General features: G+C 46.2%; 1 protein-coding gene and 1 long non-coding RNA gene across 5 annotated transcripts; one reads left to right on the forward strand and one right to left on the reverse strand.

Annotated features, from left to right (window-relative positions):
* Positions 1-16,983: 16,983 nt before the first annotated feature.
* CSNK1A1 (casein kinase 1 alpha 1) lies at positions 16,984-58,357 on the reverse strand. 4 transcript variants are annotated; one of them, XM_075344632.1, is made up of 11 exons: positions 57,881-58,357; positions 47,428-47,534; positions 42,819-42,945; positions 40,190-40,288; positions 35,558-35,641; positions 29,045-29,184; positions 28,587-28,665; positions 28,340-28,414; positions 28,034-28,140; positions 24,332-24,480; positions 16,984-18,065 (listed from the first exon to the last, which is right to left on the reverse strand). In XM_075344632.1, the coding sequence occupies exons 1-11, from the start codon at positions 58,001-58,003 to the stop codon at positions 18,058-18,060; spliced, it is 1,098 nt and encodes a 365-aa protein (XP_075200747.1). In that variant the 5' UTR covers positions 58,004-58,357; the 3' UTR covers positions 16,984-18,057. The 4 variants fall into 4 exon arrangements, with proteins under 4 accessions (XP_075200747.1, XP_075200749.1, XP_075200750.1 ...); XM_075344634.1 differs by having other exon boundaries at positions 24,368-24,480; positions 57,881-58,356; XM_075344635.1 differs by lacking the exon at positions 35,558-35,641 and having other exon boundaries at positions 57,881-58,353.
* Positions 58,358-63,159: 4,802 nt separating this feature from the next.
* Positions 63,160-114,527, forward strand: LOC142301367 (uncharacterized). The gene is made up of 3 exons (XR_012752785.1): positions 63,160-63,251; positions 73,838-74,035; positions 114,065-114,527. It is a non-coding gene; the product is annotated as an uncharacterized LOC142301367 (long non-coding RNA).
* The last annotated feature ends 21,808 nt before the right edge of the window (positions 114,528-136,335 follow it).

Here is a 136,335-nt window from a genome sequence, read left to right on the forward strand (position 1 = left end):
TTTAGTTGGGCCTGAATTTGCCAGGACAGCTAAATTAGGCGGAATTGTCCATGGACTGGGACAATCGGTAATCCTCAAAGTTGAATTGCAGTCCATACTATATGACCAGAAGCAGATCATTTATCCTAGTCATGGACAATCCTTTAACCCCTTAAGGACGAAGCCAGTTTTGTACTTAATGCCCAGGCCATTTTTTGTAATTTTGACCAGTGTCCCTTTATAAGGCTATAACTCTGGAACGCTTCAATGGATCCTGGTGATTCTGAGATTGTTTTTTCGTGACATATTGGGCTTCATGTTAGAGGTAAATTTAGGATGATATTTTTTTTTTTTATTTGTGAAAAAATCTGAAATTTGACAAAAAAATTTAAAATTTTGCAATTTTCAAACTTTTAATTTTTATGCCCATAAACCAGAGAGTTATGTCACACAAAATAGTTAATAAATAACATTTCCCACTTGTCTACTTTACATCAGCGCAATTTTTGAAACAAAATTTTTTGGGGTTAGGAAGTTAGAAGGGTTCAAAGTTCATCAGCAATTTCCCATTTTTTCAACAAAATTTACAAAACCATTTTTTTAGGGACAACATCACATTTGAAGTGACTTTGAGAGGCCTAGGTGACAGAAAATACCCAAAAGTGACCCCATTCTAAAATCTGCACCCCTCAAGGTACTCAAAGCCACATCAAAGAAGTTTATTAACCCTTCAGGTGCCTCACAGGAACTAAAGTAATGTGGAATGAAAAAAAAAAAAAATTAACATTTTACCTAAAAATGTTGCTTTAGCACTAATTTTCTTACTTTTTCAAGAGGTAACACCAAAAATTGGACCTCACACTTTGTTACCCACTTTCTTATGAGCGCGGTGATACCCCACATGTGGTCAGAAACCTTTGTTTGGGCAAATGGGAGAGCTTGGAACGAAAGGAGCAATATTTGAAATTGTGAAAGCAAATTTGGCAGAAACAGATTGCGGGCACCATGTTGCATTTACAGGTCCCCTAAGGTACCTAAACAGCAGAAACCCCCCTCAAGTGACCCCATTTTGGAAACTAGACCCCTTAAGGCTTCTATCTAGGGGTATAGTGAGCATTTTGGACTAATAGGTACTTCACAGAATTTGATAACATTAGGTTGTCATATTGAAAATTTTCATTTTTTTAGCAAAAATGTTGCTTTAGCATCAATTTTCTCACTTTTTCAAGAGGTAGCTCCAAAAATTGGACCTCACACTTTGTTACCCACTTTCTTATGAGCGCGGTGATACCCTACATGTGGTCAGAAACCTTTGTTTGGGCAAATGGGAGAGCTTGGAACGAAAGGAGCAATATTTGAATTTGTGAAAGCAAATTTGGCAGAAACAGATTGCGGGCACCATGTTGCATTTACAGGTCCCCTAAGGTACCTAAACAGCAGAAACCCCCCTCAAGTGACCCCATTTTGGAAACTAGACCCCTTAAGGCTTCTATCTAGGGGTATAGTGAGCATTTTGGACTAATAGGTACTTCACAGAATTTGATAACATTAGGTTGTCATATTGAAAATTTTCATTTTTTTAGCAAAAATGTTGCTTTAGCATCAATTTTCTCACTTTTTCAAGAGGTAGCTCCAAAAATTGGACCTCACACTTTGTTACCCACTTTCTTATGAGCGCGGTGATACCCTACATGTGGTCAGAAACCTTTGTTTGGGCAAATGGGAGAGCTTGGAACGAAAGGAGCAATATTTGAATTTGTGAAAGCAAATTTGGCAGAAACAGATTGCGGGCACCATGTTGCATTTACAGGTCCCCTAAGGTACCTAAACAGCAGAAACCCCCCTCAAGTGACCCCATTTTGGAAACTAGACCCCTTAAGGCTTCTATCTAGGGGTATAGTGAGCATTTTGGACTAATAGGTACTTCACAGAATTTGATAACATTAGGTTGTCATATTGAAAATTTTCATTTTTTTAGCAAAAATGTTGCTTTAGCATCAATTTTCTCCCTTTTTCAAGAGGTAGCTCCAAAAATTGGACCTCACACTTTGTTACCCACTTTCGTATGAGCGCGGTGATACCCCACATATGGTCAGAAACCTCTGTACAGGCAAATGGGAGAGCTTGGAACGAAAGGAGCAATATTCGAATTTTGGAAAGCAAATTTGGCTCTATCTGGAATAGGCTCTGAAAATATTCAATATGGTACAAGAACAACAGAAACCCCACATAAATTTCTTTTTTGAAAATTATACCCTGTAATGTATTTATCTAGGGAGGTAATGAGCAGTTTGCCATCACCATTTTGTATGTAGTTGATGCAGCACACGCATGTGCCTATAAGAGTTGGTGCACCATTTGGTCTTCACTCTTCAGGGTAAAATTCCAGGAGCTGGTTAGAAGCTACAGAGACATGGAGCTAACAAACACGAAAATCTTTCCAGGAATTATTACTCACAAAGGGCAGCATGCCCCAAAAATCACATTTGTCGATTATAAAACTTGGTCGAGCTAACAAAACCGTTATCTTGCAATTGGGTATTTTGTAGCAAAAAGAATAGACTTTACTGGAGTGAAGGGCAAAATGTGGAGGAATTAAGTAGCCACTGTGTGGCAAATCTGAGTCTGTTCCAAAGATGAAAGATCACCAGCAGGGCGAGAAGCTTTATTTTTCAAACAAACTAGTCGTACAACGTCTTCCTAGCTCCATCAATCCCTATATGAGGGACGAATGTGCCAAGTGACGTGGTACACCATAACAGGCTCCTACCCGCCAAGGTAGGAGCCGCTATGTGCACAAAACGACCAATATCCTGCAGGTTTCTCAAAATTATGTCCTGTACAGGAGGTTCGGCAAGAACCATGCAGTAAAGCTCATAGGGGATGAATATGGAACAGCCACATTGTTAGAGATCCTCCAATAAAATTATCGTGCCCGTATCACCAAGATAAATAAGTAATAAAAATTCAAAGAAAAGTTTTGTGTAGCAAGACTTAGTCGTAAAAACCATCAAACTAAGATAAATGGTAAAATAATATGCTTGTGAGTGATCAAGTCCTGGAAAGTTGTCAAATGGTCAGACTTTTCAAGAACGTTAGTGGGGTCCACATTCTGGAGTATGCAGACGTGGGCATGTAGACAAGGATTTGTCTGAATAATAGTTTGATATGGGATGATTGTGGCCTGGAATTATTTGTGAAATGGGGTAAAATGTGTTTTATTGATGAAAATAGTAATAATAATTTTTACTTGACACAAAATAAAAAGAATCTTTACATAAGTTATTACACAATTATGGGGAAAGTGATGCCAATTCAATAATGGGTGGCAGTATGGAAGATTTCAAAGCAGGGGGTGACACAGAGGCCTGGTTGAGAGGGGCACGTGGGGCAGTAGTAGCGAGAATCGCTCCTCCTACCTTGCTTTCCACAAACTCTGCATCTTTTTTGAGGACGATTGTTTGTGGTAGTGGGAGGGATTAGGCTAATAAAATGGCGCTCAGACAGTCTGCGCACATCCTCCGACTCGAAGGCTTCCTCCGGTGCCTCCGAGTCAAAAAGGAGACGCGAGACAATTGTCTCCTGATATTGGAGGAAGGCAAGTGGTCCTTGCGCTTTTTTGTATAGCACAAAACTGTTATATGTGGCAATTTGGATTAGGTAGATTGCTACCTTCTTATACCAGGCCCTTGTCTTCCGCTTGACCAGATAAGGTTGAAGCACCTGGTCGGACAGATCTACACCTCCCATATACTTGTTATAATCTGTCACACAGAGCGGCTTCTGTTTGTCCCTGGTGGTGCCCCTGTCTCTAACCGTCACAGTGGTGTCCGCATGCAGGGTGGTGAGCATGAAAACATCCTTTCGGTCTTTCCATTTCACGGCAAGAAGATGGTCACTTGCCAGTGAGCAGGACGCACCCTTCTCCAGACGTCTGGACACCAACTGTGACGGTAGACCAACTCTATTTTTACGGATTGTGCCACAGGCCCCTGTGTTTGCAGCATGGAGGGCTTTATAAAGGGGGACACTGGTGTAATAATTATCTGTGTACACATGGTATCCTTGCTGTAAAAATGGGGTCATTAGCTCCCAGACAATTTTGCCTGGGATGCCAATTGTCTGGGGGCAGTTTGGGGGATTTATTTGGCGGTCCCTACCTTCATATATAAAAAAGGTACAGGTGTAACCAGTTGTGCTTTCACACATTTTATAAAGTTTAATACCATATCTGGCACGCTTGGAGGGAAGGAATTGGCGGAATGACAGACGGCCCTTGTAACTCATAAGGGACTCGTCTACAGATACATTTTTGTCAGGGGTATACGAATTTAGGAAGGAATCTTTTAGAAGGTTTATTAGGGGTCTCAATTTATAAAGGCGGTCGTAGTTTGGGTCTGTTCTTGGGGGGGCTTGGTCATTATTACTAAAGTGGAGGAAACGTAAAAGGGTCTCGTATCGGGATCGGGACATTATGGCTGCAAACACAGGGGTGACGTGAACACATTTAGTCGCCCAGTACGAGCGCAGAGTGGGTTTTTTAACTAAACCCATGTTGAGGGTAAGGCCTAAGAATTTTTTTATTTCTGGGACGGTTGTGGGGATCCAGGAGCGGGAATGGAAGGATGTGGGGTTTTGGGAACTATATTGTTGGGCGTACAAATTAGTTTGTTGGACAATAAGGTCTAGAACGTTTTCGCTTATAAAGATTTGGAAAAAATCAAAGGGGGCAAAATTGTTTACGTCTACTTTAATTCCAGGGGTTACTATGAAAGGGGGAATTTGGGGGGCAAATATCACGTTGGGATTCCACAGTGCAGGTGGGACTGCAGTACTTGGGCCTGCCGCTGAACCTTCGGGAGTGACGACGCCTGTCGCTGAAGCTCCAGCAGTGACGACGCCTGTCGCTGAAGCTCCAGCAGTGACGACGCCTGTCGCTGAAGCTCCAGCAGTGACGACGCCTGCCGCTGAAGCTCCAGCAGTGACGACCGACTCCGCTACCATCGGGTTGTGGGATCCCGTGGAGGAAGCCGAGTCATCACTATCTGAAAATCCCTCAAATTCAGAGGCTGACTCCGTATCTGTGCCTGAACTGCTGGCGGCAAGCAGCGTGTATACCTGCTCGGCAGTGAATGATCTGCGAGCCATTACTTTATTTTTTTTAAGTTTTTTTTTTTTACTCTGAACCTAACCCTGATCCTAACCCTAACCCTGATCCTAACCCTGATCAAAGAAAAAAAAGAAAAAAAAAATCTAACCTAAGGGGGTGATGAGGATAGTGGGGTGAGGATAATTGGGGTGAGGATATTAGGGGTGAGGATATTTGAATGATTTTATAATAAAATGCTTTTTTTTTGTTTGACAAGAAGCAGCAGCAATTGTAGTCTCTCTCTCTCTTCTCTCCCAGATCAACTACAAGGGAGAGAAGAGAGAGGCAGACCCAAATGCTGCCATTTCTGTAAATATTTTGGGTATTTGATCACTGTGATAGGATCTACCACAGTGATCAAATGCCAGGAACCAATGAAATTGAAATGAAATGGTTGCTATGTAGAGGAGGCAGATTAGGACGTGGGCACACTGCACATGCGCGCGCCATTTTGGAGACAGAGAGAAGAAGAGGGGGGGCCGCGGGGGACCTGTAATTTTATTGAGGTACCGGGGGAAACCGGAGGGGACCGTGGGAGCACACTTCTGTCCCATCTGACATGTTTGATCACGTCGGATGGGACAGAAGAAGATGATTTCAGCGGGCGCATGTATTGTATGCGCCCGCTATTTGACAACCTGGAGGGGACCGGTGGGGACATTGATGGGACTGCTGGACCGGGGAAGGAACGGGGAGGACCGGGGAGGACTTTATCTTACATCTGACGTGTTTTGATCACGTCAGATGTGAGTGAGATTTCTCGGCGGCCGCATACAGCTTGCGGTCGCCATTTTGGAGACAGAGAGAAGAGGGGGGGCCGCGGGGGACCTGTAATTTTATTGAGGTACCGGGGGAAAACCGGAGGGGAACGTGGGAGCACACTTCTGTCCCATCTGACATGTTTGATCACGTCGGATGGGACAGAAGAAGATGATTTCAGCGGGCGCATGTATTGTATGCGCCCGCTATTTGACAACCTGGAGGGGACCGGTGGGGACATTGATGGGACTGCTGAACCGGGGAAGGAACGGGGAGGACCGGGGAGGACTGGGGAGGACTTTATCTTACATCTGACGTGTTTTGATCACGTCAGATGTGAGTGAGATTTCTTGTGAGTGACATTTCTCGGCGGCCGCATACAGCTTGCGGTCGCCATTTTGGACGCCGAACACGTGGAGGCGGGCGGGGAGGGGGACCGGGGGTTACCGTGGGGGACTGTGCCAGCACCGGGGGACCGGAGGGGATCTGGGGAAAACATTTTTCTCCCATCTGACATGTTTGATCATGTCAGATGTGAGAAAAAACATTTTTCACCAACGATTTCATTTTCTTATAGGTGATCGTTGTTACACTGTGTATAACGGCGATCACATGTCCGGGGAACGGAAAAACCGGCCCGAATCATAATCTCCAGGGTCTCAGCTACCCCCGGTAGCTGAAGCCCCGGAGATTTTGCACCTCTGGGGGGCGCTATTTACATTTTTCTGACCGCCGTTTTAAAACGGCAGAAAGGATTAAGTACCCTTTTTTGCTGCCGTTTTAAAACGTAATGCAGTCGTAATGGGGTTAAAAGTTAATACACACTTTCATTGCTGAAAATGTATAATGTTATTCCACGTATGTTAGGTCTTCTGGAGGAATGGCTCATTCACAATGCAGACAAAGCCTGTTTCGTGAACCAGTTTCGTCTTGCTTTGGGACTGTTAATTACAGGAAGGAATGTGAAAGGCTGCGTTGAGGAAGAGGAGGGGGATACTAGGAGGGAGAGGTTATGAAAGCAGCATTCTAGTGACTAGACATTTTTTTCTTTGAAGAGGTGTCATCTAAAAAGCTTTATTTAGAAACCATATCTGTCCCCTTGGGTTTCAGCACTTCAGGTTATGCTTCACATTGTAGGCATATTCCATAACAATAAATGTGAAACTAGTGCAAGCAAAAAGCCATAGAAACCAGTATATACAGTATGGTACATAAAGTATAACTGTGTATTAGATATAGAGATAGATTATATATAGATATATATATATATATATATATAATAAATATATATTACACACACACAGAGTATCTAATATATATATATATATATATATATATTAATTAGAGATACTCTGTGTGTGTGTATGTATTCTATAATTATATATTATATATATATATTATATATATATATAATATTACACACACAGGTGCCTTGCAAAAGTATTCGGCCCCCTTGAATAAAAAGGTTGAAGGACAACCTTTTCCCACATTTCAGGCTTCAAACATAAAGATAAAAATGTTAATGTTATGGTGAAGAATGAACAACAAGTGGGACACAATTGTGAAGTTGAACAAAATTTATTGCTTATTTTAAATTTTTGTAAAAAATAAAACTGAAAATTGGGGCGTGCAATATTATTCGTTCCCTTTAAGTTACTACTTTGTAGCGCCACCTTTTGCTGCGGTTACAGCTGCAAGTCGCTTGGGGTATGTCTCTATCAGTTTTCCACATCCAGAGACTGAAATTCTTGCCCATTCTTCCTTTGCAAATAGCTGGAGCTGAGTGAGGTTGGATGGAGAGCGTTTGTGAACAGCAGTTTTCAGCTCTCTCCACAGATTCTTGATTGGATTTAGGTCTGGACTGTGACTTGGCCATTCTAACACCTGGATACATTTATTTGTGAACCATTCCATTGTAGATTTTGCTTTATGTTTGGGATCATTGTCTTGTTGGAAGACAAATCTCCGTCCCAGTCTCAGGTCTTTTGTAGACTCCAACAGGTTTTCTTCAAGAATAGTCCTGTATATGGCTCCATCCATCTTTCCTGTCCCTGCTGAAGCAAAGTAGGCCCAAACTATGATGCCACCACCATGTTTGACAGTGGGGATGGTGTGTTCAGGGTGATGAGCGGGGTTGTTTTTACGTCAAACATATCGTTTGGCATTGTACCAAAAAGTTCGATTTGGTTTCATCTGACCAGAGAACCATCTTCCACATGTTTGGTGTGTCTCGCAGGAGGCTTGTGGCAAACTTTAAATGACACTTTTTATGGATATCTTTGAGAATGGTTTTCTTCTTGCCACTCTTTAATAAAGGCCAGATTTGTGCAGTGTACGACTGATTGTCCTATGGACAGACTCTCCCACCTCAGCTGTAGATCTCTGCAGTTCATCATCTATAAAATTAGAATCCAGTAAGTCTGCTTTTGGAATACTGATTCTTTTGTTTTCCTTAGACATAAGTCACTGCCATAGAAGTCCGACAATGGCTCTCTTGGTCCTCATTCACACATCAGTATTCTCTATCAGTATTTGCCAAAACCAGGAGGGTCTCCAAAACACAGAAAAGATGCCAATCTTTCAATTATAGCTTCTCTAAGTTCTACGCCTGGCATATAAACACTTTTGCACATGTGAATGAGGCCTTCAAGAACTCCTATGTACAGGCAACAGCCATGTACAACATGTGGGCGACTTCAGATCTAAGTTGCTCAATCATGCACTGTAAATGTACTTTTAGAAAATTTCCATATTTGAATGGAGCTTTTATCAAGTTCTTTGAAAGCAAGAAAATAAATGTCAAGATTGTAGCCATTTACCTATACACGTCTATGTAAACAGACAAGTTAGGTCAGTATTTTTGGCCAAGTACACGCATAGGGCAAAAGTATTACCAATTCTCTGCACACATTAAAATTCCAACCATGTAAAATTAGTAGTCACCAACAACAGTTTTACAGCAACACTTATATTTCCATGTAAGTTTTCCTGTAGTCAGCAATAATACTTCGTACCCAGCCTGTAACTAAAATCATCAAAGCTAAAAACGTAATGTTTAAAAGGGCATCCGACGGTAGAAACAACCCTCCTGAGCAATCTATATGGGCATGTAGGTCATAGGAAGCAGAATACAATGATACCTGCAATTCCATTTATTCCAGAAAAGTCCACATCTCTTACATAGGTTGAGAAAAAGACCTAGGTCCATTCAGTTTAGCTTTTCAACTGCTCACCATATGGGAGGCCTTCCATTCCTTGTAGTCTAGTTGCCTGCCTTTGAACTAACATCTGAATATAATGTGAAGCCCAAAACTAGATCCCATATTCCAGTTGTGGCCTTACAAGTGATTTATAAGGGGGGAAAGTGGGGGCACAATACGTTGGGATCACGGGATCTCATCTTTTTATACACCCTAAAATCTTCTTTGCTTTTGTCGCTGCTGACTGACATTGAGTGCTGCTGCTCAGCTTACTTGTAACCAGAATCCCCAAGTCCTTCTCCTGATCTGTAGTCCCGAGTTTACTTCCATTTAATGTATACGCAGCTATAGGATTACTCCATCCTAGGTGCATTACTTTACATTTATCAACATTAAATCTCATTTACCAAGTTTCCGCCCATTCCGAGACCATCTTATCCAGATCATTTTGTAATATTGTACAGTCAAAGGCCAGTTTTTAATATCCTACATAGTAAAGTTTGTCTTTGACGACACCAAACTATCAATCCCATCCACAATTCCTTACCCATCTGCTTAGTTTCCCCTAGCCCCTGCCCCTGGAGCTTCATTACAAGACTGTGGCACAGTATCAAATGCCTTTGCAAAATCCAAATAAATTACATCAGCTGCATTACCAATATCCTGATTTGCACTTCTGCCTCTTAATCAGTAAATAATCTGTTAAAGGGAAGGTATCGTCAAAAAAAAAAAAAAAATTTCAATAACTGAAAAAATGTAAAGTAATAATGTTTAAATGTTTTGTTTAAATAATATTTGGTTTTTAATTGAGCAAAATATAAAAAAAAAATTAAAAAGTTTGATATTTTCCACTGTTAACCATAAGGGGGAGCAGCTACTGAAATCCTACAGAAATCCCACTGTATAAAAAAACTCACATTACAGCCTGCAGTAAAGTGGGCGGAGTCTGCTCTCCTGTGTGTGATGGCACGCCTCCCCCCTCCTAATCTGAGTGTTTACAACAGATAACAGAGAATGACATGTAGGGACATAGAGCACAGCCATTTTGTTGGTGACCAGAAATGTCTAAAGTGTCATCAAGGACAGCAGGAGTATCCCACAGGCTAGGATTACATACACAGCTCAGCAAACAGTATCACACAGGTGAGGATTAGGTACACGGCTCAGCAGACCGCATCACACCGGACAGGATTAGATACACGGCTCGGCAGACAGTATCACACAGAATAGGATTAGATACACGGCTCAGCAGACAGTATCACAGGATAGGATTAGATACACGGCTCGGCAGACAGTATCACACAGGATAGGATTAGATACACTGCTCGGCAGACAGTATCACCGGTACACACACAGGTACTCACATGCAGTGGCACACACACACACATTGATCTGCCAGTACACACGCAAAATGCTCTGCAACACACGCTAGCATGCACACACATTGCTCTGCCAGCACACACGCAAAATGCTCTGCCAGCACACACACACACGCATGCATGCATGCATGCCCGCTGCGGTCGGGGAAGGAGGGGAGTCGTACACTACTCACACACAGGCCGACAGGTGACAGGCCATGTTGGGAGAGCGTGGGGGTATTATCAGAGACGGTAGCATCGGCGGCGGGGGGAGGGGCACCGGTACACTACTCCCCATGGGCAGAACGGGTGACAGAGGGAAAAGTTAAGCACACAGCATTACCGCTGTGAGCTGCAGAAAGATGGCGCTGATCTCCTCCCTCTGCTGTGATCTGGACAGCCCAGGGGGCCAGTCATGATCACAGCAGGGAGCTCTCCTGTAAGAAGCCTAGGGGTTAGATTCCGACTATCAGAGTCTATGCACAGGGGCTGCCATAAAGGAGTAACTGTCGTTACACACACAGCAAATCCAGCATGGCAGCCCCAGCGGCTCCAGTAAAATTAGAATTAAATAAAAACTAAATAAGCTGCGATTTTAATTTTGTATTAAAAATACTTGATTTCATAATCACTATTTTTAATACAAAAATAAAAAACCGCGACACCTTCCCTTTAAGATCTTAAGGGCTGGATGCAGATCTCCCAGAGAACCTGCCTCGCTTTCAGAGGTCTAAAGGGAGGGGTGTGTTACCAGCGTTTGACATGTAATAACAGACACTCTGCTCTCCTGCTCTACGCCTCACACTAGTAATGCCCCCTTTGTTTTAAAATAAGCTTCTGGAATAATTCTCAGATTTCTGTCTTGCACCCATAGATCTTCGCTCATTTACATATTAAGAAAATTGTGGCTCTCTCTAGGATAAAACATTGGATCGCAAATAATAATCGTTTTAGTCAGTTTACTAGGACTTACATATCCCTATAGCTGGCTTAGGAGGCTTGATCCTAATGTCTTGATACCCTTTAGGGTATGTGCGCACGTTGCTTTTTACCTGCTTTTTTGCTGCTTTTTCTTCTGCGCTGTTTAATGCCAAAATGGATGTGTTCTTCTATTCAAGCAAAGTCTATGGGAATTTGGGTTTCTTGTTCACACTATGTTGTTCAAAATGCTGCCTTTTTGTGGCAGAACTTTGGTCAAAAACTCAGCTTTTCAAAGAAGCAACATGTCAATTGTTTTTGCCATTTGGGTTTTGCACTGCAAAGCTGAGTTTTTGACCAAAGTTCTGCCACAAAAAGGCAGCATTTTGAACAACATAGTGTGAACAAGAAACCCAAATTCCCATAGACTTTGCTTGAATAGAAGAACACATCCATTTTGGCATTAAACAGCGCAGAAGAAAAAGCAGCAAAAAAGCAGGTAAAAAGCAGGTAAAAAGCAACGTGCGCACATACCCTTAATTAGTAATACACATCCAGAACTGTGTGTGCAAACAGAATCACACAGCCATTGGCATGTTGCATGGCTTCGGCCACACATGGCAACAGCTACACGTGCCTGAACACCATGAGGGTGACCCTATGGATGATCTGTTACAGCACTAGAACCAGTTGTACAGTTTCCAAGCATATTTCACCAACGGGAATCACAACTGTAACAAAGCTGTTTAAATCAATAAATGTACTTTGGTTGGAGTAAATTAAATTAAGCCATAATCCATTTCACAGCATACATTTTGCTGTGACATTAACAATGCATATACATTCTTCATCCTTTAGGGTAGCCTGACCAGCATGTATAACAACATTGTCTGCATCTTCTCTTACGGATGTCCCAGTAAAACACATTCCATTAGAATTTCAATGGAAAAGCCTAATGTGGAAACACCCTGAGAATACAATAGAAGAGGTACTGGAATGGCTTCAATGCGTATGATCTCAAGGGTGTTACCAGAGAAGATAATGCCTGTAATCGGAGGAAACAAGGTTTACTGTCATTCATTTCTACTTTCCACCTGCAGCCACATCATCACTTGCTGATATTAAAAAGAAAAAAGAAAAAAAAAAAGGATTACACTGCTACAGAATAACCAATAATTACATTTTTATTTCTCGTTGGGCATCGGAACAAGTGACAGGCCGTACCAGCATACTGCTTCTCTATATAAGTGCTGTAAGTGGGTCACCAATTCAGTGATAGGCAGTTGCTGCCATTTGATGTGAGAACTAGCTGCATGCATGTACAGTTCCTGTTCGCAACCATCCTGCACCGCATCCGTGTGAGCCATTAATAGGATCCCTGCTGTAATAAAGACATTCTGAAGACAAAGTAAAATAGCTCTGAAGAAGCCATAGCACTTCTATACAGTGTGAAGTCAGTCCATATGGAACCATCAACTCACCTTTGCATTTATTGCAGCCCAACTAAGATCACAATTAGCCATAAACATGATCTCAAGGGCAGAAGTTCAACCTAAGGAATCTCCAAGAAACCAGCAATGGCTGGAATATACATTTTGCCTCGCTAAGCCACAGTGAGTAGTGGGGTTTGAAAGTAATCTGCAGCGAGGGTGTGCCTGCCTCTGTGTCAAAGGCGACGTTATTAAATAGGTCAAGCTTGGACTTCAGCAGGTTATTGTTCAAACCGGGTATTGTATTGCCAGGTTTCCCCCCCCCCCTATGTCTCAATCTTTATTAAGTAGTAAACTACAGTGCCTTGCAAAAAGTATTTCGACCCCTTGAATTTTTCAACCTTTTCCCACATTTTAGACTTCGAAAGATAAAAATTTTAAATTTTATGGTGAAGAATCAACCACAAGTGGGACACAATTGTGAAGTTAAACAAAATTTATTGCTCATTTTAAATTTTTAGTAAAAAATAAAAGACTGAAAAGTTTGGCGTGCAATATTATTCATCCCCTTTAAAGTTAATACTTTGTAGCGCCACCTTTTGCAGTGATTACAGCTGCAGTCGCTTGGGGTATGTCTATCAGTTTTACACATCGAGAGACTGAAATTCTTACCCATTCTTCCTTTGCAAATAGCTGGAGCTGAGTGAGGTTGGATGGAGAGCGTTTGTGAACAGCAGTTTTCAGCTCCTTCCACAGATTCTCGATTGGATTCAGGTCTGGACTTTGACTTGGCCATTCTAACACCTGGATACATTTATTTGTGAACCATTCCATTATAGATTTTGCTTTATGATTTGGATCATTGTCTTGTTGACAGACAAATCTCCGTCCCAGTCTCAGGTCTTTTGTAGACTCCAACAGGTTTTCTTCAAGAATGGTCCTGTATTTGGCTCCATCCATCTTCCCATCAATTTTAACCATCTTCCCTGTCCTTGCTGAAGCAAAGCAGGACCAAACCATGATGCTGCCACCACCCTGTTTGACAGTGGGGATGGTGTGTTCAGGGTGATGAGCTGTGTTGCTTTTACGCCAAACATATCGTTTGGCATTGTGTCCAAATAGTTCGATTTTTGTTTCATCTGACCAGAGCACCATCTTCCACATGTTTGGTGTGTCTCCCAAGTGGCTTGTGGCAAACTTTAAACACAACATTTATGGATATCTTTGAGAAATGGCTTTCTTCTGGCCACTCTTCCATAAAGGCCAGATTTGTGCAGTGTACGACTGATTATTGTCCTATGGATAGACTCTCCCACCTCAGCTGTAGATCTCTGCATCCAGAGATCATCCAGAGTGATCATGAGCCTCTTTGCTGCAACTGATCAGTCGTCTCCTTGTTTGACATTAAATTTGGACGGCTGAGTCTTGGTAGATTTGCAGTGGTACAATACTCCTTCCATTTTTTGAAAATGATCGCTTGCACAGTGCTTCTTGGGATGTTTTAAGTTTTGATAAATCTTTTTGCATCCAAACCCGGCTGTAAACTTCTCCACAACAGTTCCACGGACCTGCCTGTTGTGTTCCTTGGTCTTCATGATGGTATCTGCACATTAAACAGAACACAGACTATCACAGAGCAGGTGCATTTATACGGAGACTTGATTACACACAGGTGGATTATATTTATCATCAGTCATTTAGGACACCATTGGATCATTCAGAGATCCTCAATGAACTTCTGGAGTGAATTTGCTGCACTGAAAGTAAAGGAGCGAATAATAGTGCATGTCCCAATTTACAGTTTTTTATTTTTTACAAAAATTTAAAAACAATAAATATCGTTCAACTTCACAATTGTGTCCCACTTGTTGTTGATTCTTCAGCATAAAATTTAATTTTTTAGTCTTTGTTTGAAGTCTGAAATGTGGGAAAAGGTTGAAAAATTCAAGGGGGCCAAATACTTTCGCAAGGCACTGTTGTATCAATCTTGCAAATCGCCCACTGGCTCCCATTTTAAAATACTTAGTGGTTTCAGGAAGAGTTTTCAGCAAAGCTCCTTGTAAGAAGCAGGATTACACCTCTGTACAAAGCTGATCACATATGATCCACCAGTCACAATATGTGATGTGACAGCTGATCTACTCCCCCTCGATTTACAATTACTTCTGCATATGCTGATTAGACACTTCAATATAAAAGATAGGTTGGTGTCTGCTAATCAAGGCCATGTATAAGTGTTTCTTGAAGCAGAAGATTGGAGTCTAAAAAAGCCAGGGTGAGAAGATTTCAAGAATTTTTAATACACTTCATGATAGAGCAGTGTTCTCCATCTCCAGTCTACAACAGCCACCAGCAGTGCATGTTGTCAGGCTTTCCATAGTATTGCACAGGTCATGGAATTCACCAGAGCAATACTTAAGGAAATCCTGAAAGCATGCATGGTTGGTGGCTCGAGGACTGGAATTTGGGAAACTTTGTTAGAGGGAAGGGGGTTAAGGACTGCCAAAAAATGTTTAGAATAAAATACATTTAACATCACAAAACTATATAAACAATAGTAAACTTACGGACAATAGCGTCTCTGAGCTGCATGACCCCCTTCACTAGCCAAGAGGTTTAAAAGACCAGTTTTCCTTTTATAAATGAGCTTTAGGGTGCCCTCACACGAGCGTATAACTCGCTTGAGTATCGGAACATATCACCCGGTGTGGCCGCACACGCTCCGGACAGGAGCATGCCAGCCGCATAGAAATACATGCAGCTGACCCACTCCTGTCAGGAGAGAAGCCTGCCACGCCGGGTGATGTGTTCCAATACTCATGTGCGTTATACGCTCGTGCGAGTCCACCCTTAGACAAAAGTTTGCATGTCATGGGTACTATTATACCCACTAGTGTGCATTTCAGCACCAGCTGATCAAATAAACTAGATGATTGTCTTAGTGAGAAATCTTCACAAAAACCTAGTAATACATATATAGCCTTCCGGTGTGTAATGAAAGGTGAAGTCCAGATGAAGCTTTTTGGATGAGCGACTCTGGTAAAATATACAGGTGCATCTCAATAAATTGAAAAATCCTTAAAAATTTAATTTCAGTAATTCAATACAAAAAGGGAAACATTATAGAGTTATTACAAACTGATCAATGTCAAGTGTTTATTTCTGTGCACCTTTTTCTACCATACTTTTTCCTTCCACTCAACCTTCCATTAATATTCTTGGAAACCACATTCTGAACAGCCAGCTTCTTTAGCAATGACCTTTTGTGGCTTACCCTCCTTGTGGAGTGTCAATGATGGCCCTCTAGACTTCTGTCAAGTCAGCAGTCTTCTACATGATTGTGTAACCTACAGAGCCAGACTAAGGGACCATTTTAACGCTTAGGAAGCCTTTGCAGGTGTTTTGTGGTAATTCTAATATTCTGAGATGACTTTTGGTTTTTCATTGGCTGTAAGCCATAATCATCAATATTAGCAGAAATAAACACATACATATATACACAAGTCTCCCTTTTTGAGTTGAATTAATGAAATTAGCTTTTTGATGATATTCTAAGTTATTGAAATGCACTTGTATGTAACTGTCAGTTACATGTAAGCACCATAAGGAGGACAACTAACGTGGGTCTGTGTGTAAGCAGCATTAGACTAATGGCTAGAAAGAGCACATGATGCCAAGAACCAGTTTCAGAGCTGTATGCTGTGCATGGCACCCTGTTTAAGACCTTGGTTACCACACAATTTCCAAGCCACCACCGTAGATCTTTACTTTCTCCATAATGCTTAGACTGAATGGCAGTATTTGATGACAGCGCTGCCATTTTTCACGTGTTCAGCATGTTACATAAAGTGTGCCTAGAGGGGTTAGTCCTACTATCATGTAACCGTACTTTACATCAGTGTGTTTTGGATATTGACAGGGGGAAAAGCAGCTTCTGGTAATTACAGTTGTGCGGTGATTGCCATTTGGCAATGGCTGCTTATGAGAGACTATCCCCCCCAAGTATCACACTAAACACTTTACCAACAGAAGTACATCAAACCATCTTTTCAGCGAGATCTATGTACATTAACAGTCATTTCAACCATAATAAAAGAAAGAAAAGTATCCTCTAAAAACATCCAACCTTGAAGGTAAAATAAAAAAAAAACAAAAAACAAAAAAACAAAATTTAAGCTACTTATGGAAACTTTATGGAATTTTTTTAAAGTTTTTAATGAACTTGTAAACAAACAAAAAAAGTGTTGAAAATAAAAACAAAGATCCCGGCTCATGTTTACAACGATTTCGTTTCCTAAGCCACTTAGACAAGCTTTAAGTTTAGAGATGGTAACTAGATTGTGACGGGAGGGCAGCGGTTTGCTTTGTACAAGGTATCGCCCATTCTCTAAAGACTATAGGACTGCCAGCTTGTGTTTCTAGGTCTGCGCTGCAGAAGACGGCCGCTTTAAAAACACAGCTCAGTTAGATTCTCTGCTTAAAATTGTAATCTTTGGTTACATCAGGGACATTTATTGGTTTCAGATTATCAAGAAACGGCAGACTGCTGTGGATGTACATCAAAGTTGGGTTTGTTTCGAGGAAGAGAAGCTGCTATGCCAGTAGATCCTAATAACCTGGAGCCACGTGGTCACCATAATAACCAGACAAGGTGACAGATGAGAGATCAAAAAGAAAGTTCTAGTTGCTCATTCACTGTAGGAACACCTACTCGTACAGCAAGTGGCCTTACAATGCAACAGCTAAGAATGTTTAAAGTGTACAACTTAAAAAACACAGAAGTGAAGAAAGAAAAATTTGGGACAACGGAGTTTTCTCTTTAGACTTGGGTTGTCACAACTGTCTCTAGGAAACCAGATCATGTCGCTCCTCTGAAGTAGAAGTCGTAAGCAGTGTAAAAGTTCAAGAGGTTAACCATAGGAACAAAAATAAAATTGGCATATGCACAATTTCTTCCACCACTCTGTTGAACGCCAGATAACTGAACCACCCGTCCCACGCTTTCAGGAGGGAAAAATTGCAATCAAAGAACTGGACACCATGTTTCACTAATCTTAGTGATATTCACAATTATTAACAGCAGCTACTAGTCGGCACCGACGCCGCAGGTAGCCAGTTTAGACTGAAATTAAGTTCCTTTTACACCAAGTAAATGGTCTCCCACAACAACTGGCAAGTGTACATATGAACTAAAAATCTCTAGGCTTTAAGGGAGTGACGGGTCCAGCTCGTGCCAGGAACTGCAATGTCTGCTCCTTGCGTATTCAAAATCCTGTTGGAGAGAAGGAAAGAGACAAGATTTACCAACTTGTAAGGAGAAAAATGCAAAGATTCACAGGTGATTAGCACAAGCAAGACCAGAAATGACAGATTAAGGTAAAAGGAGGAGGTGTAGACTGATCATCCCAATATGCACCATCACAAGACCGCGAACAGGACGATTGCTTTTACCTGAAAACATTTGCCCGGCTCATACCGTGCTCTGAAACAAAACTCACATATGACTGGCGTGACGACAAAATAACCCTGGCACACTGCATCTTCGAGTCAGAGTCAAAGGAACAACCTCCTACATGGGAGCCATTCAATATTCTCTTATCGGGTAGCTGAGATGGAAGAATGAATGCTCAGACGTAATGGAGAGATTAATCAAATCTTAGAAAAATTGACAAGCTTTGAAGAGTCACAAAACATTTGAGCAACAGAGATGCTCAAACACGTTGCGATTGTATTGCTTTGCAGCCAGATTTAATCAGCTCTGTCAAAATGGGAGGTGTTGGGGTGGGACATGGCAACGTCACCCACTAGATTTATCATAAAAGATGGCGTTTTGTACACCAGAAATGTTACAACAGTATCTGGTGAGGTGCACGCCCCTGAGAAGCGCCAAAAATCATCAAGTGGTGTGGACCTCTTAATTCTGCACCTTCTACTCCACCAAGACTGGCGTAGCATGAATGTGCGCTTCGGTACTTTTCAGGAATTGGCCCAAGAGAGTTTATAACTTGATTTAGTATTTTCTGCTCGAGTGCTAGGACTCAACTGAGTCTAAAAAGGTCATGCTGCTCTGCACACAGTAACAGGCTGGTGACATGAGTCCTTCAGGCAATTATCCTGGCCTCATGCGAATATTTCCATAGAATTCTGCAGAATGACAACGCAGCACAATGCGCTGATACTCTGCACCTGATCCCACTCTTCCCTAGAAGAACCAAAACATATCAATGTTTTAGAATCTAGTGCAAGAGCAACTTTGGCAAATCAAACCACGACCATGGGCAGCAAAGGGAAGTCAAGAGCTCACTGCGTACAACAGGTGCGCTGCTTACTGTGCAGATTCACAGAACATACAAAAGAGGCAGTCATGCACACCTCTTCAACCCTACATTATGGGTAACACATTAGCAGTTTTGCCCACACCTTAATTTGCTAATATCTATGCAAAAGAAAAGAACTGAGCCCTAAAGACAAGCAGTCCCTTGACTACCATGTCTTTCCAGGAGGGGGAAGAGGTGGTGGTGAGGGACACAGACAAGCCTTATAACTGGGGGTTGCAGTAAACAGAATTGTAAGCACTGATGTGATCGAGGAAAAACTGGATCCATCAAATCTTAAATTCTCTCTTTACAATATTACGAGCCCTAATGAGCATGTATGCAGGGGGCTTAAGTTTTTCTACAGGGCGAGATATCAGTCTGTATGGTAGGGGATAGGTGAACGGCACATTTTCATGTGGAGTGCTCATTGGGATATCAAATACTAAAAAGTTAAGACATTCCTGAGCTCATCATTTCTTGTTAGTCGTCAGCATAAGGCAGAAGCCGTGCTCAGGAATAAATGGAGGTCAGTTTGGGTAATCTAATTAATCTGTCAGACACAGGCATGGAAGGGATTCACCACTTTATAAATGAATCCACTAGTGCAATGTCCTCATCTTCAACTCTACCCTTGTCACTGTCACAGCCTGAATAAATCTGATACGGCCAGAAAACTAAAGCAGTGGGCTGATAGAAATTCAGTATTCTGGCACAATGTGCGAAAACTAAAAAGGCAAGTTGTAGCAATTGTCCTGCCAAGCATCAATAATACAAGGCCGGCACTGTCTGCACCCATGGACACAAGTGCCAACAAAACACTGTAGCTAGGAAACCCTGACCAGCAATGGAAGACAAACTCCATATGGTGCAACAAAGGTGGAGTCACGGCCTGCACGTCCTGGAGGGTTCACATTCGCAGAGTCCTATAATGAAAAGTGAGATATCAGATAACTGGGATCTAAACACAAGGTGTTAATTCTTATTAACAGCCACTAAACTAGCTCAAAAAACAGTCAGGCTGGTTTATCTGGAAAGCAATCATTTCATCACATAAGACAGATCAGACTTGTGAGTGATCATGAATCCACCACCTAGAAGATACCATGGCTTCCATACCAAGAATAACCAACCTAGAACAGTGCCCAATTACTGCACCCAATATCGCCTACACTTATTCTTCAGGTCAACGATTAAAACATACATCTTAGACGCAACCACAGCAAAGTAATACAAGAAAAGGGTTACAAAACAAGATTTCACTGCTTAAGGGAGAGAGCGCTAAGTAATACATGTCTGCCTTTCCAACAAAATCCAATTAGCGGGCCTTAATCTGTCTATACAAAAAAAGTTCAGACGAAATGAAAGTCAACTGTCCAAGAGGCCGGTTCAGAGCAAGGAACACCAGACGTCTCCCGTCTCAGGAAGTTCAGAGTCCATCTGAAATAAAGCCGAACACATCACTATTCCTATAATTTACCTCCAAGTACAATACTAAAAAGGACATGTCTATATTATCCCTGCAACAGCACAGAGCAGAGAATGGCGCCACACCAATAAGCTTTTACAGGGTTTTGGCATGTTCACTTCCAGGTCACTTAAATGATCCCGTTCTGAATCCTTAGTGACTAGCTTGGCACTTAGTTTCTATTATCCCCAGCCCTGGACAGATTTCCACCATTCTCCCTTTTCGCTGTAAGTTTCAGGTGAAGTTCATGGACAGCAGCAACAGACCTGTGGACAGCAAAACGTTTAATATGTGCTATAAAGGGCACAAATGACCACCGACCTGAGAACAGTTAAGGAGCACATAATGTAGAAAGATACAAACATTGGTCTTGCTCAACAAACATTATAAAATTGACATAAAAAGCCCATTTGCGATACAGAAAGTTCATTTGCAAAACAAAAAAGACAAACAAATGGTTAACAGACAAAATTTATGGCTTGTGTGGAAAACTGTGACTGTATAGGATTCACAAACTAAAGTCATCCAGGTGACATGACCTACAGAATGATCCCAATGCCACTGGGGCATTGTTCTGACTTCATGCCCAATTAGACAGGCCATCCGTGGCAGATCAACATCCAAGGTACATTCAAACTGCACTTTTACAAGTGTTTTCTCAGCATAGAAGGAAGCCGCCTGCAACCGGAAAACAAGCACTCCAAAAGAACACCTGTTCCAGGTTACCGGCCTGTCTAGATGGGCCAGTATACGGAATCTCAAGGAAAGTAGAGCGGTAATAGCGCTCCCTGTCTCCAATGAAAGCTTCGGCCTGGTTTTTAGCTGAAACGCGTTGTATTCTATTTGATTAATTTTATTACCTGATATTGATAACCCTTATCCCACCACTTTTATTGCCATTGGAGACGGAGAGGGCCATTACCGGTCCTCTTTCCTTGAGCATTGCCGCCATTCAGATTCCCACTGGAGGATTGTCCTGCAGCACATTGGACAAGCAGCCCGTTCAGCCAGTTTTTAGGAATGGCTTTATGATTCACCTGTATATACTACTCTCAGGTGAGTGCTAAATTTTTTCATTACTCACTACCTACTACGCTCCAATAACACATTGTATACCGTAATTCTGGTAATTCCCTGTCAATAGGGCAGAGACAGTTTGTGATTCATACAGAATTAGGGGATTGGGTATTGCTTGGATCTAATTTTGGTAAATTCCTGCTCTTAGGTTTAAGCGTCCCGAGGATGGTCCTACTAAGAAACCAACACCTATTTCTGTGTGCTCATTTATATGTGAAAGTGGTCAGTCGCTGATTGGGACCATCCACTGGACCCCTGAGCCTAGAAATTAAGAACTATACAAACACACACTACTCAAAGTTAGGGATATTTGGCTTTCTGGTGAAATTTATAAAACATGTAAAAAGTTCACACTACAGTGATATTTTATCATTTAAGTAGAATCATGCAATGGTGATTCCCTCATCTATTGTCCCGCCCATAGCCATGATTCAGTCATGGGTACGGGATTGAAATAGACCAGGTGAGTGCTGCTAAGAGCAGTTCTAGTTCTACTATTCATATGTGAGGCCGTTTGGCACATTTTATAAAAATATTTTAGTGTTAGGACTGCCCCAAATGAGATTTGCCGTGGAGTGGCTCAAAAAATTACATTTTTTTGCCAAAAATCTCAAATTTATAATAAGTACAGTTGGAATTTTTAGTGCTGTAGTGCACATTCAGTGCTAGCTTTTTTGTTTTTTCTCTATTGTAACCTGCTGATGACACAAAGCTCAGTGGCCACTTCCATTGAGAGAACGTTCTTCTTGAAGCCTCGCAACAACAAGGTACTGTGGATTGCTTGGCGTCATCTTGGTTTCAGGATATTAAAATGTGAACAGCATGAGGACGACGACATTCTAAATACTAATTGAACCTCAATTTTTTTGGGCAATTCATTGATCATCTGTTATGCAAAATGTACTGAAGCATTGAAGAGCTGGATATGTGCATTCAGAAGTTTAGAGGTGGTCACATTAAGTTCACCTGAAAAGGTTAGAGTGCATTGTAGGACCATCCTGGAATTTCACCCAAAAGCCAAATATCCCTAAACTTTGTGAGTAGTGTATAATTTTATAATATATAGAACTCAATCTGTTTATCTGCGGGTCTATAACATGCTGCATGTTTAATATGACAGGCTTGCTTTACGAACAAGACAGAATGACAATGATGAATGAAAGATGGGGACCATGTTCAACCTCCTGAAAAGTTTGACACCACTTACAGTCGCCATGCAAACCACTTCCAACAAAGGGTTATTCAGGCGCACACAGCAGGACTATACACTGCAGCTTTACATTCCAGCCTTTGGCCAATGGGAAAATTCCCACTGTTTCCAGAAGTATAGAACTGACTAAAACCAAACTGCTTGTGGGGAAGGCAGCACTGCTGCTGTCAACTATCTTAGGGTGCTTTCACACATCCGGATTTTTGCTCTGCGGCACAATACGGCGTTCTGCAGAAAAACCGCCACCGGCTTTTGTAACGCCGGTTGCGTTTTTTTTTGCATAGACTTACATTAGTGCGGTATTGTGCCGCAGGGGCTTGCGTTCGGTCCGGTTTTGGCCGCATGCGGCAGATTTAGCCGATGCGGCGGCCGGATCGAACGTCCCCTGCAACGTTTTTTGCTCCGGCAAAAAACACCGCATCGCGCCGCATCCGGCCGCTGCGGCGCATTTTTCAATGCATACCTATGGAGGCCGGATGCGGCGCGATGCGGAAAAAACCGCAACCGGAAAAAACCGGACGGGCCGCATGTAAAAAAACTTATGCAAAGGATGCGGTGTTTTTGCCGCATCCGTTGCATAGTTTTCACAGCCGGATTGAGCCGCAGGGCTCAAACCGGATGTGTGAAAGTAGCCTTATACTATTCTTTGCAAACCCCCTACCCCCCAACACTAGTACATCTAAGCAATACAGGGAAAAGCGACCGTATTATGCCCAGCCTCTACAATAAGACATCAGTAGATCTCCACTCAATCTCTGCATTCATTAGGAACTGGCATTGTGAACAGCTAGGGTAGACAAGAGAAGGAGGAAAGGCACAATGAGACTGAGTTGCCCAATTTCGTAGGGGGAACTGCAGCATGCAGTCACTTCTCAGGTTCATGGCCTGACATTTAAAAAAAAACAAACAAAAAAAAAAAACAGTCACAATTTTCCAGCAATTTTGTAGAGTAGAGACCCACCACATTTTACAAGCTTGAAGTCATAAAAGGGACCTGCAGCGTGCCACAAGTCCCTTCTGCAACAGAAAGGCAAGAAGGAAAAAACGCCACAGATTACAGCAACGAGGCAGAAATCTGAGCTCCCAATAATCCTGAAAGTGTTAGGTCCAGGAATGTGAATTAAGAGAAGGCTCCACATTCACACCATCAATGACTGGCCCCCACATTTGGAAAAGGGAGTTAATACATGAGAGAGATGCAGTTAGGATGACCCCAAATCCCAGAAGATGAGAGATTTCTAGATATTGATACACAAATAAGGAAATTTTAATTTAAAGTTAGTAGTCAAATTCTCCAAGGACGTCTTTTTATATATTTTTTCTCTTTATTTTTGTTCCTTTTATAGGCCAAATTGGTTGTAAAACACCTCCTCGATCTAACACTGAATTGTGAAAATCCACATTGCGCTTTTTATCCCTAACAATAAATTTGATTTCCCTGAAACGTCTCTTGGTTCTTGGCTACTAACCTTTCATGTTACTCTTGGATTTGTCAGTTTGCTTGCCTGTGGGGGTTTGGGCTTGCTGGCCCTGCCCACTGGAGGAGGCCGCTTGCTGAGCTGCCTTCTGCTTCAACATTGTCCAGTCAAATGTGTAGTCATATTGGTGATTCAAAGTTCTGGAGAAGAACGTAAAACATGGAGTCAGATACAAAACCACCCACAAATCGCACAAATGCTCTACACAAAAATGACAGTGCAGTACAAAGCTAGGCTGCAATGCTAAAAAGCAAGGAATACTACACATGCATTAGTAAGAGCATAGAAATACCCAATGAAGAGGAATATTTAAAGGTTAACCCCTTATAGTTACATAACTACATGTCCGAGCAGGGCCCTCCAAGTGTAGAGAATGCTAAGAAGCTGAGCTCATTCCACAGGAGGTAAAGCTGTGTTACACAGCTGGCATCTGTCACTAACACTAGCAGCCGGAGGGGAGCTCCAATTGATACCCATTTAGATGCTGTATTGAAAGCACTACTCCAGCTGTGGGTTTTTTTTCTCTTTCCAGCACTGCATTGGCTCTTTAATTATAAGTCCCATGCCCCTTGTCATACTCATCTTCCGGCAGCTTCCAGTCACACGTTATGTCACAAGCTCCGAAGGCATCTCTACAAGAGCCAGAATAAAGGCCGCTTTACACGCTACGACATCGCTAGCAATTGCTAGCCATGTCGAGCGTGAAAGCACCCGCCCCCATCGTACATGCGATATCGTGCGATTGCTGCCGTAGTGAACATTATCGCTACGGCAGCGTCACACGCACATACCTGCTCTGCGACGTTGCGTTGATCGGCGAACTGCCTCCTTTCTAAGGCTATGTGCGCACGTTGCGTAAATTCATGCAGTTACGCTGCGCTTTGCAGCGCAGCGTAACTGCATGCGTCCTGCGTCCCCTGCACAGTCTATGGAGATTGTGCAGGGGCCGTGCGCACGTGGCGTCTCAGAGCGCAGCGCTTCGGCTACTGCCGAAGCGCTGCGCAAAAAGAAGTGACATGTCACTTCTTTCCTGCGCTTTGCCGGCAGCTCCTGCTCTGTCTATGGCAGGAGCTGCAGGCAGAGCGCATGGAATCGGCGCTCACTACGGACATTTCTGCAGCGATCTAAAGCGCACATGTGCTCTTCAGATCGCTGCAGAAATATCTGCAGGGCTAGTACGCAACGTGCGCACATAGCTTTAGGGTGCGGTTCGTTCAGCGTCACAGCAGAGTCACCGAACCGAACCGCCGCCCAATAGAAGTGGAGGGGCAGAGATTAAGCGGGACGTAACATCCCGCCCACCTCCTTCCTTCCTCATTGCGGGCGGGCGCAGGTAAGGTGAGGTTACTCGTTCCTGCGGTGTCACACATAGTGATGTGTGCTGCCGCAGGAGCGACAAACTACTTCGTACACCGAGCAGCAATAGTCGAGAATAGGGGGGCATGTCACCGATGAGCGATTTTGACCGTTTTTGCGACGATTTAAAATCGCTCATGGGTGTCACACGCAAAGACATCGCTAAAGCGACCAGATGTGCATCACAAATTCCGGGACCCCAACGAAATCGCTTGAGCGATGTCGCAGCGTGTAAAGTGGCCTTAAGGCTCTTAAAATTATATCGAGTTGTGACATCTGGCACACTCCAAACACCAGAGCTGGCGACAGGTAACAAATCGCCAAAACCGACCGGAGTTCCGGCGATAGAAGATGAAGCCGTCAGAAGGTGAGTGTACGAAAGGGGAGTTAGATTCAAAGCACCACTTCAGCGGTGGAAACAAAAAAAAAAAACACCGGAGTGGTGCTTTAAAAAAAAAAAACAAAAAAAAACCATTGAGTGCTTCCAATCGGCCTTTCACTACATGATCGTAGGAAACAGATTGGTTACCATGACAACAAGCCACAAGGGCATTCAGCAGCCATCTTTGTACTCCTATTATGCAGCTTGGCCTTTGGCTGGATAACAGACACCACGATTTAGAGTATATACAGCAATATAATAATATTGCAGTATATAATTATAAAAGTCAGACAATTGCAAGTTTAAAAAAAATATGAAAATGATCTAATGATTACATTTTGTGTTAAAAAGGTATGTAAAAAGTGTTTGCAATTTTAAGAAAATTGTGCCGTTTTCACACTGGCCACTGGGGCTTTAGACTTGGCCTTTCAGGAAGTCTCCACATAATCAGTCAGGATCACAGGGTAACACCACTATACACAGCAGATAACACAGGATGCCCCAATTACAAAAGGAGAGGTCACAGCACACACTGCTCCTCCTCTCCCCTTCACAGTTAACCCTTGGACAGACCCATTAGATGCTTCAATACAAAAATCTGGATCTGACCCTTGCCGCTATGTACAGGTGTTACCTCAAACAGGAATTTAAGAATCCTAAAAACCGTTCCAAAGGAAAGTGTCTAAATTGCAGTCCCCCCACCCTTAAATTAAGGAAGCACGCCCATATATTTGTGTGTATTAAATGTATGTGCCTGTAATATATTAATACACTTGCCTAATGCCACTCTCTCCGGTGTCCAGAGCAGTTCTCCTGTCGGTGAGGTCACTGCCCTGCAAACTGGCTGGGTCATGCTGCTCTCAGTGACCCACAAGTAACTTAATTTAAAAAGGTGGTTCATCCATATTTTTTATTGTCTAGTTCGATATTGTATTGAGAAACAATGTTTCTCTCAAATCCCTTGTGTTGGCAATAGTTCCTGTGAGAGGCGCTATTGCAGACCGCTTTTCCCTGCTCCAGTGACGTCACCGTCAAGTTCCGGACACGTCACATCCCTGAATCCGGCTGCAGTCTTCCTGACTCACTGGGCTGTGGCCGGTGTTACGCTGAACTGTGACAAGTGGTGAGTCTCCTGCTTGCAGCATTCTGCTGTGAGGGAGGAGGGAGCTGTGACAAGCGGAGAAACACAGCCCACAGCTCAGCGAGTCAGAAAGACTACAGCCGGCCACAGGGACGTGACGTCACCAGAGCGGGGAACAGCGGTCTGCAATAGTGCCTCACAGGCACTATTGCCAACACAAGGTATTTGAGAGAAACATTGCTTCTCAACACAATATCGAACTAGACAATAAAAATATGGGTGAACCACCCCTTAAGTCTATGGAGCCTCAAAACGAAGCTCCATAGGTAGATTGAGGCTAAGGCATTGAGCGAGTCAGCTACAGTGGTTCCCTAAAAATAAGCCCTATCATAATTTAACAGGATTTCTGGAGAATGCTTGAAATACAAGCCTTGCCCTAGTTACAGTCAGGGCTGGCATTAGAGGGGGGATCAAACTGCTCAAATTCTCAGGGCTCCACTCTTTGGAACCCCAGCAGCTGTATTTTGGGATTCATATTGCTTAAGGACCTTTGACTTCACAGTCATGTGACCACAGGCCTCCTAACTGCAGGAGTCTAATGAGAACTGTTCAGGAGACAGGCTTGGCATTAGGGGGATGGCAGAGCATACTGGGAAATTTCACAGTGGTACGATCAGACCATGTCCCTGTATAGTCAGACACTGCCATTACACAGTACATGGTAGAGGCACATATAGAAGATCTCAGCAAAGGAAGATTTTTCTTTAATTTTTAAACACCGACTTAAGGAACTTTATTTTAATCAATAGTTCTGGGAATAATAAAACCTTTAACATTAACTGTTTGTGGAAACCCTCAATATCCATGTACAAACCTGAACAGAATTCGGAAGAGTTGCCTCAGATACATGTAGTCTGGCGCCTCCTCAAAACGCAATCCACGACAATAATTGAGATACATAGCAAATTCTGCAGGAAATCCCTGTTGAAAGGATAATGGGAGTTAAAAAATCCTAAATCATAGTGCTTATCTACACATGGCAGCCCTGCATAAAAAGCAGGAGGGAAACTGGATAAAGCGTGACATAAGATATTGACCGACCAGTTGTATAGAAGTCAGTGGCACTTCCAGTCTAAACCACTTATGTAATGGCGGTCGTCATGTGATTTCAGTGTCTTACCTTACACAAAACCTCAACAGGAGTAGACATCTTCTTTTCACTGATCTTTTCGTATTTTTGTTTCTTGGTTGCCGCCTGTGGAACATGTGGTTCACAATATAAAAAGGTTGTGCAATACAATGTTAAACAGGATGGACACAGACATAGTGGACAATAGAAATAAAGTGGAAGTAGAGGGGTGGAGCATGGGGTACATTCAGAAGAAGCTACATTTGTGTAGCTAATGAAAGTGAAGAACATTGCCTACCTTTAATCCTTGCCACGGAAGGCTGGTTCTGTTGAAATACATTAGCACATATCCTAGAGACTCCATGTCATCGCGACGACTATTAGAGGGAAGAAAAGGTGGGAAACATAAATAAGAGGCCACGCATACCTAGAATATTTGGTCAAACTTGGCTACGTGGCAAGAAGTGTGCAAACTTTGGTAGAAAGATGTTCAAAGTGACCGTAGATGTGAGGTGGTTATATTGGTGAAGAGTGACCAGAGAATGAGGACTCACTTCTCCGGCATCGCACAGATTGTAAGCTTACTAAAACAAGGACAAAATGCAGGACGCAGTGACAACGGATGGTAGTTTCCTTATTACCGGTATGTCTCATTACTGTACAGAGAATATTCAGGGCATACATAGTGGTGCGCGATTATAATTCAATGTAAATCAAGGTAAGCAAATGGAAATCAAAACAATAAGGGATTGTTACCTTTGCTCAATTCCTAAGTGGGCATTGATACTGGCGTAGCGGGCTGTGCCAGTCAAGTTTTTGTCTTCTCTGTAAGGTATGTGCTGCCTTGTTCTGTTGTCTCTGTACTTTTTGGCCAGACCAAAGTCTATAAGGAATAACTTGTAAAAGGAAAAGTAGTATTAATATCAAGAGCGTTGAAAAGCAGCAGGGTCAATCTGGAGACATGCACAGATTACAGAGTTTCATATAGGAGGGGCAGCCTTTCACATAATAGGTAACGTATTGCAATGGTTTGTAGAGAAAAGCTGAACTGGGCGCAGCACTATGGTCACTTCATTCTGAAGAGGTCATTACTTTTTTGGGATTGGAAACATCTCAAGGGTATGTTCACACAGCCAGAATTTATAGAAAATGTGCAATGTAACAGTACCAGCCAAGTAGAGAAGGCAGCAGCAAATTACATCTACATAGTGTTAAGAAGTGGATCACCAAAATTCATTATTGGCCACAATGATATCTTGAGCAACAAGTTCTCTCAAATACCTTTCCTTAACCAAGAATCAGCAAAAACATTAGTGCATGCCCTCATCTCCCGCCTCGACTACTGCAATCTCCTGCTCTCTGGCCTCCCTTCCAACACTCTTGCACCTCTCCAATCTATCCTAAACACTGCGGCCCGCTTAATCCACCTCTCCCCCCTCGCTATTTCCCAGCCTCGCCACTCTGCCAATCCCTTCACTGGCTTCCCATCGCCCAATGACTCCAGTTCAAAACATTAACAATGACATACAAAGCCATCCACAACCAGTCTCCTCCTTACATCTGTGACTTAGTCTCCCGGTACCTACCTGCACGCAATTTCAGATCTTCACAAGACCTTCTCTACTCCCCTCTTATCTCCTCTTCCCACAATCGCGTACAAGTTATCTCCCGTGCCTCCCCCATACTCTGGAACGCTCTACCTCAGCACATCAGACTCTCCCCTACCGTGGAAAGCTTCAAGAGGAACCTCAAGACCCATCTCTTCCAACAAGCCTACAACCTACAATAGCCTCAGTCCAGTAGACCACTGCGCAACCAGCTCTGTCCTCACCTATTGTACCATCACCCATTCCCTGTAGACTGAGCCCTCGCGGGCAGGGTCCTCTCTCCTCCTGTACCTGTCTGTTTTGTACTGTTGATTGTTATACGTATACCCTCTTTCACTTGGAAATGGAATAAATGGCTAATAATATATTATTATTATTATTATTATTACCACCTTGTGTTGGCAACAGTGCCTGTGAGCGGCGCTATTGTGGACAGCTATTCCCCATCTCCTGAACCCCCGGGCTCTGTGACCTCGGGGATCCGATGATGTCACATCAACCTCCTGATCACCGAGGCCGGCCCCAGTCTCCGTGAGTGCCTGTGCTGTGGGCAGCGTTTCACCGCTCGTCAGCCCCGCGTGTCTCTGGCTTGCGGCACACTGCAGTGGAGGCGGGAGCAGGGAGGTGCTGCACTGACGCTGGGCTGTGATGGATGGTGAAATGCTGCCCACAGCCCAGTCACTCAGACTGGGGCTGGCCACGGTGATGTCAGGTGAGCAGCAAGTTGATGTGACATCACCGGATGCCTGAGATCAGGCGATGGGGGGAAGGGCGGCCCACAATAGCACTGCTCACAGGCACTATTGGCAACACAAGGTATTTAAGAGAAACCTTGTATCTCAAAATATTGTTGGGGCCAATAATGAACATGGGTGAACCACCCCTTTAATGTCTGCAGAGCCCGACATCTAGAACATGTCATCTTTGCACAGAATTCATTGCGGCTTTCACCACTTGCATTGAAGCCTGTATGTAACAAATGCACATTTTTCTGGAGACTACTAGTTGTGAACAGTTTTCATGAAATGTTCTAAAATTTCACACAGACCAAGGCCAGTTTCATGTGAGATGCATGGAATACTCTGACCTCCTGCATATAGGTCTATGGAGGAAGCTCTGGTCAGGAGACCCCATGTTGGGTCATGTACTCGAATCCAAGCACTGGTCATACATCTCAGACGCATAAAACTGGCCTAAAAATGTCCTGACAACCAAATAAGTCAGTCATTCAGCTGTCACTGCTGGTCTACTTGAGAAATAGTTTCAGAAAATACTTTGTCAAGACCTGTTAACCCTAAATTCATCTCAATTTCTCCACGTACACAGAGCCCCCATAAAATGAAACCACGGTTAAAGTTTACGCAAGTAGCGAGCGTAGGGTCAGACGTAAATTCGCATTCTCCAGCCAGAGTATCCGTAACACAAGGTGCCATGCATTCCCTGTACTCCACAGAACAGACGTGCACAGACATGCAGAACACCAAGCCGGACCGCTGAGCTCATTCCTCAGTCTAACCACAGATGCATCCAACAAATGGAAACACTAAAGCTGGACGCACAGGTGGGGTGAATTCACACACGACAGACACATTTTATGGACCACACCAGTTTTGTTAAGCTAAATGGGACTTCTCCATGCCCAGTGTTCTCTGCAATCCACATTCAAATAGAAATATAGCCGAAATCTCTACATGTGAGCTAACCCAGAATATTCTTCTATGCAGAATCAACCTCTTAATAACAAACTAATGCACCTAAGAGGTTTGTGGTGCCCACTGTCAGGGCATCATGCCATACTACAGACACCCATAACATCATTTTCTATGCCAGGCTGACAAACTGATGTGCTTCTTTGGTCTTAATCCAAAAAGGTAACAGACAAACCAATCGCAATCTATCAGCTTAAGACAGCCACCAAGGAATGACAGTTTGTGGGAGACCAACCACTCGTAATTCCATCAAGCAGCAGAACGGCACTGCTCTATTTCCTATGGGTTACCAGAGCTGGATGACCCAGATTGGTGCGGTGGCTGGGCATGCACTTTACTGCTTCATTGTGACCGGATAAAAGTACCACGCTCTGCTGATCCGTAGGCGATCGACCACTTGGACCCCCACTGATAAACAAGTTACCCTGTGGACAAGCAAAAGATTCTTTACACTAGACACCACCAACACCGCTTGAAATGCTGTAACAGTAAATGGTAAAATACTTTACCCCCCAATTCATCAAGACTACCATTTTCACATGCACTGAAGACATGCTGAATTCATTAATGGGGTTGTCAGGTCTAAATCCACAAGACTGCAGTCACTGTCACTGACTGTAGACTCATGGATGCTCACAATGTGCAGACTGCGCTGTGAAGATTCTCCGGGGTCCAAACCAGAATCGGTGGTCACGTGGCTGCGAGTATGTGATATGAATAGTCCAGCCCAGAATCTGACAAGCCTCATTCAGTGTCAGGTGTCAAGAGCGAAGCCACACCCCTCTAGTCACATTCTGGCCAGGAGTATGTATAACACATACTTGTGACCAAATGACCCACATTCCCAGCTCTGACACTGGAGCGATCTCAGGATTTAAAAGGGAACCAACCACCAGGATTTTCCTATATAAACTAAAGCCAGTGCTATACTGGCACTATTCTGCTGATTCTATACATACCATTAGTTGTGAGATCGGATGTATAGTTTCTGAAATATATGCAAGTAAAGTTTGTGATATGCAGTTATTTGATGATCAGTGCGATAGAATAACTGCTAGTTATTCCTGCCCCCGTCTGCCTGTTATTACAGGGGGAGGAAAGAGGGACGAAAAACAAAACAGGCAGACGGGAAGGGAAAATTAGCAAAACCCGACCCACCTAATAGATATTCTGTTGCAGCTATCATCAAATAACAGTACATTTCACATACTTTACTTGCCTGTACTTCAGAAACTACTATACATCCTAGCTGACCACTAAGGCCTAAGCCACACGGCGAGAAAATTGGCGAGAGTGGAGTGTGATAAAACATCGCATTCCCCTCGGACCAATTCTAGCCTGTGTGCCAGCACACATGAGCGATTATTTTCTCAGCCCTAATCGGACCGAGAAAACAATCGCAGCATGCTGCTACTGTAATGCGAGACTCTTTCTCTCGCACCCATTCAAGTGTATGGGGCGAGAGAAAAATCGCACTACACTCGCGGTACACCGGTGTACCGCGAGTGCAGAGCGAGAATCGCGATAGCCGGCTACGAAGGAGAGAGGGAGAATCCTCTGTGCCAGCCCGCCCCTCGCAGCTGAGGTCTGCTCACATGATCGGACCTCAGATGCAGGCACACTCGTATGACACTTAGCTCCTGCTGTGCTGCCAGCACGAGCCGAGTCTCATGCGGGCATCGCAGCAGTGCCCCGTGTGGCCCCGGCCTAAAGATATATGTGCAATCACCATGATAGTGCCAGTAGAGCACTGGCTTTAGTTTATATAGGAAAATCCTGGTGGTTGGTCCTCTTTAACAAGTCTACAGTCCCACACACAATGAGTGCAGACTCAGATTTAGGCCCAGCAATTCCTTTAATGAATTCAGCATGTCTTTCTCCAGTGCATCCATCTTTATCAAGACAGGCAGATGAAACCAGCAGACTTGATAAATGGAGCCTAAAGTATTTCACCATGCGCAGTTACAGTATTTCAAACAATGGCGAGACCCTTTAAAGGGCATTGCCTCAAATATGATGCCACTGTGCTCTACTGAAAGGACTCTACAACAGTCAGGGACTAGAGGACATTTGTTATAAATTCACACCACTAATGTGATGTAAATGATGAATCTGCCATGCTCCCTCCCAGTTAAGCTCTGCTAACCATTCAAAAAGATAACAGCTGGCCCAAACATTGCAAACAATTTTATGTTTCTATATTTGACCCAACGTCCTGGTTTTAATGCCCCTCAAACCACCAGTTTTGACACAGCAGAGGGCACCCAAATGTTAGAGTGTGACCAATGATGTGCATGAGAGGGCTTGGGTAACCATTGAAATGAGCAGCCAGCCCCTTCACACATCACTGGTCATGTGCCCTCATAAGAAGCTCACCTCCTCTGTGGAAACCATTACTGAAGTGGAGCGCTGAACCTGGGAAGCATATTAGCCATTATACAGTGTGTCCACCGCCATTAACTTGAGAACGGCGACAGCTATAGGCATAGAAGTGGTGTCTAGGTATAGTAAAGTAGCCATGCACTACGCAATGAAACCACCTATAGCGCCACCTGGTGGAAAACAACGGAGTTAGCATTTTTATCTCAAAAACGGAACGAGAGAGAAAAAAAGTGAACTACAAAGTTGTAGGGCATCATCAATTCAATACGAATCGCTACAGAAATGCTATGAGTAGAACGTGTAAAACTCACAAGGCTGCGGACGTGAAGCGATACCTCATGGAGACCTTCCTACAAGTCATTGGATATGGTGGCTGCGTGGAGTGGCCTCCACTCTAACCTGACCTGACCCCATTGGACTTCTTTCTGTGAGGTCACATCAAACAGCAGGTATATGCAACCCCCTCCACCAACATTGCAGGACCTACGACGACGTATCACAGATGCTTGTGCAAACGTGTCACCTACCATATTGCACAACGTGCAGCAAGATACAGTATGCTGTCCAGAGTCCAGATGTGCATTGCAGCTGGTGGTGGCCACTTTGAGCATCAAAGTTAAATGAGCGCCATATGCGTGACCAGCATTCAATGTTTTGGGGAGGGGTCATGGGTTTCATATCATAGCATTTCTGTATGCAAGGTATCGATTTGTATTGAATTGATGATACCCTACAACTTTGTGATTCACTTTTTTTCTCTCTCGTTCTGTTTTCAAGATAAAAATGATAACTCCGTTGTTTTCCACCAGGTGGCGCTATAGGTGGTTTCATTGCGTAGCACATGGCTACTTTACTATACCTAGACACCACTTCTATGCCTATAGCTGCCGCCGTTCTCAAGTTAGTGGCGGTGGACAGGATATGGGTGGACACACTGTATAGCCTTGAAACACAAAGGAACATGGCACATCACATATCAGCACATCAGAATGAGCGATGCCATAGAGGAATGTATATTACGGTACTGAACTGGCAGTAGAATAGCTTATTTAGGCTACTGCAATCTGTGATGAGAAGTGGACGAGCCAGCACTATCACCAAATGGAAATATGGAAGTTACACGATAATAAAGTACAATGCAAACCGTAAACAAAAAAAAAGTCACACTGAATGGTGTGCAAACATTGTGGCCACACGGAAACAACACTAAACCCTGGATTATCAAACATTACAACGTGCAACTTTGCCAACAGATGACTGTGGCGCAGACAAGTCCAAGGCATGCAGCGGGTCACTTCCTAAAAGGGGTCTGGTCTTCTCTGAAGCATGCTCTTATGCAGGTTGCACAAAAAGTGAAAGGAAAAAAAAAAATCCAGAAAAACATTCAGCAATAAATAAAGCATACACATTCTTAGTAATGTTGCATGTTTGCCAAGTATGTCTGAATAATGCCAACATAAGAGGTGCTTGTGCAAGGCCTGGATTGTTTGGTTAAAATAAGTAGAAGGGAAAACCAAGGATAAAAAGCACATGAATTTGGGGTGGAAGGTGGAAAAGGAGAGTTTTCAGACCTGGTTTAATCCTGAGAAAGATGGGTCCTGAGAAGTACTAACAGTCATGCTTCTTTTCCTCTTCCCCACTGGAGATTCGAAACACTGAACAGACAATAGAGGGTGGCAGTGCATCAAACAGTATCGCTAACATTGCAACAATGGCCGGCGCAGACAGGCAACACCGAGGCGGTAACAGGGGAGTCAAATGCCATCCTCCTTCCACCAACTAGCTAACTATGGAGAACCTTTTGTTTAGTTTTTGTTTTTAACCCTTCCAAATTTAATTTCTACAAAATTTGTCCCACATTTCAGAAAAGGCCATTTAAGGTTATGATACTGCCAATTTCTTTTTTAATTCGCCAAACAATTAATGGATCCCTTCCATAGCACAGGAGCAAAGAGCGCCTCTGTTAGGGGAGGAGGCCCCAAAAGCAGCTGCTTCATTTCCCAAAATGCCCTTTCTCAAAACACCCATTCACATAAGGTTACAGGAAATCTTCAGTAAGGAAGAGGTGTAAGGCATTTTGTTACCTGGTCATAGTGATAAGCATGCAGGCCTTGTTACTACAGGAGCACAATAGCTGGCATTTAATAAGACCTTCATGTATGGGAAAGTGATGCCAGTTACCAGGTGGTCCTGCCCCTATGGCACAGTACCGCAGCCTCCCACCTATGCTGGTCTGTGGAATTACTTGTTTGGTTTCTGCCATCTGGACTATGGATCTTAGAAGTAACTGCACACGAGATGCATGCTTGGGGTGTACATGATATCGGCAGGAAAGGAAAGGAAATGCCAGAAAAGGGGAGGAAGGGTTTAAAAATAAAAAGGAGTTTAGGCATTCATGGGCATCACGGGGAAACAATTGTTCTTTTTTAATCCAAATTAAATACCGTTGTGTTCTTTAATTTTGCATTTAAGAAAGCCAGTATAGACAGACAAGGATACAAAACCTGCCGTTTAAGCTCCACACACTTCTGATCCTCTAAGCAGTTTATATCAAGGGCAAACACTCGCCTGACATTTTACTGACACAGGCAATCACGGGAGGCCAATAGTATGAAATGACAACCCATGGGAGTAACAAGGGGTCTCCAGCACTAGTGAGCGGGTCTGCACGAGATGGTCCTTATGCTACAAAACATCAGGTGCCCATTCTTTACATAAAGACACCACTTAGGGGTAGTTGGGACAGGTGACCCTGAACTTAGAGGCCAAAGTCTTAAAATGTCACTTCATCTTTGGGCAGGAATTTACATTTTCAGGCATCAGTTCATGAGACATACAAGAACTAGAATTAAATGAGAAATAGTGCCAGAAAAACGCACTGAATTGTGGCATTACTACAAAATGGGCCAGTTTTAAAACCGGATACCCATCATCTGATCCTTCCTTTACCGATGCAGTGGTGCTTCTAATCTATATTCCCTGCACTTGGTCTTGTACTCAACCGCCACCATGTTGTCTATCAATGCCACTCCTCAGTTTGTGACCTGCTGGATCTCTCCAGTGTTTGCTGAAGCGTGCCGAAGGTCACTTTTCAATGCAAGTCTATGCACGTCAAATCGAAAGTGACGCACATCCAGTGCCGGTAACGACGTCGCAACGTGTAAAGCTTAGATGCGCCGATAAACGATCGCAAAAGCGTCGTAAATCGGTGATCTGTGTAGCGTTGGCCATTTTCATAATGTTGCACCAATAGGAGATACGATGTTGTTCCTGCGGCAGCATACATCGCTGTGTGTGAAACCGCAGGAGCGAGGAACATCTCCTTACCTGCCTCCACCGGCTATGCGGAAGGAAGGAGGTGGGCGGGATGTTACATCCCACTCATCTCCACCCCTCCGCTTCTATTGGCCGCCTACCGTGCGACGTCGCACGACCCGCCCTCTTAGGAAGGAGGCGGGTCACCGGCCAGAGCGACGTCGCAGGGCAGGTAAGTGCGTGTGAAGCTGCCGTAGCGATAATGTTCGCTACGGCAGCTATCACAAGATATCGCATGTGCGACGGGGGTGAGTACTATCACGCTCGGCATCGCTAGCATCGGCTAGCAATGTCGCAGCGTGAAAAGTACCCCTGTGAGTAGCTCGTTCTGGCTCCCAGACTTACATTGACACCTTGTTATCTGACTTTAGACCAGTAAGAAATCGCGGTTTTAAGAGGTCACAGTGGTGGTCAGGGTTGAGACCTAGTTGGTGCAGACACACCTCTGACAACTCCCAACCATGCTCACATAGATTGGATAGGGAGGGATCGGCCTGCTCAGGTAAGCAGGATAGGCAAACCCCAGTGGATCATACCCCTAAATAGTCCTCTTAGTCACACTGTGCCCAGCCTTAAAAAGGGAACCAATCACCTTGTATATAAGCTAAAGCCAGTGCTATACTGGCACTATCAGGCTGATTCTATACATACTTGTAGTGGTCAAAAAAGTAAAAATTTTATAAAATCAGCTGCTTGTTGAATGACAGCAACAAAGAGTAGATACTATATTCAGTTATCCCCTCCTCCTGTTAGAAATAGCATAAGCATTATACAAATGACTCACTTTGTCTGTGAAGGACCTGTGTGAGGTCATACCCATGTGACCTGGTATCCAGCTTTGTTGGATGAGGGCCCCCCCAGCCCCTTCTGGTCACATGGGTATGACCTCACACAGGTCCTTCACAGACAAAGCGAGTCATTTGTGTAATGCTTATGCTAATTCAGACAGGGGGAGGGGATAACTATGAATATATGATCTGCTCCTCAGCTGCTGTCACTCAACAAGCAGCTAATTTTATAAAAACCTTACTTTTTTGGATTTCAAAACCTAAAAATCCGAGCTGACCATTATAGGCATGTATAGAATCAGGCTGATAGTGGCAGTATAACACTGGCTTTAGGTTATATACAAAAATCCTGGTGATTGGTTCCGTTCCCTTTAAAGTATGTATTCTCTGAATTACCATAGCATTTCAGAGGGGCTCCCTTTCGTCAGTATGACACCTCCTGCCAGTTTTTTGGGTAGCTTAAATCAGTGGTCAGGTTCCCTTATTGACTGCTGATTATTATATCTTAAGAGAATGTCATATGGTGAAAACCCACCTCTCATGGCCCACTAGGTCTAGAAACCCTTTTGACAGACGGTTGAGAAAGTCTCATACGGATTAGACAATCAGAAGTGTGTTGAGTTTTACAGGACAAGAATACGGGGGAGGTAAATGCCAAGGATATAGGAGTAGAACAAGAACAGTTTCCTCTTTGGCATATGGAGAACTGTACTTTTACAGACAATGATACCCAAGATACTGGTGCATACATTTTATTTTGTGCTGTACATGTGCCAACATCACAATCACCTTTACTAATACAGAAAGGTTGCGATCTGCAGCATGGTGAAGACTGGCCATAAAGTATAAGGCAGTCGGCTGAACGATGCTTCAGCTATTTGGTCGGCCGACAGCCATCCCTACAGGACACGAGTGTGCTCATTCAGCCGAGCGCCCCCGTATTCTCTATGAGAAAGCTGCTGACTGACAGGCCGGCCGATGGCTTATCTCAGGAAGAACAATGTGTTTGGCAGTCTGATATCAGACATGCACAACTGTCATCTCTACAGACGGCTGATGCCCACATACACGAGACCGACGGCCGAACACGCTCAGCCTACGTTTGTCTAATGTGTATGGGGACCTTAATATAAAGACTGCTCAACAGTACAAAATAAAATGGCAGCAGGACAGGATGGGCACCATTGGCATTTTTAGAGAAAAATAATGGAATTAAGCTTTGAGAGGGATAAGGGGAAACAAAAGTGTGATGCTTAAAACTGAGAAAAATGGAGTTTATTATAAGTCAAAAGTCGCCCATTTCCGCCATGGAAGTCTATAATCAAAAAGCAAAAGTGTTTAGGGAGGCAACAGCACCTCTGTCGGGACCCAGTTCACTTGGCATGTTCTGGCCTCCAGTTGGCATTCATACAGGCAAACAAAGGTAAACATTACCCACAACCAGATCACAGTACAATTGGCAATCCTACTTCTGAAGAGTCGGTGTCCACATTTATAGTAAAACTGTCCCCAGTTGAATGTTATGCACAGCATGCTTATTGATTTGCCAATTGCTGCCTGTCTGCCCGCTTTTAACATATTGGTACCTTCAATGAAGCATGTTACGTTAGCTCAGAAAAATACTAAGATATAAATATATATATAAAAACATGCAATTTTTTTTTACATTATGACTTATAGCAGCAAACTGTGGGAGAGCTGCAATTAAAATGAGGTATGCAATGTGTCTGTATATGATCAATTGTGCCAAATCAGGATATATGTGCGGAGCCCGAAATACTAATGCAAGACTAGTTCACACTTCTGCCAAAACGGAGAGGGGCCCTTTAGCTGAAAAGTGTCTCTGGAGGCCGACCCTTGTCACGTGTTCCTATTAGATTCCATGTGTATGCATAACTCCTTTTAATTACATCTCGGCTGATACATTGGTTTAGTAGAATTACTCTATGGGAACACATGAATATTATTCGTCTAATTTCAGATTATTAAGAGGATGTGACAATGATGTGGGGGTTATATACATAGAGGATCTGATGAGATGACAAGACAAAGCCACGGAAAGCTTATAGAGGCGACCGACAGTCAGCACACAATACTAACCTTATTACAATGACGTCCGATGCCCATTAGGAAGTTGTCTGGTTTGATGTCTCTGTGTATAAAATTCTTTGTGTGTACATATTCAATTCTACTGATCATCTAAGAACGGAAAATAGAATACTGAAAGATACAACTGCAAACCACAAAACATACATGACCAATAGATTTAACTACTTATTTAGCTGTATTGCCTTTTACGCTGAAAAAGGAATTTTGACACCAGGTTCTTGCCACTTAATCTGAGGACAGCCTGATGTAGAGGCAGAGACCCTCAGTCCAGTGATGTGTTACCAGACTACTTGCTGTAGTTTTGAGAAAACCACTTTTCAGCAGGAAAGTATCACCTACCGTGTTTCCCCGATAGTAAGACGTAGTGGGGGTTTGGGGGGGGGGGGTCGGCTAATGTAAGACGTACCCCGAAAGTAAGATGTAGTAAAAATGTATTTATTTTTTTTTTCCTCTTTACAGTACAGTTACTATGGCCGAGCGCTCAGCTGAGAGCCCTGACATGCCGGCGGCAAAGCGCTCAGCTGAGCGCCCTAACATGCCGGCGGCCGAGCGCTCAGCTGAGCACCTTGACATGCCGCCGGCAAAGCGCTCAGCTGAGAGCTGACATATGCCGGCGGTCTGGCGCTCAGCTGAACGCCCTGACATGCCGGCGGCTTAGCGCTCAGCTGAGAGCTGACACATGCCGGCGGTCTGGTGCTCAGCTGAACGCCCTGACATGCCGGCGGCTTAGCGCTCAGCTGAGAGCTGACACATGCCGGCGGTCGGGCGCTCAGCTGAGCACTCGGCTACAGAGAAATGTTGCAGTAATGTTGTCCGTGGTCCATCAGGACCATGGACAACATACAAAAATCACACAGCCTCAGTGCCCTCATGTGCAGTCGCTGGTGGTTAAGTTTCCTTAACTTGCAGTACACTTAGGGCGCTATCGCGGCAAGTCCCCATACGGTACATTGGATGGAGACTTGCTGCGATTGCTGTGGGATTTTTTCCAATATAAGACATACCCCGAAAGTAAGACATAGTGGCACTTTTGGGGGTAAAAAGAAAGTAAGACACTGTCTTACTTTCGGGGAAACACGGTAGTAAACCTGCTACCAGGTCATCCTCAATCCTTTTCAAGTCAATTAAAGTGCTCCTACAAAGACTTCACCCAAATTATAGGTCATCAATATCAGATTAGTTGCCTATAGTCTGATTTCTACCAAACAGCGAGAAGCAGTCACTGCTCACCAGACACGGCCCTGTGCATGTGCAGGAACAGGCAGCCGATTAGTCTTATTTAGATAAGACTGAGCTGCTTTACGGGCACTGCCACCACCAGATGTACAGGGCAGCGTCTGGTAAAACATGAGGAAGCAGCGTTAACTGGAGCACCACTGCCCTGGCAATCAGCCAATTAGAGGATGTGACAAAAGTCAGAATAATGAGGGGGAAAGGGTACCAAGATCTTGGAGAACTCCCTATTAGGGTTAAACCGTGCACAAAGCTTTATCATAGCATAGGACATAATTTAGGCTAAGGTCACCTATCCTGTAATCATCCATTAGTGTGGATCCCGCAAAAGATCTGTTGGCAAAATAAAAGATGGCCAAATAGCAATCCATTATCAGATCTGTTCTCCACAGACTCCAATGTGATTATATGTAATACATGCATACATACAAACATACATACAAACATACATACACAATAAAAAACAAAAAAAAAAAAAAAAACCACAAAAACCTGATTCGGCAGACATCAGTTAACAACTGACAAAAGTTGTATTTGCAGAACTTTTTTCCCCCAACTGATCTCGGCAGGATCCGCTCTAACAGATGATTACAAGACCTGTGAACTCAGCCTTAGGCTGCTTTCACACATCCGGTTTTTGCCGAGCGGCACAATACGGCGCTTTGCAGAAAAAACGCAACCGTTTTTCCGCATAGACTTGCATTAGCGCCGTATTGTGCCGCATGGCCTTGCATTGCGTCCGTTTTTTGCCAGATGTGGCATATTTAGCTAATGCGGCGGCCGGATGAAACGTCGCCTGGCACTTTTTTTTGTGCGGCGAAAAGAAAAAACGCATCGCGCCGGATCCGGTGCGATGCGGCACAATTTACAATGCAAGCCTATGGCCGCCGGATGCAGTTTTTAGAACTGCGCATGCTCAGTTATCAAGCCGCATCAGTCAAAAAACGGACAGGCCGCATGGAAAGACTTATGCAACGGATCAGTTTTTTTCGCCGCATTCGTTGCATACGTTTTTGAGCCGCACTGCAAAAACCGGATGTGTGAAAGCAGCCTTATTGACACTGGCAGTCCAACATTAATCGCCAAAACAGTTCACTCGTCACGTGGCTGAACATTCTCAGACTATGTACTATTCATTCTCTATGGCACTGCCAGGGAAAGTGCTGTACACTTTCTGTAGAAGCCACAGAGAATGGACCGACTATCCAAGATGTGCACCACTACACCAGATAGGTGACAAGTGTCACTAGTCCTGGCAATTGGTGGATACCCATAAAGGACAGCCCCCCTCTGACTCAAAGTTATTACTTATTAAATCTACATTTGCATTTAATGCCTCTAAACAAAAAAAAAAAAAAACAACAACAACTTCAGAACAATAGGTTACCTGGTCTGCTAACATTAGCACGGTTTTCATAGTGAACCTGCGTGAACAAAAATTGAAAAGATCTTCGAGACTTGGCCCCAGCAAATCCATGACTAGAACATTGTAGTCCTTTTCCTGTCCATACCACCTGAAAGACGAAGGAGAACTCCAATGTGATCTTCTGATAACTTATGTTAGTGTTAGTACCTATACTACACTTGTAGAATCAGAACTTTAAAAAGGAGCCGGTCAGGTCCCCCTATGCCCTCCAACCCAGCAGCATTCACATCTGTATGGCTAAATTCCCCGCCTAACCAGCCCTGTATGTTATTCACTTAACTCCATGTTTAAAAAAAAAATAAATAAATAATATTTGAGCTCGCTGTACCTATGCTAATTAGGGCCTTGACTAGTCAATGTTGTGCCCCTGTGGACATGATTTCCTCTAGCCGGCGTCATTGCAGCGTCGCCTAATATAGGATCTCATTTTGGCAGAGTCACTAAACTTCTGAGCCCGGGCGTACACATCTCAGCTTTAGAGATGCTCACGATCCGGAAGAATAGATTCTGGACTTCCGTTCACATGCCATAAACTCTCTGAAGCCGGGACACTGCCAAAATGAGCTGCAACATATGTAGGAGCAGGCAATGATGCCGGCTGGTGGAAATCATGTTATAGAGAGCCGATTACTATGGGAAACAAATGCCCCATCGACTACTCAAGGCCCTAATTAGCCTAGGAAAAAGGGAGCTTATAAATAAGAAAAAAAGGAGATAAGTGAACAACATTAGAGAAGGCTGGTTAGGTGGGGAATTTAGTCAGATGTGAATGCTACTGGGTTGGAGGGCACAGGTGACCCGACAGGTTCGCTTTAACATGTCGCCGGTAGTGAACGGTTACTACAAGCATTGACCAATTTAGGGTATGTGCGCACTAGGTTTTTTTTCACGCTGCGTTTTTATGTGCGTTTTTGTCTCAAAAAACGCACCCGCGGCTAAAAAAAAACGCGATAAAAACGCATGAGTTTTTACCGTGATTTGGTGCGTTTTTGCTCACTGCGTTTTTAATCAGTGCACAATGCCATTAAAGATTGTTGATGGGAAAAAAAAAAAAAAAAAGGTCTGATGTCATTTCCTTCTTCAAAATGTTCATTGTATGCAGGAGAGCAGACAGCAGCTGCAGAACTACAAGGCTCAGCATCCTCCATCCAGGACTGAATGCAGGAGTTTTTTGCCCCCCAAAAAAATGACGTGGGCTTCGCCATATTTTTGTATGCTAGCCGGGTACAGCAGGCAGGTACAGGCTGCCCCCAACCCCAGCTGCCTATTTGTACCCGGCTGGGAACCAAAAATATAGGGAAGCCCTTTTTTTATATTTCATGAATTTCATGAAATACTTTAAAAAAAAAAAATGACGTGGGCTTCGCCCAATTTTTGAGTCCAGCCGGGTACAACTAGGCAGCTGGGGATTGGAATCCACAGTGCAGGGTGCCCATGCTTTCTGGCCACCCCCGCTGTGAATTGCAGTCCCGCAGCCACCCCAGAAAATGGCACTTTCATAGAAGCGCCATCTTCTGGTGCTGTATCCAACTCTTCCAGCTGCCCTGATGCCAGGTGGCTCGCTGGGTAATAATGGAGTTAGGGCTAGCTGTATATTATCAGCTGGCCCTGAGCCCGAAATTCATGGTGTCACGCCAATATTAGACATGTCCACCATGAATTTCTAGTAATGATTAAAATATTTTTCTGTTTTTTTTTTATTAGAAATAAAACACAACACAATTAGTGATTCCATCTTTATTGAAATAAAGAACCCCCCTCCGCAGTAATCCTAGGTCAGGGTCCCGCGCCGTCCAATCCGGATCCAATATCATCTGATCGGTTTGCTGGAAGGCAAAGCGATTAGATGATGTGTCAGGTTCTAGGGGCTGAAGCACATCAGCTGATTGTATAAAAGCCGATTATACAATCAGCTGATGCAATCGGTGCAAAAAAAAAAAAATAAAATAAATAAATACTCACGCCTGTGCTGATTACCGACAGCTCCTGCAGCGATTGGATGAGAGTCTGATCCTGTCCCATCGCTGCAGGAGCTGCCGGTAATCAACTGATGAAGTCCCCTGTCGGCAGGATCAGCTGATAGCCGGCCGGGCGTGAAAAAGCCGGCGACACCGCAAGAATTACTATCAGCTGATGCGTCAGGTGACTGCATCAGGTGATCCACCGCCAGGTCCTGCAAGCTTCGTACGTGCCCCGGGGAGACTGCACACAGCCAGAGCGGCGGGACCGGGACAGGAGCGGGCATGGCACCGGGACCCTGCAGACAGGTGAGTATATATGACATTTTTTTTTCTACTGTTCACTTTTGTTTTCGCCGCTGCCTCCACCTCCCGGCCAGACATGGCGCCGCATGGAGCTGACATGGCACCGGGCGGGTTGTGGAAGCAGCGGTGACGGTACCGGGAGGATTCATGCTTCTGTGTTTACCAACAGAAGGAATCCTCTTCCTGTACACGTCACTATACTGCCCACCCCTTGCGTTTATAGCTGCGTTTTTAGTCATAGAAACGCAGCTATATGCGTTTTTCATTGTGTTGTTGAACATCTCATTGAACTCAATGGGTGAAAAACGCAGAAATAATTGACATGCTGCATTTTTGTGGTCACCACAAAAACGCAGCTACAAAAAAACGCTGTGTGCGGACAGCACTTCTGAAAACCCATAGACATTGCTGGGGAAGCAATGTCACTGCGTTTTCAGCACACAAACGCAGTAAAAAACGCCGCTAAAAACGCAGCAAAAACGCCTAGTGCGCACAAGGCATTAAGGTTTGTACTAAAGCTGCACCCCAGTAGTTGTAGAAAACCCACAGTTCAGTTTAAGCCTCCCCTACACCTTCAAAAGCTTTCAGCCAAACTATCGGTCAGCCAAAAGCCGTTTGCAGACCCTCCCACGTACAGCGGATGAACAACGGTGCGGCCGACTGCCATCTCTACCACTGAAGAACAATTCAGCTGAGCTATATCTTGGTAGACACTCCCACATAAAGCAGACTAAGAACGGTCCAGCTGAAAGCTATATTGGCCGACACACCCACATAAAGCGGACGAAGGACGGTCCAGCTGAAAGCTATATTGGCCGACACACCCACATAAAGCGGACGAAGGACGGTCCAGCTGAAAGCTATATTGGCCGACACACCCACATAAAGCGGACGAAGGACGGTCCAGCTGAAAGCTATATTGGCCGACACACCCACATAAAGCGGACGAAGGACGGTCCAGCTGAAAGCTATATTGGCCGACACACCCACATAAAGCGGACGAAGGACGGTCCAGCTGAAAGCTATATTGGCCGACACACCCACATAAAGCGGACGAAGGACGGTCCAGCTGAAAGCTATATTGGCCGACACACCCATTATACAGAGGATGAAGAACGGTGCGGCCGACTGCCATCTCTACCACATACAATGGATGAAGAACGATTCAGCTCAGATATCTTGGCCGACACTCCCACATACAGTAGATTGACGGTTCAGCTGACTGCCATCTCTACCACATATACGGTAGCAGATGAAGGATGGTTCGGCTGACAATTACTACACAGCTATCTGTGTTGCATGACATAGGCCTAAGATCGTAAGATAACCCCCCCTTAAAGCCTTGCTTTCTACAGAGCTTGCAATGCCCTGCAATAATCACCAGTATCACCTTAGCCTGCATTAAGGCACCAAAAAAAAAAAAAAAAAAAACCTGCAGTGGCAAATTTCTACTTATTCTGGCAACCTGGCATTCTCCTGCTAAGAGACAAAGTTGCCAATATTTCTGCAACCTGCTTAATATTCCGAGCGGTTGGTGAACATCCCTTTTCTGGAATACTCATAAGGTCACATCACTACAATGTCACTTCTGCTTCATCCAAAGCGCCGCTCTCAGATTTAGGACACACATCCTCGTGGGATCTCCAACAGAGCAAACTGCTGCACTGACAAACCATGGCATCAGCTCCATATCTGCAGCACATCACATACTATACGGGAAAGCTGCATGTGCGTATAGTCTTTGGGTAAAGGGCTAATGTAATTTGATTTATGTCAAGAAAGTAACACTGCAAATATAAAGCAATTTAATGAGGATTGATGTCTAATGTGTTTTATGACAACTGCCTCCTTTGAAAATAATACATTGGCTATTGTCTTCCAAGGGAATCTAGCAGTAAAAGGTTGTCTTTGTACACTGCTACATACAAATCCTCTCCTGCCCATGTTCTTCATTCCTTGTACACTTTGATCCTCCTGATCTTGAGGGCTCCTCCTCTGCCCAACCCAACACGTCATACCCTGACACTGCAGACTTCAATGGAAAGAAGGACACATCTTCATTCACATGCTTCAGACTGGCTCACACATCTCCATGTATTTGCCCTGAGGATGGCCCATAGAGCACCACTTCTGTGGTTTTGTTTTAGTAACCTGAACTTTTGAGTATATTGGCCAGTGTTGCATTGGTTAAACCTATGCACTTCGATACCAAGAGAAGAAAAGCAAGCTACGCAAAGTAAAATGGAGAAAATAGCCCTGCGTACAATATCCCCACTAACACAAAGGAGTAAATCAGAAAGTCTTACCTGATGTGCGGTATCCCCACGCCACCTTGTAAAATCTTATATAATTTGCTTTCGTACAACAGCTGAGGATGGCGAGCTTTCTGGGACTCTAACTTTACAGCGACCTCCTGAAAGGAAAATAAAGAAGTCAAACTCTGTAATGGCCAAGTCCCAAACATCATTTGTGTATGGAGATCCTCACCGGTCACCAGCACACTAGTCACTGTCAGACAAGCACGACTCCATCAATGGCACAACCAGTACAGATCCAGGGGTGATGGAAGGAGTAACAGTGGGGCACTCACCAAAGTAATGGTTGATGGCACAAAAGCATGTTAAATATGTAAGCACTTCTATATAGAGCAAATAAGAAGTCTTGCTAGGTTACCACCATAAAGCGAGCCATACAGACTTGTCAGCAAAGTCTCTCCCCAAACCCCATATACAGGTACATTTGAGTGTGTTGTTACGGTCTCTGACAAAGCCCGCTGGGTCAAAAAGGACCAATTTCCAACCTTCTGATCCTTATCTCTGGGTGGGGGACACGGGTGACCCCTGTGCACATGAGAAGGCTGAAGGGACTGGCTTAACAATACAGTGGAACCTCGGTTAACGAGTAACCCAGTTAGCGAGTATTCCGCTTAACAAGCAAGGCTTTCTGTAAATTTGTGACTCAGTTTACTAGCAAGCTTTGCTGTACGAGCAAAATACTCACCGCACACACTTCCGGTTCCATACATCCACCGTGTTCTAACCCGCTCTTGTGGTGTGTACACACACACCTTCCATCACCGGCCTCATGGTCCTTTTAGTTTGCCGCTACAGGATGTGTATCGGGTAACTTCTGCTGTCAGACGCTACTCAAAGGCAGCGCGCTGATCAGAGGCAAACGGCTCCTGCCTTTGACGTCAGCGCTCTGGCAGCGGAAGTTCCTCCCTCGTCGCGATGGTTACCCGATACACATCCTGTACCGGCGAACTACAAGAACCATGAGGCCTGCGATGGAACAGAAGGTAAGGTGAGCATAATGCGTGTTTGTGCATGTGTGGAATGACAACAGGGGACCAGGATGGGACATTTAACAAGTTGTGAAAGGAATTGTCTGCATTGCTATGATTTCCTATGGGAAATCTTGCTTTGCTGAACGAGTGTAACTTTGTTAAAAAGCACACAGCCAGAACGGATTGTTCTCGTTAACCAAGGCTAGACTGTATGTATGTAGGGCAAAATATGCCCTGCAGGATGGTATAATGTCTGCCAGTACTTTATGAAAACCGCAAATTCTAAAAAGGTATTGTCAATGAAAAATGGCCAATTCTTTAAATCACACATGGTAAAAGAAAAGTTTTGGTACAGTGTTAACCAGTTGAATTTAATTAGTTTAATTTAATAATTTAAATTACGTTTTTTTTAAATCCAAATTATAAAAAAGGTATAAGTACTCCGTATAAAATCCCAGAATGAACAAAGTTGTTAAAAATACACAGGTGACAGGGTTTGCGTCTCTGCATGCTTATGCCGCACCTACGTGTGTCACGGTCCAGACCATGAAGAATGGACATCCACATGTCTCGACCTGGCCTTAACAGCCTCATACTTCATGAATGACGCTCAGTACTCCGACCTTGACACACCATCACTGCCAATAGGCTATGGCCACAATTCACACTGTGGCCCTCCATTCACAAGGGCCTACGATCAAACATAGGCGATACATTGATTCTATGCTACCAATGACTGTCTGCAGATCGCAATAGAGCTCACTGAATCTGCTCATTTCCACTGACACCCAATGGTCTACATGTAACTTCTCAGGATTGGCTGCTACCCTACATATTCTATGCTCCACAGTCAAATAATTTGTTCTTGGCCATCTTATTTTTCAGCTTCTTGTTTTGAACACCAAAGTCAAAAGTAAAAAAAAAATAAAAATATAGTGTAGTGTTGTACCATTCACAACACAATGGACGTTAGCCACCGTTTGGCATATTAGAGGGGTTGTCCACCCCCATGTAAAAAAATGACCACTGGAGGCCAGGTACCAAGGTTTACAGAGTAAGGCAAGTAGTACTCCAAGGGGCTGCATAACTCTGGAAAGGGCCTGCCAGCAGTTTCCCAGGTGCCCGAGACCACCATTCCCACCAATGTTTCTATCCCCCAAGCTGATTGGAAAGGTAAGAAGATGAGTGAAGCAACCCAGCCATCCGTCAGGGGTGAAGGCCATGAATGGATGACTTCTCACCTTCCCAGGCTTCATTCCCTCTCGATTACAGTAGGTAAAGAACAAAAAATATGCTTACAGGTTGCAGTAGCAATGTTTTGTTTTAACCCCTTAATGACCGCAGGTGGTAAAATTACATCCTAGCGGTCATAATGTTAAACTTCCCAGCTGCCGCTAGCAGCCAGGAGAGATCGGCGCAAATCTCAGCTGATTTGTACAGCTGACGTGTGCCTGCCAGGCACAAGCAAAATCGTTATCCGCCCGTACCTTTTAACGCCTTAAATGGCGCTGTCAATAAGTGACAGCGACATTATAACCGCGATCGCACTGAAACTTTACTTACATCCCGATAACGGAACTTACATGATGTAATCAAGTGGATCCGGTGGTTGTCATGGTAGCACAGGGTCATGTGATGACTCCTGTGCTCACAGGACTAAAGTCTTGTAAACAAATAGCCCAGTACTGGCTGTTACAAGAGATGATCATTTCTCCCAGTCTGAGCGTTGCAGCTCTGATCGGGAGAAATGAATGAGCGATCAGACTGCTAATCGTTATAGTCCTGTAGGGGACCTAGAATTTTTATAATTATAATATATATATATATATATATATATATATATATATATATATATATATATATATATATATATATATATATATATATATATATATATATATATATATATATATATATATATATATATATATATATATATATATATATATATACATACACACACGAGAAGTTCAAATCACTCCCCTTTCGCCCCATTGAAAATTAAAGGGTTGAAAAAAAATATACAAAAAAAAAAACATTTGGTATCCCTGCGTTCAGAAACGCCCAATCTATGAAAATATAAAATCAATTAATCTGATAAACAAAAAACCTCCAAAATATGTTTTTTTTTGTTGCCACAACTTTTGCGCAAAATGCAATAACAGGCGATCAAAAGGTAGCATCTGCGCAAAAATGGTACATTTAAAAACATAAGCATGATAGGCAAAAAATAAGCCATCACTGAGCCATAGATCCAGAAAAATGAGAATGCTACGGGTCACGGAAAATGGTGCAAAACATACGCCCCTTTTTTTCGGACAAACTTCTGTTTTTTTTTTTTAACCGCTTGGATAAGATAGAAGTAAACTTATTAATGTTTGGTGTCTACGAACTCACACCAACCTGAGACATCACACCGACACAATTTTACCATATAATGAACACTGAATAACATTTAAAAAACAATTGTGCAATCGCACTTTTTTTTGCAATTTTTCCACATTTGGAATTTTTTAGCCGTTTTCCAGTACACTATGTGGTAAAACTCTTGGTTTCATTTAATAAGTACAGCTCATTCCTCAAAAATCGAGCCCTCAACATGACCATATTGACTGAAAAAAGAAAAAAAAAATTAGTCTCTCGGAAGAATGGTGGAAAAAAAAGGGAAAGTTCAAAATCGGACGGTCATGAAGGGGTTTATCAATTGTGGCAAACACATTTTGAAACACTGAAGAAAAAAAAAAAAAAAAAAAAAAACACACACACACACACACACACACACACACACACACACACACACACACACACACACACACACACACACACACACACACACACACACACACACACACACACACACACACACACACACACACACGTGAAAGCTGCCTTATGACCACCACTAATGGTTCACAGGTAACGTCTGCTCAGTGATGACCAAACATCGCTGTATGACCAAACCCAAGAGGAAGTGAGTCACTGAGCCCTGCCAGGTCACGTCAGCCTCCGGCTCAGAGTGTCTGCACCTTTCCCTGGGAGTTACAGATAAGTGGGGTGGCTATACGGCATTGCCCAACGTAGCGTCTCTGACAGATATGGTTTGTTACAAAACATCAATGACGATGATGTGAAGCCATACTGGATCATCTCTGTGGCTCTGGGTGTTATTATAGGGATAAGAAATAGGTCATAATCCTCCCGACAAAAGAAACAAACTGAGCAGGAAGCGTGAGGTGGAGGAAACACTTGAGGTTCACACTTTTACTCTGGGTAAACCAAGAATATGGCCCGTCATCTGGTATTTTACCATATGTAGTTACCGGGTGTCCCATCAGCACTGACAATGGCCAGCCTGAGAGGACAAGCCTACAGCAGGCCCTTCACCAGTGCCATCTCTCCAGGCAGCCGATAGGACAGAAGGATCGGGGGACAATGTCAACCACATCTCCTCATAGAAGACTGATATGTTTAGATGCGCCGCATACACATTGCCCCCAAGACATATGTATAGGGGACCCGCATACACATGCACAGAAGACTGATATGTATGGGGGTGCCCTACACACATTCTGCAGAAGACTGACATTTATAGGGACCTAATGTTGCCTTCATAATCATCGACATACCACATACAGACTGCCCTGCACCGCGGCCGATAAACCACCAATCATGTCTGTACAGGTCACACTATAGTGCCATTTTCTCCTCTTCAGTACATCGGCTGACACCTCCGTGGCCGGCTGTTTATATATGAAGAGGCTCGCTAATCACTTCTTTACTATGTTACTATGATCATGGGATAAAGCTGCCCTGTACTATCTCACCATCCACAGCAACCTTACACAGTACCATCACATCACTACATAAGGATGAAAAGGGGCACAACCAAACGGCAGTAAATGTGACTTCCACAACACTACCACCACTAGACAGCCAGACACTAGGTCACCACTGCTCGTTACTAGGAGCATCGGGGTATAATGGAAGTCAATAGGAGACCGGGGCATTCTCAAACTCAGATACTGAATCAAGTAACGAGCAGCGGCAAGCACACTCCCCCATCAATATCAGAACGCAAAACCACCAGGTAGCTCGAGGCTGGCACAATCACAAGACGAGTGACCACAGCCTGGCCAGTAACAGGAGCCAGCACACAAAACCTACAAAACTATAAAGAGGGGACAGACCACACGCCACAGCCCCAAACATTCATGTGTGCGGGGAGAGGGTATGACCGATGAGCCACACATCTAATCCATAACGGGAGTGTAATACAAGTGCCAGCATCCACAAGGACATGACGGCGCCCATCATCAGCAGGACAGCACTGGTTATAGGCATGGAAGAAACATGGCCACACTACATAAGTGAGGAGGAAAGCCGTCAGTGAGGATCATCCAGCCGCACAACACAACAGTCAGGGACTCTACAGCCACACCACTACCCCCAGCCTGCCAGGTCCCCACTACCCCCAGCCTGCCAGGTCCCCACTACCCCCAGCCTGCCAGGTCCCCACTACCCCCAGCCTGCCAGGTCCCCACTACCCCCAGCCTGCCAGGTCCCCACTACCCCCAGCCTGCCAGGTCCCCACTACCCCCAGCCTGCCAGGTCCCCACTACCCCCAGCCTGCCAGGTCCCCACTACCCCCAGCCTGCCAGGTCCCCACTACCCCCAGCCTGCCAGGTCCCCACTACCCCCAGCCTGCCAGGTCCCCACTACCCCCAGCCTGCCAGGTCCCCACTACCCCCAGCCTGCCAGGTCCCCACTACCCCCAGCCTGCCAGGTCCCCACTACCCCCAGCCTGCCAGGTCCCCACTACCCCCAGCCTGCCAGGTCCCCACTACCCCCAGCCTGCCAGGTCCCCACTACCCCCAGCCTGCCAGGTCCCCACTACCCCCAGCCTGCCAGGTCCCCACTACCCCCAGCCTGCCAGGTCCCCACTACCCCCAGCCTGCCAGGTCCCCACTACCCCCAGCCTGCCAGGTCCCCACTACCCCCAGCCTGCCAGGTCCCCACTACCCCCAGCCTGCCAGGTCCCCACTACCCCCAGCCTGCCAGGTCCCCACTACCCCCAGCCTGCCAGGTCCCCACTACCCCCAGCCTGCCAGGTCCCCACTACCCCCAGCCTGCCAGGTCCCCACTACCCCCAGCCTGCCAGGTCCCCACTACCCCCAGCCTGCCAGGTCCCCACTACCCCCAGCCTGCCAGGTCCCCACTACCCCCAGCCTGCCAGGTCCCCACTACCCCCAGCCTGCCAGGTCCCCACTACCCCCAGCCTGCCAGGTCCCCACTACCCCCAGCCTGCCAGGTCCCCACTACCCCCAGCCTGCCAGGTCCCCACTACCCCCAGCCTGCCAGGTCCCCACTACCCCCAGCCTGCCAGGTCCCCACTACCCCCAGCCTGCCAGGTCCCCACTACCCCCAGCCTGCCAGGTCCCCACTACCCCCAGCCTGCCAGGTCCCCACTACCCCCAGCCTGCCAGGTCCCCACTACCCCCAGCCTGCCAGGTCCCCACTACCCCCAGCCTGCCAGGTCCCCACTACCCCCAGCCTGCCAGGTCCCCACTACCCCCAGCCTGCCAGGTCCCCACTACCCCCAGCCTGCCAGGTCCCCACTACCCCCAGCCTGCCAGGTCCCCACTACCCCCAGCCTGCCAGGTCCCCACTACCCCCAGCCTGCCAGGTCCCCACTACCCCCAGCCTGCCAGGTCCCCACTACCCCCAGCCTGCCAGGTCCCCACTACCCCCAGCCTGCCAGGTCCCCACTACCCCCAGCCTGCCAGGTCCCCACTACCCCCAGCCTGCCAGGTCCCCACTACCCCCAGCCTGCCAGGTCCCCACTACCCCCAGCCTGCCAGGTCCCCACTACCCCCAGCCTGCCAGGTCCCCACTACCCCCAGCCTGCCAGGTCCCCACTACCCCCAGCCTGCCAGGTCCCCACTACCCCCAGCCTGCCAGGTCCCCACTACCCCCAGCCTGCCAGGTCCCCACTACCCCCAGCCTGCCAGGTCCCCACTACCCCCAGCCTGCCAGGTCCCCACTACCCCCAGCCTGCCAGGTCCCCACTACCCCCAGCCTGCCAGGTCCCCACTACCCCCAGCCTGCCAGGTCCCCACTACCCCCAGCCTGCCAGGTCCCCACTACCCCCAGCCTGCCAGGTCCCCACTACCCCCAGCCTGCCAGGTCCCCACTACCCCCAGCCTGCCAGGTCCCCACTACCCCCAGCCTGCCAGGTCCCCACTACCCCCAGCCTGCCAGGTCCCCACTACCCCCAGCCTGCCAGGTCCCCACTACCCCCAGCCTGCCAGGTCCCCACTACCCCCAGCCTGCCAGGTCCCCACTACCCCCAGCCTGCCAGGTCCCCACTACCCCCAGCCTGCCAGGTCCCCACTACCCCCAGCCTGCCAGGTCCCCACTACCCCCAGCCTGCCAGGTCCCCACTACCCCCAGCCTGCCAGGTCCCCACTACCCCCAGCCTGCCAGGTCCCCACTACCCCCAGCCTGCCAGGTCCCCACTACCCCCAGCCTGCCAGGTCCCCACTACCCCCAGCCTGCCAGGTCCCCACTACCCCCAGCCTGCCAGGTCCCCACTACCCCCAGCCTGCCAGGTCCCCACTACCCCCAGCCTGCCAGGTCCCCACTACCCCCAGCCTGCCAGGTCCCCACTACCCCCAGCCTGCCAGGTCCCCACTACCCCCAGCCTGCCAGGTCCCCACTACCCCCAGCCTGCCAGGTCCCCACTACCCCCAGCCTGCCAGGTCCCCACTACCCCCAGCCTGCCAGGTCCCCACTACCCCCAGCCTGCCAGGTCCCCACTACCCCCAGCCTGCCAGGTCCCCACTACCCCCAGCCTGCCAGGTCCCCACTACCCCCAGCCTGCCAGGTCCCCACTACCCCCAGCCTGCCAGGTCCCCACTACCCCCAGCCTGCCAGGTCCCCACTACCCCCAGCCTGCCAGGTCCCCACTACCCCCAGCCTGCCAGGTCCCCACTACCCCCAGCCTGCCAGGTCCCCACTACCCCCAGCCTGCCAGGTCCCCACTACCCCCAGCCTGCCAGGTCCCCACTACCCCCAGCCTGCCAGGTCCCCACTACCCCCAGCCTGCCAGGTCCCCACTACCCCCAGCCTGCCAGGTCCCCACTACCCCCAGCCTGCCAGGTCCCCACTACCCCCAGCCTGCCAGGTCCCCACTACCCCCAGCCTGCCAGGTCCCCACTACCCCCAGCCTGCCAGGTCCCCACTACCCCCAGCCTGCCAGGTCCCCACTACCCCCAGCCTGCCAGGTCCCCACTACCCCCAGCCTGCCAGGTCCCCACTACCCCCAGCCTGCCAGGTCCCCACTACCCCCAGCCTGCCAGGTCCCCACTACCCCCAGCCTGCCAGGTCCCCACTACCCCCAGCCTGCCAGGTCCCCACTACCCCCAGCCTGCCAGGTCCCCACTACCCCCAGCCTGCCAGGTCCCCACTACCCCCAGCCTGCCAGGTCCCCACTACCCCCAGCCTGCCAGGTCCCCACTACCCCCAGCCTGCCAGGTCCCCACTACCCCCAGCCTGCCAGGTCCCCACTACCCCCAGCCTGCCAGGTCCCCACTACCCCCAGCCTGCCAGGTCCCCACTACCCCCAGCCTGCCAGGTCCCCACTACCCCCAGCCTGCCAGGTCCCCACTACCCCCAGCCTGCCAGGTCCCCACTACCCCCAGCCTGCCAGGTCCCCACTACCCCCAGCCTGCCAGGTCCCCACTACCCCCAGCCTGCCAGGTCCCCACTACCCCCAGCCTGCCAGGTCCCCACTACCCCCAGCCTGCCAGGTCCCCACTACCCCCAGCCTGCCAGGTCCCCACTACCCCCAGCCTGCCAGGTCCCCACTACCCCCAGCCTGCCAGGTCCCCACTACCCCCAGCCTGCCAGGTCCCCACTACCCCCAGCCTGCCAGGTCCCCACTACCCCCAGCCTGCCAGGTCCCCACTACCCCCAGCCTGCCAGGTCCCCACTACCCCCAGCCTGCCAGGTCCCCACTACCCCCAGCCTGCCAGGTCCCCACTACCCCCAGCCTGCCAGGTCCCCACTACCCCCAGCCTGCCAGGTCCCCACTACCCCCAGCCTGCCAGGTCCCCACTACCCCCAGCCTGCCAGGTCCCCACTACCCCCAGCCTGCCAGGTCCCCACTACCCCCAGCCTGCCAGGTCCCCACTACCCCCAGCCTGCCAGGTCCCCACTACCCCCAGCCTGCCAGGTCCCCACTACCCCCAGCCTGCCAGGTCCCCACTACCCCCAGCCTGCCAGGTCCCCACTACCCCCAGCCTGCCAGGTCCCCACTACCCCCAGCCTGCCAGGTCCCCACTACCCCCAGCCTGCCAGGTCCCCACTACCCCCAGCCTGCCAGGTCCCCACTACCCCCAGCCTGCCAGGTCCCCACTACCCCCAGCCTGCCAGGTCCCCACTACCCCCAGCCTGCCAGGTCCCCACTACATCAGCCTCCTGCAGTCCCCACCACCACCCTGCAGACCCAGCTCCCCACCAATACTCCACTCCCCCCTGCAGACCCAGCTCCCCATCACTACTACCCCGACCCTCCAGCGGTCCCCCCATCCATCACTATTACCCCCAGCAGTCCCCCCCATCCACTCACCTAATCCTCCTGCAGTCCCAGTAGTCTCCACCATCACTACTACTTCCACCCTCCTGAAGTCCAGGCTCCCCATCACTACTACTCCCCAAGCAGTCCCCCCCTACCGCTCACCCCCATCCTCCTGCAGTCCCCCCCTACCGCTTGCATTCACCCTCCTACAGTAAAACACACCCTCCTGCAGTCCCCCCCCACCGCTCCCCCCCCCAACCACCCCCCTATCCTCATGCAGTCTCCCCTACCAACCTGGTCAAGGACCCCCCACCACCCCCCTCCCATCTCCCCAATACTCCTGCAGCCCCCCCCACCCTCCTGCCATCTCCCCTACCACCCACTCCTCCTGCATTCACCCCACCTTCCTGCAGTCCCCCCCATCCCCCTGCAGTCCCAATCCCTCCTGCAGTCCCAATCCCTCATCCCCCTGCAGTTCCCCCTACTACTTGGTGCTGTCCCCCCCACCTCCCTGGTGCAGTCCCCCCAGCTGTCTCCCCTCCCCCCATGCTCCTGCAGTCCCCCCTTTCACCCCCTCCCCCTGCAGTCCCCCCTACTACCCTGGTGCAGCCCCCCCCATCCTTCTGCAGTCCCCCGGATCCCCCTGCAGTCCCAATCCCTCATCCCCCTGCAGTTCCCCCTACTACCTTGGTGCTGTCCCCCCCCACCTCCCTGGTGCAGTCCCCTCAGCTGTCTCCCCTCCCCCCATGCTCCTGCAGTCCCCCCTTTCACCCCCTCCCCCTGCAGTCCCCCCTGCTACCCTGGTGCAGCCCCCCCGTCCTCCTGCAGTCCCCCCCACTGTCACACAGGAGGCGGCCGCCAGAGGGCAGTGCGCCGTGCAGCCCGGCCTCGTTACCTCGCCATTAGTGATGTTGATCGCCAGGTATATGTCACCGAAGGAGCCGGAGCCGATCTTCCGCACCAGCTTGTATTTCCCTCCGACGATAAACTCCGCTTTGGAGCCGCTGCTGCTCGCCATTATCCGGGGAGGGGGGTGACGATAGCTCCAGAGATCAGCCCCGCCGGATCACGTAGATCTCCGGGAGGGGAGAGGGCTCGGGTCCCGGAGGGCTCGGCTCCTCGGTCCTCTTTGTTAGAAGAAGGCGGGGAGCCGCGTACTCCCGCTCCCGACTCTCGCTGTCCCGCTGCCCGTGCGATAAGTGGCTCCTCCCGAGCCTCCCGGAGCCCAAAGCGCCGGGTTCCTGTGGTCTTCCCTCCGTTACAGCCGCAGCCCTCCGCGCTCTACTTAGGCCGCCATCTTGTGTTCTCTTCTTCCTGCTCCCCCCAGCTTTCTCTCTCCTCACCACAAAATGCCCTCCTCCGCGCCGCAGTGCACGCTGGGAGCAGGGAGGAACGCGGGACGTGTTATCACAGCGGCGTCCTGACAGCCTGTCTAGTGGCTCCTCCCCCTAATGGCGCGTGTGACGTCAGCACTAATAGTGCTTGCATTCCACCATGTTTATTTTGGGCAAAAAGTATTAGCGCTGCCTTCCCCTAGAGAGAGAGTGTATAGTCCGAGCTATGAAACTAAACAACCCTGGGTTTACCACATTAGTTGCGTCACCTGCGGTCTGTCAGTAGTTTACCGAAATCACATAGGAGTCACGTATGCACAGGCTAAATGGCGGGACTGCAGTGACCAGAAGACAAAATGGCGGGCTGCTCCACCCGTTCCGCAGTGACTGACCTGAGGGAAAAATGTCCTCGGTTCTGTGACTGGGGAGTAATGGCGGCTCCATGAGCTCGGCAGCCTCTCTGTGTCCCATGTTTACCTCACAGTTCTTCTAAATGGAGCACATAGTTTATGCATTTGGCTCAAAATAAGCTTTGTATAATAAAATAAGCTCTCTTTGAGCTGGTTTTGCACTTTATATTGCAAAAAGTTGTAAAAACTGTAAAAAATAAACCTTGCATGTTTATCTAAAGATGAGTCAAATTAAAAACTCCGCCAGAGCCCTTATCCCAGACATTTGTTACACGTCACATTTCAGGAATTTATCTAAAGTCTTGTTCACACACTGCATTTTTGTCGTGGGTAAAAACAGCAGTGTTTTCCAGCAAAGTGAGTGAGATTTCTGAAATCTGCACATGCTGCTTATATTTTCCTTACAGATTTGCACTTTCAGAGTGTTTTCCAATATATGGCGCTTCAATTATTTGGGTATTTTTCACCCATTCAAATGAATGATGATGAAAAATGTCCACTTCACACTGCGTTTCTCCTGCCAACATTTCTTGACATTATTTTGCTCTAGAGTTTTCAAAATGGTGCGTTTGGGTCATGGATTTTACTCAAAATCAAAATGCTCTTTAGATTTGTCTTTTACAACTTTGTGTTACTTACAAAAAATCCTCATGTTTCACTACAAAAAAGTGTGAAAAAATAATTGGAAATAAAATCACACCAAGGGGGAGACTGCAGTACATATACGAGGAGCTGATGACAAGTCTTTGGCTTTACTCAGAAAGAAATGAGATAGGAGGATGAAACTTTACATTTATTCCACATACTCTCCGCTGATGTCAACGCACTTCTTACATCGCCTAGCAAAGAGAAGGATTTCTGTTGTGCCTCAAACCAGGCATCTATAGTAGCCATGGCATCAGAAATAGTGTGAAATTTGGTACCCTTGAGTTGTTTCTTAAGGTTTGGAAATTAAGAGGGAAAATGGAGATGATAGTCTGAGGGAGCTAGATCTGGTGAATAAGGTGGGTGGTCAACCAGCTGGAAGCCCAGCTCTGCCAGTTTTGCCGTGCTCACTTGTGCAGTGTGAGTGGAGGTGTTGTCTTGCAGGAATAAGATTCCTGTGGACAGCTTGCCGCGCCTTTTGGCCTTCAATTGGTCCAAAAGTTTTTTGTAATACCTTGCATTGAAGGTGGAACCCTTTTGAAGGTAGTCCACTAGCAGCACACTCTCCTTGTCCCAGAACACAGACGTCATCACCTTAGTGGCTGATTTTTGCACCCTGAACTTCTTTGGACGAGGAGAACCACTGTGCCTCCACTCTTTTGGCTGATCCTTGTTATCAGGGTCATACAAATAAATCCAGGTTTCATCCATAGTGACCAGTCGGTCCAGGAAGTTATCAGTCCGGAAACGCTGACAAATGGACCAGGTAGTTTTCACTTGCATGCTTCTCTGATCTGTTGTCAAACATTTGGGGACCCACTTTGCAGATAGCTTCCTCATGTCCAAATGTTCATCGATAATGACACAAACACGTTCACAGGAAATCCCCATGATGTCTGCTATTGCTTTAGCTGAAATCCGTTGATTCTCCAGTATGAGGTTGTGCACAGCATCGACGATCTCCATAACAACAACCACTCTCGGTCGTCCAGGACGTTCCTCATCGTTGGTGCTGAAGTGGCCCATTTTAAATTTGGCAACCCAGGTCTTAACTGTGTAATATGAAGGGCATTGATCCCCCAATGTCTGCGACATATCACAATGAATATCCTTCATGGACTTTCCTTGCAGAAACAAGAATTTTATCACTCCTCTGCTCTCAGTTGCTGTGAATATCTGTGACTCTGCCATTTTGTTTTCTCGCGTGCGTAGAAAACTGTTGTCATAAGCAACAAATACAAAATTTTGAAAACATATATTAGACACATAAGGCTTTCATGTGATAAAACATTCGTTACCATAGACACAAAAGAAGATCACAAAGCCAGACTTATCAGCATCCCCTTATATAAGGCCGGAGTCACACTTGCGAGTGACTTGCGTCTCATCACCTGGCACGGCCTGCCGCTCTCCAGATAGGAGTGTCTCAGCTGCATAGAAATACATGCTGCTGACCGTGCCGGGTGATGTGAGACTCACAAAAGCTACGTGCAAGTCACTCGCAAGTGTGACTCTGGCCTAAAACCAGAAGTTTACAACCCATGGCACTGTAGCTAATCTCCCTGGACGTGGACGGCAAAGAATAAATGATGAAAGGCTACAATGCAAGATAGTACAGGTCGTGAATAAGCAGCCCCAATCTAGGTCCAAAGAAATTCAAGCTGTTCTGCAGTTTCAGGGTGCATCAGTGTCAACACAAACTATCTGCCCACATTTGAATTACATGAAACCCTATGGCAGGAGACCTAGGAGGACCCCACTGCTGACACAGAAGCATAAAAAAGCTACACTGCTGTTTTCCAAAATGTACATAAGCCAAAATTATTCTGGGAAAGAGTCTTGTGGACAGATATGACCAAGATAGAGCTTTTTGGTGAAACATGTCTTTCTACTGTTTTCAAAAAATGGAATGAGGCCTACAAAGAAAAGAACCAAGTGCTTACAATCAAATATGGTGGGTGTTTAAAGATGATTTGCGGTTGTTTTTCTGCCTCTGACACTGAGTGCCTTCACTGTGTGGAAGGCATAATGAAAATTACTATAGGATTATGGGTCGCAATGTAGTACCCAGTGTCAGGTACCTGGATTTGTGTCTTAGGTCATGAGTTTTCTTCTATCAGGACAATGACCCTAAACATACTTCAAGGAGGACCCAGAAATGGATAAAAACAAAGCACAGGAGAGTTCTGAAGCAATAAGTACGGAACTAAAGCCTAGTGAACACCTGTGGAGAAATATTAAATTTGCTGTTGGGAGAAGGCGCCCTTCACATATGAGAGACCTGGAGAAGAGTGGTACAAAATTCCATGTAATTCTTTTTTTCCATTCATGCCCCTAATCAGTTTAATTCCTCTTATTTGTACCTTTTTATCTACCTATGAATTGGTGCATATTCCAAAAGAGATCTAACTATTATTTTACAGAGCGCAATATTATATCTTTGTCTCACGAGTCCATGCCTCTTTTGCTACATGACTATCCTGCTGGCCTTAGAAGCCACTGATTGACACTGCGTGCTGTTATTAAGGCTGAAGTCACACTGCCGTATGACTTATGTGAGGATCACATTGCACTGCCCAGACTGGTCGATGGCACTCCTGACCCGAACATGTCATTGTGTATTTCTATGCAGCTGACACGCTTGGGTAAGGAGAGCCGCCGACCAGTTCGGCCTGTGCGATGTGATCCTCACACAAGACAGATGGCAGTGTGACTCCAGCCTTAAGGGTGCTTTACACGCGACATCGCTAACGATATATCGTCGGGTCACGGTGTTTGTGATACACATCCGGCGTCGATAGCGACATCGCAGCGTGTGACACCCAGGAGCGACGATCAACGATCTCAAAATCGTCAAAAATCATTGATCGTTGACAAGTCGATCCTTTTCATAATATCGTTGGTGGTGCATGCCGCTGGTTGTTCGTCGTTCCTGTGGCATCACACATCGCTATGTGTGACACCACAGGAACGACGAACATCTCCTTACCTGCGTCCACCGGCAATGAGGAAGGAAGGAGGTGGGCGGCATGTTCCGGCCGCTCATCTCCGTCCCTCCTCTGCTATTGGGTGGCCACTTAGTGACGTTGCTGTGACGTCGCTGTGACGCCGAACGCACCTCCCCCTTGAAGGAGGGATTGTTTGGCAGTCACAGCGACATCGCTGACCAGGTATGTGCGTGTGACGCTGCCATAGCGATATTATTTGCTACGGCAGTGATCACCAAATGTCGCACGAACGACAGGGGCGGGTGCTATCGCTCGCAACATCGCTAGCGATGTCGCAGTGTGTAAAGCACCCTTTAGTCTGTGTGCTACAAGTACACCTAGATTATTTTCTACAAGTGATTCTACCTGTTTTGACCCCTTTGGGCCAGTTTTTACATCAGTATAATATAGGTGCAAGTGTTGTCTAAACTGTGAGCCTAATGACTCACCTTAACAGCATCATAGGGATTTAAAACCAAATGGTTGCTCACACCTTATGTTTGTCCAAGTAGGCAAATAATTTATGAACATCTACCATAGACGTCAATAAACTACATAGTTTGCTTTTAAAAATATAAATAATGCTGGTAAAGGTGTTGTCCACACTTATATTCACCTCTGGTGCTGTTCCAGCGGTGTTGGCACTCGCTCCCCTATGTGAAGTTGTTGCGTCACACGAGCCCTGCGCCCTATGACCGCCAGCTTCACATTCCTGCCTTCGGGCGTATCAAACATCAATACGAAGTGAGCAGCCAGCCAAAGCTCTGCCTTTCTAGGTGCTCGATTTGTGTGAATGCGGCATAGTGAGGACAGCACTGATTGTCACCCTTACCCCTGAGGAAGCCACAGCCGGGTGGTGATACGCGTGGGGTTACAAAGTTCGGAATACGGTAAAGATTACCCTACAAGATAACTCTATAGATTAGTATGATTATGGCATTTACAAATATGCTTAGTTGTTTGTTTCCATAAGTGGTGAAAAAAAATTGTAAATTTGTAAAAACAAATAAAGAAAGAATGCTGCTTGTGTTGCCATTTTCCAAGTTCTGTAACTACATTTTTGGTCTATAGTACCTTGTAATGGTTTGTGATTGCGTCCTGAGCTGACATTATTACTGAAACCATTTTGGGGTATATACAATGTCTTGATCGCCTCTTATTGCAATTTTTGCAGTGTTGTGGTGAACGGAAAACTGTTATTCAGGTGTTTAGGTAGTTTTCTAATTATGGTGTTTACTGATTGAGTTAATTAATTTTAGTATTTCTTTAACTGTATTTTGTAGTCCCCTTAGGAGACTTGAACTTGGGATCATCTGATCACTTGTGCTATATAAAGCAATACCACAACAGTACTGCTGTGTATTGCACATATTATGATCTCCTATTGACATCAGCCTGAGCCAGCGTTCACAGGAGTACTGTTATGATAGGCACAGGAGTCTTCAGCAGACCTTTGGCTGTTAACAACAACTCATCGGCACCCTACGATCGCGTTGCGGGGGCTCCAATGGGCGCATAGAAAGAGACACCCCTCAGGACGTGTGCTGTAAATGTCACTGTTGAGACTGAACAGTATAATAGCCACTAGCGGAGCTCTGTTGTCCCTGCTTCACAAGCTATCACCTGCCCACCATAGAAAAAGAAGCACGGACACTTCTGATTAAAGGTGGTTGCACTGGTAGGGTCTAAATATATTGTTATTCACCTGTCCACAAGACAGAAAATGCATTGTTGATTACTTGGGATCCCTCCAGGGTTGTGTGAATAAGTGATACCTTGATTTTGAGAACCCCTTTAAGGGAATACACATCTCAAGCATGAACAGACAGTCTGCAAGAGGCCTTTCGGAAAAAAATGACGTGTCTTCTCCATGGACTCATGACCGTTGAAGCCTCTAAGGCAGAGAGGAATAAATTATTGATAGAGGAAGGGCAGCATACTGTGGTGACACTGATTATAGAAAACTTGGTTCCTGTATCGTATGTGAAATTGTGTAGCCATACTCCATAGTAGATTGAAGCTGGGCATAGACTTGCTAGGGGTTATTTTATTTCAGGCAGATAGTCATTTCAGTGCCACTATAATGATAGTGCCCATCTCCAGTGCACACACTGGTAATAATGCCATCTAGAGCACCCCATTACTAGTAAAGGGAACCTGTCATCTGATCCACACTGCCTGAACCATGAGTAGTACCTGTCTAAACCATGGGTTTTACCTGCCTACACCATTGGTAGTACTTGCCTGAATCATGGGTAGTACCTGCTTAAACTACGGGTAGTATCTGTCTGAAGCATAGGAAGTACCTGCCTGAACCACAGATAGTACCTGTCTGAACCATGTGTAGTACTTACCTAAACCACGGATAGTACCTACATGAAGCATGGGTAGTACCTGCCTGAACCCCGGGTAGCACCTCCCTAGACCACAGTTAGTACCTGTCTGAACCACAAATAGTAACTGCCTGTCCACAGGTAATACCTGCCTGAACCAAGGGTAGAACCTGCCAGAAGTATGGGTAGTACCTGCATGAACCATGGGTTATACTTGCCTGCACCATGGGTAGTACCTCCCAGAACCATATGTAGTACCTGCCAGAACCACAGGTAGAACGTGCCTGATCCACGAGTAGTAACTGCCTGAACCACGGGTAGTACCTCCCAGAACCATGGGTAGTACCTGCCTGAACCAGAAGTAGAATATGCCGGAACCACAGGTAGAACCTGCCTGAAGCATGGGTAGTACCTGCCTAAACCAGTATATTTAATACTTTGCTTCATTTTTATATATAGAGATAGCTAAAAGTCAATACTAAAAGCATCTCCATGGCAAGTGCCTTTCTGTTGTGATCTATCGTCAGCCCTTATATTTGAGAGTGGGCTACTTTATATGTCCAGCAGTACTACTTCCTTTCACATAATCTTGGAAAGTGGGTGGTCTTAGGGGAGTTGTGGCTAAGATCTCCAGGAAACATGTTGTAATTCTTAGAAAGTATAACCGTACTATCATGATATTATACCGATGGTACAATTGCGTGCATACACCGGCTGTATAGGGCGCCATTAGCATTTAGAGAGCCATAACAGAGTTGCCTGTGATTGTTCTTGTGTGTTTTTGTCCTTTTGTGGAAGCTCTGACAGATCAGCCTGGACAAAGCTTCTGAGCTGACCATATATGGGCATGGAGCCCAGGAAAGTCACTGCTAGGCTCCTCTATAACATTGTGCAACACTGACCTCTAGTGGTAGAGTGGAATAACACCACATTGTCCTAACAATCTGATCACATACATGCCTATTTAAGATAACTAACTTTTTACTTTTAAATATCCTAGCACAATAGATGAAATAACTGTGGAAGGTCTACTCATAGATAGTCACTTGAGTAAAAAGCTTTGAACATTTGCAAACTTTTTGTGAACACTGAGTTGCACACATATTTTATGTTTTTTGGCGCTTTCATGCCAGTTTTGCCTGTCTCTGTCAAAATATGCAGAGAAGGGGCAGGGGGCATGATTCCTTACCCCAGAATAGGTGCATGCTATTTATTAGATGCTCCTGATTCATGAACAGCAACCTTTAATGAATCAGAGGCGCAGGGCCGGATTTAAGAGATGAGTGGCCCGGGGCCCATTTTGGAGGGAGGCCTATTTTTCAAGGTGTTGCAATATGTAACACAAAATGAAACAAACGCAAGTTTATTTACAAAAATCATTTACACAGAGTAATTCAGTTAAAATCATTCATATTTTACAATCCAGGCACTTTCCTATATTTTGGTGCTGCAAAATCACTAATGATGTCACTAAAGTTCAATTCACGCAGTATATCTGACTCGCTGCTTATGATATCCAAATGTACCCCATCCTGGCATGTTCCCCAGCCTGGTAAATAAATGTACCCCATCCTGGTAAATGTCCCTCTTTCTGGTAAATGTACCCCATCCTGGTAAATGTACCCCCATCCTGGAAAATATACCCCCATCCTGACATGTTTCCCCCATCCTGGCATGTTTTCCCCCATCCTGCCATGTTTTCCCTCATGCTGCCATGTTTCTCTCATGCTGCCATGTTTTCCCCTATCCTGCCATGTTTTCCCCATCCTTGCATAATTCCCCCCATCCTTGCATGTTTTCCCCCATCCTTGCATGTTTTCCCATCCTTCCATGTTTTCCCCATCTTGCCATGTTTTCCCCCATCCTTCCATGTTTTCTCCCATACTGCCAAGTTTCCCCCATACTGCCAAGTTTCCCCTATACTGCTATGTTTCCCCCATGCTGCCATGTTTTCCCCCATCCTACCATGTTTCCTCCATCCTGCCATGTTTTCCCCCATCCTGCCATGTTTTCCCCCAGGCTGCCATGTTTTCTCCCTTACTGCCAAGTTTCCCCCATACTGCCATGTTTCCCCCATGCTGCCATGTTTTCCCCCATCCTGGCATGTTTTCCCCCATCCTACCATGTTTCCCCCATCCTGCCATGTTTTCCCCCATCCTGCCATGTTTTCCCCCAGGCTGCCATGTTTTCTCCCTTCCTGCCATGTTTCCCCTATACTGCTATGGTTCCCCCATGCTGCCATGTTTTCCACCATCCTACCATGTTTCCTCCATCCTGCCATGTTTTCCCCCATCCTGCCATGTTTTCCCCCAGGCTGCCATGTTTTCTCCCTTACTGCCAAGTTTCCCCCATTCTGCCATGTTTCCCCCATGCTGCCATGTTTTTCCCCATCCTGGCATGTTTTCCCCCATCCTACCATGTTTCCCCCATCCTGCCATGTTTTCCCCCATCCTGCCATGTTTTCCCCCATCCTGCCATGTTTTCCCCCAGGCTGCCATGTTTTCTCCCTTACTGCCAAGTTTCCCCCATACTGCTATGTTTCCCCCATGCTGCCATGTTTTCCCCCATCCTTGCATGTTTTCCCCATCCTTCCATGTTTCTTCTATCCTTCCATGTTTTCACCTATGCCGCCATGTTTTCCCCCATCTTTCCATGTTTTCCCCCATACTGCCATGTTTCCCCCAATACTGCAAAGTTTCCCTCATACTGCCATGTTTCCCCCATGCTGCCATGTATCCCCCCCCCCACCTTGACACAGCCGCTGCCGTACACAGTATAAAAAAACCCAAAAACCTCACCTTCCAGCACCCACACCACCGCTGAGCGCCACCGGGTCGGGTTCTCAGTTCCCGCGCTGCCACCAGTCGTAATTACGCCAGTCGCTGCTGACTGACTCTCCCGCTGCCTCCTAGGCAATAGGCCTGCGGCCTAGGAGAGGAGGAGTCTCAGAGCAAGGAGAAATGTCTCCTCTGGCTCTGCTCCAACACAACTTTGAACTGCCGGTGCGATCACACCGGCAGTTAGAAGTGTCTGAATGAGGCGACAGCTCACGTGCCGACATAAGGGCTATGCATGCCCTGTCTGGCACGCGTGCCATAGGTTTGCCAACACTGGTCTAGAAGCTTCTGTTGGGATCGGAGAAGGCTGCCGCATGCCATAAGCTAAGCATTAGGTACAGGTACTAAGGAAGTCTGGCTAACCAGGTCAGTGGATGCTGACGCAGGTGCCATGACTGTGCACCAGCCACTGAGATGTAGGACCATAGCCAGGTCCCTACACTTTCAATAGTTTCTCTTTTGTTAAATGTTCCTTATCATTAGAAACGGTTCACAGCAAAGAGACGTGTATTTTACATGTTTTGAGATATTTATCCCTATTTTGGTGGGAGGCCCCTGATTGGTGGGTGGCCCAGGGTCCAGGCCCCTTGGTCCCCTCCCTGAATCTGGGCCTGCAGAGGCGTCTGACTCCATCAAGCCCCCTCACCTTTACCAGCATGAAAATTGCCAGCCTTGATAAATTGGGGCCTATGATTTTTTCTTTAGGTTTTCTGTCAAATGCATCCTTCTAGCAAAATTTTGAAATCGTCACGCTTGGAAAATGTTTACCCAACTTTTTTTTACTGTGTTACAAATCACATATATGACACCAAACAACACTTATTTAACCTCTGACCATTGAAGCTTGTTTTCAGCCTCCTGAAAGAGAACCTTTTAACAAATCTGAAATGTGTTACCGTATGTGATAAATAATAACTTTTAAATGCTTCTTATAATCCTAAGTATTCTGATAATAATAATAATAATGTTTATGTTTATAGCACCAACATATTCCGCAGTGCTTTACAACCAAGAGGGGGCTTATACAGACAAAAATATAACAAAGTCACACATATTTCAGCAGCTGCAAAAATATTCAGGGTTCGTTAGAATTAAATAAATAAAGGGAATGATGGTGCAAATAGCATTAAAATTATTATTTTTATTCAACAATTAAAATAAATTTTTTCCTGCCTAATATTTATATGAAAACCGCTGCTATAATTTATGGGACATTTTTTCCTGCCTAATATTTATATGGATCTGTAAAATATTTATTTTAATTGTTGAATAAAAATAATAATTGTAATGCTATTTGCACCATCATTCCCTTTATTTATTTAATTCTAACGAATTTTTTATCTGAAGGTATTTTTGATATTTATTGAAATTTAATGGTGATATTTATACAGAAATTTTGATTATTAAAAATATTGAGGGCCCTGCTCGCAAGCTAACAATCTATGGGGAAATCGGGGGACACAAAAGGTAAAGCGTGCTTGTATTGTCTGGTCAGCCATTATTATGATAAATTATTGAATTCGTATAAAGTTGTATGATCCGGTCATCAGACAGTAACCTTTTCAGTTCACTTACGTGCTATTGGTTGTAGGGAGCATGTGAGGACAGAAATAGTAGGGAGAAGGTTATGAATAGCATTTAGAAGGCGGGAACAGGGGAGAGTTAGGTTAGTGAGATAAGATGATACGATTGTCTGAAGAGATGTGTTTTTAATGCACGCTTAACCGACCGGCCGATTTTTCGCTTTCCTTTTTTTTTTCGCCATTCTTCTTCCGAGAGTCGTAACTTTTCTATTTTTCAGTCAATATGGTCATGTGAGGGCTCATTTTTTGCAGAACGAGCTGTACTTTTAAATGAAGCCATAGGTTTTACCACATAGTGTACTGGAAAACGGCAAAAAAATCCAAATGCGGAAAAATTACAAAAAAAGTGCGATAACACTATTGTCTTTGAGATATTTTATTCACTGTGTTCACTATATGGTAAAACTGATGTGTGGTTGTGATGCCTCAGGTCAGTGCGAGTTCGTAGACACCAAACATGTATAAGTTTACTTTTATATAAGGGGTTAAAAAAAAACGGAAGTTTGTCCGAAAAAAGTGGCAAACGTTTTACGCCATATTCCGTGACCCGTACCATTCTCATTTTTCGGTATCTATCGCTCAATGATGGCTTATTTTTTGCGTCTCGAGCTGACATTTTTAACGGTACCATTTTTGCGCAGATGCTACATTTTGATCGCCTATTATTGCATTTTGCGCAAAGTTTGTGGCGACCAAAAAACTTAATTTTGGTGTTTGGAATTTTTTTGCCGCTACACCGTTTACTGATCAGATTAATTGATTTTATATTTTGATAGATCGGGCGTTTCTGAACGCGGCAATACCAAATATGTGTATATTTCTTTTTTTTTAACCCTTTAATTTTCAATGGGGCAAAAGGGGGGTGATTTGAACTTTTAGGTTTTTGGTTTTTTTTTTAATTTTTTAAAACTTTTTTTACTTTTTATTTTTCTAGTCCCCCTAGGGGGCTATAAGGATCAACAATCCGATCGCTCTACACTATCTGATGATCACAGCTACACAGCTGTAAACAGCAGATACGCTCATTTTCTGCTTCACTCGGTTCCGGGCCGAGTGAAACTGAAAGTAGTTCATGTGCCGTACAGGAGTCATCACATGACCCTGTGCTACCATGACAACCACCGGCAGTCACGTGATAACGTCACGTGACTTCCGGTATCGGGCGGTAAGCAAATGTTTACCGCTGATGCCGTTATAATGGCGCTGTCACATATTGACAGCGCCATTTAAGGGGTTAAACAGCACGAGCAGATAACGATTCTGCTCGTGCCTAGCAGGCACACATCTCAGCTGTGAAAATCAGCTCAGATGTGCACTGATCGCTGCATGCTGCCGGCGGCAGACCGCGGGCAGTAATACTATGACCGCTAGGAAGTAATATTACTGCCCGCGGTCGTTAAGGGGTTAAACACTTGGGGGCTCAATATCAGTCGCATCTTTTGGGGTAGTGCATTCCAGAAAACTGGCGCAGCACGAGAAAAGTCCTGGAGACGGAGGTGGGAGGTTCGTATTTTGGAGGATGTTAGTCTAAGATCATTTGCGGAACGCAGGGGGCTAGTAGGATGATAGATAGAGATGAGGGATGAAATATAAAGTGGTACAGAAGTGTGGAGAGCTTTGTGGGTGAGAGATATAAGTTTGTATTGTATTCTGTAGCAGATAGGCAACCAGTGTAGTGATGGCACAAGGTGGAGGCATCAATGAAGCAGCTGGACAGGAATACAACTCTGGCTGCTGTGTTCAGGATGGTTTGGAGAGCAGAAAGTTTGGTCAGAGGGAGACCGATCAGTAAAGAGTTGCAATAGTCCAGGCGAGACTGAATAACAGCGGCAGTAAGGGGTTTTGCAGTATCAAAGATGAGAAACTGTCAGATTCTGGAGATGTTTTTAAGATGCCGATGACATGTGCAGTGAGTGATTGTATATGGGGAATGAAGGAACGTTTTGAGTCAAATATAACACAAAAACAGCGAGCATGCCACTTGAGAGTAATGACTGGTTCAAAGATAATTGAGATGTCAGGTATAAGTTGGTTTTTAGAGGAAGGAAACACAAGAAACTCAGTTTTGGAGAGATCCAGTTTCAGATAGAGGGATGACATACTTTGAGAGACAGCAGACAGACAAAACCTGGTAGTTTGTTATAATGCAGGGGTGATGTTAGGAGATGATGTGTATAATTGGGTGTCATCAGCATAGAGATGATACTGGAAACCAAATCTGCTGATGGTTTGTCCAATGGGGCGGTGTATAGAGAAAAGAGCAGGGGACCCAAGACTGAGCCTTGAGGAACCCCAAAGGTGAAGGGGAGAGGAGAGGAGTAAAGAGGGCTTTACACGCTACGATATCGTTAATGTTTATCGTCTGGGTCACGTCGTTAGTGACGCACATCCGGCGTCATTAACGGTATTGCAGCGTGTAACACTTACCAGCGACCTTAAACGTCCTCCAAAGTGGTGAAAATCGTTCACCATGGAGAGGTCGTCCTAAAACCAAAAATTGTTAATGGTTGTTTATAGATGTTGTTCCTCGTTCCTGCAGCAGTACACATCGCTGTGTGTGACACCGCAGGAGCGAGAAACCTCACCTTACCTGCGTCCCGCCCGCAATGAGGAAGGAAGGAGGTGGGCGGGATGTTCGTCCTGCTCATCTCCGCCCTTCCGCTTTGATTGGCCGGCCGCTTAGTGACGTCGCGGTGACGTCGCCGTGACGCCGAACGCACCTCCCCCTAGAGGGAGGGATTGTTCGGCAGTCACAGCAACGACGACGACCAGGTAAGTGCGTGTGACGCTGCCGTAGCGATAATGTTCGCTGCGGCAGCGATCACACGATATCGCATGCACGACGGGGTACGATATCACTAGCAATTGCTACAAATATCGTAGCGTGTAAAGCCTGCTTAAGAGCTGGAAAAGTAAATGTGACGCCCTGGCAAAACCAGGTAGTCACAGTTAGGCCCCCGCACTACACCTTTCCCTCATTAGGAAACACACAGCCAACCATTAAACCCTAGTCACCCCCCTTAGGGACAGTTGGACACACTAGTGGGCGTGGCCAGGCAGTTGGTGCACGCCCACCGAGGGGTTTAGACAGCCCGGGGCGGGAAAGTAGTCAGATCTGTCTTGGAGTTCAGTAGTGGAGGTCAGGCCTGTGTGTCAGGCCTGAAGAAAATTAACAGGTACCAGGGTAGGAGCCCTGGTGCCACTGGCTAGGAGGCAGAAGGTGGTATCCGTCAGCAGGAGACGGAAAGACGGCTCGGTGGAACCGAGGTGGACCGGACCAGAGTTGTAGCCCGCCGGTACCGACAAGGGGAACCGACCCGGAAACCGTAGCACAAAGGGGGGTACTCGGACCCTGAAGCCAGGAACCAGAACCTACTGGAACTGGTTAATTAACCGATTGAGGCCAGGACTAGAGGTCCTGTCCCACCCAAAGTCCCACATAGAAGACAACAGCCCACCGATTAGAGATAAGAGGTCACCGCCAAAGCCCATAGATCCCACGGGCCAGCATCTGCGGGCACGGCTCCTTAGGCCACATCCAGCCGGGAGTGGACTCCTACGTTTCATACAAGGAAGTCTTTTCTACTAAAAAGGTGCAGGACAAGGATAGAGACCATGAGCCAGGTGGGGGAACCCGAACGCAACAGACCGCGGCACCGGCCACCACCACCTTGGTTTACCAGAGACTTGCGTGTTTTACTACTGACAGTGAGTACACCAACACTCCCCCCTGCGGCCGCCATCTCCTCCGCACCAGAGCCACCGGGTCCCGGGGCCACCATCCCTGCCCACGGAGGGGTTAACAACTTGCTGCACAACATCTCCCCTGGGTGCCCCGTAACAGCAGCGGTGGTGTCCCACCTCACCACACACCGTGGGTGGCGTCACGAACCTATTACGGCCTAGCCCGTACATCTACATCCCCCATTTTATTCGGCGTGTCCGTGAGACCCCCGGGTCCGGAGACCCTCGAGCCACCACCCCTGAAGGTCCGGATCCAAGCAGCGGAAGCTGCTGGCACGGGGGCGGCACAGAAACAGTGAAGAAGTGGTCAGGATATATATTTTTTGCAATAAAATGCACCCAAAAGAAGAGAACATCTACCCAAAAAATTGTTATGCATTTCCTCACTAAATGTGCAGATATCCCTTATGTGGTTGGAATCCAGTTTTTGGGCACACATAGTTGGGTTGTAGTTAACAGTCTTTACTCACAGTTGGGCCCTTGGACGGCTGGTTCAGGTCCCTGAAGTTCCAGTGCCAGTTGATGACTCGGTTGCTCTGTCCCAGGTACCCTCAGTGTGGTTGGGTCCCCGTAGCGTGGAGCGGTTTGGGGCCTGACTGTCCCTTTTTGTGGCAGTCTCCTTGTCCGTACAGCGGGAAGTGTCGACCCTGTAGGGCTGGTCTGTGTCTCGAACCCTGATCCTTGCTTTAATGCTGGTGCCCCCGGATCTGTGGGTCAGTGAGGTCCGTGAAGGTCCACACACTGTGCAGGTATTTGCCAGGCCGGGTAAAACTAACACCTGACCTAGGCCCCTGTGCACTGTCGGTGCTCTGGTCCCAGCGGTACACGGGTGTACCTGCCCTGGCGACTGCTCTCCTGTGCCCCCGGGTCACTATTACACGATCCAGCTCTACAGAGAGTAGTAGAGAATGGGTTTCACAGCCGCGCCAAAAGACTACTGGATTCTTCTCAGATTAATGTTTCTTTTATTTCATAACAGGTCAAGTCTACGCGTTTCAGGAGACCACAGCTCCCTTCTTCAGGACAAACCAGCAAAGAATCATCAAACCGCTGGGACCAGAGCACCGACAGTGAAACCCATTCTCTACTACTCTCTGTTATCTGCCTCTTGGGGACCGCTGCCGGGACTTGGTGTTACATGCTGCTATAGGTGTTGTGACTGTCACAACCCGAATTGGTGAGTAGGATTATTCTTTGCTTCACCCTATATATATTGGGGTAAGACCCTATTGCGCTTTCTTTTTCCACAGTTTTCACTTATACGATCCAGCTCTAGGCACGTCTTTTCACTTTCACTCCCTACCACTGACTACTGACTGTCTGTTGTCCCCTCCCACCAGGTTGTCTAGTCTTCTGATCTGGCTCCAGCCTCTAGGTGGCCATCCCCTTTTGTCCGACAAGCCAATTACCCCTGGTGTGGAGTGGGAACTGGGATTTTGGTGTGTGCAGATGTCACTGGCACTGGTGTTCCAGGATCCTGGGGGTAGGCCCTGCATCATGGTGAGGATGTAGTAAATAGTAGTGCCCTGAGTGGCTCAGGGGTGCTACAATAGAAAAACAATTATGGTCCCAATAAATTCTGAGTTTAAAAACTTCTTCAAGATGCATATATGTGATGCCCTGGCCTATCAGGTCGTCACAGGGTATTGTGCAATATGCCCTTCTGTGCAATACCCACCTCCTCCTTGGTTACGGGTCCCTAACCTTTGGTGTTGCCAAGAACAGCTAATCAAAATCCTAGGAACACTCTGTACCACACCCACCAGACACACCAGTGGATGGTCTGAGTGGAATAGGGTAGCCCACTTGGGGGGTTGGTGAAGGGGGGGGTCAGGAGTGTCAGGAGACAGTTAGTTGAGCAGTGACTCTCAAGAGGAGAGGACACAGGAGAGTGTAGTGTTGGAGGAGAGAGACAGCAGGTCAGGAGCTGGACAACTTGGAACTACTAGGTGGCAGTCATTGGTCTTGGCCTGGTAGGAGCTGGACCCCGGTCGCAGGGGATCGTGACAAGGGGCACGGACTGTCGAGGAGGACATCCGACGGCCTTGTGCCATCACCGGGCAGGGGCCAGGGCACGACGGGGTACGTGGACCCTAGGTCAGGGAGTAGCTTCAGGCATCCTGACAATTTACCCGACGAGGACAGAGCCTTCAAGATCCGTTCTCCACCCGCTCCAAAATCGGGGTACTAGCGCAACGAGGGGGATAGAATTTTCCACACATATGGTCCAGAAAATCCCAAGCGTGAACCCTGAGAGCAAGCTCCCTCAGTTAGCCAGACTGGGGAGCGGGACCCGATTAGTTTCAAACTAAAGGAACCAGCTAGGTCACAGACTAACATGCAACACCAATAGAAACGGGACCCAGGCGTGCTCCCCCTCAGCTGCAGCGGTGTAAAGAACTTTGGTTTACTACAGTTGTCGGTGTCAGCCTTATTGGACTGAGTGAGTACGCAAGTGACCCTTACCGTCCCAACAGTACATCACCATCACCATCACCGAGTCCCAGGGCATTCCCCCTACCCATGGAGGGGTTAAACATCTGGCTGCCCACACCATTGCTACCAGGTACTGCCAGCCGCAGCAGTTGTACACCACCTTACCACGCACCACGGGTGGCATCACGAACTTTCCACATCATCCCCTGTACATAACTCCCCTATGTTTGAGAAGCCGCATGACCCCCGGATCTGGAGCCCTCTCGTGCCACCGCGGATCCGGATCCGAGCAGCCCGGCTGCTGACGCCGGGGCGGGACACCCACAACACAGAGTATACTGAAAGGTGTTGGTTGTTCTCCGTGACTAATGTAAAAGGTATAGTATATACAGAGACAATGAGGAAGTTATAGCAGAAAAACTGCTGAAAGCTTCAGGTTTGAGAGCTCAAAGCACTATGCTTTGGGAAAAAATGTAATTAAAAAACATGGGTGGATCAGAAGTGAATGTTTGCTACAGAACTGTAAGAACCCAGCTGAATGAAATTAGATTTATATATAGGAAAGCCAAGCAGAAAACAAGATTACAGTAGCCCATGTGAAGTAATCATAGTGGGAGGATGATTGGATGAAAGTGATATTCAGTGATTAGTCACCAATATCATTGATTGGTGGTAAATGTTCACTCTGCGGGATGTATACTCATTTTAGTGAACTGGACAGCCTCTTATAGCATAGGTATCTCCCTCAGTCATTGCAGACAGTCATATAAACCATTGTGTAAATTCCTTCTCAATAGACCCATCCAAGCCACATTTTGGAAGCACAAACTGTATGGAAATGTCAGGATTATATGTCCTAGAATCCTACCTTGATTCATTATTTCAGGTATATACCGTGTGCAGAAATATTAGGCAAATGAGTATTTTGATTACATGATACTTTTAATACATGTTGTCCTACTCCAAGCTGTATAGGCTTGAGAGCCAACTACCAATTAAGTAAATCAGGTGATGTGCATCTCTGTAATGAGGAGGGGTGCGGTGTAATGACATCAACACCCTATATAAGGTGTGCTTAATTATTATAGGCAACTTCCTTTCCTTTGGCAAAATGGGCCATTAGAGACATATGATGGGCTCCGAAAAGTCCAAAATTGTGAGATGTCTTGCAGAGGGATGCAGCAGTCTTGAAATTGCCAAACGTTTGAAGCGTGATCACCAAACAATCAAGCATTTCATGACAAATAGCCAACAGGGTTGCAAGAAGCATGTTGGGTAAAAAAGGCGCAAAATAACTGCCCATGAATTGAGGAAAATCAAGCGTGAAGCTTCTAACATGCCATTTGCCACCAGTTTGGCCATATTTCAGAGCTGCAACGTTACTGGAGTATCAAAAAGCACAAGGTGTGCAATACTCAGGGACATGGCCAAGGTAAGGAAAACAACCACCTTTGAACAAGAAACATAAGATAAAACGTCAAGACTGGGCCAAGAAATATCTTAAGACTGATTTTTCAAAGGTTTTATGGACTGATGAAATGAGAATAACTCTTGATGTGCCAGATGGATGGGCCAGAGCCTGGATCAGTAAAGCGTAGAGAACTCCACTCCGACTCAGACGCCAGCAAGGTGGAGGTGGGGTATTGCTATGGGCTGGTATCACCAAAGATGAACTTGTGGGACCTTTTCGGGTTGAGGGTGGAATGAATCTCAACTCCCAGACCTACTGCCAGTTTCTGGAAGACAACTTCTTCAAGCAGTGGTACCGGAAGAAGTTGGTATCGTTCCAGAAAAACATGATTTTCATGCAGGACAATGCTCCATCACATGCATCCAACTACTCCACAGCGTGGCTGGCCAGTAAAGGTCTAAAAGATGAAAAAATAATGACATGGCCCCCTTGTTCACCTGATCTGAACCCCATAGAGAACCTGTGGTCCCTCATAATATGTGAGATCTACAGGGAGGGAAAACAGTACACTTCTCGGAACAGTGTCTGGGAGGCTTTGGTGGCTGCTGCACGCAATGTTGATCGTAAACAGATCAAGCAACTGACATAATCTATGGATGGTAGGCTGTTCAGTGTCATCATAAAGAAAGGTGGCTATATTGGTCACTAATTTTTTGGGTTTTGTTTTTGCATGTCAGAAATGTTTATTTCTAAATTTTGTGCGGTTATTTTGGTTTACCTGGTGAAAATAAACAAGTGAGATGGGAATATATTTGGTTTTTATTAAGTTGCCTAATAATTCTGCACAGTAGTTACCTGCACAAACAGATATCCTCCTAATATAGCCAAATCTAAAAAGAACCCCACTCCAACTTCCAAAAATATTAAGCTTTGATATTTATGAGTCTTTTGGGTTGATTGAGAACATAGTTGTTGATCAATAATAAAAAAATCCTCTAAAATACAACTTGCCTAATAATTCTGCACACGGTGTATATATATGCATGTGTATGAATCGCTGTATATTGCATTCACATAATAAATGTAAATTATTGGAATTGCTATGTATTATTACATATAAACTACATACCTTTTCATCCTGCTTACTCCTTCTTTTATAGTGTCAATGACTCGCCTGATGGTAGCGTTTGAAATCTTTTACCTGTTTTTTTGTGATTTCTTCAACATCACAGTTGAATATGCAGAAAGAGCTTTTAAAGCATAACAGCACAAAACATTTTAGTGAAATCCAATTCCAAAAATTATTTTTAGCCCCAAATACATGTATCTAAGTAAACAAATCGTCCTCAAGTGTGGACAACCCCTTTAAGATGGAGTTCATCTTTCATTTACAGCTAAAACAGTTTCCACTGTTTTTTTTCTACCAAGTATTGCCGTGTCTGTAGGGATTTGTACCTATTCACCCAAAGAGCATTTGTCAGGTCAGACACTGAATTGAATGAGAGGGCCGGATCGCAGTCTCCATTCTAGCTCATCCCTAAGGTGTTATATACAGTAGAGGTCAGGGTCGGTGTGACTAGTCAAGTTTTTCCATCCTAAATTCACCCAACCATTACTTTAATGACCATATATATTCTGTTCAAGCATGTTGGGAGAGAAAATCGATTTTCCCAAACTGTACCTACAAACTTAGAAGAACTAAGCTGTCTAAAATGTCTTGGTATGCTGTAACACTAAAGAGGTTGTCCACTATTAGGAAAGTAAACCCTAAATTGTATAAAATACATAAAATAACAAACTCAGCAGGTATTCACCTCTAGCGACTGGCTAGAGCAGTGATGCGTATTATTGATGTGACATTACTACTGCAGTCACAATACCAGATACCTCTATACTTCTTAAATATACTTAAAGAGAGCCTATCATCATGATTATATACCTCAAACTAATGATATTTAATAAATTCACTTTAATGCTGCGTAAATTCCTACCATTCTTGTAGAAATCCGCTTTTACAGTTTTAGAGAAATACATAGATGAAATTGTATGGCACTGAATTAGTGTATCACGGACGTTTTTACAAACCTCACCAACTGTCATGGCAGCGTTGGGTTCTGTTCAGAGTACAGATTCTGACACTTCGCCTGATAACTTCTCTGATGTCTGTGATCAGTACAGGAAGACTCTGGCATCGACCGACAGATTGGTAGATTATAGGCAGGCTAGCAAGAGATAGGGCGGCTTTGCACGTTGCGACATCGCAAGCCGATGCTGCAATGTCGCACGCGATAGTCCCCGCCCCCGTCGCAGGTACGATATCGTGTGATAGCTGGCGTAGCGAACATTATCGCTACGCCAGCTTCACATGCACTCACCTGCCCTGCGACCGTCGCTCTGGCCGGCGACCCGCCTCCTTCCTAAGGGGGCGGGTCATGCGGCGTCATAGCGACGTCACACGGCAGGCGGCCAATAGCGGCGGAGGGGCGGAGATGAGCAGAATGTAAACATCCCGCCCACCTCCTTCCTTCCGCACATCCTACAGAAGCCGCGGTGACGCCGGTAGGAGATGTTCCTCGCTCCTGCGACTTCACACACAGCGATGTGTGCTGCCGCAGGAGCGAGGAACAACATCAGACCGTCGCGTCAGCGTAATTATGGATTACACCGTCGCTGCACCGATGATACGATTATGACGATTTTGCGCTCGTTAATCGTATCATCTAGGCTTTACACACTACGATGTAGCATGCGATGCCGGATGTGCGTCACTTTCAATTTGACCCCACCGACATCGCACCTGCGATGTCGTAGTGTGCAAAGCCCGCCTTAATCTCAGCTGGGTTTCTTGTTAGTTTCCTTTGATCACATGTTGTGGGGGGGCAATCACATCTGCTCCCCTCCTATATATGCTGGCTAGATCCTTCCTTCTATGACAGCTTTAGTTTATCTAAGTTGGTCTGGTGAGTTGTTGTAATCTAGAATAAAGGTACCGTCACACTAAGCAACATCGCTAGCAACATCGCTGCTGAGGCACAACTTGCTAGTGATGTCGCTGTGTGTGACATTCAGCAACAACCTGGCCGCTGCTTTGAGGTCGCTGGTTGTTGCTGAATGTCCTGGACCATTTTTTAGTTGTTGCTCTCCCGCTGTGAAGCACGCATCGCTGTGTGTGACAGCGACAGAGCAACAACTAAATGTGCAGGCAGCAGGAGCCGGCTTCTGCGGACACTGGTAACCAATGTAAATATCGGGTAACCAAGAAGCCCTTTCCTTGGTTACCCGATATTTACCTTCGTTACCAGCGTCCGCCGTTCTCACGCTGTCAGTGCTGGCTCCCTGCTCCCTGCACACATAGCCAGACTACACATCGGGTAATTAACCCGATGTATACTGTGGCTAGGTGTGCAGGGAGCCAGCGCTAAGCGGTGTGCGCTGGTAACCAAGGTAAATATTGGGTTGGTTACCCAATATTTACCTTAGTTACCAAGCGCAGCATGCTTCCACGTGTAGCGATGCTCCAGCAATCCCTGCCAGGTCAGGTTGCTGGTGGGATCGCTGGAGCGTCGCTTAGTGTGACATCTCACCAGCGACCTCCTAGCAACTTACCAGCGATCCCTATCAGGTTGTATTGTTGTTGGGATCGCTGGTAAGTTGTTTAGTGTGACTGGGCCTTTACTGGTGTTTGTAGTATTTGTTGATGTATGCAGTTATAAAGTAAATCCTTGTTGTCTTTTTTGTTTCTACATTCCTGCTCTTGTTTTCTTTTTGCCTTTGACCTCCTTCACACATTCATGTATAAATAGCACATTTTGCACTGTCCGTTTTGGCCATGCGTGTATCCTTGTGTGTAATATGTGTGACATCCGTGTGGTGCTGTCCATATGTCTGTGTGTCATCCATGTGACCGGTGCCAGGAAAAAAAGCATGATACTGAAATTAACGTTTTTTATGTGTATAAGATGAGCCTGAAAACTGATAGTTACAGTGGTGACGGAAAGTATTCAGAAACCTTTACATTTTTCCCTCTTTGTTTCATTGCAGCCATTTGGTAAATTCAAAAAAGTTCATTTTATTCTCATTAATATACACTCTGCACCCCATCTTGACAGAAAAATACCAGAAATGTTGACATTTTTGAAAATGTATGAAACAAGAAAAACTGAAATATCTCATGGCCATAAGTATTCAGACCCTTTGCTCAGACACTCATATTTAAGTCTCATGCTGTTCATTTCCTTGTGATCCTCCTTGAGATGGTTCTACTCCTTCATTGGAGTACAGCTGTGTTTAATTAAACTGATAGGACTTGATTTGAAAAGGCACACACCTGTCTATATAAGACCTCACAGCTCACAGTGCATGTCAGACCAAATGAGAATCATGAGGTCAAAGGAACTGACCAACAAGCTCAGAGACAGAATTGTGGCAAGGCACAGATCTGGCCAAGGTTACAAAAGAATTTCTGCAGTACTCATTTCATGGACCTCACAATCCCCTACACAATTTGATGGACTGAACAGATCCCCTCAATACACTGTATAATGCCCACAAAAAACCCCACACACAGTATGATGGATTCCACTGCTCCCACATAGTAGGATGAGCCCACAGTTCTTCACACAGTTTAATGGCTCCTATTGTCCCCTCACATAGTATAATTGTCTTCATATTTCCCCCATACACTCGATAATGACCCCCACAGTCCTCCCCACATTCGACCACAGTCCCCCACACAGTATAATAGTCTCCACTGTCCCCCTAGCACAGTATTATGGCTATTCAACAGTATAATTGTCCCCATAGTTAACCCATGAAGTATAAAGGTTCCACACAAGTATGATCCACCACTTTCCCCCCACATTTACTTTACACATGCAATGATTGATAACTAAAATGAAAAAAGATAATACCTATATGCTTTCTCCACTGCTTTGCACTGAATAAAGAAGCTGTCACAACATCAGACATGATCTTGTGACATCATCTCATCTGCTGTTCTGATAGGCTTAAACACACAAGTAGAGTTGAGCGCGGTTCGTGGTTCGTGGTTCTCCAGTTCGCGGCTCGAGTGATTTTTGGGCTGTTCGAGATCGAACTAGAACTCGAGCTTTTTGCTAAAAGCTCGATAGTTCTAGATACGTTCGAGAACGGTTCTAGCAGCAAAAAGCAGGGCTTTTTACAGCTACAGTGAGCAGGAGCCATCGCTGGCAGCCTGCCACAAGCTGGTAACCAAGATAAACATCGGGTATCCAAGCAAAGCGCTTTGGTTAGTAACCCGATGTTTATCTTAGTTACGTGCAGGAAGCCCACACTTTCCCGCTCAGCTCGCTCCACCCCCTCCTGCCCGCGGCATGTACACATACATACACATACACAAACACACACACACACACACACACATCCACCCCCCCCCCCCGCCCGCCCGCCCGCCCGCCCGCCGCTCGCTCGCTCGCTCGCTCGCTCGGCTTACCTGCGGTGATGAAGTCCCGCCATCCCGACCTCAGCGCTGTCACTGTCCTCCATGGCCGCCGCTTGTCACATCACCTCTCGCTTCCGACCCGAGACTGACACTGGCGGTGACGTCACGGACCTCTCGCGATACTTGATGTGAAGGCGCCGGTCATTGACCTCAGTGACAGGGGCTGTCGGCAGTGCTGGAGATCAGCGCAGGTAATGTACCTCACTGACAGCAGCACTTGTCATGCCCTGCAGTGACCTGGGCTGACCCATTGATGTTAGCTCAGGTCACTGCACTGCTCTCCCAGCCAATGGGGAACATCCTGCTCTTCATTGACTGGGACAGTGTGGATCGTCATGGCAACCCCTTGGATTACACCAGACCTGGATTTGTTTTTCAATCTAATAAATTGGTTAAAGAGGGAATGTTTTGGGGAGTGTTTTTTCAAATAAAAATGTGTTTGTCGTGTATTTTTTTTTATTACTGACTGGGTTGGTGATGTCGGGTATCTGATAGACGCCTGACCTCACCAACCCCAGGGCTTGATGCCAGGTGACATTACACATCTGGTATTAACCCCAAATATTACCCCGTTTGCCACCGCACCAGGGCGCGGGATGAGCTGGGGCGAAGCACCAGGATTGGCGCATCTAATGGATGCGCCACTTCTGGGGCGGCTGCGGCCTGCTATTTTTAGGCTGGGGAGATTCCAATAACCATGGACCTCCCTAGTCTGAGAATATCAGGCCCCAGCTGTCTGCTTTACCTTGGCTGGTGATCCAATTTTGGGGGACCCCTACGTGGTTTTTTTTTTTAATTATTTATTTAATTTAAAATAACAGCGTGGGGTGCCCTCAGTTTTGGATTACCAGCCAAGGTGAGGTTGCCAGCTGTGGTCTGCAGGCTGCAGCCGTCTGCTTTACCCTAGCTGGCTACAAAACTAGGGGGAACCCTATGTCATTTTTTTTTCATTTTTTTGGCTAAATACAAAGCTAAGCACCCCTTAGTGCCACATGAAAGGTACCAAAGGGTGTTCCACTTTTTCTCCATTTTTTTCTCCACTTTCTCTCCACTTTTTCTCCACTTTTTCTCCATTTTTTTCTCCACTTATTCTCCACTTTTTCTCCTCTTATTCTCCACTTTTTCTCCACTTTTTCTCCACTTTTTCTCCTCTTATTCTCCACTTTTTCTCCACTTTTTCTCCACTTTTTCTCCATTTTTTTCTCCACTTTCTCCACTTTTTCTCCACTTTTTCTCCACGTTTTCTCCACGTTTTCTCCACTTTTTTCTCCACTTTTTCTCCTCTTATGCTCCACTTTTTCTCCACTTTTTCTCCACTTTTTCTCCTCTTAATCTCCACTTTTTCTCCACTTTTTCTCCATTTTTTCTCCACTTTTACTCCACTTTTTCTCCACTTTTTTCTCCACTTTTTCTCCACTTTTTCTCCTCTTATGCTCCACTTTTTCTCCACTTTTTCTCCACTTTTTCTCCACGTTTTCTCCACTTTTTTCTCCACTTTTTCTCCTCTTATGCTCCACTTTTTCTCCACTTTTTCTCCACTTTTTCTCCTCTTAATCTCCACTTTTTCTCCACTTTTTCTCCACTTTTTCTCCACTTTTTCTCCACTTTTTTCTCCACTTTTTCTCCACTTTTTCTCCTCTTATGCTCCACTTTTTCTCCACTTTTTCTCCACTTTTTCTCCACTTTTTCTCCTCTTATGCTCCACTTTTTCTCCACTTTTTCTCCACTTTTTCTCCTCTTATGCTCCACTTTTTCTCCACTTTTTCTCCACTTTTTTCTCCACTTTTTCTCCTCTTATGCTCCACTTTTTCTCCACTTTTTCTCCACTTTTTCTCCTCTTATGCTCCACTTTTTCTCCACTTTTTCTCCACTTTTTCTCCATTTTTTTCTCCACTTATTCTCCACTTTTTCTCCTCTTATTCTCCACTTTTTCTCCACTTTTTCTCCACTTTTTCTCCTCTTATTCTCCACTTTTTCTCCACTTTTTCTCCACTTTATCTCCATTTTTTTCTCCACTTTCTCCACTTTTTCTCCTCTTATGCTCCACTTTTTCTCCTCTTAATCTCCACTTTTTCTCCACTTTTTCTCCACTTTTTCTCCACTTTTTTCTCCACTTTTTCTCCTCTTATGCTCCACTTTTTCTCCACTTTTTCTCCACTTATGCTCCACTTTTTCTCCACTTTTTCTCCACTTTTTTCTCCACTTTTTCTCCTCTTAATCTCCACTTTTTCTCCACTTTTTCTCCACTTTTTCTCCACTTTTTCTCCACTTTTTCTCCACTTTTTTCTCCACTTTTTCTCCACTTTTTCTCCTCTTAATCTCCACTTTTTCTCCACTTTTTCTCCACTTTTTCTCCACTTTTTCTCCACTTTTTCTCCACTTTTTTCTCCACTTTTTCTCCTCTTATGCTCCACTTTTTCTCCACTTTTTCTCCACTTTTTCTCCTCTTATGCTCCACTTTTTCTCCACTTTTTCTCCACTTTTTCTCCATTTTTTTCTCCACTTATTCTCCACTTTTTCTCCTCTTATTCTCCACTTTTTCTCCACTTTTTCTCCACTTTTTCTCCTCTTATTCTCCACTTTTTCTCCACTTTTTCTCCACTTTATCTCCATTTTTTTCTCCACTTTCTCCACTTTTTCTCCTCTTATGCTCCACTTTTTCTCCACTTTTACTCCACTTTTTCTCCACTTTTTTCTCCACTTTTTCTCCACTTTTTCTCCTCTTATGCTCCACTTTTTCTCCACTTTTTCTCCACTTTTTCTCCACTTTTTCTCCACTTTTTTCTCCACTTTTTCTCCTCTTATGCTCCACTTTTTCTCCACTTTTTCTCCACTTTTTCTCCTCTTAATCTCCACTTTTTCTCCACTTTTTCTCCACTTTTTCTCCACTTTTTCTCCACTTTTTTCTCCACTTTTTCTCCACTTTTTCTCCTCTTATGCTCCACTTTTTCTCCACTTTTTCTCCACTTTTTCTCCACTTTTTCTCCTCTTATGCTCCACTTTTTCTCCACTTTTTCTCCACTTTTTCTCCTCTTATGCTCCACTTTTTCTCCACTTTTTCTCCACTTTTTTCTCCACTTTTTCTCCTCTTATGCTCCACTTTTTCTCCACTTTTTCTCCACTTTTTCTCCTCTTATGCTCCACTTTTTCTCCACTTTTTCTCCACTTTTTCTCCATTTTTTTCTCCACTTATTCTCCACTTTTTCTCCTCTTATTCTCCACTTTTTCTCCACTTTTTCTCCACTTTTTCTCCTCTTATTCTCCACTTTTTCTCCACTTTTTCTCCACTTTATCTCCATTTTTTTCTCCACTTTCTCCACTTTTTCTCCACTTTTTTCTCCACTTTTTCTCCTCTTATGCTCCACTTTTTCTCCTCTTAATCTCCACTTTTTCTCCACTTTTTCTCCACTTTTTCTCCACTTTTTTCTCCACTTTTTCTTCTCTTATGCTCCACTTTTTCTCCACTTTTTCTCCACTTTTTCTCCACTTTTTCTCCTCTTAATCTCCACTTTTTCTCCTCTTATGCTCCACTTTTTCTCCACTTTTTCTCCACTTTTTCTCCTCTTATGCTCCACTTTTTCTCCACTTTTTCTCCTCTTAATCTCCACTTTTTCTCCTCTTATGCTCCACTTTTTCTCCACTTTTTCTCCACTTTTTCTCCTCTTATGCTCCACTTTTTCTCCACTTTTTCTCCACTTTTTCTCCTCTTATGCTCCACTTTTTCTCCACTTTTTCTCCACTTTTTTCTCCACTTTTTCTCCTCTTATGCTCCACTTTTTCTCCACTTTTTCTCCACTTATGCTCCACTTTTTCTCCACTTTTTCTCCACTTTTTTCTCCACTTTTTCTCCTCTTAATCTCCACTTTTTCTCCACTTTTTCTCCACTTTTTCTCCACTTTTTCTCCACTTTTTCTCCACTTTTTTCTCCACTTTTTCTCCACTTTTTCTCCTCTTATGTTCCACTTATTCTCCACTTTTTCTCCACTTTTTCTCTACTTTTTCTATGGTCGGTCTACCCATTAGCTCTGCCATGCATAGTGTAGCTCTACACCTACTGCACATGTTACTTTATGATTGACATCTCTTTCGTACCAGAGCTGTCTAAGTCTACTCTGACCCCATATTTGTCATTACTATATTGTCCTTGTACTGTATTATGACATTTGTATCATGTGTTTCATTTCTTGCTGTGTTGCAATTTTTTTGCTGCATCCCAATTGTACCTCTACATTGTTCGAGTTTATGTTATTGTTCTCTCACTCTTATGTGATACTGATTATTGTCATTTTTCATGATTACATGCAGATAAGTCCAATCTGACGAAGGCTCAGGCCGAAACGTCATTTGTAACTTGTTTTGGACAAAAACATATATGCTTATGAAAAAAAATTTTCTTAATACGGACCAATAAAGAGTGATTTTGCATTACTATCCGTTGTGACTTACTGACTTAGTCTGGGAGATATAGAGTGCCGAGGTTACTCACTAATTTTATCTATTATTACCTCTGAGCACCTATATACCAGTGAGCAGAGCTTCCTCTACAGTAGTTCTCCTGATTAGGCATGCCCTTACCTCATGAGCAGGGCATTGCAGCTTTGGTAGCAACCATTACGACATGGACTCTGCTGCTGTGGACCCGGGGAGAGTGAGTGCAGATTCATTGCACCCACACTCCTCACATGAAGGGTCCGCACTCCTAGAAAATGGGGGATACGTTCCCTGAGTGTCTCCCCCCCCATATTCTAGACGGTCCAGAGTCGTCGTGGGACCCCTTTATTTTTTTTCTTACAATAAATTGGTGAAAGAGGAAATGTTTTGGGGACTGTTTTTTCAAATAAATTTCTTTTGTCGATTTTTTGTTTTTGTTAGTACTGACAGTTTATGATGTTGGGTATCTAATAGACGCCATGACATCACAAACTGCTGGGCTTGATCTCAGGTGACTTTACAGCTAGTATCAACCCGATTTATTACCCCGTTTGCCACTGCACCAGGGCACGGGATGAGCTGGGGTGAAGCGCCAGGATTGGCGCATCTAGTGGATGCGCCACGTCTGGGGTGCCTGCGGCCTGCTATTTTTAGGCTGTGAAGGCCCAATAACTATGGACCTTCCCACCCTGAGAATACCAGACCACAGCTGTCCGCTTTACCTTGGCTGGTGATCCAATTTGGGGGGTCCCCTACTTTTATTGTGTAATTATTAATATTTATAAAATAATTATAAAAAAGAGCCTGAGGGGACCTCCACATTGGATCCCCAACCACGGTAAAGCTGCCAGCTGTGGTTTTCAGGCTACAGCCGTCTGCTTTACCCTAGCTGGCTATCAAAAATGGGGGGACCCAACGTAATTTTTTTTTTTTAACTATTTTTTAAATAGAAAAAATTAATGGGCTTCCCTGTATTTTGATTGCCAACCAAGGTAACGGCAGGCAGATGGGGGTGGCAACCCATAGCTGTCTGCTTTATCTGCGCTGAGAATCAAAAATACCGCGGAGCGCTACGTCATTTTTTTAAAGATTTATTTTTACAGCACTGTGATGTCCAGCAATCAAAATACAGGGAAGCCCATTTTATTTTTAGTTATTTAAATAAATAATTAAAAAAAAATATGTTAGCTCCCACTGCATTTTTTGTATTGCTAGCTAAGGGTAATCCAAGCAGCTACTGGCTGCTAACCCCCACTGCTTGGTGTTACCTTCACTGGCAATGGAAAATCCAGGGAAGCATTTTTTTTTTTTTTTGCCAAAAAGCTACAAAAAAAGGACGTGAGCTTCGCCATATTTTTGTATGCTAGCCAGGTATAGCAGGCAGGTGCTGGAAGAGTTGGATACAGCGCCAGAAGATGGCGCTTCTATGAAAATGCCATTTTCTGAGGCGGCTGCAGACTGCAAATCGCAGCAGTGGGGCCCAGAAAGCTCAGGCCAACCTGTGCTGCGGATTCCAATCCCCAGCTGCCTAGTTGTACCTGGCTGGACACAAAAATGGGGCAAAGCCTACGTCATTTGTTTTCTAATTATTTCATGAAATTCATGAAATAATAAAAAAAGGGCTTCCCTTTATTTTTGGTTCCCAGCCGGGTACAAATAGGCAACTGGGGGTTGGGGGCAGCCGTACCTGCCTGCTGTACCTGGCTAGCATACAAAAATATGGCGAAGCCACATAATTTTTTCAGGGGGCAAAAAACTTCTGCATACAGTCCTGGATGGAGTATGCTGAGCCTTGTAGTTCTGCAGCTGCTGTCTGTCTGTATGGAGAAGAGCAGACAGCAGCTGCAGAACTACAAGGCTCAGCATACTCCATCCAGGACTGCATGCAGAAGTTTTTTGCCCACCAAAAAAATGACGTGGGCTTCGCCATATTTTTGTATGCTAGCCAGGTACAGCTGGCAGCCACGGGCTGCCTCCAACCCCCAGTTGCCTATTTGTACCCGGCTGGGAACCAAAAATATAGGGAAGCCCGTTTTTTTTAATTATTTCACTTATTTCATGAAATAATTAAAAAACAAATGACGTGGGCTTCGCCCTATTTTTGTGTCCAGCCGGGTACAACTAGGCAGCTGGGGATTGGAATCCGCAGCACAGGTTAGCCCGAGGTTTGTGGGCGCCTCTGCTGCGGATTTCAGTCCGCAGCCGTCCCAGAAAATGGCGCTCTCATAGAAGCGCCATCATCTGGCGCTGTATCCAACTCTTCCAACAGCCCTGGAGCCGGGTGGCTTGTTGGGTAATCATGAGTTAATACTGGCTTTGTTTTACCAGCCAGTATTAAGCCAGAGATTCTTAATGTCAGGCACGTTTGACCCGGCCATTAAGAATCTCCAATAAAGGGTTAAAAAAAGACACCACACAGAGAAAAAATACTTTAATAGAAATAAATACACAGACACATTAGAGACTCCATCTTTATTACCCCTGTCAGCCCTCCACGATCCTGCTCTTCTGTCTTCTTTCTTTCTAGTGTAGTAGTAGTGACGATTGTAGTGAGGGGCATCACTTGGGGCTGGGGAACCTCCATCCTCACTACAATGCTCACTACAATCGGGAAGCAGCGTGCAGCCTTCACTCCGTGAGTGATCACTGCTGGCTGCTAGCGGTAACAGCGGTAACGCTGACAGACGCGTTACCATAGCAACGGTGCTCCCGGAGCCGCGGTTAGCGGTGACGTCACCGCTAACTGCGTTGCTATGGCAACGGTGATCTCCGTTAATGACCGGCTGTGTCAGCCGGTCCCTAACGGAACGGGGAGTCGACCGTGTGCTAGAGCATGTCGCCGGTACACGGCGATACACATATGTGCACCGTGTACCGGAGAGATGCACTCGCAGGTCCTACATGACGTGTCATAGTCATGTGACCAGTCTGTAGCCAATGAGATAATAGCCACGTGACTGGTCACATGGCTATTTTGACGTCACGATAGGTCCTGCTTCTCTGCTGGCAGTGCAGGTCACCGGGAGGATTCAGCGATCATCGGATGGAATAGCGGCAGGAGACAGAGTGCAGAAGGGATCGCGAGGACCGGTAAGTGTTATGGCAATGTTTATTAACTGTTTGTGTACATTTATAATGCATTTTTATGTGTTTGTGATTGCCTCCCATTATAGCCTATTGGTTCTAGTTCGGTTCGTCGAACGTTCGACGAGCCGAACTCGAGCCAGACCCCCCGTTCGGCGAACCGCCTCGAGCCGAACCGGGACCGGTTCGCTCATCTCTACACACAAGCTGAAAGATGAAAAAGCGATGGTGCTTCCCTCCTCCATCATTGTGTGCCCCGGTATCTGCATTGTGAAAATACAGGTACATGTGAAATTGAGATGTGAAGTAGGGGCAGCTACATAGTGTGAAACGCCACCGAATCCAGCCCTTTGGCTGTCTTATTCACGGGCCAAACAGAAACCGCTAAAGGGCTTTGCAAAACGTGCTTCAGTGTCTGTGGGCCTTCAATTGGTGATTGTCATTAATTATTTATTGTATGTAATACATTTTTACTATTATTCTCCATTTATTATTATATGTGACTATTTTAGATGTTTATTTAAAAATAGACTTTTTTAAAATGTTATTACACCATTACACCATTATTTTATATATATATATATATATATATATATATATATATATATATATATATATATATATATATATATATATATATATATATATATATATACAGTGCCTACAAGTAGTATTCAACCCCCTGCAGATTTAGCAGGTTTGCACATTCAGAATTAACTTGGCATTGTGACATTTGGACTGTGGATCAGCCTGGAAGTGTGAAATGCACTGCAGCAAAAAATAATGTTATTTCTTTTTTTTTTTTTTAAATTGTGAAAAGTTTATTCACAGGGTCATTTATTATTCAACCCCTCAAACCACCAGAATTCTGTTTGGTTCCCTTAAAGTATTAAGAAGTATTTCAGGCACAAAGAACAATGAGCTTCACATGTTTGGATTAATTATCTCTTTTTCCAGCCTTTTTTGACTAATTAAGACCCTCCCCAAACTTGTGAACAGCACTCATACTTGGTCAACATGGGAAAGACAAAGGAGCATTCCAAGGCCATCAGAGACAAGATCGTGGATGGTCACAAGGCTGGCAAGGGGTACAAAACCCTTTCCAAGGAGTTGGGCCTACCTGTCTCCACTGTTGGGAGCATCATCCGGAAGTGGAAGGCTTATGGAACTACTGTTAGCCTTCCACGGCCTGGATAGCCTTTGAAAGTTTCCACCTGTGCCGAGGCCAGGCTTGTCCGAAGAGTCAAGGCTAACCCAAGGACAACAAGGAAGGAGCTCCGGGAAGATCTCATGGCAGTGGGGACATTGGTTTCAGTCAATACCATAAGTAACGTACTCCACCGCAATGGTCTCCGTTCCAGACGAGCCCGTAAGGTACCTTTACTTTCAAAGCGTCATGTCAAGGCTCGTCTACAGTTTGCTCATGATCACTTGGAGGACTCTGAGACAGACTGGTTCAAGGTTCTCTGGTTTGATGAGACCAAGATCGAGATCTTTGGTGCCAACCACACACGTGACGTTTGGAGACTGGATGGCACTGCATACGACCCCAAGAATACCATCCCTACAGTCAAGCATGGTGGTGGCAGCATCATGTTGTGGGGCTGTTTCTCAGCCAAGGGGCCTGGCCATCTGGTCCGCATCCATGAGAAGATGGATAGCACGGCCTACCTGGAGATTTTGGCCAAGAACCTCCGCTCCTCCATCAAGGATCTTAAGATGGGTCGTCATTTCATCTTCCAACAAGACAACAACCTAAAGTACACAGCCAAGAAAACCAAGGCCTGGTTCAAGAGGGAAAAAAATCAAGGTGTAGCAGTGGCCTAGTCAGTCTCCTGACCTTAACCCAATTGAAAACTTATGGATGGAGCTCAATATTAAAGTCCACATGAGACACCCAAAGAACCTAGATAACTTGGAGAAGATCTGCATGGAGGAGTGGGCCAAGATAACTCCAGAGACCTGTGCCGGCCTGATCAGGTCTTATAAAAGACGATTATTAGCTGTAATTGCAAACAAGGGTTATTCCACAAAATATTAAATCTAGGGGTTGAATAATAATTGACCCACACTTTTATGTTGAAAATGTATTAAAATTTAACTGAGCAACTTAACTTGTTGGTTTGTAAGATTTATGCATCTGTTAATAAATCCTGCTCTTGTTTGAAGTTTGCAGGCTCTAACTTATTTGCATCTTATCAAACCTGCTAAATCTGCAGGGGTTGAATACTACTTGTAGGCACTGTATATCTAATATATAAAGCTGAATGTGCGTATGTATGTATGTATGTGTGTATGTCCGGGATTGGCATCTGCACCATCGCCGCTACAACCATAAAATTTTGCACACTCACACGTCTGGACCCCGAGAGCGTTCATAGGCTATATAGTGAGGCGAAATTTTAACCCCGCGTGTTCCAATTTACCAATCAATTTTGCCCCTATCTACATAATGGGGAGAAAGTGAAACGAAAAGTGTATCCGCACCGTCTCATTTACAATCACGAAATTTTGCACAGACACCTCTTGTGACCCAGGGAACGTCGTAGACTATGTTTTGACAGGAAAATTTAACCCCGCGCTTTACAGTTACTCTCCAAAAAACATGCCTCCATTAAAGTAAATGGAGCCTGGAACTACAGGATATTAGTAGGAGCTGTGATTGGTTGCTATAGGAACAAAAGACATTCATAGTATAAGAAGCTTATACAGTCAGGGCCAGAAATATTTGGACAGTGACACAAGTTTTGTTATTTTAGCTGTTTACAAAAACATGTTCAGAAATACAATTATATATATAATATGGGCTGAAAGTGCACACTCCCAGCTGCAATATGAGAGTTTTCACATCCAAATCGGAGAAAGGGTTTAGGAATCATAGCTCTGTAATGCATAGCCTCCTCTTTTTCAAGGGACCAAAAGTAATTGGACAAGGGACTCTAAGGGCTGCAATTAACTCTGAAGGCATCTCCCTCGTTAACCTGTAATCAATGAAGTAGTTAAAAGGTCTGGGGTTGATTACAGGTGTGTGGTTTTGCATTTGGAAGCTGTTGCTGTGACCAGACAACATGCGGTCTAAGGAACTCTCAATTGAGGTGAAGCAGAACATCCTAAGGCTGAAAAAAAAGAAAAAATCCATCAGAGAGATAGCAGACATGCTTGGAGTAGCAAAATCAACAGTCGGGTACATTCTGAGAAAAAAGAAATTGACTGGTGAGCTTGGAAATTCAAACAGGCCTGGGCGTCCAAGGATGACAACAGTGGTGGATGATCGCCGCATACTTTCTTTGGTGAAGAAGAACCCGTTCACAACATCAACTGAAGTCCAGAACACTCTCAGTGAAGTAGGTGTATCTGTCTCTAAGTCAACAGTAAAGAGAAGACTCCATGAAAGTAAATACAAAGGGTTCACATCTAGATGCAAACCATTCATCAATTCCAAAACTAGACAGGCCAGAGTTAAATTTGCTCAAAAACACCTCATGAAGCCAGCTCAGTTCTGTAAAAGTATTCTATGGACAGATGAGACAAAGATCAACCTGTACCAGAATGATGGGAAGAAAAAAGTTTGGAGAAGAAAGGGAACGGCACATGATCCAAGGCATACCACATCCTCTGTAAAACATGGTGGAGGCAACGTGATGGCATGGGCATGCATGGCTTTCAATGGCACTGGGTCACTTGTGTTTATTGATGACATAACAGCAGACAAGAGTAGCCGGATGAATTCTGAAGTGTACAGGGATATACTTTCAGCCCAGATTCAGCCAAATGCCGCAAAGTTGATCGGACGGCGCTTCATAGTACAGATGGACAATCACCCCAAGCATACAGCCAAATCTACCCAGGAGTTCATGAGTGCAAAAAAGTGGAACATTCTGCAATGGCCAAGTCAATCACCAGATCTTAACCCAATTGAGCATGCATTTCACTTGCTCAAATCCAGACTTAAGACGGAAAGACCCACAAACAAGCAAGACCTGAAGGCTGCGGCTGTAAAGGCCTGGCAAAGCATTAAGAAGGAGGAAACCCAGCGTTTGGTGATGTCCATGGGTTCCAGACTTAAGGCAGTGATTGCCTCCAAAGGATTCGCAACAAAATATTGAAAATAAAAATATTTTGTTTGGGTTTGGTTTATTTGTCCAATTACTTTTGACCTCCTAAAATGTGGAGTGTTTGTAAATAAATGTGTACAATTCCTACAATTTCTATCAGATATTTTTGTTCAAACCTTCAAATTAAACGTTACAATCTGCACTTGAATTCTGTTGTAGAGGTTTCATTTCAAATCCAATGTGGTGGCATGCAGAGCCCAACTCGCGAAAATTGTGTCACTGTCCAAATATTTCTGGACCTAACTGTATGTGAGGTAATAAGATGTTGGTGGGGAGACGGATAGATAGAGACAGACAGAGAGACAGACAGAGAGACAGACAGAGAGACAGATAGAGAGACAGACAGAAAGACAGAGAGACAGAGAGACAGACAGAGAGACAGAGAGACAGACAGGAAAAGAGACAGAGAGATAGAGGCAGACAGGGAAAGAGACAGACGATGAAAGAGACAGACAGACAGATGGAGAAAGTGACAGACCTAAAAAGCGACAGACCGAGACAGACCTGGAAAGAAACAGACCTGGAAAGAGACAGACCTGGAAAGAGACAGACAGAGATAGACCTGGAAAGAGACAGACCTGGAAAGAGACAGACCTGGAAAGAGACAGATGGGGAAAGAGACAGACAGACATGCAGACAGGGACATAGACAGGTAGACAGGGAAGGAGAAGACAGCCAGAGAGACAGACAAAGATAGATGGGGAAAGACACAGACCTTGATAGAGACAGACAGGGAAAGAGACAGAGAAATAGAGACAGACAAGGAAAGAGACAGACAGAGAAAGGCAGACAGGGAAAGAGACACACAGGAAAAGACACAGACAAAGAGACGGGGAGACAGACGGGGAAAAAGATAAACCTGGGAAAGAGACAGACCAAGAAAGAGACCGATGGGGAAAGAAACAGAGAGCTAGAGACAGACAAAAAAAGAGACAGGCAGACGGGGAAAGAGACAGACGGGGAAAGAGACATACGGGGAAAGAGACAGACGGGGAAAGAGACAGACGGAGCACATTACTTGGCCAATTTAGTTAAATCTGTGTGGAATATCTGTGGTGTTGAAATATATGTTGTGAAATGCTTCTATTAGCTTAGTTTTTGCCTTTTAATAATTACATTTCTATCTATTTGTTTTGTGGTTTTTGTGTGCAGAATAAATTTTTGTTAATACATTCTATTTTGTTAACAACAGTTATTAACCCGGGCGAAGCCGGGTAGTACAGCTAGTGTATAGTATATATATGAAATTATCTTCATCACCATGCCCTTATCCAGATGTACTTTTGATACTTATATGTTTGTTGTGTATCCCCCACTATTTTTAAAAACTTTATTTTAACATGATTGCAATAAATATTTGAATATTTTACCGTATTGTTGGTTATTTCTTATTTTTTTGTGGTTTAGTTTGGTTAGGTGAGAGTAGCCATATCATTGTCTATTATACTCTTTTGTTGTGTAGTATATAGTTCTCCTGATATAGGCATGTCTCTTAACTCATGAGCAGGGCATTGCAGCTTAGGTATCCATGGTTACTTCCACCCATACAGTCACAGTTAGTTACTTGATAGTGGTCATGGATACCTAAGCTGCAATGCTCTGCACATGAGGTAAGAGACATGGCTTTATCAGAAGAACTATACTACATTTCTAAGTAGAGGTATTTGTAAATATTATTATTCTTACACCTACTACATATTGGGATAGCATTCTGGAGATGGGAATACTCCTTTAACTCTCTTGGGCATGCAGTTCACTAGAGCTTCACAGGTTGACACTGGAATCCTCTTCCACTCCTCCATGATGATATCATGGATCTGGTGCATGTTAGACACCTTGTGACCCTCCAAATACTCTCAGTTTTTTTTAGCAAGGCAGTGATCATGTTGGAGGTATGTTTCGGGTCATTATCATGCTGAAATACTGCCCTGCAGTTTCTGAATGGAGGGGATCATGCTCTGCTTCAGTATGTCACAGTACATGTTGGTATTCATGGTTCCCTCAATAAACTGTAGCTCTGCACAGCCGGCAGCTCTCATGCAGCACCAAACCATGACACTACCAAAACCATGCTTGACTGTATGCAAGACATACTGGTCTTTGAATTCCTCACCTGGTTGCAGCCACACACGCTAGACATCCTCTGAACAAAATAAGTGTATTTTGGTCTCTTCGTCAGACCACAGGACATGGTTTCATTAATCTATGTCCTTAGTCTGCTTGTCTTCAGCAAACTGTTTGCGAGCTTTCTTCTGCATCATCTTTGAAAGAGGCTTCCTTCTGAGACGACAGCCAAGAAGACTAATTTGATACAGTATGTGGTATTTGATCTGAGCACTGACAGGCGGACCCCCCACCCCTGTAACCTCTGCAGCAATGGTGGCAGTACTCATTTGTCTATTTTGAAAAGGCAACCTCTATATATGACACTGAGCATATGCACTCAACTTCTTTGGTTGACTATGGTGAGGCTTGTTCTGTGTAGAACCTGTCTTGTTAAACCGCTGTATGGTCTTGGCCACCGTGCTGCAGCTCAGTTTCAGAGTGTTGGCAATATTCTTATAGCCTAGGACATCTTTATGTAGAGCAACAATTCTTCATTTCAGATCCTCAGAGAATTCCTTTCCATGAGGAGCCATGTTGAATGTCCAGTGACCAGTATGATGAGAGAGTGTGAGCAATAACACACAATGAACACACGATAACCCACCTGCTCCCCATTCATACCTGAGACCTTGTAACACTAATGAGTCACATGACACCGGAGAGGGAAAATGACTAATTGGGCACAATTTGGCCATTTACATTAAGGGGTGTACTCACTTTTGTTGACATTAATGGCTGTGTGTTGAGTTATTTAAAGAGAAAACCACATTTACACTGTTACACAAGCTGGACACTGACTACTGTACATTGTATCAAAGTGTCATATCTACAGTGTTTTCCTATGAAAAGATATAATAAAATGTATACAAAAATGTGAGGGATGTACTCACGTTTGTGATCTATTGTATTAATGCCAAACTGCTTTTCCATCTTAAGAAAAAAGTGTTCTCAGATATATACTGCTCAAATTGAGGACCTAAATGGATTCCCATTCAGCAAAATGTGGATCTATGTGTATACTTAACTTACACGCCAGGAAGCCTCCCGGCAAATGCAGTAAATGTACAATGCAAAACTGAATGTGAAATAAACAGTCGATTTACTGTAAGCAAATGTATCACAGTTTTATTATGCCACGCTGCAACATTCCTTGCCTGATTGAATAATGTAACTGGTTATGTGACTTTTGTGTGAAAAGTCTCTATGGGGTTTTATACTTGGGGAACTATACAGGAACTGCATACAGTAAAAAATAAGATAAAGAATTTACCGTAAATGTTATTCTTCTGTTATTTTAGGCACCTTTCATAACTTTTAGAGGATCATACTATACTGTTAAACTAATGACCACTGTCCCTTGTTGCTTTTCAAAGGGCATGTCATAAAAAAAATGAAAAAAAAAATCAAGTATTAAAAACATATATAAAGTACTAATGTTTTCATAAAAAAAAACAATAATAAAAATAAAATAAAATATATATATATATATATACAGTCATATGAAAAAGTTTGGGCACCCCTATTAATGTTAACCTTTTTTCTTTATAACAATTTGGGTTTTTGCAACAGCTATTTCAGTTTCATATATCTAATAACTGATGGACTGAGTAATATTTCTGGATTGAAATGAGGTTTATTGTACTAACAGAAAATGTGCAATCCGCATTTAAGCAAAATTTGACCGGTGCAAAAGTATGGGCACCCTTATCAATTTCTTGATTTGAACACTCCTAACTACTTTTTACTGACTTACTGAAGCACTAAATTGGTTTTATAACCTCATTGAGCTTTGAACTTCATAGGCAGGTGTATCCAATCATGAGAAAAGGTATTTAAGGTGGCCAATTGCAAGTTGTTCTCCTATTTAAATCTTCAATGAAGAGTGGCATCATGGGCTCCTCAAAACAACTCTCAAATGATCTGAAAGCAAAGCTTATTCAACATAGTTGTTCAGGGGATGGATACAAAAAGTTGTCTCAGATATTTAAACTGTCAGTTTCCACTGTGAGGAACATAGTAAGGAAATGGAAGAACACAGGTACAATTCTTGTTAAGCCCAGAAGTGGCAGGCCAAGAAAAATATCAGAAAGGCAGAGAAGAAGAATGGTGAGAACAGTCAAGGACAATCCACAGACCACCTTCAAAGACCTGCAGCCTCATCTTGCTGCAGATGGTGTCAATGTGCATCGGTCAACAATACAGCGCACGTTGCACAAGGAGAAGCTGTATGGGAGAGTGATGCGAAAAAAGCCGTTTCTGCAAGCACGCCACAAACAGAGTCGCCTGAGGTATGCAAAAGCACATTTGGACAAGCCAGTTACATTTTGGAATCAGGTCCTGTGGACTGATAAAACAAAGATTGAGTTATTTGGTCATACAAAAAGGCGTTCTGCATGGAGGCAAAAAAACACGGCATTCCAAGAAAAGCACTTGCTACCCATATAAAATTTGGTGGAGGTTCCATCATGCTTTGGGGCTGTGTGGCCAATGCCGCCATCGGGAATCTTGTTAAAGTTGAGGGTCGCATGGATTCAACTCAGTATCAGCAGATTCTTGACAATAATGTGCAAGAATCAGTGACGAAGTTGAAGTTATGCACGGGATGGATATTTCAGCAAGACAATGATCCAAAACACCGCTCCAAATCTACTCAGGCATTCATGCAGAGGAACAATTACAATGTTCTGGAATGGCCATCCCAGTCCCCAGACCTGAATATCATTAAACATCTGTGGGATGATTTGAAGCGTGCTGTCCATGCTCGGCGACCATCAAACTTAACTGAACTGGAATTGTTTTGTAACAGGAATGGTCAAATATACCTTCATCCAGGATCCAGGAACTCATTAAAAGCTACAGGAAGCGACTAGAGGCTGTTATTTTTGCAAAAGGAGGATCTACAAAATATTAATGTCACTTTTATGCTGAGGTGCCCATACTTTTGCACCGGTCAAATTTTGTTCAAATGCGGATTGTACATTTTCTGTTAGTACAATAAACCTCATTTCAATCCAGAAATATTACTCAGTCCATCAGTTATTAGATATATGAAACTGAAATATCTGCTGCAAAAAACGAAATTGTTATAAAGAAAAAAGGTTAACATTAATAGGGGTGCCCAAACTTTTTCATATGACTGTGTATATATATATATATATATATTTGTGGACCCGTAGAAGTCTGGCTTACAGACGAAACGGCCGTCGTCCTTTGGAGGGACTCGCATCCTAGTCACCTCCCGCATTTTTATCTGCACCGATGAAAAGAACGCTTGAATAAAAAAGAAATTGTTTGGCATAGCAGCTGTTTGCAGTCGATTTTTCATCTTCCTGTTGTTGGATCTCCTAGCTGCTCAATACCGACCAGCACGCTGCGCCTGCAAACCAGCGCTACATGGCAGTCATCAGCACGTGAGCCACTGAACTTGGAGGTAATCTGAGGGCAGGCGGTGCAGGACTTGTTCACTTGTTGCTACAATATATATATATATAGACCACAAGTTTGGCCACACCTTCTCATTACATAGTTACATAGTTACTTAGGTTGAAAAAAGCCCTAGATCCACCTAGTTCAACCTTCCTCCACCAGTTCTACATTTGGTCACTAAGTCATTTATAACTAACAGTGTTGTGTGTACTGAGGAAATCATCCAGCCCCTTTTTAACCCCTTCAGCCCCCGGGCACTTTCCGTTTTTGCGTTTTTGTTTTTTGCTCCCCTTTGTTTTTTGCTCCCCTTCTTCAGAGAGGCGTAACTTTTTTATTTTTCCATCAATCTTGCCATATGAGAGCTTGTTTTTTGCGGGACGAGTTGTACTTTTAAATGAAACCATAAGTTTTACCATATAGTGTACTGGAAAAACGGCAAAAAAATTCCAAGTGTGGAAAACTTGCAAAAAAAGTGTGATCGTACAATAGTTTTTTGGATATTTTATTCACTGTGTTCACTATATGGTAAAACTGAGGTATCTATGTCATGCCTCAGGTCGGTGCGAGTTTGTAGACACCAAACATGTATAGGTTTACTTGTATCTAAGGGGTTAAAAAAAATTCACAAGCTTGTCCAAAAAAATGGCGCACGTTTTGCGCCATTTTCCAAAACCTGTAGCATTCTCATTTTTCAGGATCTGAGGCTTAGTGATGGCTTATTTTTTGTGTCTCAACCTGACGTTTTTAACGGTATCATTTTTGCGCAGATGCTACGTTTTGATCGCCTGGTATTGCATTTTGCGCAAAATTTGCGGCGACCAAAAAACGTAATTTTGGCATTTGGAATTTTTTTGCCGCTACGCCGTTTACTGATCAGATTCATTGATTTTATATTTTGATAGATCGGGCATTTCTGAACGTGGCGATACCAAATATGTGTGTATTTTTTATTTTTTTAACCCTTTAATTTTCAATGGGGTGAAAGGGGGGTGATTTGAACTTTTAGGTTTTTTTATTTTTTTTTAATTTTTTAAAACTTTTTTTTTTACTTTTTTTATTTATTTTACTAGTCCCCCTAGGGGGCTATAGCGATCAGCAATCCGATCGCTTTGCACTATCTGCAGATCTCAGCTACAGAGCTGAGAACTCCAGATTTTCTGCTTCACTTTCAATGCCGGCTGTATTCCGGCATTGAGAGGAAGTGAGTCATGTTAGCTACAGGCGTCATCACATGACCCTGTGCTACCATGGCAACCGCCGAAAGTCACGTGATAATGTCACGTGACTTCCGGTGGGGGCGGGGTAAGTGACTGTCATGGTGGCGCCCATATACATATCGCTGCCAGATTTTGGCAGCGAAATGTAAGGGGTTAATGGCCGCGGGTGGAAGCGATTCCACCCGCGGCTAGCAGGCACACATGTCAGCTGTTGATAACAGCTGATATGTGCGCGGATCGTGGCCGCCTGCCGGCGGCAGGGGGCAGGGCTTACCGGCACATGATCCATGACGTACCCAGTACGTCATGGGTCGTTAAGGAGTTAAAAGCTGTTATAGTATCGGCCATTACTACCTCTTGTGGTAGGGCATTCCACAGTCTGACTGCTCTAACTGTAAAGAACTCTTTCCTATTTAGCTGCCGGAATCGCTTTTCTTCCACTTGCAGTGAGTGCCCCCTGGTCCTTAGTATTGTCTTTGGAAGAAATAAGTCATGTACCAGTCCTTTATATTGACTACACATGTATTTATACAATATAAATGAGATCTCCTCTGAGACGTCTTTTTTCTAAGCTAAACATATCTAACCTTTTCAACCTGTCATCATATGGGAGGCCCTCCATTCCTTGTAATAATTTAGTTGCCTGCCTTTGAACTGCCTCTAACTTCTGAATGTCCTTTTTAAAATGTGGAGCCCAAAACTGGTTCCCATATTCCAGATGTGGCCTTACAAGTGATTTATAGAGGGGTAACAATACGTTGGGATCACGGGATCTAATCTCTCTTTTTATACACCCTAAAATCTTGTTTGCTTTAGCAGCTGCTGCTTGACATTGAGTGCTGCTGCTCAGCTTATTTGTAATGAGAATACCCAAGTCCTTCTCCTGTTCTGTAGTCCCGAGTTTACTTCCATTTAATGTATACGCAGTTATAGGATTACTCCGTCCTAGGTGCATTACTTTACATTTATCAACATTAAATCTCATTTGCCAAGTATCTGCCCAGTCTGACATCTTAGCCAGATCTTTTTGTAATATTGTACTATCAAGGTCAGTTTTTAATATCCTACATAGTTTGGTGTCATCAGCAAAGACTGACACTTTACTATCAATCTCATCCACAAGGTCATTAATAAAGAGATTAAAAAGAATCGGTCCTAGCACAGATCCCTGCGGCACCCCACTGCTGACTGCAGCCCATTTAGAAAATGTACCATTTATGACTACTCTTTGTTTCCTATCTTTTAGCCAATTCTTTACGCAGTTGCATATAGTTTCCCCCAGTCCTTGCTTCTGGAGCTTTAATATAAGGCTATTGTTTGGTACAGTATCAAATGCCTTTGCAAAGTCCAAATAAATCACATCAGCTGCATTACCAATATTCAGGTTTGCACTTACCCCCTCATAGAAACCCAACAGGTTGGTTAGACACGACTTATCTTTCATGAATCCATGCTGTTTGTCAGTTATTATATTATTTTCTGCAATATATTTTTGCATGTCATTCCTTAAAATGCCCTCAAAAACTTTGCATACTACTGATGTCAGACTTACTGGACGGTAGTTGCCTGGATCTACCCTCTTACCTTTCTTAAATATTGGTACCACATCAGCAATCCTCCAATCCTGAGGCACCAACCCTGTTACAAGCGAGTCTAAAAAGATGAGTTACAGCGGTCTGTCGATAATGGAGCTCAATTGCCTCAATATTCGTGGATGAATGCCATCTGGCCCTGGGGATTTGTCAATGTTTAGTTTACTTAGATGTAGGCGTACTTCTTCTTGTGTTAAATTAATTATATCGAGTGGTGACCTTTGATTTTTCTCTTGTTGAATGATCCCTGGTACAGTCAGTTCCTTGGTGAAAACAGATGAGAAATGCCTATTTAATATCTCAGTCTTTTGTTTTTCCTCTATAACTAACTTGTTATTATATTTTAAGGGACCAATACTATCCTTTGTTTTCCTTTTGGCATTAATGTATTTATAAAATATTTTGGGATTTATTTTAATTTCATTGGCGATTTTTATTTCAGTAGCTAGTTTTGCTTGTTTGATTTCTTTTTTGCATTTCCTATTGATATCTTTATACTCCTGAAATGCTATATCTGTATTCTCAGCCTTTAAGATTTTAAACACGCTTTGTTTTTGTTTTATTATACTTTGTACAGTCTTATTTATCCATAGTAGTTTCTTTTTATTCCTGGACATTTTATTACCAGAGGGTATAAGTTTTTTACAGGACTCTAGCAGTATATCCTTAAACTTACCCCATTTATGTTCGGCATCCCCAGTTACCATGACTTTGTCCCAATCTACACCTTTAAGCTCTTCCCTTAATTTGTTGAAATCAGCTTTCCTAAAATTCCAGGTTTTTGCATTTCCCCTTTGAAATGATCTATTGAATATTACTTTGAAGCTTACCATATTATGATCGCTGGTGCCCAAGTGCTCCCGGATCTGTAGGTCTGAAATGGTATCCGGTCTATTTGACAGGACCAGATCTAGCAAATTATCCCCCTGGTCGGTTCATCTACCATCTGAGAGAGGAAATTGTCTTGAATGGTAGATAAGAATTTACAGCTTTTAGCAGAACCAGAAGATTCTATGTCCCACTGTATGGCTGGATAGTTGAAATTCCGCATAATAAGAACCCGATTATTATAATTAGCTGCCTTTTCAATTTGTTCGAGCATTTCACCCTCTATTTGTTCAGGTATGTTAGGAGGCTTATAGCAAACTCCAATTAGCATTTTTCCATTATTCCCATCCCCATGTACATTTACCCATACTGACTCCACATTGTTGCAGTTCCCCCCAATGTCATCAAAGAGTTCAAAGAGTTTTCTTTATTTTCAGGACTCTGAAAATTGTAGATTCACATTGAAGGCATCAAAACTATGAATTAAAACATGTGGAATAAAATACTTTGTAAAAGTAAAGTGTAAAAGTGTGAAACAACTGAAAATATGTCTTATATTTTAGGCTCTTCAAAGTAGCCACCTTTTGCTTTGATTACTGCTTTGCACACTCTTGACATTCTCTTGATGAGCTTCATGAGGTAGTCACTGGAAATGGTCTTCCAACACTCTTGAAGGAGTTCCCAGAGTGTTGGCCCTTTTGCCTTCACTCTGCGGTCCAGCTCACTCCAAACCATCTCGATTGGGTTCAGGTCTGGTGACTGTGGAGACCAGGTCATCTGGCGTAGCACCCCATCACTCTCCTTCTTAGTCAAATAGCCCTTACACAGCCTGGAGGTGTGTTTGGGGTCATTGTCCTGTTGAAAAATAAATGATGGTCCAACTAAACGCAAACCGGATGGAATAGCACGCCACTGTAAGATGCTGTGGTAGGCATGCTGGCTCAGTATGCCTTCAATTTTGAATAAATCCCCAACAGTGTCACCAGCAAAGCACCCCCACACCATCACACCTCCGCCTTCATGCTTAACGGTGGTAACCAGCCATATAGAGTCCATCCATTCACCTTTTCTACAAAGACATGGTGGTTGGATCCAAAGATCTCAAATTTGGACTCATTAGACCAAAGCACTTGTGTTCTTTAGCCCAAACAAGTCTCTATATATATTTTATTATTATATATATAATGGTATTAAATATGAAAAATAATTAAAATTGTTTTGATATCTACAACTTTTAAAAACTAGGGGGAGCAGCTGCTGAAGTTTGCAATGAACAGCTATTGTAGTGCTAGCTTGCATTGTGACTGCAGTAAATGTGGATGCATATGCTCCATAAATGAATTAGATACACAAACTGTATCACACAATAGAATTAAATACATAGCTCACCAGACTTATATCACACATGATAGGATTAGACAAACAGCTCAGCGGACTGTATCAAGCATGACAAGAGTAGATACACAAACTATCACATGATTAGTGCTGGGATTTGATACATGGCTCAGTAGACTATCATACATGAAGGGATTATATGCAGTCAGGTCCAGAAATATTTGGACAATGACACAAGTTTTCGTAATTTAGCTGTTTACCAAAGCATAATCAAGTATTCAAGATACAGTTGTATAATCAATAAGGGTTTAAAGTGCAGGCTCAGCTTTCATTTGAGAGTATTCACTAGAGATGAGCCACCCCCCTGGCGTTCGGTTCGGCGAACGGAGGCTCTGCTTGACGAACCGTTCGACGAACCACTCGAACCCGATTGAAAACAATGGGAGGCAAACACAAATACATTATACATGTACACATACAGTTAATAAACATTGCCATAACACTTACAGGTCCCTGCGACGTGTCCTGCACTCTCTCTCCTGACGCTTTTCCTTCCGATAATCACTGCGTCCTTCCGGTGACCAGCACTGATGATAGGTCCTATCGTGACGTCAAAATAGCATGTGACCAGTCACGTGTCTATTATCTCATTGGCTACAGACTGGTGACATGGCTAGACGTCATGCTAGGTCTTGTCAGTGCATCTCTCCGGTACGCGGTGATCGTTCCAGCATCTCCGTGTACCGGCGAAATGCTCTGGCACATGGTCGGCTTCCCCGTCCATGCATGTGGGCGTTCTTTACAGAGTCAGCCCACATGCAAGGACTAGATGCCACAGCCGGTGAATTGCGGCATCGGGAATCACGTGATCGGAGCACCGTTGCTATGGTAACCCGCCTGTCAGCGGTGACGTCACCGCTTACAGCACGCAGCTTCTGCTCACTCACTGAGTGAATAGACTGCATGGAGCAGCAGCGTCTTCCTCCCATCCAGTGCTGTCTGATGTAGCAGATCTGCATGGGTTGAAGGAGAAAGAAGACAGAAGAGCAGGATCGTGGAGGGCTGACAGGGAGTAATAAACATGGAGTCTCTAATGTGTCCGTGTATTTATTTCTATTAAAGTATTTTTTCTTTCTGTGGTGTCTTTTTTTTAACCCTTTATTGGAGATTCTGAATGGCCTGGTCAAACTTGCCTGACATTAAGAATTTCTGGCTTAATACTAGCTAGTAAAAAAAAGCTAGTATTAACTCATTATTACCCAGCAAGCCACCCGGCTTCAGGGCTGCTGGAAGAGTTGGATACTGCGCCAGATGATGGCGCTTCTATGAAAGCGCCATTTTCTGGGGCGGCTGCGGACTGCATTTCGCAGTATAGGCATCCAGAAAGCTTGGGCCAACCTGTGATACGGATTCCAATCCTCAGCTGCCTAGTTGTACCTGGCTGGACACAAAAATGGGGCGAAGCCTATGTCGATTTTTTTTTTAATTATTTCATGAAATTCATGAAATAATTACAAAATGGCTTCCCTATTTTTTTAGTTCCCAGCCGGGTACAAATAGGCAGCTGGGGGTTTGGGGCAGCCGTACCTGCCTGCTGTACCTGGCTAGCATACAAAAATATAGCGAAGCCCACGTCATTTTTGGGGGGGGGCAAAAAATTCCTGCATACAGTCCTGGATATAGTATGCTGAGCCTTGTAGTTCTGCAGCTGCTGTCTGCTCTCCTGCATACACTAGTGAATGGAGCATGCTGAGCCTTGTATTTCTGCAGCTGTTGTCTGCTCTCCTCCATACAGACAGATAGCAGACAGCAGCTTTAGAACTACAAGGCTCAGCATACTCCATCCAGGACTGTATGCAGGAGTTTTTTGTCCCCCCAAAAAATTACGTGGGCTTTGCCATGTTCTTGTATGCTAGCCAGGTACAGCAGGCTGCTACGGGCTGCCCCCAACTCCCAGCTGCCTATTTGTGCCTGGCTGGGAACCAAAAATATAGGGAAGCCCTTTTTTTTTTAAATTATTCCATGAATTTCATGAAATAATTAAAAAAAAAATGGCGTGGGCTTCGCCCAATTTTTGTATCCAGCCAGGTACAACTAGGCAGCTGGGGATTGGAATCCGTAGCTCAGGGTGCCCAAGCTTTCTGGGCACCCCTGCTGCAAATTGCAGTCCGCAGCCGCCCCAGAAAATGGCGCTTTCATAGAAGCGCCATCTTCTGGCGCTGCATCCAACTCTTCCAGCTGCACAACACACTACACAACACACAGAAAAATATTTTTATTAGAAATAAAACACAACTAGTGACTCCATCTTTATTGAAATAAAGAGAGAGAGTAAATGAGGTGTTTTTTTGTTTTTTATTCCAAATAAAGGATTTTTCGTTGTGTGTCTCTTTACTTTCACTTTCAGTTTAATCATGGAAGGTATCTCGGGGAGATGCCTGGTGGCTTTATCCTAGCTGGTATCAAATATGGGGGGAACCGCATTTTTTTTTTTAATTTATTTATTTATTTTACTGCACGATATAGAGCCGCCCGCCAGCGGCTGTGATTGGTTGCAGTGAGACAGCTGTCACTCATCGTGGGGGCGTGTCTTACTTCAACCAATCATGGGCGCTGGTGGGTGGGGAAAGCACGGAATAACTAATTGAATAATGAAGCGGCAGCCATTTTCAAAAGAGGAAATGCCACTGGAGATTTGTTACAGTCGTGCAGCGAGATGCCCATGATTGGTGAGTAGGAAAGAAAGAGGGATTGTGCTGGGGACGCAGGATGCATGCAGATACGAAAGGTGCGCACATACTTACTGTGAAAAGACACGATTTTGGTGCTCGAACCGTTCTTGAACGTAACTCGAACTGCCGAACTTTTAGCAAATCGTTCCAGTTCGTCGAACGACTCGAACACCCCCCAAAATCACTCGAACATGAAATTGTCGAACCTCGAACATCGCTCATCTCTAGTACTCACATCCTATTTGGAGTAAGGGTTTAGGAATTACAACTCTTTAATAAGTAGATGATTCATATTCAAGGGATCAAAACTAATTGGACAATGATCGCAAAAGCTCTTTAATAGGCTGCATTGGCAATTCCCTCATTAAAGCGGGCTTTACACACTACAAGTTATCTAACGAGATGTCGGCGGGGTCACGTCGTAAGTGACGCACATCCCGCATCGTTAGTGATATCGTAGCATGTGACATCTATGAACGAGCAGAAATACTCACCTTCTCGTTCATCGCTGACACGTCGCTCATGTTCTAAAAATCGAACGTCCTGTTGTTCATCGTACCCGGGGCAGCACACGTCGCTCCATGTGACACCCCGGGAACGATGAACTGCAGCTTACCTGCGGCCGCCGGCAATGCTGAAGGAAGGAGGTGGGCGGGATGTTTACATCCCGCTCATCTCCGCCCCTCCGCTTCTATTGGCCGGCCGCTGTGTGATGTCGCTGTGACGCCGAACGTCCTTCCCCCTTCAGGAAGTGGATGTTCACCGCCCCCAGCGAGGTCATTCGGGAGGTAAGTACGTGTGATGGGGGCTTACAGCATTGTGCGACACGGGCAAGAAATTGCCCATGTCGCATAAACAATGGGGGTGGGTGCAATTGCAAATGCAATCGCACAATACATTGTAACGTGTAAAGCAGGCTTAATCCATCATCAATTGCCCCAATGTGCCCCACATTATGGGGAGCCCCCCAGCCTAAAGATATCAGCCAGCAGCAGCCCGGAATCACCGCATCCATTAGATTCGACAGTCCCGGGACTCTACCCGGCTCATCCCGATTGCCCTGGTGCGGTGGCAATCAGGGTAATAAGGAGTTAATAGCAGCCCATAGCTGTCACTTAAGCCTGCTTTACACGAGTCGATCTATCGTGCGATAGCATGAGTGATTGTACCCGCCCCCGTCGTTTTTGCGTCACAGGCAAATCGCTGCCCGTGGCACACAAACTCGTTTAACCCCCGTCACACGCACTTACCTTCCGGACGACCTCGCTGTGGGCGACGAACGTCCACTTCCTGAAGTGGGAGGGACGTTTGACGTCACAGCGACGTCCCACGGCAACAGGCCAATAGAAGCGGAGGGGCGGAGATAAGCGGGATGTAAACATCCCGCCCACCTCCTTCCTTCCACATAGCCGGCGGGTGCCGCGGGACGCAGGTAAGCTGTGTTCATCATTCCCATGGTGTCACACGGAGCAACGTGTGATGCCACGGAAATGATGAACAACCGGCGCCATTTTAATTAAACAATTTTGTGAAACCTAGCGACGAGTACATGACTCACGATTTGTGAGCGATACTGCGTTGCTAGGAGGTGTCACACGAGACGACATCATGTTTGATGCCGGATGTGTATCACGAAAACCGTGACCCTGACGATGCATCGCACGATCGGTCATCTCTTGTAAAGCCCGCATAAGTCCTAGCTTAGTGATGGCAGGCGTCTATGAGACACTCCCTCATCAGTAATCTGTAAGTTGAAGTAATAAACACAATCACCCAAAAAATCCTTTATTTGAAATAAAACACAAAAAAGCCCCCTCTTACACCACTAAATTAACCCCTAAAACACCCCTCCAGCTCCGACGTAATCCACACAAGGTCCTATGACGCATCCAGCTCTGCTACATCTGACAATCACAGAGAGCAGCCATAGAACACGACCGCTCTCTGTGAGGGTCAGGCCACAAGTGAAGTGAGCCACGCGGGATCAGCGGTGACTTCAGCTGTCACCACACATCACCTGACTGAAGTCACCGCTGATGTCGCACGGCTCACTTCACTTGTGGTCGGATTTGTGGAAACAGGTAGAGGACTCCAGCTATCATCGCACATCACCTGTCTAGAGTCCTCCACCTGTTACCGCAAATCCATCCGCAACTGAAGTGAGCCATTCGAGGTCAGCTGTGAGTTCAGTCATGTGATGTGCGGTGACAGCTGAAGTCCTTCACTTATGACCGCATATCAGGCAGCAGCTGAAGTGAGCCGCGAGATCAGCGGTGATCCAGATCCACATGTCACCGCACATCACCTGAGTGACGTCAGTGCTAATCCCGCAGCTCACTTCAGTAGAGGCCTGACAGGTGGAGGACTCCTGCGTTTTTTTTTAAGCCAAAAACGCTGCTCAAAGTAGTCACCACAAAGAAAAACGCTGTATCTTTGTGGTAAAAAAAACCCCTGCAGCGTGCGTACATAGCCTTAAGGCAAAGAAGTTGAATATTCTGCAATGGCTGAGTCACGAGATCTCAACTCCATCAAGCTGCATTTCACATGATTAAGACAAAACTTAAAGCATAAAGACCCAGAAACAAAGAATAATTAGGTGCTGTCTATGGAAAGGGTTCTTTACAAAGTATTAAAAATTGACATTTTACTTATGGTAAAGTACCGTAAATTTGTGCAATTAACTTTGAGCCCCTGAAATGACAAGGATTTGTTGAATAATGGTTGGAACTGCTAATCATTTGACAGGATGATTTTTGTTCAACCTTGTTAATTAAACCTCAAAGTCTTCACTTCAATTGCATCTGTTGTTTCATTTTAAATAAAAAATAGTGACATGCAGAGACCAAGTCGCGAAAATTAGATCACTGTCCAAATATTTCTGAACCTAAAGCCTGCTTTACACCTTACAATCCAGCATACGATATCGTATGCGATCGTAGCCGCCCCCATCGTATGTGCGGCACGTTCAATTTGTTTCATGTGCCGCACAAATGATTAACCCCCGTCACACGTACTTACCCGTCCATACGACCTCGCTGTGGGCGGCGAACGTCCACTTCCTGTAGTGGGAGGGACGTTCGGCGTCACAGCGACGTCACGCGGCAGCCGGCCAATAGAAGCGGAGGGGCGGAGCTGAGCCGGACGTAAACATCCTGCCTACCTCCTTCCTTCCGCATTGCTGGCTGGGAGCCGCAGGACACAGGTAAGATCTGTTCATTGTTCCCGGGGTGTCACACACTGCGATGTGTGCTACCCCGGGTACGATTAACAATCTGACGTTCAATTCTAGAGAAATGAATGATGTGCGTGCGATGAACGTTTTACCATTCAATCGCAATCGCACGTACCTGTCACACACTGCAATGTACCTTACGATGCCGGATGTGCGTCACTTACATTGCAGCTTGTAAAGCGGGCTTAACACATACTGTACATTCAGACCTTTGAAGAACAGAAAGAGGGACAAAACATGCGGTGTGGTGGAGCACGCCTCAGCAGATTTTGACCATGCTGCTACCCACACCTCAAGCCACACCCATTTGGCAGTGAAAGACCTTCAGCAGATGCCCAGGATTGTTCATAGTTGTACCAGCCGGAACGTTCTCATATTTATAACAAAAAAAAACAAAAACGCAAAAAAAAAAATCTAAATTTTTTTTGGGTGCTTTGCATATCAAAATGGCCATTCTCATACCTGCCCAGTAGCCACGTCACAACAACCTCATTGTACTGGGTCTTAAGCGAGCTTTACACGCTACGTCACGGATTTTGTGATGCACATCCGGCCGCTGTAGCGATGCCGTTGCGTGTGACACCTATGAGCGATTTTGCATCGTCGCAAAAACGTGCAAAATCGCTCATCGGTGACATTGGGGTCCATTCTCAAATATCGTTACTGCAGCAGTAAAAAAGTTGTTCCTCGTTCCTGCGGCAGCACACATTGCTCCGTGTGACACCGCAGGAACGACGAAGCTCTCCTTACCTGCCTCCCGGCCACAATGCGGAAGGAAGGAGGTGGGCGGGATGTTCGTCCCGCTCATCTCCGCCCCTCCGCTTCTATTGGGCGGCGGTTCAGTGACGCTGCTGTGACGTCGCTGTGACGCTGAACGAACCGCCCCCTTAGAAAGGAGGGAAGGTAAGTCCGTGTGACGGGTCCGGGCGATGTTGTGCGACACGGGCAGAGATTTGTCCATGTCGCACAACCGATGGGGGCGGGTACGCACGCTGGCGATATCGGTACCGATATCGCAGTGTGTAAAGCGGCCTTTACTCTATATTACTACCTCTTTCTTGGTTTAAAGATTACTTATATTTGAGAAAAGAGTGACCCACCATTAAAAGATAAAAACACCTGTGGCTAATGGGGGAAGAGGACTTGGAAGCACGGTCAGTCTTAGGGCTGCTTCTCACTTGCGAGTTTCTCGCAGTAGAGCAATGCGAGAAAATCTCGCATTGGAATCGGACACATGTTAGTGAATGATTCAGCTCTCATCTGCGATTTTTTTCTCAGTCCAAATCGGACTGAGAAAAAAATCGCAGCATGCTGCTTTTTTGCGAGTTTCTATTGCGAGTTTCTCCAATGCAAGTCTATGGGAGCGTGTAAAAAATCGGATGTCACGGGACGGCACTCACACCATCCTAGTGACATCCGATTTTCTAAATACATTTCTCGCATGTTTCCTAAAACACTGGAAACGAGCGATGTCTCCCAATGTCTGTCAATCACTATTCTCTGTCAGTCGGTCTCTCCCTCTCGGTCTCTATTCTCTCTCTGTCGGTCCGTCACTATCTCTGTCCCTCTCTCACAGTCTGTCGGTCAGTTTCCCCCCTCTCTCATACTCACCATTCCCCGATCCCCGGCGCGGCGCTGCACGGCTTTCTCACTGCTGCGGCGGCTTTTACTATTTTGAAAAAGCCGGCCGCTCATTAAACAATTTCGTATTCCCTGCTTTCCCCGCCCACAGGCGCCTATGATTGGTTGCAGTGAGACACGCCCTCACGCTGAGTGACAGGTGTCACACTGCACCCAATCACAGCAGCCGGTGGGCGGGTCTATACTGTGCAGTGAAATAAATAAATAAATAATTTAAAAAATGGCGTGCGGTCCCCCCCAATTTTAATACCAGCCAGATAAAGCCATACGGCTGAAGGCTGGTATTCTCAGGATGGGGAGCCCCCCAGCCTAACAATATCAGCCAACAGCCGCCCAGAATTGCCGCATACATTATATGCGACAGTTCTGGGACTGTACCCGGCTCTTCCCGATTTGCCCTGGTGCGTTGGCAAATCGGGGTAATAAGGAGTTAATGGCAGCCCATAGCTGCCAATAAGTCCTAGATTAATCATGTCAGGCGTCTATGAGACACCCTCCATGATTAATCTGTAAGTTACAGTAAATAAACACACACATGAAAAAATCCTTTATTAGAAATAAAAAACACAAACACATTCCCTCATTACCAATTTAATAAGCCCCAAAAAGCCCTCCATGTCCGGCGTACTCCACGGACCTCCAGCGTCGCTTCCAGCATGAAGGTGACAGGAGCTGCAGAAGACACCGCCGCTCCGGTCACCTCCAAGCAGCAACTGAGGTGAGTAGCGCGATCAGCTGCTGTCACTGAGGTTACCTGGATCCAGCGGTGACAGCGATTAACCTCAGTGACACCTCAGCAGATCGCGCTACTCACCTCAGTTGCTGCTTGGAGGTGACCGGAGCGGCGGTGTCTTCTGCAGCTCCTGTCACCTTCATGCTGGAAGCGACGCTGGAGGTCCGTGGAGTACGCCGGACATGGAGGGCCTTTTGGGGCTTATTAAATTGGTAATGAGGGAATGTGTTTGTGTTTTTTATTTCTAATAAAGGATTTTTTCATGTGTGTGTGTTTATTTACTGTAACTTACAGATTAATCATGGAGGGTGTCTCATAGACGCCTGACATGATTAATCTAGGACTTATTGGCAGCTATTGGCTGCCAATAACTCTTTATTACCCCGATTTGCCAACGCACCAGGGCAAATCGGGAAGAGCCGGGTACAGTCCCAGAACTGTCGCATATAATGTATGCGGCAATTCTGGGCGGCTGTTGGCTCATATTGTTAGGCTGGGGGGCTCCCCATAACGTGGAGCTCCCCATCCTGAGAATACCAGCCTTCAGCCGTATGGCTTTATCTGGCTGGTATTAAAATTGGGGGGGACCGCACGCCATTTTTTTTAATTATTTATTTATTTATTTCACTGCACAGTATAGACCCGCCCACCGGCTGCTGTGATTGGGTGCAGTGTGACACCTGTCACTCAGCGTGGGGGCGTGTCTCACTGCAACCAATCATAGGCGCCTGTGGGCGGGGAAAGCAGGGAATACGAGATTGTTTAATGAGCGGCCGGCTTTTTCAAAATAGCAAAAGCCGCCGGAGCAGTGAGAAAGCCGTGCAGCACGGCGCCGGGGATCGGTGAGTATGAGAGAGGGCTGCTAACTTCAGTCACTCAGGGGATTAGCGGTCACCGGTGAGCCCTTCACTGGTGACCGCTAATCAGGACGCGGCACAGACAGAGCCGCAGCATGACAATGAAATCGGGTTAAGTTCACCCGAGTTCATTCTGACAGTGCGGCTCTGTCTGTGTCTGCTGTCATCTGCCGTTCAGCTCTGCTACATGGCTGTCTGTGTCTGCGCTGAATGGCAGATGACATAGTAAAAAATACGCATTACACACGCATTACACACGCATTACACACGCTAGTAAAATCTCAGAAATAGCATCGCACTTGCGTTGCACTCGCACCTAACGTGAACTAAAATCAGCCGAGTTTTTTTCAGCCCAGTCGGACCGATTTTACTCGCATAGATGTGTTTCCACCCTTAAGGATATAATCCACACACATTATATACAGACAAAAAAGAAAGACTTATATGCTAAAGAATCTTTATGTAGCTTCACTATTTGACATATTGCTTTTGTGTGTGTTTAAGGCCGTGCTCACATGTTGCATAAATACTGTGTTTTTTGTTTTCCACAGATGTCCGCACGAAACTACACAGTATTACCTGATCTCCAGCCGCTGTGCATCTACAAATGCTGCTGAACTATGTGGTTTTGGTGTTTTTTTTCCTCTACAGGCTTCTATGGCGAACCTGAAAAGAATGCAAGCAAAAAAAAACCCCGCTGTTGCATTTTTAAACACAGAATCAAAACTTTTCTGTAGCATTAAAAAAGCATTAAAACCCCAGATCTGTACCCAAAACATATCAAACAAGGGGGGAAACATAAAAAAGCAAAACTCGGCAAAACACAATAATTAGAGAAGATTGTTATTACGTTGCGTGGTGAAAAAAAATGCAACATTTATGCGGTATTACATATTTATTACTTTTTGATGGATTTAATTGATTAAAATAATTAATCATGTCATATTTTTACACCATTTACCGATCGATCCCCATAAATAATCTTATCTCTGTTTTGTTCAGGTCGCTACGATTACAGGGACACCAAATATAGTATGTCCATGCTATTTGCTAATTTGTGATGTTTACTATTTTGTTGTTTTTTTTAAAAAAGCACATTAAAAATAACATATTGTAATTTTTAAAATTATTTTTAGCAATTTTATAAAAATTAAAAAAACTCTTTTATTTTCCCTCTAGAACACAGGACATATAAATACACTGCTATGTATAATGTATCTCTATGTACCAGTGTAATCTGTCTGTGGAGTAAGAATCTGCACTGCAGCTTCAAGTATAGAAAATTCACCCTCTGACATCACTAGAGCCTTTGGCTCAATGCCTTATCTGTTGCTGAAATGTTTAAAGGTTGTTGGTTTGAGTCCTGTGGAGGTGGATGGAAGAATAAAAAATCTGTCAATTATATTATAGAGGTTTTATTGGACATTTTCTTCACCTCTAGAATGCAGGGACATAGAGATTGTCCCGTAGGCACGTAGCCTATGTACCTGCGGATTTTGCCAAGGAAAACTGTGGATTTATCTGGATTTTCTAGATAAATCCGCAGGTTTTAGCAAGTACAGACACTCCCCATGTTACCTTATGGGACATGGGGAGTGCTGCGTCCATGCTGCGGTATGTGCGGCTGCGGAATATGCCGCACATAACTGAATATCAATTATTCCTGTGGAAATAGCTGCGGATGTCCCGCCTCTCCACTATGGATATAGAGGACGGGACTTCCGCAGGTAAGTTGTACAAATGTCCGCATGTTTACTGCAGATATTTCGCTGGAATCCCGCAGCAATGGATAGCTGCGGATTCCGGGCAGCAATTGCGGTAAACCTGCGGACATTCCTGCAGATATATCCGCAGGTGCAATCTCCCATGGGCACATAGCCATACACTGCTGTGTACAGGCTGAACGGAGCCAGGGCAGAGCTATGGGCGTAGTGACCCATGACTCACCTTTGCAGGGCAGCAAGGGGTTAATGTTTTCTGTAGAAAGAGCGGGCTTTTGCGGGGTCAAGAGTTTAGGGGGGGTGGATCTATAGGGCCAGGGGAGGGGACAGGGTGGGGGCTGTATATATGTCCAGGGAGAAAGGGGGGGGGCACTACTTCGGCGCGAGGTACCATTAGAGAAGGTCCCCGTGTCACCTCACCTTGTCTCCCCCTGATCTGATGGCATCGGTTGCAGGACTCCTGGAGCAGCTTCGGGCTGCTGCCGGCGGCGCAGATGGAGCGGCGATCAGGACAGCGTTGAGGGAGATCCTGGGAGGTCCGGATGCGGTGTCTGAAGCTGACCCCCCACCGCTCCGGAGTGGGCGCAGGGCGAGGGCACCGGAGAGGTTCTCGCCTGATGCTGCTCCTGGTCCTCAGCGGCGCCGTAGGAGCCCCTCCGGGGACCCTCCTCACCAGAAGAATCCACCTGCAGCAGCTAGCAGGAGCAGGCGAGGGAGGAATCCTGCTCGGCGTTCAGGACCTGCGGCGGTGGGCGGTCCCTCCAGGGGTCATGTGACCGGCTCAGCTGCCTCTACTGCTTCAGGCTACGACAAAATGGCGGCGGTCCTCCCTGGCGATGCTCCTGTCGGGGGGACTGCTAGACAGCATGGAGATGGAGTTTCTGCGGGGCCTCCGGGGCCGGGAGTGTGGAGTACGACCCTGCAAGGAGCGTCACCTGCCGAGCCCAGGATGGATGCAGCTTCCAGGATGACAGCGCGCACTGGGTTCGAGGATACTGCCAGGAGTGGGGCATTGCAGCTGCAGAGATCATCGCCAGAGAGGAGGTCGCGGTCCAGGTTTCGGTCCCCTTCGACGCGGAGGAGCGGGTCGCCATCAGGGAGGTCAGCGACGGGGAGAAATTCGCCCGCACGGCAGGGGCCTGCGCCATCCCGATCGAGGTCGCGATCCAGGAGGAGGTCGCCTTCACGGTCGGCATCTGAGGGGAGTCATCCTGCATCTCATTATCCGGTTCGCTCCCGGGTCATCCGACCAAGGTCGAGCGCGGCGGGTTCCCAGGTCCCCCCTGGTCGAGCTGCCGAAGACGTTTCCGTGCTGGTCCATTCTGGAGGAGATCGTCGTCTGGAGTCAGGATTTTCGGCTGGTGGGTCTCATGTACCGACGCAGCTTGGTGAGTACTCCTCTATGTTGTGTGCGTCCTCACCTAGTTTAGTTTCCCCGGGAGTGAGCAGGGGCCAGGCGCAGGGCGTCATAGGGGGTCTGGGGGTCGCGGGGCCGAGCGCGGCGGGGTTTGATGTCGGTAGTCTGACCAATGTTTTGAAGGGTGTGCGTGATTTGTTGGCGCAGTTGGATAGGACGAGTCAGGGGGCGTCCGGGTCTCCTGTCCCAGCGTGGGTGCCGGATTCTGGGGCGGCAGCATCGGCTGTGGTTGTGGTACCGACGGGAAGCGAGGTGGTTGCTGGGGATAGTGTGGCGGATCCCGGGCAAAAGGAGAAGGAGAAGGATAAGGAGGGAGATAGGATTATTTTGGATGATAGGGCCAGAGGGGAGGTGTACGTTTGCTTTGAGGGCCCCCTGGGGGCGCATTTAAAGAAGGAAGTGAAGGAGAAGATTTGGAAGGATGAATACGTGGACATTTTTTCCCTCCTTCCTTTGGAGAAGTTTAATTTGGATAAGAAAAAGAAGGATGATAGCAAGAAGGAGGAGGAAGAAAAGCGGAGGTGGCGGCTGATCCCTCAAACGTTTGTTAACTGGTTGCAGGCTTTTGCGATCCTAGCTAGCGTCATTGGCGAAAAGGCGCCGGATAATTGTTCTGGGCTATTCTGCTACATGGATGCTATAGCGGAAGCTCATAGGATTTATGGTGGGCAGACGTGGTTGCGGTACGATGAACAATTTAGGCAGCGGAAAGCCGTGCGACCCAGTATCCGTTGGGATCAGAAGGATATTGGTTTATGGTTAAAAGTCATGGCTCCGGCTCGTTATGGTCAGCCCTTTCACGGGGGGGCCGGGTCGGCCGGCCACACTACTGCTGGGGGTGCGGGGACCCAGGCAGGGGGTGTTGGAGCAAAGGCAGGTGTGTGCTGGCAGTTTAACGACAGCCAGTGCAAGTTTGGAAACTCCTGCAAGTTTAAGCATCAGTGCTCAGGTTGTGGAGGGTCCTCCCATGGAGCAGCTCGTTGCTTTAAGAAGGGTAGGCCCAAGGCAGGGGGAGATTTGGGAAAAGGGGTGAGCCCGGTGAGGCTTCACGAGATGGCCCCTTATCTAGATAGATATCCCAAGCGGGATAAGGCGGTATTGTTGGAGGATGGTTTTCGTGTTGGTTTCAGGATCCCCCCCCTCCTCATGTTGTTCCGTTTCAGTTAAAGAATTTGTTGTCGGCGCGGCGACACCCAGAGGTTGTGGCTAAAAAGCTTTTTGGGGAGGTTGCTTGTGGGCGGATGGCGGGTCCGTTTGCATCCCCCCCCATCCCCAATTTGGTAGTATCTCCGTTAGGGGTCGTCCCAAAGAAGGAGCCGAACAAATTTCGGCTCATTCAGCATTTGTCGTTCCCCAAGGGTTTGTCGGTGAATGATGGTATTGACCCAGACCTCTGTGCGGTGGTTTATACCTCGTTTGACGCAGCCGTCAGCTGGGTTCGGAAATGTGGTCGGGGAGCATTGTTAGCGAAGACTGACATCGAGTCGGCATTCCGCTTGCTGCCGGTGCATCCTGAGAGTATGCGACTGTTGGGTTGTTTTTGGGACGGTTCCTATTTTGTTGATCGTTGCTTACCAATGGGGTGTTCCATTTCTTGCGCTTATTTTGAAGCGTTTAGTTCCTTTTTAGAATGGGCAGTGTGTGATGTGGCGCAGCTCTCGTCGGCGATCCATTATCTTGACGATTTTTTGTTTATCGGCCCCGCTGAGTCGGCAGTGTGTCAGACGTTGTTGGGGACTATGGAGTGGTTGTCTGGCCGGTTCGGGGTCCCCTTGGCTCAGGATAAGACGGAAGGCCCGTGTACTTGTCTGAATTTTTTGGGTATCACTATTGATACTGTGTTGATGGAGTGCAGGCTGCCTGAAGAAAAGATCTCAGCTTTGCGGGCAGAGGTGGGATCGGCTGCGCGTCTTAGAAAAATCCAGTTGAGGGACCTCCAGTCTTTGTTGGGCAAGCTTAATTTTGCTTGCCGCATCATGCCCATGGGCCGCGTTTTCTCAAGAAGGTTGGCGTCGGCGACCGCTGGAGTGCGCTCCCCAAGGCATTACATAAGGTTGACTCGGGACCTTAGGGAGGATTTGGCGGTATGGGGCAGTTTTTTAGAGAAGTACAATGGCCGGTCGCTAATGATTGCGGAAGTCTTAGATGATTTTGATTGTGAGCTCTTCACCGATGCCGCGGGGGGTAAGGGCTTTGGAGCTTACTTCGGCGGCAGATGGTGCGTGGGAGAGTGGCCCGCGGCTTGGCATGAAGCAGGGTTTACACGGAATTTGACTTTGTTGGAGTTTTTTCCAATTGTGGTGGCGTTGTCCGTTTGGGGAGAGCATTTCAGCAACAGAAAAATTTGTTTTCACTGTGACAATATGTCAGTAGTCATGGCAATTAATAACCTGTCGGGCGCGTCTCCTCCGGTTGTCCGCTTGTTGTGGTACTTTGTGTTGCGGTGCCTTTGTCTTAATGCGTGGGTTGTGGCAGTGCATGTGCCGGGGGTTGAGAACGCCATTGCTGATTCCCTTTCTCGCTTGCAGTGGGATCGTTTTTGGAGCCTGGCACCGGAAGCGGAGTCCGCTGGCAGCATCTGGCCGGCGGAGCTCTTGGAATTGGTGTTCGAGAGGCGAGTTCGTTGATCAGAGCATCATTGGCCCCTGGCACGTGGGCTGCATATGAAGCAGCTTGGATGGAATGGACAAATTGGAGGCAGGAATTTGGGGCGGGGGAGTCTGCCGAGGATTCTGTAGGCGCTTTGCTTTGTTGGATGTGCCGGATGGCTTCCGGTAAGTGGTCTTTTTCCAGGGTTAATCGTTTTATGGCAGGGGTTGCGTTTGGTTGTAAATTGCGGGGGATGGTTGACATAACAAAGAATTTTTTGGTTCGACAAGCTGTGAGGGGCTTGAGGAAGGGGCTTCATAGACTGGACAGTCGGAGGCCGGTGTCATTCCAGCTGCTGGAAGAGCTGGGTGTGCAGCTGGAGCGAGTGTGTGTTTCCTATTTTGAATTGGTTTTGTTTCGGTTGTCGTTTTCCTGGGCTTTCTTCGGAGCTACGAGGATAGGCGAATTGGTGTCCCCAGCGTCGTCCCGTGGGGGGGGCGTTTTGGGAGAAGACACAGTTGATTTGGGAGACTCTGTGGAATTTTGGATCCGGCGGTCTAAGACGGATCAACTTGGTCGGGGAAGAAGGGTCACTTTATGGGCATTGGCGGGGGCCTTGATGTGCCCTGTCTCTTGTTTTAAACAGTACTTAGAATTGGGGCCTGGCCGTATGGGCCCGTTGTTGAAGCATCAGGACGGATCGTTTTTGTCCAGGTACCAGTTTGTGGCAGTCTTTCGGAGATGCCTGGAGAGGTTGGGGTTGGAGGCGGACAAGTTTTCAGCCCACTCTTTTCGCATTGGGGCGGCGACGGAGGCAGATAGGTGGGGGCTTCCAGCGGAGACAGTGAAGAGGATAGGCAGGTGGGAGTCGAGGAGGTTCAGGCTGTACGTCCGCCCCCATTTGTTGTAAAAGTCGTGGCTAGTCTGGTGTAGTGGTGTATTTATATATAAAAAAAAAAAAAAAAAAAATAATTTGTAATGTTGTTCTCAAGTTAATGGCAGTTCCTGGAGTGTGTCTGACTTGTGGTTGTTGTACCCTCCCCCCCCCCCCCTCTTTTCTGGTTTTGTTTCCTTTTATAGGTGGTGCGCCCCTGGTCTGGATTTTCGGCCATTCATTTGTTTATTGGGGGGCACTGAGAGCTGATGTGCGGCGCAATGGTCGGCAGTTGGGTTGGTCCAGAGACGAGGTAATCGTACGTTGGATCGGGGTGAGGGGCATGCGCTGGCGGCAGGTGTTGGTTGATTTTCACCGGTTCGCTCGATTGGATCGCACCCCGGATGTGCTGGTGTTGCACATTGGGGGAAACGATTTAGGGGCCCGCCCCTGTCGGGAGTTGATTCGGGATATACGGTATGACCTGCTCCGCCTTTGGTCAGTTTGTCCTAAGCTGAGGGTGGTTTGGTCGGACATTGTTCCCAGAAAGGTTTGGCGGGGGGCTCGGTCCCTGGAGGGGATCGACAAGACCAGAATAAAGGTCAACAGGGTGGTTGGGAATTTTGTGGCCAGGAATGGAGGAGTTGTGGTTCGGCACAGGGACTTGGAGTCGGGGGAGGGGAATTTTTGGCGATCAGATGGTGTGCATCTGACTGCCGTGGGTATTGATTTGTGGGCCTTGGGCATTCAGGAAGGTGTGGAGCGGGCACTCATTTTGGTGGGGTGACTCGCATTATGAGGTGTCAGGTAATGCTCGTGGTGGCGGTGGCGAGGGGGGTTCTTGGAGTCGGTGGAAATTCGGGGTGGGGGGTGGTACATCGGATAGATGGGGGACCACCCCCCTTTGTTTATTCTGGTATGGTAATTGCCTGGCGGACTTGGGGGGGCTCTCCAGGGGTGGGGTCCCCTGAGAGTCGGTTAGGGACACTGTTTTCCGGCAAAGGTGGTGCCCCCGAGCTTGTAGGCGCGGCTGGGGGCAAAATATGCCGGATGGTTTGGTAACAATATTTGGTGTCCGCCAGGTTTTGGGGCTCCAAGAACCGCCCTTGCATTGGCAAAATGGTTATTTATTATCTGTTATAATGTTTGTTAATAAACCGGGCCGATTTGGCCAATTTATCCAAAGAAGGGTGTTGTGTTTTTATTAGCGGTTGGGAAAAAGGGGGGTTTGGGGTGGGGGATTCTGCTGACAATATGAAGAAAAGCCTCTGCAGTAGGGCAGTCAAGGCTGAACGGAGCCAGGGCAGAGCTATGGGCGTAGTGACCCATGACTCACCTTTGCAGGGCAGCAAGGGGTTAATGTTTTCTGTAGAAAGAGCGGGCTTTTGCGGGGTCAAGAGTTTAGGGGGGGTGGATCTATAGGGCCAGGGGAGGGGACAGGGTGGGGGCTGTATATATGTCCAGGGAGAAAGGGGGGGGGGCACTACTTCGGCGCGAGGTACCATTAGAGAAGGTCCCGCCCTCCCGCCCTATACATATATGTTTAATCTTTGTCGGAGAAGACGGTGGAGTCGAGGTTCATTTAATTTGATATTGGGGTTCGAGTCATTTCGGCGAGCGGTGGCGAGGGGGGTTCTTGGAGTCGGTGGAAATTCGGGGTGGGGGGTGGTACATCGGATAGATGGGGGACCACCCCCCTTTGTTTATTCTGGTATGGTAATTGCCTGGCGGACTTGGGGGGGCTCTCCAGGGGTGGGGTCCCCTGAGAGTCGGTTAGGGACACTGTTTTCCGGCAAAGGTGGTGCCCCCGAGCTTGTAGGCGCGGCTGGGGGCAAAATATGCCGGATGGTTTGGTAACAATATTTGGTGTCCGCCAGGTTTTGGGGCTCCAAGAACCGCCCTTGCATTGGCAAAATGGTTATTTATTATCTGTTATAATGTTTGTTAATAAACCGGGCCGATTTGGCCAATTTATCCAAAGAAGGGTGTTGTGTTTTTATTAGCGGTTGGGAAAAAGGGGGGTTTGGGGTGGGGGATTCTGCTGACAATATGAAGAAAAGCCTCTGCAGTAGGGCAGTCAAGATGTATCTCTATGTAGCTGAATTATCTGCTTCTGGGTTCCCTGCCTACACTACAGGGCAAGATGATCAAATCCTCTTATGCAAGAGGCTGCTGATAAGTCTTTGGCTTTGTGATCCTTTTTTATTTCTATGGTAACAAATGTTACATCACATGAAAGCTTTATGTGTCTAATATATGTTTTAAAAATTTTGTGTTTGTTGCTTATGGCAACAGTGTTCTACGCTTGCGGGAAAACAAATTGGCGGAGTCTAATGCGATATTCACAGCAACTGATGAGAGCAGAGGAGTGATAAAATTCTTGTTTCTGCAAGGAAAGTCCACGAAGGATATGAATGGTGATAGGTCGCAGACAAGAAGGTCATTGATTCAATACCCTTCATATTCCACAGTTAAGAACTTGGCTGCCAAATTTAAAATGGGCCACTTCAGCATCAATGATGAGGAACGTCCTGGACGACCAAGAGTGGTTGTTCTGGAGATCGTCGATGCTGTGCACGACGTCATGCTAGAGTTTCGATGAATTGCAGTTAAAGCAATAGCAGTCATCATAGGGATTTCCCCGTGAACATGTTTGTGTCATTATCCATGAACATTTGGACATGAGAAAGTTATCTGCAAAGTGGGTCCCCAAATGTTTGACAACAGATCAAAGAAGCATGCGAGTGAAAACTTCCCGGTCCATTTGTCAGCGTTTCCAGACTGGTAAGAACTTCCTAGATCGACTGATCACTATGGATGAGACCTGGGTTTATTTGTATGACCCTGAAAACAAGGAGCAGTCAAAAGAGTGTAGGCACAGTGGTTCTCCTCGTCCAAAGAAGTTCAGGGTGCAAAAATCAGCCACTAAGGTTATTGCGTCTGTGTTCTGGAATAAGGAGGGTGTGCTGCTAGTGGACTGCCTTCAAAAGGGCTCTACCATCAATGCAAGGTATTGCATTGAACATTTAAACCAATTGAAGGCAACTCTGAAGACCAAAAGGTGTGGCAAGCTGTCCAAACTAATATTATTCCTGCAAGACAACGCCTCTGCTCACACTGCACAAGCGACCATGGCAAAACTGGCAGAGTTGGGCTTCCAGCTGGTTGACCACCCATATTATTCACCAGAGCTAGCTCCCTCCAACGATCATCTGTTTCCAAACCTGAAGAAACACCTTAAGGGTACCAAATTTCACACCATTTCTGTGCCATGGCTGCTACGGATTCTTGGTTTGAGGCACAACCAAAATCCTTCTTTTTGCTAGGCTTACAGAAGATGGAATATCGATGTAAAAAGTGTGTTGACATCAATGGAGAGTATGTGGAATAAATGTAAAGTTTCATCATCCTATCTCGTTTCTTTCTAGTTAAAGCCAAAGACTTATCAACAGCCCCTCGCATGTCTCAGACTGGGCAGTAGCTCATTGGTAGAGCTTTTACCTATGGACAAGAAGTTCATGTCCTGGGTTGACCAGGAGAATTGTACATTTAAGTTATGCACTTCAAAGATACTGTCCCCGCCCCGAGGAAGTGCTATGAAGCAGCGAGGAGAGGTTAGGAGATGCTAGTACAAAAGCCCTGACCACTCAAAGCAAGACAGAACCACTGAATCCATGATGGTTGGGAGTAGAGATGAGTGGTTCAGTAGAGGTTCGGTTCGCCGGCAGCAAACAAGCCTAGCTCCATAGGCTTGAGCTTGACCCGAACCCCGGATCCAGTCACTGATTGGCAGTTTGAGTCTCCGCCCACATACAGCCAGCCATAAGCAGATCACTTCTAGGGAAGGGTGGGCAGGCTTTTTTTAAAAAAATTTTTGTTGCAGACTACATCCGAGCATGCTGTTGTTGTGCGCTGTTCCAACACTGCAAGCGGCTCGCACTGGGCTGAGCACCAAGTGTACCTGAGCACAGTGTTGCTCGCACGAGTTTTGTTCGCACGTAAAGTATCCGATCCCCAAACCTTGATTTTTATATATCGGGTTAGGTTTGAAAACTGAAACTCAGGTTTGCTCATCTCTAGTTGGGAGCTATTCTAAGGGTCCCGTCACACGTAGCGTCGTTCCAGCGATCCCACCAGCAATCCGACTTGGCAGGGGATTGCTGGAGCGTAACTACATGGTCACTGGTGAGCTGTCAATCAGGCAGATCTCCACAGCGATCAGAGACCAGCCACCAGCGACCCGTGTAACGACGCTGTGCTTGGTAGCCAGGGTACACATAGGGTAACTATGCAAAGTGCTTTGCATAGTTACCCGATGTGTACCCTAGCTATGTGTGCAGGAAGCTGGCATATGCTGGTAACCATGGTACACATCAGGTAACTCAGCAAAGCACTTTGCATAGTTACTCGATGTGTACCATGGTTACCAGCGTACTGCCGGTTCCCTGCACATTCAGATCGTTGGTCTCCCGCCGTCAAAAACGCTGATGCGTGCTGCACAGCGGGAGACTTATGAGCAAAAAATGGTCCTGATCATTTTGTAACGATCAGCGACCTCGCAGCAGGGGCCCGCTCACTGTTGCTTGTCACACATAGCGATATCGCTGGCGAGGTCGCTGATACGTCACAAAACCTGTGACGTTTCAGCGATCTCGCTAGTGATCTCGCTGTGTGTGACGGGGGCTTAACTGTACAATGTGAAGACTCAGCATTTGGCTACTTGTGTGGGGGTTGAATTGTTCTTAATTAGGCCAGACATATGGATCTTTTGTTTGTTAAATCAAGAGAATTTAGTCATTGTGTTTTGCCAGATTGGAGCACTATTGTCTGTTAATGTGTATTCCCTCAGCCCTTCTGACTACATAATTCAGAGAAAAATTCTGCAATCAGATTGAACTTGCGACCTATGAGAGAGCAGCCATCTGCACTAGTCCTGTAAGAGAACTGAATGGTATAAAAGTGCTTTGCATCTGTCACCAGGAATAGATTCTACATGACCCCAGCCAAAAAGCTTTGGATCTAGCTGAGAGTATCACAGATCTACTCACTAGTGATATTCTACATGACTGTCTTCCTGTGTACTCTTATATAGACTATTGTTTGGAAAGGACAAGGTTAATAGCTAGTCAGCCAGGGAGGAAGAATTGTGATAGAGTCAGTTTCAGTATCAGTATCAGTTGTTGAGTAGTGAGTGAGCAAGGAAGAAGTAGGACATCCTCTGAGAAAGAAGACAAGATTTGGGTGTGTGTGTATAAAGAGTCAGGGAGCAAGAGACAACCAGGAACGTACAGTGGCGGCAGTTCTCTTAAGCAGGCAAGTGGGAGTACTCTGGGATTGAAACAATTGTAATGCAGCAATCGTGTACTGGACTGGGGAACAGCTTTGAAGAGAAAGTGGATGTGGTCAGACTAGTAGTGCGTTTAGTTAGGTGGTAGCTAGCAAGACCTCTCCTATGTTACTTTCATGAAACCTTGTAGTCACCCTATTGCTGTGCTCTTCAACTGAACTGATACATTTCCAAGTATTGTGCTTCTGTCCAGAACCATTAAGTATCTGCCTCTGTTGCACAGAAGAAAACTACCAGTGTAATACCTGCTACAAAAGTTTATTCTTCACTAAAAAGGACTCTGAGTTTAGAAACTTGTCTGGCTTACTAATCTTGGGGATAGAGAAGTTTGGTGCTGCACACAGCAAGGCTGAACCTGAAGCAAAAGTAGCCCCCCCCAAAAACACACACCCAGGACTGCCATCTTGCTGTAGCATGCTAGGACGTCAAAAATAAGTACCTCCCCCAAGGCTATTGCCCTAAGCTATGCTACAAGCGAATTAGATGTAGGGTTCAGCAGGCTGGTATCACACATGATGGGATTAGATACATGGATCAGTAGACTGTATCACACATGATGGGATTTTCTCAGTCAGTTTAAAGCCTCATTCAGACATCCCCGCATTACAGATGTCTGAATTAGATAGTACACTGACAAAGCAAAGTTGATTCAGTGATCAGATCACAGTAGCATGATGATGACACTACTATTCTCTGAAAACTGCAGTGACAGCGGCAAGGAGCACAGGTCGGGCAGGCTAACAGTGTACTACCATACTAATGTCAGGTTACCGAGTTGTTCTTGCTGCCGGAAGACATCACCACAGTTCTGCTCTCACCATTCAGAGCAGGGCTCTGACATTGACTTCTTATGCGGGCATCACACGGTATGATCTATCGTGCGATCGCACGAGCGATCGTACCCGCCCCCGTCGTTTGTGCGTGTCACGCTCCCCGGCTCCCCTGCCATGCTCCCCGGCTCCCCTGCCACGCTCCCCGGCTCCCCTGCCACGCTTCCCCGCTCTCATGTCACGCTCCGCCGCTCCCGTGCCATGCTTCCCGGTCCCCCGCTCCACAGCCTCCATGCTCCCTCACCTGCGTCCTCCAGGCAACCCGGTCCCCGCTCCCGGCGCCCGTCGACAACGCTGAGCCAGCCCGGCACTCCTGCCTCCTGTGCACCGCTCCCTGCTCTGGCTTCTGGCACCCGGGCCTCGTGCATGCGCATTAGGGCGCCTCGCGCGGTCATTGACCCTCTCTTAAAAGGGCCAGCGTCCTCCAACAGGATATTGAAGAATCATGTACAGGGTATATAGGGGGTTCCTTTCCAAGTGGGCGGGGCCTGTTCTTCGTGTTTGCTAAGCTAGGAGTCAGGTCTCCCTGTGCCTTGTTCCATACTTACCTATCTCTCTTGTAGAGTCGCTCCTGTCTCGCCAACCGGTCCTGACGATTCCAGAACCCCGAACGGTGACTGTCCGCCATCTCGTCAGTCCCTACCATCTCCGATCCCTGGATCTGTGTGGTGACCCACCTCCTCGCTCCGTTGGTTCCGGATTCTGCCTGACATCATCTCGGCCTCCGAACCTGAGCTCCGTCACCCGGACTACCTTCAGAGACTCCGTGGTCCCAGGGACTTCTTCACTCCACTCCTCTGAACGGACTGTCCTGCTACCCGTGGTGCTCCGGCTACCGGGCACCTTGCCCTCGGTGAGGTATTCAGCCCAGTGGATCCACCTCCTGGGCCTACCCGTCCTCCTGGTCCTAACAGTAAGAACAGGCCATGGATCCCGCCGAAGCACTAGCGGCCCAGCTGGGCAACTTGCAGCAGGAACTCGGACGACAGCGCGAGACCCAGTCCCGCATGCTGGCCTTCATGTCCTCGGTGGATACCCGCCTGAACACGCTGCAAGCAACTGCCACGTCCCTGGCATCTCAGGCTTCAACAGCACAGTCCACGGCCGCAGTTCCCGTGGCGGCTTCCTCGGAAGCTTCTAAACTCCGCTTGGCCTCTCCACCCCGATATGCCGGAGATCCTAAGACCTGCAGAGGATTCTTGAATCAGTGCTCCCTCCACTTTAAGCTGCTTCCGCACCTGTTTGCCTCCGACCAAGCCAAGGTGGCGTTTGTGATGTCCCATCTAGAGGGTGAGGCACTGGCCTGGATGAACCCCTTGTGGGAGAGGGAGGACCCTGTAACTGCTAACATCCAGGACTTCCTGCAGGCGTTTAGAACCACCTTTGATGAACCCGGACGTGCCGCCGCGTCCGCCTCATCACTCCTCAGGCTACGTCAGGGGACCTTGACGGTGGGCCAATATGCCATCCGCTTTCGCACCTTGGCCTCAGAATTGGGGTGGAACAATGAGGCCCTCACCGCCGCCTTCGGGGAAGGACTCTCCAGTCGTATTAAGGACGAGCTGGCAGGCCGCGATGTTCCTTCCACTCTGGATGCCCTGATTGCACTAGCCACCCGCGTTGACCTCCGTTTTCAGGAACGATCCAAAGAGGTGTCCCGCGAGAGACGTCCGATACAGCATTCCTCTCCTCCGCAGAAGCCCGTCGTACCTCAGTCGGCATCGTCTGGCGTCTCTGTCCACGAACCCATGCAGATTGATCGTTTGTGGCAGTCCGAACAACGCCGAGCAGAACGGCTCGCCAAGGGTCTCTGCTTCTACTGCGGAGAGGGCACACACCTGCTACGTTCCTGTCCAGAGAGGCCGGGAAACTCCAAAGCCTAGGGTTGGTAGGAGAGGCCACCCTAGGTGCTGGGACTCTCTCAGACCCGGTTACGTGGACTGTTCAAGTGACAACGGGAGAGACGCGGTTCACGGCCGAGGCGTACCTCGATTCCGGGGCAGCAGGCAATTTCATCCAGCAGGCCACGGTGGACAAGTACCAGGTGCCGGTTACTCCACTCGACAAACCCCTCGTGATTGCCTCTGTAGATGGGAGACCCCTCTCTGACACCATCTCGTGGATCACAAAGCCAGTAGAACTATGTATCGGTGCCCTGCACACCGAGAACATCACTCTCTACGTCCTCCCACACATGTCTCATCAAATCCTGCTGGGACTCCCCTGGTTACGGACACATGAACCGTCGGTCAGCTGGCGTACTGGTGAAATTACCCGATGGGGCTCCTCTTGCCACGAGAACTGCCTGAAGTCCATACAGCCCATCCGACGACCTCCGGTTCCGGAGTCCCTACCAGGACTGCCTTCGGCCTATTGGTCCTTCGCGGACGTCTTTGATAAAAAGGAGTCAGAAGTACTGCCGCCACATCGTCCTTACGACTGTGCCATCGACCTACTCCCGGGAACTACACCACCTCGAGGACGGATATATCCTTTGTCCCCTGCTGAAACAAGGGCCATGTCTGCCTACATCACTGAGAACCTGGCAAGGGGATTCATCCGGAGATCCTCCTCTCCTGCTGGAGCAGGCTTCTTCTTCGTTAAGAAGAAAGAGGGCGACCTGTGCCCATGCATTGACTACCGGGGATTGAACCAAATCACCGTAAAGAATAAATACCCCCTGCCGCTCATCCCCGAATTGTTTGATCGGCTTAGAGGAGCTCGTGTGTTTACCAAGTTGGATCTTCGGGGTGCCTACAACCTGGTCCGCATCCGCTCTGGGGACGAATGGAAGACCGCATTTAACACTCGCGATGGGCACTACGAGTATTGTGTGATGCCCTTCGGCCTGTGTAACGCACCGGCAGTCTTTCAAGAATTAGTGAACGACGTGTTCCGGGACCTTCTCTACGTCTGTGTGGTGGTATATCTGGATGACATCCTGGTCTTCTCTCCGGACCTCCAGACCCACAGAGAGAACGTGCAGCTGGTACTACAAAGACTGAGAGAGAATCGTCTGTACGCCAAGTACGAGAAGTGTGTCTTCGAGCAGTCTTCTCTTCCCTTCCTGGGTTACATAATCTCCGATACCGGCCTGCAGATGGACCCAGAGAAGGTCTCTTCCATTCTCAACTGGCCCCCTCCTTCTGGACTGAAGGCAATTCAACGGTTTCTTGGTTTTGCGAACTATTACCGTCAATTCATCCCTCACTTCTCTGCCCTGACTGCGCCTCTCTCTGCCTTGACCAAGAAGGGGGCTAATCCAAAGGACTGGTCACCTGCGGCCGACGCCGCGTTTGGCTCCCTGAAACGGGCATTTGCTTCCTCTCCTGTGCTCCATCGTCGTGAGTTAAACCGACAGTTCACCTTGGAGGTGGATGCCTCCTCCTCTGGAGCCTGAGCAGTGCTCATGCAGAAGTCCTCCTCCGGGAAGATGGTTACTTGCGGTTTCTTCTCCAAGAGCTTCTCAGCGCCTGAACACAACTACACCATCGGTGACCGAGAGCTATTAGCCGTCAAACTGGCTCTGGAAGAATGGCGCTACCTTCTGGAGGGAGCAGTGTACCCTGTGATCATTTACACGGACCACAAGAACCTGGAATACCTGCGGTCTGCTCAGCGACTGAACCCACGACAAGCCAGGTGGTCCTTGTTCTTTGCCAGGTTCGATTTTCAGCTCCATTTTCGGCCCGCGGATAAGAATGTGCGAGCAGATGCCTTGTCCAGGTCATTCGTGCCCATGGAACAGGAGGAGGAGACATCCCAGCCCATCATCTGCCCAAGTAAAATCATTCCGGTGGCTCCTGTCACTCTGGCCCAGATACCGCCCGGGAAGACCTATGTCTCTGAAACTGACAGACAAAAAGTGTTGCATTGGGGCCATGCCTCGAAAATAGCCGGCCATGCTGGTCAGAAGAGAACATGGAGTACAATTGTACGTCACTACTGGCGGCCATCCCTTTGCACGGACGTCGCGTCTTTTGTCTCAGCCTGCTCCTCTTGTGCCCGGAACAAGACGCCCAAACACCTGCCATATGGTCGCCTTCTGCCGCTGCCAATTCCCTCCGTTCCGTGGCAACACATTGCAATGGACTTTATTACAGACTTGCCCTTGTCCGCCGGACACACAGTCATATGGGTCGTGGTGGATCGGTTCTCCAAAATGGCTCATTTCGTCCCTATGGCTGGACTGCCCTCTGCCCAGGAACTCGCTGACGCCTACATACAGCACATCTTCCGGTTGCATGGCTTTCCCTCACACATTGTGTCCGACAGAGGAACTCAGTTTACCTCCCGCTTCTGGAGGGCCCTCTGCAAACATCTGGGAGTGACTCTGGACTTTTCTTCAGCCTACCATCCTCAGTCGAATGGCCAAGTGGAACGAGTCAATCAGATCCTGACCTCCTTCTTACGTCACTACGTTAACGCCCATCACGACGACTGGTCCACGTTTCTTCCTTGGGCTGAATTCTCCCATAACCATCACGTCAGCGAGCCCTCCTCCAGTTCTCCCTTTCATGTCGTTTACGGACTTCAGCCTTCCATCCCATTACTGTATCTTCTTCCTCGGATGTCCCTGCTGCTGATACCGTAGTCCGTGACTTTTCAATGATTTGGGACTCTGTCAAGACGTCCCTTGGACGTGCTTCCCTGCGGATGAAAAGACACGCGGACAAAAGGCGTCTGGATCCTCCATGTTTCTCTCCAGGAGATCTGGTCTGGCTTGCTTCCAAATATGTCCGATTGAAGCTACCATCATACAAGCTGGGCCCTTGCTACATCGGGCCGTTTAAAGTCATCGGCAAGATAAATGAGGTCTCCTACAAGCTGCATCTCCCGACCACGATGAGGATACCCAACTCCTTTCACGTCTCCCTGCTCAAGCCGGTTGTCCTTGGTCCCTTCTCCACTGCTGCCAGTTCTGCTCCTCCTCCTATTGCTGACGATGACATCTATGCGGTAAGGGATATCGTGGCCATGAAGACCGTGCGGGGCCGACAGTTCTTCCTGGTTGACTGGGCTGGGTATGGTCCTGAGGATAGGTCCTGGGAACCCCGGGAGAATGTGGGTACTCCCCTGATACATGCCTTCCTGTCCCGGTTGCGGGGAGGGGGGCGTGGGGGAGGGGGTACTGTCACGCTCCCCGGCTCTCCTGCCATGCTCCCCGGCTCCCCTGCCACGCTCCCCGGCTCCCCTGCCACGCTTCCCCGCTCTCATGTCATGCTCCGCCGCTCCCGTGCCATGCTTCCCGGTCCCCCGCTCCACAGCCTCCATGCTCCCTCACCTGCGTCCTCCAGGCAACCCGGTCCCCACTCCCGGCGCCCGTCGGCAACGCTGAGCCAGCCTGGCACTCCTGCCTCCTGTGCACCGCTCCCTGCTCTGGCTTCTGGCACCTGGGCCTCGCGCATGCGCATTAGGGCGCGCGCGCGGTCATTGACCCTCTCTTAAAGGGCCAGCGTCCTCCAACAGGATATTGAAGAATCAGGTACAGGGTATATAGGGGGTTCCTTTCCAAGTGGGCGGGGCCTGTTCTTCGTGTTTGCTAAGCTAGGAGTCAGGTCTCCCTGTGCCTTGTTCCATACTTACCTATCTCTCTTGTAGAGTCGCTCCTGTCTCGCCAACCGGTCCTGACGATTCCAGAACCCCGAACGGTGACTGTCCGCCATCTCGTCAGTCCCTACCATCTCCGATCCCTGGATCCGTGTGGTGATCCACCTCCTCGCTCCGTTGGTTCCGAATTCTGCCTGACATCATCTCGGCCTCCGAACCTGAGCTCCGTCACCCGGACTACCTTTAGAGACTCAGTGGTCCCAGGGACTTCTTCACTCCACTCCTCTGAACGGACTGTCCTGCTACCCGTGGTGCTCCGGCTACCGGGCACCTTGCCCTCGGTGAGGTGTTCAGCCCAGTGGATCCACCTCCTGGGCCTACCCGTCCTCCTGGTCCTAACAGTGCGTCACGGGCAAGTCGCTGCCCGTGTTGCACAAAGTCGTTAAACTTTACGTACTTACCTGCTGAGCGACCTCGCTGTGGGCGTCGAACATCCTCTTCCTGAAGGGGGTAGGACGTTCGGCGTCACAGCAACGTCTCACACAGCGGTCGGCCAATAGAAGCGGAGGGGCGGAGATGAGCGGGACATAAACATCCCGCCCACATCCTTTCTTCCGCATAGCCGGCGGCTGCCGCGGGATGCAGGTAAGCTGTGTTCATCGTTCCCGGGGTGTCACACGGAGCGATGTGTGCTGACCCGGGTACGATGAACAACCAGCTGAAAGAAAAATAAACGATTTTTGAGTGACAGATAAACGATTTGCACACGATTTGCAAACGTTTAGCGGTGCTCGTAGGTGTCACACGAAACGACGTCGCAAACGATGCCGGATGTGCGTCACAAAATTGCAGTGTGACGCCCGCATTAGAGTGGTGAAAACAACTTGGTAGCCTGGCATTAATAGTGCAATGTCAGGCTACCAACCTGAGCTTCCCATTGTGGTCCGGACCTCCTGTCATCGCTCACTGAACACTGTGATATAGAAGGGTTAATAGTTTCTCTATTTCTTTATTAAAGATATTTTATTGAAATTTAGTAAGTATATCTGGTGGTAGTTCATAATAATCATGGAGCCTTCGGAATTAGAGACAAGCTCAAGGATTATTATTGTCTCTAAATGTTCTTCTTATCTTCTTCTTATCTCATATGCATGACTCTACATTTTTGTTTTGCTAAAACGTAAAGGTCATATGAGCAACTTGTAAAGTCCAGCTAGAAGCCTTTTTTGCAATATCACATTGATCTGTAAATGGTATAAATAAACTGTACCTTAGCTGAATAAACAGAAAATTGATCATGCTCACATGAATGCAGGTCTTTTTCTCCGAGCGCTCGATCTTGATTAGGTCTGAAGAGGCCTAATTCAGAGGACCTCACTGGTGATCCAATAAGCTGACTTGTGACAAAACAGAATAGCTACAACAGTTTTTGGTGCCCAATGTGGAGCCGTGGCCAACCAGCCTATTCAGAAGAAGTTTTGGGGACTCTTGAGACAGTGAAATTTCAGCTGCAGCAAGGTGAGAAGCTTTATTCTTACACTTTATTTCACTCTCTCTGATTTCCCGAATATTCTGGGTAAGGCTGTACACACAGTTCAAGAACTCTGGCATTACCAGTGAGTATTGTTTTTTTCTCATGCATGTCTGAATGAGAGTTGAAATATAGAGTAATAAGATAATTTGTTGTCCGTCCATTAACTGATTGCATAGATTGCATAGCATGGAATTTGGGACAGTCTCTGTATAATTACATTTGCTGTGTTGCTGTGTTTTGTGTTTTTGGCCATCTTTGCATCTTTGATGGGCAATACTCTGGTCTAGGGATATGTGTTCATAAGTGGTTTCATATTAATGCCTAGATAAAGTAGGCAGGCAATAGGTTGTTGTATATTGATGAGAAGCCTCTGAATAACAAAGTGACAAGTAATTGAGATAAAAGACTTTGTGAAATAATATGTATGTATAAGTTTAATGGTTATAGGTCATACTGTGGACTGTGAAAAGATGTTCTGGTTGTGAAATGTCACAGGACATAGCCATATAGAGTATTTGAGTGGATACCTGACATATGTATTTTTTTTCCCATCAGTGTCAAGAGCGGTTTAGATAATTTTATTTACATGTGAGGTTATCTGATCGTTGGAAGGTGTATTGTTACATATGTTTCTAGAATCAAGTGCTGTGAAGGTATATAAGTAGTCTCAATTTTCTGCTGGGATTGTGTATTATACCAGTGGGTATTAGGGATGTTTTGGAAAAGCTGAATCTGGACGAAGAATTCTTTTGAGATAACACTCTTGCTAAACAAACTGTGCGCTGCTATTCTGTTGGGAGGGGTTAAGTGAACAGCTGCGCGATTTTCTCTCTTCTGCCCTCTGTGAGAAGTCAGCTCTTAGGATTGTTTCGGTTTAACTCTAGTTTACGTTCGTTGCTGGAATACTTTGTAAAGGACCAGCATGGAGTACCCAACTGCACATCAGAAGTGGGTTAGAGAGCAGTGTGGCCTTCCCACTTACATGGAGGTGGTCTAGTAGGTGAGAGGACTATCACACCTGGTCCTTCCTGCTTTAGTCATCTGGTCTTTTGGGTGAGAGAGGTGTTTTTTTTAACCCTTCCCAATACGCCCTGCAAGTGTAGCAGGTGAGAGTGAATGCTGATTTAGCCTTCCAGCTACAACTTGAGAGCCCATTCTGACTTGCCAGGAGAAGTGTGGCCTGTTAACAAGGTCCAGGGACACTGAGAGGGCATTTGCAGAAAGGTGGGCTGTGTGGGAATAAGTTGAAGCCATTGGCAACTTGTTCAGTGTGCAGCGTGGGGCTCCAGCAGGATCCAAAACAGCCAAACAGAGTGCAAGAAAGGGAAGGCAAAGAAGCAGTGAAAAATGTCAGACCGATACTCAAAAAGGCAGACATGCCAGAGTACGGATGTTTGGATGTTGAGAAATGGCACAGATTCATGGAAGAAAAGAGAGGTTGGATAAAAGATAAGAGGGTAGAGCAACAAGTAAATAAATGGTGTTGTGTGGCTGAAGAGGTGCAGCATTGTGGATATAAAGAGACCACAGCGGGAGATAAGGTGTATTATGAATGTTTTAATGCACCAAAAGCAGGAATTGTGACTGCTACCGCCCTCCCTTCACATAAGCAGAAACCCAGACCAGATGAATGGACTTGTAAACATTGTAGTTAGAAAAACCCAGACTGGAGAGGTACTTGCGCTACGTGTAATGTTACTCGCCCTATGCAGATTGCACTAAATCCTGTTTGAACCAGATCACATGTGATGACAGAGGACGCTGACTCTGAGACAGAGTTAGTGAAGGAATTGAGTTTTGGGGAGGAAGCTGGACATTACTCTGACGGTGAGGAAAGAAAACAGTTATCTGACCCTGAAGAGTGAAGACCAACCTTATCCTCTTTCCCTGACTGACGTAATACAGCAGGAAGGGGAGAATATAGAGACGTACTTTTGGAGGTTACAGCTGAAGTGGGCAGACATGTCAAGTCAGAACCTCCCTTAATGACAAAATACTGATGAGTATATTCGTTAACGGTATGAATAAGGTTTTACGAGAAGCAGTACAGACAGCCAGACCTGAGTGGAGAAACATGGACCCAACAGACCTTCTGCAAGTAGCTAAGGGGGTTGAACTGACAAAATGCAAGCGACCAGTTATGTATGCTAGAGCACAAGGAAAACAGTGGAAGCAGAGAGGGAGGGCACCAGGTGACCTAGTGACCGTACAGTGCTGGAATTGTGGACAGAATGGACATTACGCCAGACAGTGCAAAAACCTCAAATAGGAGAGGAAGCAGACTGACTCTCCTCCTTCCTTCCCTCCTCCTTTGCCTCTGGCCTAGGAAACTGGTGACCACGAAGGGACTGGAGGGATTGATGTCTGAAATTCCCTTGACAAAACAGTATCCCTAAGGCTACATGCGCACGCTGCTTCTTTTTCGTGTTCACAAAATGCAGCCAAAACTGCAGCCAAAACTGCAGCCAAAACTGCACCTTGTCAGAGAGAGCCTGGAAATGTCACAAAAAATGTAGGTGCTTTTTTGGTGCGTTTTTGCTGCTTTTTTGGTGCGTTTTTGGCTGCAGTTTTGTCAACAATTGTTTCATGTATTTTTCAGTTCAAACAAGCCCATAAAGCTTGTTGAATTGAAAAAAAAAAATTAGAAATAAATAAATAATTAAAAAAAACTGGCGTGCGGTCCCCCCAATTTTAATGCCAGCCAGATAAAGCCATACGGCTGAAGGCTGGTATTCTCAGGATGGGGAGCTCCACATTATGGGGAGCCCCCCACCCTAACAATATCAGTCAGCAGACGCCCAGAATTGCCGCATACATTAGATGCGACAGTTCTGGGACTGTACCCGGCTCTTCCCAATTTACCCTGGTGCGTTGGCAAATCGGGGTAATAAGGAGTTATTGGCAGCCCATAGCTGCCAATAAGTCCTAGATTAATCATGTCAGGCATCTATGAGACACCC

Source organism: Anomaloglossus baeobatrachus, chromosome 4, assembly GCF_048569485.1.
Source record: "Anomaloglossus baeobatrachus isolate aAnoBae1 chromosome 4, aAnoBae1.hap1, whole genome shotgun sequence".
In the NCBI taxonomy this organism is placed as follows: Eukaryota; Metazoa; Chordata; class Amphibia; order Anura; family Aromobatidae; genus Anomaloglossus; species Anomaloglossus baeobatrachus.

What these genes read in the sequence shown, in the direction of transcription:
- CSNK1A1 (XM_075344632.1), bottom strand. Translation starts at nt 58,003, where the DNA reads ATGGCGAGCAGCAGCGGCTCCAAAGCGGAGTTTATCGTCGGAGGGAAA. An exon ending in CACTTAGGAATTGAGCAAAG is followed by an intron (nt 28,666 to 29,044) that starts GTAACAATCCCT and finishes TCCCTCTAATAG; the next exon opens with TCGTCGCGATGACATGGAGT. An exon ending in CTCTTCCGAATTCTGTTCAG is followed by an intron (nt 24,481 to 28,033) that starts GTTTGTACATGG and finishes GTTCTTCTCCAG; the next exon opens with AACTTTGAATCACCAATATG.